General features: G+C 49.7%; 2 protein-coding genes across 2 annotated transcripts; both read left to right on the plus strand.

Annotated features, from left to right (window-relative positions):
* Positions 1-265: 265 nt before the first annotated feature.
* Positions 266-32,138, plus strand: LOC134042003 (serine/threonine-protein kinase pim-1-like; the record flags this gene model as incomplete). Its single annotated transcript, XM_062489075.1, has 6 exons — positions 266-370; positions 30,478-30,612; positions 30,699-30,749; positions 30,978-31,347; positions 31,569-31,745; positions 32,020-32,138. Coding segments are annotated over exons 1-6 (957 nt in total), but the record flags the coding sequence as incomplete, so codon positions are not given.
* Positions 32,139-40,085: 7,947 nt separating this feature from the next.
* On the plus strand, positions 40,086-89,142 carry LOC134042004 (serine/threonine-protein kinase pim-1-like; the record flags this gene model as incomplete). The annotated part of the gene is made up of 8 exons (XM_062489077.1): positions 40,086-40,099; positions 52,987-53,033; positions 55,423-55,637; positions 87,547-87,642; positions 87,736-87,786; positions 88,015-88,384; positions 88,573-88,749; positions 89,024-89,142. Coding segments are annotated over exons 1-8 (1,089 nt in total), but the record flags the coding sequence as incomplete, so codon positions are not given.
* Positions 89,143-110,397: the final 21,255 nt, after the last annotated feature.

The following is a 110,397-nucleotide window of genomic DNA, read 5'->3' on the forward strand; positions in this document are numbered from 1 at the left end:
CTGCCTCAAGGGGCTGATGGCAGGAGCAGGTTTCCTTTTGAAGCTATTTTCCAGGAAAGTTTCCCGGAAATGTGTCCCATGAAACATGGAGCTTCAGATGCTTTTGTTTTGCTTTGCAGCCTCTTGTTACATTTTGTGTCTCCACTTTGCAGGCCTGACTGGCTACCCTCTTGCCAAGAGGTTTTCCCTGGCAAATCCTTCTATGCTCCTTCCCTCCAAGCCATTGCCTCCCATCCAGAAGGGCTCTCCTTCAACCAAGTCAAATATGATGTCCAGAGGAGAGCGGGACAATGGGAAAAATGGCACTGGCTACAAGGAGGACAATATTAGAAACAACCGGGACCAGGATTCAGAGGGAAAAGCACATAAGGTAAGGCAACCAAGATAAGTCCTGTGTGGCAGATTTTTAGTTAATGTCCGGTAAGCAGAGATCGGAGACCATTAACTGTGGTGTGAGCCTAAGGAAGAAGGTGAGCAAAGTAGGATCTCAGCTGGACTCTGCACTTCAGGCTGTCTTTGCAATGGGTGTGTAGTGCAGATTTCAAGTCCTCACTGTGTATCTATAGCAGGAGAGGGCTTTGAAAGGTTTCTGGGCTCTGTCATGGTTGCTCCTCTGTCTTGTAGCTGAGGAAACACCAACAAGAAGGCAGCGCTGCTAAAGTTGTCTGCTCCAGCTAAGCAATCCTCCTGCATTCAGTAACCCATGGGTATATGTGAACCATGTCTTGGTGGTGGTTTCCATCAGCTCTGTCTGGTGGGGATGGAAAAAGGAGTTTGCTGGAACAGGCAGTCCTGCAAAGTCAGTTCCAGGTTGACGCAGCTTTTTGAGCTGTGCAGCCATGGCCTTCTACACAGTTGTCTCTGATGCTATTTCTAGATTTCTTCAGCTTCTGGGCAGCTGTGTGCTGTGGCATGGCTTTGTCCAGAGAGAAGGGATGGGAGGTGGCCATGGGGAGAGCAGCCCCAAGCCCAGGCACACGATTGCCTTTGCAGCAGGGCCAGCACCTGCAGTTGTTCTGGGTTTGCCATGGGGTGCAGGAGGAGGCAAATGAGCAACAGCTCTGGCAAACAGAATGTCCAATCAAAGGCTGATGTACTTGATTCCAGCCTTGCTGAGGAAGGGCCCAGTGTATCCCTGACAGGATGTGGTCCTTTAACTGTAGTTTGAAGAGGACTTGATTTGGGGCTTTAGTTGTGCCAGAAAGGAAGGGACACTTAAAGAATGGTGTGCACCTGCCCCTCCTACCTCCACCCTCCTTCCTGGTCATGGCATGGGGGCCCTGGAGCAACTTGGGCAAGCAGAGACCTTGCAGAGAGCAGCAGGGCAGGGAGCTCTGCTGAACTTCCTAAATGCCAGTGAGCCTGAGATGATGGAGGTGTGGGAGCTGGAGAGCACGGAGCATCGCGAGAGCTCAGCAGCTTCTGGGCTGAAAGGCTGCTGGGCAACTGTAAGAGGGAAGGGCAGCAGCAGAAGAATTGAGGGGCTTGAGAAAAGCAGGTTCTGACATCCTGCAGAATGGCTTTGTGGAGACTTGGTTGGTGATCAGCACTGGCTGTGAGGTGCCTAAGGGGCAGGGAGAGAACAGTGGTCTAAACCCATTCCCATACCATCCAAAAGGCCAGTGGAGGCAGTGGCACTGCAGAACATGCTGATGCCAACCATGTGGATTCCTGCTGGGAGTGTAGCTGCAATTGCAGACAAATGAGCAGGAAGAGAGAGGTGGCAAATTTGGGAGATGGTCTCTCCCTCAGCAATTCTCTTTCCTATGCCGCCCTTCCCCTTCCTAGGACAATCTGCTATATATGATATTGACTTTTCCTGTCAGGGCATGTGTAACTGTCTTGAGTCATGAATGAGGGCAAGGCTGGATGCTACATTTGAGCACTGTGTACCACTCTTTCCAGGCATCCTTGCTGTATCCCAGAGGTGGGGATATGAAGAAGGGGTCATTGGGGCTGCCTTTGATCCCCCCTATACCCAAGGCAGTCAGTCCCCGTGTTGGCAGTGCTGCAGGGTCTCTGCTCAGCTCTGTGCAGCTGGATGTCCAAGAGTCCCAGGAGATGAGGTAAGCCAAGGTGTCTGCTGCTCCCCTCTGCAATTCAGCTCCCTTTTGCTATCTTGTGAGGTTCCTTTGCACAGTCAGCTGTCTCCCATGTATTTAGGCAAACCTCTGTGTATTCACCATTTGGCCCATCTGTGATGATCCAGCTCCATGTCAAACCCCACACCTCATGTCACAAGGGCAGAGAGGTGGTGGTGGTGGGGAAGAGGAGGCAGGGCTTAAAAGCATCTGAAGATGGGTCCTCTGCTGGGCTTGATATTGATTCCCTCTGTAATGTTTGTGGTGTCATTTGGGAACTGTATTGCATGGGTCTGTCTCCTGAAGATGATAGAATACTGTGATCCTTGAGTCTCAAGTTCAGCACGCAAAAATTACGTTTTGCCAAATATTAGCTGCTGGAGAGGTGTCTGGACAGTCAGGTGCTGCCTCTGTAAACATGCTGTGTGACTTGTCTGTTTCTTGGCCTCCGGTCTGAAATGAGCTCCCAGAGAAGTTTGGGTTATAGATGTGTAAGCCAATCAATGTTTAATGCTTAGATCTTGCCTTAAAATCAAAGAGGGAAAGGTTCTAAAGAAGTTTTATAGGATGGTACCTGATGGAAAGATATTGGCTTGGATATGTTTGAGGAAATGTAGCTGTCAAGCTTATCCGAGTGATTACAATAATGAATGAGTCACAGAAATATCATTCCTATTGAAAAGCTTAGGTAGGGCTTTAAAAGTGCAATCTGAATATCCTTGGCTATCAGCTGAGTTGGAAAAGGCCTTTTCCTTCTTGGAAGATCAAGGAGGTGGAATATCCTTCTCAGAACACTCCAGTGCTCTGACCACATGTAGCACGAGACTGGCACCAGCGCAAGGCATGAGCAGGCAAAGCCAAGCTTTGTCAGCAGAACCAAAGTAGCTGCCCTCCATACAGACTCGTGTCTCAGCTTAGCAACCTTTGCTGCTTCAGAGAGGCTGTAGGAGCCCCCCAGGTTTCAAAAGGAGAGACACCACAATTGGGGAGTTATGATGCAAGTTGGAGAATGACTGCTGTGTTTCAGCTGGAGCTTGGCCAGCTCTGTCTGACTGCAGCAACTGAAAGCTTAAGGACAATTAATCAGCTTTGCATCTTGTTGGCTTGATGTCTCTTGCATTTCCTCCTTCATCAGAGTGAACAAGCTAGGAAAGATTGCCTCCTCTCATGCTACACCTCTTCCCTCCCTTCTCTTTCTCCCTCCTCATATGTGCTTTTGTTCTCCCTTTCTCAAGGCCAAGACCGAGCGGCAGCATCAAAGAGAAGTCTGAACATGCAGGTAGGTACAGGGCATGTCGGTCCTAAAATGACCATTGGCATATTGAATCAGAGGTGACATCTTGAAAACTTGGTTATGAACCATGGTTTTAAGAATTTCTTTAAATTTGTTTCAATTCCTTGATGGCCTCAGTGGACTGTCCCAGAGCCCAGTCACTGGGATTATGCTCCGGGGATGCTCTGAAAACTCCTCTAATGTGAAGTCTTAGGTGGCATAAGCTGGAGTGGTATCTTGAGGCCCTGGAAATGCATTGCAGGAAACAAAACATTCCTCTCCATTCTTTGCCTGCCTTTTATCTCCCTGAAGCCTTTCTAGTGTTGCAATTAGAACCAAAAAAAGAAAGCATTTAGCAGGAAATGAGAAATATTCCCACTCCTTCCTCCTGCCCTTGAAGGAGAAGACTTTAACTTGGGGTATATTCTGAGCTGAACCCTTTGAGATCGGAAGGAAAGTCATGGAAATTGCCTGGTTTTTCACTGGGAGAAATAGGGAAACCTCCTGTGAGAGAAAGTCCTTTTGAATTTTCCAGTTTTGGAGAAGGACAATTCCAAATGGATGCAGCATATGCAGGGTCTGAGTTTGTCATCCTCTGACAGCACAAGCCCAAAGCCACCTATGGCAGGTTCACCATGGCAAATCTCTTGCCCCACTGCCTCTGCCTGTGTCAGTGTTGCAGGCTGAGGCTGGGGGAGGAGATGCCTTCTGCCTTGTCCCCCTGTCCCTGCCTTGCCTGATCCCTGACAAGTAGAATTGTGCCAGACAAAATGCGGTCTCTGGTGCATCTGTGCCAGCCAATGCCTTTGAGTTGAAAGCCTCCATCAAAGCCTGTTGTTGTTCCTTTGCCATTTTGGGGCATGTCATGATAGGAGAGTTGAGATTTGAAGAAATAGTTGTGCTGATGCAGAAAAAGGGATCAGATGCCCAGGCCCCTTTGCTCTGGGTTAGTTCTGCCAAATCCTGGGCAGATGCCCTTTGGAATGACTCCTTAATTGGTGATATGCAGTTGGAATGCTTAATGCAGCTAGGGAGAAGTATTGCTCAATAAGTAAGGAGACATTTTTGCTGGATTAGTTCTGGAGTGGAAATGAGCTGTATCATTACTCCTTATCTGGTGTGCTTTTACAAATGACCTGTTCCATCTACAGGGATAAAGAAATACAGATTTATGCAAGGTCTTCTTTTGATGATCTGCCCTATGCCATTTCTACCAAGCGAATTTGGAATTGTTTTTAACTGCAATGATCAGAAATGTTTGGATGTAGGTCTTATGTTGGGTTTTGGGTTCTCTGCAGGAAAGAATGCAGGGAAAAAACCCATGAAGCAAAACCCATGAAGCAATAAAGCTTCGCAAAAACAGAATGTTTGCAAGCCAGTGTGTCCCCTACAGATATGGGCTCCTTGAATACTGGGGACAAGCAATGGGGAGGGCAAAGCATCTTTTACCTCTAATGTGGGTTGCCATCATTCATGAGCCTGCCCTTCCTTTGTTGCAAAAGGAAATAAAGGCAACCAACAAATGCCAACCCAGAACTGAGTGGGTGTTACAGAAACAAGTGCCATGAAATCTAGCTTTGGAAAGGAATGATTTCCTAGGTGTAATTGTCAAATTCTGGAGACCACTGTGGGTTGCCAGCTGTTTGGAAGGAAAGAGATCCCTAAGTAGTGGGGTGGCAATGAGAAACACATAAGCAATGCAGTAGAAGCTCTCTTTCCTGGCTTGCTAGCACCATACTGTTCAGAGTAATTAAAGTGATACTAATTTCCTGAAAAATAAAAGCAAAGCAATTTTCTGAATAACTAAAAAGACCCCTTGGTTGCCTCATCCATTAGATATATTGGTTCTACAGGTGGGAGTTCACCTAACTCACTTGTTCCCTTGTGAGCAATGCTCAGCCTCCCACCGAGGTAAGGTGGGAGCTGGGCCGCTCTCTGGTGGGAGGAAGGGTCTTGTGCCAGCCTGGAGAGCCTGTGCACATTGCCAGGGAGCAGTTGTGCCCTGCAGGTGCCCCCTGCCATGAGCTGTGCTGCTGCCAGTGCCCCGTGGAGCTGTAGGGCTGCTGAGCTGTGGGGCAGGGAGAGGAGCAGGAGGCTGCATGTGCAGCTGAGCCATTGCTGGGAAGCACAGGGCTCCCTGCTGTCCCAGAGCAGCCCAGAAGCCATGGAGTTCCCCTGGTTACTCTGCGAAGTGGCTCAGGGTGTGCCCCTGGCCTGCCTCACGTGGCTGCTGTTACGTGCATGTTTCCCTGTGCAGCTGTTTAGAAGTTTTGAGGAAATGTGTTCCATGGTATATGGAGCTTTAGATGCTTTAGCTTTGCATCTCAGCCTCTGTTCTATTTTATGTCTCCACATTGCAGGCCTGACTAGGTTCATGTTTTCCAAGTTGTTCCGGCCATCTCCCTCCATGCTCCCTCCTTCTAAACTGTTGCCTCCCATCCAGAAGAGCTCTCCTTCTTCTAAACCAATTAAAATCTGCAGTGTGGAGCAGGAGGGAGGGAAAAATGGCAGCAGCACCAGTGACAGTAAGAACAAGCAGGAGCTGGATTCAGAGGGAAAAATGCATAAGGTAAGAAGACCAAGATAAGTCCATGTGATAGATTTTCAGATTATGTGCTGCAGGCAGAGTTTTGAGACTTTTTCCTATGGTGTGAGGCAAGGGAAACCCCTGAGTAAAGGAAGGTCTCAGCTGGACTCTGCACTTCAGGCTGTCTTTGCAAATGGGTGTGTAGTGCAGATTTCAAGTCCTCACTGTGTATCTATAGCAGGAGAGGGCTTTGAATGATTTCTGGGTTCTGTCATGGTTGCTCCTTTGTCTTGTAGCTGAGAAAACACCAACAAGAAGGCAGCGCTGCTAAAGTTGTCTGCTCCAGCTAAGCAATCCTCCTGCATTCAGTAACCCACGGGTATCTGTGAACCATGTCTATGTCTTGGTGGTGGTTTCCATCAGCTCTGTCTGGTGGGGATGGAAAAAGGAGTTTGCTGGAACAGGCAGTCCTGCAAAGTCAGTTCCAGGTTGTCACAGCGTTTGAGTTGTACAGCCATGGCCTCCTACACAGTTGTCTCTGATGCTATTTCTAGATTTCTTCAGCTTCTGGGCAGCTGTGTGCTGTGGCATGGCTTTGTCCAGAGGGAAGGGATGGGAGGTGGCCATGGGGAGAGCAGCCCCAAGCCCAGGCTCACGATTGCCTTTGCAGCAGGACCAGCACCTGCAGTTGTTCTGGGTTTGCCATGGGGTGCAGGAGGAGGCAAATGAGCAACAGGTCTGGCAAACAGAATGTCCAATCAAAGGCTGATGTACTTGATTCCAGCCTTGCTGAGGAAGGGCCCAGTGTATCCCTGACAGGATGTGGTCCTTTAACTATAGTTTGAAGAGGACTTGATTTGGGGCTTTAGTTGTGCCAGAAAGGAAGGGACACTTAAAGAATGGTGTGCACCTGCCCCTCCTACCTCCACCCTCCTTCCTGGTCATGGCATGGGGGCCCTGGAGCAACTTGGGCAAGCAGAGACCTTGCAGAGAGCAGCAGGGCAGGGAGCTCTGCTGAACTTCCTAAATGCCAGTGAGCCTGAGATGATGGAGGTGTGGGAGCTGGAGAGCACGGAGCATCGTGAGAGCTCAGCAGCTTCTGGGCTGAAAGGCTGCTGGGCAACTGTAAGAGGGAAGGGCAGCAGCAGAAGAATTGAGGGGCTTGAGAAAAGCAGGTTCTGACATCCTGCAGAATGGCTTTGTGGAGACTTGGTTGGTGATCAGCACTGGCTGTGAGGTGCCTAAGAGACAGGGAGAGAACAGTGATCTGAACCCATTCCCATACCATCCAAAAGGCCAGTGGAGGCAGTGGCACTGCAGAACATGCTGATGCCAACCATGTGGATTCCTGCTGGGATGGTCTCTCCCTCACCAATTCCCTTTCCTATGCCACCCTTCCCCTTCCTAGGACAATCTGCTATATATGATATTGACTTTTCCTGTCAGGGCATGTGTAACTGTCTTGAGTCATGAATGAGGGCAAGGCTGGATGCTATATTTGAGCACTGTGTACCTCCCTTTCCAGGCATCCTTGCTGTATCCCAGAGGTGTGGATATGAAGAAGGGGTCATGGGGACTGCCTTTGATCCCCCCTATACCCAAGGCAGTCAGTCCCCGTGTTGGCAGTGCTGCAGGGTCTCTGCTCAGCTCTGTGCAGCTGGATGTCCAAGAGTCCCAGGAGATGAGGTAAGCCAAGGTGTCTGCTGCTCCACTCTGCTGTTCAGCTCCCTCTTGCCATCTTGTGAGGTTCCTTTGCACAGTCAGCTCTCTCCCATGTACTTAGGGAAACCTCTGTGTATTCACCATTTGGCCCATCCGTGATGATCCAGCTCCATGTCAAACCCCACACCGCATGTCACAAGGGCAGAGGTGGTGGTGGTGGGGAAGAGGAGGCAGGGCTTAAAAGCATCTGAAGATGGGTCCTCTGCTGGGCTTGGTATTGATTCCCTCTGTAATGTTTGTGGTGTCATTTGGGAACTGTATTGCATGGGTCTGTCTCCTGAAGATGATAGAATACTATAATCCGTGACTGCCACCTTCAGCACCCACAAGCATATGCTTGTAGAAATATTGGCTGCTGGAGAGGGGTCTGCGAATTCTAGTATTGCTTTTTTTACTTTTAACACGGGGTGCTGTTGTTCATGTTACAACATTCCTTTGTTGTAAAGAGAAATATAAACAGCACATAAAACCCAATCCAGAACTCAGTGGGAGTTGCAAATAGAAAGGCCATGAAATCTAGCTTAGGAAAGCAATTACCTCCTGGGAGTTATTGTCAGATTCTGGACATCTCTGTGGGTTGGCATCTGTTTGGAAGGGAAGGGATCCCAAAGACAATGTCAGGCATAACTTCTATCTTCCTTGGCCTCCACTGTGAACTGAGATTCCAGGGAAGTTTTGGGTTATAGATGTACGATTTAATCAGTGTTTAATATTGAGGCCTGGATTCAAAATCCAAGAGGTCATGGTGCTAGAGAAGAGTTCTAGCACTGTACCTGATGGAAAGATTGGTTTGGAAATGTGTGATAAAATGTAGCTGTCATGCTTATCTGAATTAGAAAGAAGGATAAATAAGAAGAAAGAAGGACTCAGGAGTATCATTCCTATTGAAGAGCTTAGGTAGGGCTTTGAAAGTGCAATCTGAATATCCTTGGCTATCAGCTGAGTTGGAAAAAGTAGTTTTCTTATTCAAAAAGCAAGGAGGTGGAATATCCTTCTCAGAACACTCCAGTGCTCTGACCACATGTAGCACGAGACTGGCACCAGCGCAAGGCATGAGCAGGCAAAGCCAAGCTTTGTCAGCAGAACCAAAGTAGCTGCCCTCCATACAGACTCGTGTCTCAGCTTAGCAACCTTTGCTGCTTCAGAGAGGCTGTAGGAGCCCCCCAGGTTTCAAAAGGAGAGACACCACAATTGGGGAGTTATGATGCAAGTTGGAGAATGACTGCTGTGTTTCAGCTGGAGCTTGGCCAGCTCTGTCTGACTGCAGCAACTGAAAGCTTAAGGACAACTAATCAGCTTTGCATCTTGTTGGCTTGATGTCTCTTGCATTTCCTCCTTCATCAGAGTGAACAAGCTAGGAAAGATTGCCTCCTCTCATGCTACACCTCTTCCCTCCCTTCTCTTTCTCCCTCCTCATATGTGCTTTTGTTCTCCCTTTCTCAAGGCCAAGACCGAGCGGCAGCATCAAAGAGAAGTCTGAACATGCAGGTAGGTACAGGGCATGTCGGTCCTAAAATGACCATTGGCATATTGAATCAGAGGTGACATCTTGAAAACTTGGTTATGAACCATGGTTTTAAGAATTTCTTTAAATTTGTTTCAATTCCTTGATGGCCTCAGTGGACTGTCCCAGAGCCCAGTTACTGGGAGTGCGCTCCGGTGGTACAATGAAAATTCCTGCATTGTGAAGTGTTGAGTGGCAGGAGCTAGAGTGGTACTTTGGGGCACTGGTATTGTAGTGTGGGAAAAGAAAACATTCTTCTCCATCCTGCATTTGGATTTTATCTCCCTGCAGCTTTTGTAGTGTTTCAATTAGGAGAGAAAAAGAAGGAAATCCTCATTTAGCAGGAAATGAGAAATGTTCCCTTTCCTTCCTCCTGCCCTTCAAGGAGAAAACCTTTCCTTTGGGCAATTTCTCAGCTGGACTCTTTGAGATCTAAGGCAGATTCATGGACACCGCCTGGTTTTGCACAGGGGGAAATCAGGAAACCTCCTATGACAGAAAATCCTGTTGAATTTTGCATTTCAGGAGAAGGACAATTCCAAATGGATGCAGCATATGCAGGGTCTGAGTTTGTCATCCTCTGACAGCACAAGCCCAAAGCCACCTATGGCAGGTTCACCATGGCAAATCTCTTGCCCCACTGCCTCTGCCTGTGTCAGTGTTGCAGGCTGAGGCTGGGGGAGGAGATGCCTTCTGCCTTGTCCCCCTGTCCCTGCCTTGCCTGATCCCTGACAAGTAGAATTGTGCCAGACAAAATGCGGTCTCTGGTGCGTCTGTGCCAGCCAATGCCTTTGAGTTGAAAGCCTCCAGCAAAGCCTGTTGTTGTTGTTCCTTTGCCATTTTGGGGCATGTCATGATAGGAGAGATGAGATTTGAAGAAACAGTTGTGCTGATGCAGAAAAAGGGATCAGATGCCCAGGCCCCTTTGCTCAGGATTAGTTCTGCCAAATCCTGGGCAGAGGCCCTTTGGAATGACTCCTTAATTGGTGATATGCAGCTGGAATGCTTAATGCAGCTAGGGAGAAGTATTGCTCAATAAGTAAGGTGACATTTTTGCTGGATTTATTCTGGACTAGAAATTAGCTATAGCATTAACCCTTACCGGTTGTAGTTTTGTAATTGTCCTGACATCCTACAAGGGAAATAAAATCTTGGTATGAGGCACTTATTCTTCCCCTACTGCTTGGCTGCTACATGATTTTATCCCCTGTGAAGCCATGTAAAGAAATAGTTCTAAGAGCTGTGTTGGAGAGTATTTGAGAATGACCTGCCATTAGACAAAATCTAATTTGTCAGTATCGGCCGTGATCAGAAATGTTTTGAGACAGGTCATATCTATGTTGGGCTTGGGTGTTTCTGCAGGAAAGAAGGTAGGGAATAAAGTCCTCCAAGAGTGAAGTAGAACAAAAGTGAAACTTCTGGATGATCTCTTTATTCCCTTCAGTGAGGGGCTTGCATATTCCTGAGGACATCTAATTGGGAAAGCAAAGCTTCTTTTGCATCTAACATGTGGTGCCAAAGTTTGTGTACCAGCAATTCCTTTGTTTGAAAGAGAAATAAAGAAAACACAGAAGTGTAAAACCTAAAATAGAATTGAGTGGGAGTTACAGAAACAATGGCCCTGATTACAGGATTGGCAAACAATCACTTCCTAGACAGTGTCAAATTCCAGAGACCAGTGTGAGTTTCCAACTCTTTGGAAGGAAATGATTCCTGGAGTAGTGGGGAGGCAACAGGCATAGAACCCATCTCTCCTGGCTTGCCAGCTCCACATTGTTCAGAGAAATTCAAATTATGCTAGATTCATGAAAAATAAAGAAACAACAAATGTTTGCAGTCAAAAAAATAAAGTTTGAATTCGCTACCCATTAGATGAGTTGATTGTAAAGGAGTGAGTTCAATTAACTCACTTCTTTGCCTGTACTTGATCTACAGATCCTTCTGAGTCTATGACACAAAACCAGAGGATGAAGGGAAAGAGCTCTTGGTGTGTGACAGGAGCTGGGATGCCTCTGCTCCCAAGGAAAAACGATGAATTGCTCAGATTGGAGACCTGCATGCGGAAGCCCAGCGTTGGGAATGGAGGTGTGGGCTCCCGGCCGGCTCAGGGGGCCTTGGCCCAGGAGCCCCGGCAGAGGCAGCTGAGCAGCGCTGTCCCCAGGGTCACTGCCAGGGAGGAGGACAAGGGGACGGACCAGCATGGCTCAGCCTCCCACAGAGGTAAGGTGGGAGCTGGGCCGCTCTCTGGTGGGAGGAAGGGTCTTGTGCCAGCCTGGAGAGCCTGTGCACATTGCCAGGGAGCAGTTGTGCCCTGCAGGTGCCCCCTGCCATGAGCTGTGCTGCTGCCAGTGCCCCGTGGAGCTGTAGGGCTGCTGAGCTGTGGGGCAGGGAGAGGAGCAGGAGGCTGCATGTGCAGCTGAGCCATTGCTGGGAAGCACAGGGCTCTGGGTTCCCTGGTGCCCCAAAATGTTGATCTGAAAGCATACAGGTTTAGAACCTGGGACTACTTTTAGGAACCAGAAAGATGTTTACTAAAATCAGCATAAGGGCAGATAAGAATCTCTGTCAAGAGCAATCTCCATCTCTGCCCTTCTCTATCAAACACAGAGGCTCTCCAGCATCCAGGGGCTGAGGCAGCAGGTTTCAGTCTGCTGGCCCACAGAGTAATGTCATGTCTCCTTCCAGGAGCCCATCCACTGGGAGAGGGTCTAGGCATATGTAGCTTGCTGCTCTCATGCACCATCTCTGTGCCCTGTTAGAGCTCTGTAATCTGGAACCTGTCTTGCCTGTTGCCAAGCATGACATTTTTGGGCAATTGAAGTGTGCCAGAGATTTACAGGAACCTTTGCTTCCAGTACTAGGCCTCCCACTGAGCCAGCTCAAGGAGATGGATCATCCCAGCAGTCCTGGTCTAACAAGTGACAGAGACCTGAGAGAGGGCTTTGGAAAGGTAAGGGATAAGAACAGGGATGAGCAGACTTCCATTCCAGTGGCTGTTTAGTGCTTGGCCCAAAATGCCTCTGAAAACCATGATCCTCCACTCTTGGGGGTTGGGGATTGTCTTGGGAATATATTTGATGGCTACTGAGCAATTGCTTGGCTACTTCCAGTGGTGCCAAAGTCACTGCATGGAGATGGTGCCAAGGTCATGCCCGAAGCATTCTTTATATGCAAAGGCCATTTTAGAGAAGTTCTGATTGGCAGAGCAAACTGTAAACCAGTGAATGTGGGCAAAGGGCACCCTCAGAAGCAGAGAAGCAAAGATGCTAACGTTGAGTATAAGCAAGGCTTCAAAATAAAAACGGGACAGATTGATGTCTCCTGGTTACCTTTCTGGCTGTATCTCACAGCCCTCTCATTCTCACATTTTCTGCTCCTTAATATCCATGTTCCTCCAAATTGTTTTCACATGACTCCCTCCTCCTTTTGGTCTCCTGGTCTCAGAGACCAAGTCGTTGAGAGTCCTTCAGAGCTGAGTCCTTCAGAAGCCAGGAAGTGACAAACAGCTGCACTTCCTGGCCATAAGTGTTAAGCATCAGCCAATTACCCCTCCTTGCTGCATAATGCACATGGCTTTTATTCTCCTGCCCTGGCCTGTAGGAGCTGAACTGCCTGCTCATGGGAGCTCTTCCTTTGTCTTGGAGCATTCCTATGACTTCCATGTTTCAAGTAGGGTTTCCTGTCACAGTTGGAGCAGAGTAAGGCTGTGGCACTAAAGTGTTCCACCTCACTGTGTATAATTGCCAAGGTGAGGATGGGAGACATTCTCCTGAAACTATTGGAATGCATATGGAGCTGGATTAATGTCTGTGGCACTCTGTGGACTCTATGCTCCCAATGAGATGATGTGCCTGGTTTGTGTGTCTCTGCTTACAGTCTGTGATGTATTTCCATTGCAACTAGGTTCGTTCTTCATTGTGCAAGTTGGCTGAAAAGAAGTTAGAGCAGAAGAAAACTGAGATTTTTGAGAATGAGATGAAGAAGAGGAATGAAATTTTATCATCCTTAAAGCTGCCTCCACTGAGAGTTGAGCCCAGGGATGCAGCTGAAGCAAGTAAGTGGTGTCTACACTGCTGGTCCTTTTTGAGCTCTTCCTTACCCTCTGCACAGTGTTGCAATCAGACTGGGGGGCTGTTGCACTTGCATCTGAGTGGAAACCTGCATAGGAATGATTTCCATTTTGCAGAGAAAAACACAGAGGCATTAATTGTCTTGCCCATGGCCTCACTTAGTAACAGAGTATCAGCTTCCCACCTTCACCTCTAAAATCTTTCAGAGTAGAAAATTCAGTCTTGGAAAGTCGCCTGCCCTTCAGACTCTGTTCTGAAGAGCAGCTTCCAGGCAATGTGAATGCAGAAGAATGCTTTTCCACCAAGGTGCAACCTGGAAGAAACCAAATTCAGCACCTTCTGATGAAAAGACCAGAGATCCTTCTCGAGCCACTCCCCTCCAAGGAGCTGGCACTGTAGAGCTGTGCTGAAGCCCTGAGGCAGTGCTTCTGTTGTAGCCCCAGGAGCAAGCAGCATTCCCCAGTGAATCCCGGCTGAGGGGCTCTGGCTGCAGCGCTGTGTGCGCTGCCCCGAGGGCGGCAGCAGGGACCTTCGGGGGCAGCACTCAGCCCCAGGGCACCACCCAAGCTTATCTGCACTTTCTTTTGGGAACTTGCCCAGCCTGCCTCTGAAACAGGAAAACGAAAGCATAGCAACACTGGCTTCTCCTTGTTTCTTAGGGGAAGCATCCCTGCAGTTTGATTTTTAAACTGGAAGAAGGTAGATTTAGATTAGATATTAGGTAGAATTTATTTTATAATGAAGGCAATGAAATGCTGCAAGGGTTTTTCCAGAGAAGCTGTTGTTGATTTATCTATGAAGGTGTTCAAGGCCAGTTTACATGGGGCTCTGAGGAACCTGATCCAGATGAAGATGTTCCGTTTCCCAGGGGTTGGACTAGATGGTGGTTAAAGGGGCCTTCCCACCAAAATTGTTGTAGGTTTTCCTGGGTGATTGTATGATCCTTGTCCCATACTAGCGTGCCAGTGTTCTACTTGAAGTTCTTTGAGATAACACAGAGATGTTACCCAGCTCCAGCAAATTTTCTGGCCCTTTCCATAGTGACCCTGTCCAGCACCCTCCACTTACAAGCTCCTCTTTGGTCCCTGCAGGCCTCAGCCAAGCAGCTGTCAATGGCACAGCTTCCAGTGTGCAGAGAAAACACCCTGGTAATGCCTTGAAGAAGAAGGTCTTGAGGAAGCAGGACAAGATGCCCTTACTGCCCACTATGCCCATCATCCAAGAGGAAGGCAGTGTCCCATGCAACTCCTCAGGTAAGTCTGCTCTGTGGCAGCTTTTTCCCATATAGTTATTTCCTTGCAAAAGGAGCACAAAGTGCCTCCTGCCTCAGCCAGCACAACTGGGCTCTTTGGTCAATAGCCTGTCCGGGAATGAGCACCAAATCCACTTTTGAGTTCCTCCAGCTTGGTTGTCTTGCCGTAGTCGGTTCTTAGAGATGCATTGGAAAGTTGAGCTGAATAAAGTAGAGGTAAAGGCCTAAGCTCGGGCTTTTGTCCATCCTGATAATCCAAACTACAGCGCTGGTGCCAGGAGACAGCTGTAAGTGCAGAGAGGAGCTGGGGGCAGTGTGCCAGGGTGTGCTCACTGTGCACCTACGAGTACCACCACCATCAGTTGACCACTCCCCATCGGGGCCCTCTGCCTGTGCTGCTGTCTGGGTCTGCAGCCAGCTTTTCTGCTATCCTAGTAAGGGTTGTCTCTGCATGGCAGTCAGTGCCTTGGTGCAGTCGTGCTGCTGCTCCCTGAAGCGATCAATGGCTCCTGGCTGCCACCATCCCATGGCCTGCAATTCCAAGAGGAAACAAGCAGAGCCTCCTGTGTCACTGCAGCCAAACACAGTGGCTGCTGGTAGGAGGTGACAGTCAGGAGGGGCTGCCTGGTGCTCCAAGGTTGCCTGTGCTATCATCCCAACTAGGGTGAGATAAAAAGAAGGGAGCAAGGAATAATAATTGGAATGCTCTTTTCTACTGATGCTACTTCCACGTTGAGAACTGACCAGAATTTAGCCTGGGTTGTTCCGGCTTGGCTTGGTGCTGTGGCAGGGCAGCTGCAGGAATTTCCTCAGGGAGTTGCAGAGTGCCTCAGTCCTCAGGGCTGGGGGAAATGAGGGCGCTGGGACAAGAGAGGCCCCTGGGGGGTTCCCTCTAGGTGTAGCCATTCCCACTGGTCGTCCCTGTCTGGCAGGGAGTGGGAGCTCTGCGGCCTCAGGAACCTGCCGCTGGCTGTGCTACCTGTGGCACTTGGGAGCTGGCACTGTGTGGGCAATGGTCAGGTTTAGCCTGGAGCTGTGCCCAGCTGGGGGGGCTGGGAGAAAGCAAGGAGCCCAAGGAGGCAGACAGCAGGGAGGTGTGTGAGGCAGTGCCAGTTTGCAGCACATGGAAGCCTGGCTGGGAGCTGGGGCTGCAGGCCGCTCCATGGCGGGGTGCCTTGCCTGGGGCTGCAGCGCTCAGGGCTGACCCTCTCCTCACAGTGACCTCGCAGACGGCCACTGGTGCCGAGCGCCGACAGGAGCTGCTCCGTGAGCGTGGGCACAAGGACACAGCCTCTGCTGACCCACAGCAGTCCTTGCTCCAGGCACTCTCCTGGCTGGGCAGCGATGACTGGTAAGAAAGGCCCCGGTCACTCTGTCTCCCTCTTAGCGTTAAGGAAGCTTACAAGTGGATCTTGCCAGTGCCTCTGAGCCCCGACAGCCCAGAGGGCAAAGGACTCTGCTGAAACCACTCCAGAGCAGTGAGAGGATCAAGATTTGAGAGCAGCCTTTGCTTGGCCTCGGTCTGCAGCTGTGCTCCAGCTGCTGCCGCTCTGTGCTGCTCCCTCGCTTTGCCTGCTGCTCCATGGAGCTGCAAAGGAAGTCTTGAGGGAAGAGAGGAAGCTGTGGGATGAGATGATTTGCTGGCTGAAGGCAGCAGCAGGATGGCAGCAGTTTTGAGTGTAGAGATTTGGGTGCCTTGGGGCACTGGCCCAGTGGGACTGAGTAAGATTTCTCTCTGCTCCCAGTGCTGACAGCAATGGCAGGTGACAGGGTCTCCCTGTGACCTCCTGCATGTGAGTCCCAGAAGCAGCTCCAGGGAGTCACTCTTTCTGAGAAATGGACTGATTTGTGCTTTCAAATCCCCAGCCTGTCTTTACTCCTGAAAGGCTCATGGCAGAAGGGAAGGAGAAAGCAATGAAACCCTCTAGGAATCTTGGACTTTTTGAATTCAACTTTTTTCTTCTCACTGCTTCATATGGGCTGGAGGTGTTTTGCCAATACTCAACATGTGTCCCACAATTAGACACAGAGAGAAGGAGGCCCAGAGGTGATAACCCTACGAATGTTAGGTGATGCTGGTTAAGTTTTTGGTGATATTGGTTGCGATATCGGGGTTAGCATAAACTCACTGTTGGATGCTTCATTCACACAGGGGTACGGACTCCATTCACAATGGGATAAGCATGAAAAATCTGCCACCATGCATCTCTTTGTGCAGTCACATTTGCTTTGCAATTCTCTTCTGCTTCCTCTTCCCCCTTTTTGTTTGGTGCCCTTTGAGGTACAAGAGAGCTTCTGCAGGTGTGGGGGGTCCCGGTGACTCTCAGGGGTGCCCATGGGATCGGTCACCAGCCCTGTGCTGCAGCCCTGATGCCTCACACACCTTCCTGTAGCTCAGGGCTGCCTAGAGCAAGTGCTGAGAGACAGAGTTGTATACACCTCTTAAATAACATGTTGCTGTAGTGGGCATTGTTTTTGGTAGGGGATTCTGGGAAAAGGCAGAGTTTCAACTGTTCTTTCCCAGGCGTGGAATCTTATGGGACACCCTGCTGCTCCTTTTCTGGGGAATGTGGAGGTGGAGTGGAGTGAGTGAGAAACAAGCCTGGATTGTAGCATGGAAACTGAGCTCCAGAGTGCCAGTGCAGACTTTTATTGCTGAACTGCCTGCTGGGGATGAAAAAGAAGGAAAATGCCCCAATAACTGCCCAAGGGGATTGTGTCTTAGGGACAGGTATAGGGAGGTGACAAGAAACAGGAGCATGACCCAGTCTCACAGCTTCTAGGAGACCGTGACATAGGGACTCCATAGGCCAGACATTTCAGAAAGGCTGTCTTGTAAAAGAGCCACAAATGAAGACACTGAAACCCCTCTATTTGTCTCTTGGATTTGTGTATGCTTTTGACAGCAACAACATCCTGCAGGAAGGAGCTCCACAATTTCATTAAGTACTCCTTGAAAAGCACCTCCCATTGTTTGACTGAGCTGCCAGCCTGGTAATTTCAGAGGGTGCTGCCTAGTTCTTGGGTGGAGAGAAAAATCCATCTTTTTGGTACTTGCCTTTCAGGGAGATGAAGGAGAAGGGACTGGTCAGCATCAAACTCCTGGCTGGGTCCCATTCAGAAGTCCTGCTTTCAAGGCTTCGTGACATTTGCTTGGCAGTTACCAGTGAGGTGAGAACACTCTTGTGAATTGTGCCCTGTACTTCATACACAGTGTGTAGAGTAGCTATGTGCTTGTTCATCTCCATGTGTGCTCAGAGACTGCCTTCATTTCTCTTTTTAGATCTTGTATTTCTAATGTCTGTCAGCTTTCTATGGGATCTGTGTGTAGATGTAGTTGTATTCACTGGTAGGTCGGGTATCTGACACTCATCTTTGAGTGAGCTGCCATTATCATGAAATGTGCAAATGCAGAAAAAGATACTCTAATTATGTTATTTTCAGAGTCCTAGTCTCTGCCCGAGCTGTCATTCAACACTGCAAATTAGTCTGTAGACCTGAGCGTGTGTTTTCTGTTTCCTGGCTGAGTGCTTCAACTGCTGGTGTTGCTTTTTTAAACAGGAGCACGTGACTCTTTTATCTTTATGACTGACGCCTTTATGGTTTGAAAGCAGCCCTTACTTTAATTTGGTTCTTTGTGTTTCAAAGAAAAGAGCCTAAAGGGAAAGCAGTTGACATTAAAGAAGGCTTAAGTAGATACTTTATGAAATTTCTTATTTTTAGGCCTGTTACATGCAAGTCTGAGGCCAGATACTGGTGCCAGTGGAAGTGTCATGCTGTGCATGTGCTCTTCTGCTCTTATTGTGCTTTTATGTTCCTCTGGACACAGTGGGATGTGTTGTCATTTCCTGAGTCGTCTGTCTAAGGCAACTGGTTTTCTTTCCGAGGTCATTCTTATGTTTCCCCTCATGACTTCCCCAGGTGACCAACCTCCGCTCAAAGGTGTCCTACTCGGCCATTGTCACTCTGGGAGAGCTCTTTGTGACCTTGAAGAAGGACATGGACTCTGAGGTGGATGAGGTGGCTCGGGTCCTTCTGCACATGATGTGTAATTCGCCAGAGTTTGTTGAGAAAGCAGCCAGTCACACCCTGGGGATCATGGTGGAGAATGTAACTCCTGCACGAGCAATGACTGCTCTCCTGGACAGTGGAGTCAAGTAGGTTTCTTGTTTCAGTGATATTCTTCACCTTCTAGAGTACTTCTAGGTGGGGGAAGGGATGAGAGAAAGAATGGGAATGGTGGGAGGGAAGGGTCCTGTATCCTGCATCTTCTGTCAACTCAGTGACTGGATTCTCCAATCCACCTCATTTCTTTCCTCTTCTCCCTTATTTCTGCCCTCCCTCAGCCTATGAGTTCTCAGAATCACAGAACTGTAGAACATGGGAAGTTGGACGAGGCCATGAGGATGATTAAATCCAGTTCCTGGCCTTGCACAGAGCACCCCAAGAGTCACACCATGTGCCTGAGATTGTTGTCCAAATGCTGCTTGAACTCTGTCAGGCTTGGTGCTGTTGACCACTGCCCTGGGGAGCCTGTTCCAGTGTCCCAGGCACCCTGTGGGTGAAAAAGCTTTTCCTGATATGCAACCTAAACCTCTTCTGACTCATCTTCCCGCTGCTTCCTGGAGTCCTCCCAGTCTGTCAGAGTTGCCTAGATGTGGTGAATGCTGGGGAAGTGCAAGTGCCTGCAAAGGCTAAGGATAGAGCCTTGTGCTTCTGTGGGAAGAGGGACAATTGCAATTGCAGCTATGAGTGCTCTTTGATATTTCACTGCACTAAGCACAGAGGCCCTGGGAAAAAACATGCATCCTCATGATGCCATTAACTGGAGAAATAAGGAGGGTACTTGCTGGGGTATGGAGCACCTAGGGGAGAATGTGCTGGCTGTGACACAGCCTGCACAGCAGGTGCAGCTCCTGCCAAAAGGAGTCCTGAATGACTGTCCTGGCCATAGAGCTCTACTTTCTAATCAAACTGGTGTTTCATGTTAGCCTTGAGATGATGAATCACTGCACATACACCTTCACAGGCCCACTACTATGGAATAGCTGATGCAAATGCTGCCTTAAGTGTTTGTGCTGAGCCTGATAATTATCAAAAGACACTCTCTAGAACTGGACAATCTGGGTAAATTGATTGCCACACTTTCCCCATCTTTGCAATAGGATAAAACATTCAGATGTACCCCTTGCCAATCCTCACAAAAGAAACAGGCTGCATTGCTGCATATTCTGCAACTTCACGGCCCACAGTGTGTTTTCTCTGCATCTGTATTTTTCCAAAGCTCTGCAGATTTGGGGATAAATGGCTGGAATGAGCCTCAGTCCTGCTGCAGCTCTGTGTAATGGGTGCCCTCTGATAGGTTAGCATGAATGGTCTTTCATTTCTAAAGAATTCATATGTAATCTATTTTTTTATCTTTCTCAGTGGAAATTGTGGCAAAGACACTGAATATCAGGTAGTGCAGGGAGACTGAATTCCTTCGTCTTCCTTGCAGACAGTCCTTGTGTCCAATGCTAATTTGAGTTTCTCTGAGGACAGAAGCTTCTACAGATGTCTGAAGCTGCAGGGAGAAGCCAGGCCTCCTTCCCGCAGCAGTGGCAGGGAGCACGCTCTGGCCAAGGCCTGTGCTGCTGTTGCTCCTTCTCCCTGTGCATCAGTGTTTGCTCTCCTCTTGCCAGGAGCCGCCACGCCCAGGTGCGGAAGTGTGCGGCGCAACTGCTGCTGTCCTTGATGGAGAAAATTGGAGTCACGAAGCTCGCAGGCACACCCAGGGCTGAGAGGCTGGCGCACGCGGCAGGGACGCTTGCTCAGGACTGCCACAAGGACACAAGGTAACCATCTTCATTTCACCTCCTCACGCAGGAAAACTGTCTTGTGTCTGTCTAGAAAGGTAAAACCACAAAAGAGTGGAAACGAAAGGCAATATTAAGTTACCTCACGGTGTGGATAAGGGCCATAGAGGCATGGAATACCCGGAGTTGTATGGGATCCATTGGGGCCATGGAGTCCAGCTGCCAGCCATGTGCAGGACATGCCAAGAGTCACTCCATGTGCCCAAGGGCATCATCCAAACGTTTCTTGAGCTCTGTCAGCCTTGGTGCTGTGACCACTGCTCTGGATTACCTGGGGAAATGACTGTAGTGGGTAAGCTGAGGTTGTCCAGCAAGAAGGAGCATTGCCAACTTCCTGTGACTTGAAGGATTCTTTCCTGAGATCAAAAGAGCTCAGATTTGGCAGTCAAACAGTTTTGTTTGATCTTAGGTGCACAACACAGAGCCAAAATGTTGCCTCATGTTCATCACTGAAAGACCCAAAGCAGATCTTTCTTGTTAACTTAAAACTTTTCTAGAAGTATTTCAGGGCTAATGTATTCAGTCTGTCTAAACCTCTTCTGCAGCTTTCTAGAATGCTGTTGTCTGTGGCTCAATGACCTCTAAATTTCAGCCTCTTCGGTTAACAGGTTTCCTTTGTTTGTTCGATTTCCTTCCTTCCTTTCTTCCTTCCTGGAATCCTTCCTTCCTGGAATCCTTCCTTCCTTCCTGGAATCCTTCCTTCCTGGAATCCTTCCTCCCTTCCTCCCTTCCTCCCTTCCTCCCTTCCTCCTTCCTTCCTTCCCTCCTTCCTTCCTTCCATAGGAATTATGGACAGGAGATGGTGAAGATGTTGATAAATCATCCAAAATGTAAAATGCTTTTGGAGCGATCCGTTCCTGCCTGTGACCTGGAAGATATTCTGAGAAGAATAAAGAAGAAAGTAAGTGCTTGGCAGGAGAAATGTCTCCTTTGTGCAAGTATAGCCACAGCTAATAGGACATCAAACATACCTAATCTGTCTTTATCTCATTCCCCTTCTGCTCAATCATTTTGCTCCTGGGAATGAGCTGTTAATCCCCAGCCTGTTCATCTGCAGACCACAAAGGAACTGATATTCTTAGGGGAAAAGTGGGGCTTTGAATATTTTGACTATTGGTCACAAAGAGGAAAGGGGAAGAGGAGAAAGTGGGTTTACATTTAAGCATAACTCCCCACCCTGCTGTCCCTGCTCTGCTCCCAGTAAAGCAATGAAGTGAGAAAAGTGCTTCTGAGGAGAACAGAGTCTTTGCAAAAGACACTGGAAGCAGTAGTGCCAAGAGAATTTCCAAAACTGCAGCAGATGTCCCAGTCAATCCTAATTGCTACAATTACCGTCTGTCTTTTGGGAATACTGCCCTGCTGTCAAGCCCTGTGGAGCTGGAAGAAGCTTGGTGAATCCAGCAGCATCCAGAGGAAAATCATTTGTCTTGGGGGGACTTTCATTGTTTTTATCTACGTTATAGAAGGGAGCGTGCCCTTTGTGCACAAACAGGGAGAGCGAGTGTTGAACCAAATCACCTTCCAACAAAATTGGCCCACCCCAAAGAGTCCTAATTTTTCTGCTTTTTCCTATAAGAACTCTTGGTGCCTACCAGTTTCCATTATTCCCATTTATGCTCGAGACTCATGAACTGGGGAGTTTAAACTGCTGCTCACTATGGCAGCACCCATAACCTGCCTTGGGCTATTGCAAACAAAGAGTTGGCATCACTGAATCTCTGGTCTGTTTCCTTCTGTAGGTTTGCAAATATTTCCCTAAGACTTGGTAGCAGTGATCCTGGTTCTAACTTGTGTTTTTAAGCAGACAGTTTCCTATTCTATATTCGAAATGTTGGTGGGGTTTCTCTGTGTCCTTGTAGGGGATGGAAGAGCAGAAGGGTGAACGCCCATGTGTCAAGAGCCCTGTGAAGATGAGGAGCCATGTCTCAAAGAAGCCCCAGGCCACATTTCCTTCTAGTCAACGGTACTGAGCACTTTTGTTAGATGTGACAAAGCACACAACAAGCTTGACATTTCTCTTCCTCAGGAAGATCATTCTGGAGAGATGGCCTGTGCCACTGATTTTTTCCTTAACCTACAAATTTTCTTTGATAAAAATGCCTATATCTGCATTAATAATATTTGTAGATTGTCTCCCGTAATGATTGTCTTGAAGTCCATGCTGTTTTCAGAGCCTCATGATTCTCTAGCTTGAAATCACAGCATGAGTAAAGCACCTCTGGATGTTTTGCTCACAATTATCTGCAGGTATTATCACCAACAAGCCATCATTTGCTTTTATTTTCCAGGGTGAAGTCGACCTCGGATGGACGCCTCCTACACCATCCAAAAGTCCAGGTCACGTTGCCTCCAGCTGTGGATGAAATGGAGATGCTCCAGAAGCTTGATGATCTCCTGGAAGCCAAGGGGTTTGAGACACGGATGGAAGGAGTGGCACTCCTCCTAGACCTGTGCAAAAACAGCCCCAAGCTCATCACCACAAACATTGTCCAAGTATGTAGGGTATCTTCACTGTTCCTTCCCTTCAGCTCCTCTCCCAAGCCTGTAGCAATGAAGTTAATTCAGTCTGTCTTGGCACTACATCCTGCCTTGTTGGGACAGGCTGGTCCCTCTTACCCAGACAAATTTAATTCAGGTCCAGCATGCAGGACAAGTTCTTTCAGTCCAGCTGTATTTGTCTGGCAGGTGCCTATTGATGTTGTTCATCACATGATGACAGAATTTTCCACTGCCCTAACCTTTGCTGTCTCCTACTCCCAGCTGGGTTCAATGAAAGGAATCCAGCCACTGAAAGCATGGCAATTCTTCTCTTGATGAAAAATGGGTTTGGATGTGGAAGAGAAGTATCAGGCTGGGTTGGTATAACCCAAATGTTTTTACAGACATACTTCTCCAAACTCCATCCTGTCTTGCACAAACACAACTGTGGCTACTCGTTTCCATTCTTGTCTCTATTGCACTTGGTAAAGATGGTGTGTAACCTTCTCGGGTATTGAATGCTCATTTCTACATCCCCTCTCCAAACAAGGACATTTTAATCCACCTTTCCTGCTGCTTGTTCTCTTCACAGATTTTTGATCATTTTGTCCTGAGAATATCTGACACGCACAAGAGAGTGAAGCAGATGGCGCTGGACGTGCTGGCAGAAATGATAGCCATCCTGGAAGATGCCTTGAACCCCGTGATTGTCCGTTTAGTGGAAGGAATACTAAAGAGCCTGAACTCAAAGGATACCGGGGTTCATGCTGCAGCTGTGAAAGCGCTGGAAAAATCCGTTTCTCATTTTGGTAAGGCTGACATGGACTCTCCTCAACTGTGTCTCTGCCTCTCTGACACAAGAGAACACTGAGTGCCATGAGAGCTCTTGTTGCCCGTGGAACACTGCAGCTGACATCCACCAGAAGCTGTGGGGGTGCAGTCCTTAGGCACCAGTCCCCCAAGAGGCTTGAATGTGCATCAGCATTTCCCACAAGTGCCAGGAGCCCTTGGCTCTGTGCTGCTTGTCTGGAGAGGAGGTCCTGGACTACAGCTTTGCTACAATTCAGAGGCAAAGGGGATTTTGGAGTTTGCTTGGACCCCATTAGATTTCCCAAATGAATAGCTTTGCTGTTGCCATGAAGGGACACTGGCCCATCATGGCTTCTGCAGAGCAGCCCCCTGGAAGGCTCCACATTATAGGCAGTAGCTGCCTCCGTTCCACCTTTCCCATTTGTCTTCTTTTTTCAAATGGGACACTTATGATTCACCAAGTGCATTTCCTTAAAACAAGCAGATAGAAATACAGCTGTCAGTGATGTCTTGTTCCACATGTTGTTTTCATGGAGCAGGATGGCTGTGGCAATTACCTACACAGGCAAGGACTGCTCTAAATTCCTTTGTCACAGAGATTTATGTCAGCACTGAAAATGCTGCTCGGGAGAAATATGCCTGACAAATGGAGTGTTGAAGAGGCAGATCTTCAAGGGGAGTTTCCACTTTCTCCACCTCAGCTGCTCTGTGAACTCCTGAACTGCCTGACGCTGTGCCTTTGTGTATCCCAAGTCTGGGCTTCTTCCTGTTTGCTCTGGAGTTCAAAACCTTTTCACTGCTTACGTGTGATTGAACTCTTGAGGTCCTTGATCTGAAATGTTTAACGTAGCTCCAGGTCCAGCAGACAACTTTGCATTGACAAATGTGAACGGAGAGGTTTTCTTTGGGAATTTGAACCCCCCTCAAGTAGGCTGGAAGGAAAGATATACATCAGCAGAAAATTACTTGATTTTATAAATTGGGGCTGCCCCTGCCCTTCCCCTCCCCACTCTCCTTTCTCCTAGGACCTCAGAAGAGTGAGCAGAAACGTGTGTTTCTCTTGTAGATAAAGTAGCACTGATGAAAGAGTTCAGCCACCAATGGAGTCAGCTGAGTGGCCAAGCTCTGCTGGATGTGACAGAGCGTATCACAGGTATGGCCTCTGCTAAGCCAAGAGGTCTCCCCAGGGAGCATTTCCAGGGCATTCCTGGCAATAGACAGTAGAGTAGCTGCTCCAAATCAGGAGGTGCTGAGCTTGTCCCTCCTGCCCAATGCCCATGGCAGCTGTGTTTGGCAGGTTTTCCCTGGCTGCTGCAGAGGTGTGCAGTACCTGGCACGGGGGTGGCGCTCGGCCTTGGGGCCGAGCTCTCACTGGGGCATCTCAGAGCCCACCTCCAGGAAAGGGAGGGGTTAAAAATACCCGAGCTGGCTCTTCTCTTGGGAGCTCAGGGTCATCTCTGGTCCTTTAGGGAAAATGTAGCAAGTGCTGTTTCAGGCAATCCGTTTCTTTTGTCCTCACAGAATTCTCATTTTGCTCTTGAAAAGTTTTGAGACTGAACCCTGCAGTGCCTGGGGGTCACAGCTTAGGTCAAAACTCAGCACCCAGATTAGGGGCACGGATTTGGTGCAAGGCAGCCTTTGGGGCCAGAGGGGCAGAAGCAGAGTGCTGAGGCTCCCTGCCTGTGCTGTCAAAGTGGCATTGGACTGAGCATTTCAGGGTGTGCAAACAGTGTCTTCCTGTGTCAGTGCTGTCCAAAATGCTACAAATGCAGCTGATAATTGATTCCTCAGAGGAGCTTGCTATGTCAGCAACAGCCCAGGAATGGAAAAGTGATAATCTCTATATATAGTGGACAAGATGATTTACAGCCTTGCTTTAACGGGGTCTAAATGCACTGCTAAGTGTGCCAGCATCTTTAAATGCAAGGTTTCATAGATGTTGTGTCTTCTTCAGCAATCTCAAATGCTCAGTGTTCGGTGATTGAGAATGTCAAAAGCGCTTGAAAGGGCATTGGAATAAAGTAGATGTCTAGGAAGAGGGAATTTAGTTTTGGAGATATTTTGATCTCTTCTTCAAATAAAGGAAATAAACATAAATTAGGACTCTTTTAGGAAGAGCAGATGTTCTCTCTGAGATTTAGTGGGAACAAACAATGTTTTCTCAAGTTCCATTGTGACCAATGTCTTGAATTGGATTTTAACTGAAATTAACATCCATTTTGAAATGGATGCCATAACCCTTTTCCTGCTTGGCAGAATTGGTTTTGGGCACTTTCAGGAACTGTTTAAATATTGATGATTGCTGGTGGATTACGAGCATAGAGAAAATGAAGTCTCTTCCACCACAGAATAAGAAGTGGTTACTGCATAACATTTTGCCTGATCAGAAAATATGAATGGTGTCCAGAGCATTTCAGGTTTTGATGTCTCAGCCACATCTGCCATGCAAGGAGCCTGTTGGTTGTCAATGTTTTGTCTGTGTTTGACAAAGTTCAGTCCAGAAATTGAGCAGGGAGAAGGCTTCAGAGAGAAAGGGAGAAGACACTCGTGTTGTGGTTAAATTTCATTCATCTGTGTTGCATTTTTCTCTCTACATTCTACTATTGCAGTGCACATTGCAAGAAAAATGCCATTAACATTGGGAGGGGGAATGACATTAAAATGTGCAGATGCACAAATGCCACAGCAATGAGGTCTGGGTAATTACCTAAGACACCCTGAGGTTTGAAGCAGCTGTTTGTTGGAAGGCACAAAAGCATTGTGCCAAAGACAGCAGCTAGTCACTGATGTTTCTAAATCCAGCTGTCAAGCAGCACCCATGTCTGGTGGGCTGGAGTTTGGAAGTGTGGTCTAATAGTGCCCTTTGCTGTGTGCCACTGAACAAAGGGAAGAGCCAGATTGGATTCTGGCACTTTGACATCAAGGGTCACAAAGATGGAATTGTCCTTTTTCTTAGAAACCTTTCAATTGAATCTCCATGGTGCATTTCCAAATCTTCAGTGTGGGTTTAGACAACTTCCTAATGGAAATGAAAGGGAAGTTGACATTTTAGTCATTCTTGATGTTGAAACAGGTTGTGAAATGATCCAGTAAAGGTACAAGTTCTGCCACAGGTGCAAGTATTTGTTTGGAGACAGTACTCCTGAGGTGTTGGTGGTTCTATTTTGGGGAGGATCAGCTGCTTTGGCCATTTCTGGATCGTGGGGCTCTGTGTGCTATTTCACTGCTCTTAGCCAGAGAGGCTTCCAAGAAGCAAATCTCGAGGTGGATCCTTGTTTGCATTAAGGTTGTTGTTTCAGAAGCTTGTGTCTCTGTCCCGGCAGTGCTTGTGGAAGGGGTTTATGCCAGGAGCCCTGAAGTGGTCCAGCGCTACGCCCTGCCCGTGCTCTGGTCCTTCCTGGAGAACAAGGCGCTGCCTGTCCGCAGCGCCAATGTGCGCACGGTGGTCACCAGGCTCGCCTCTGCCCTCTACGAGGTGATGGGCACCAAGCTGAAGAAGCGTGCTGCCAGCCAGCCCCCACATGTCCAGGAAAACCTCTCCAACATCCTGGGCTGGTGAAGGCTTGATGTTCTCCAGCAAGTTGACCAAGTGCTGAGATGGACACCTGCGCTTCTGACCTTTTAGCTGGGCCAGAAATGACAAAATACTCAGGAAGGGTGTGCATCTGCCCCTGCTCTCTCCACTGCCCTTCCTAGTCATGGCATGCTCAGGGGCCTGAAGACACTCTGGATTGAGGACAAAGTGAAGGACTAGCATGGCTCAGCCTCCCACAGAGGTAAGGTGGGAGCTGGGCCGCTCTCTGGCGGGAGGAAGGGTCTTGTGCCAGCCTGGAGAGCCTGTGCACATTGGCAGGGAGCAGTTGTGCCCTGCAGGTGCCCCCTGCCATGAGCTGTGCTGCTGCCAGTGCCCCATGGAGCTGTAGGGCTGCTGAGCTGTGGGGCAGGGAGAGGAGCAGGAGGCTGCATGTGCAGCTGAGCCATTGCTGGGAAGCACAGGGCTCTGGGCTCCCTGCTGTCCCAGGGCAGCCCAGAGGCCAGGGAGTTCCCCTGGGAGCTCTGTGGAAGTGGCTCAGGGTGTGCCCCTGGCCTGCCTCCAGAGGGTGATGGTAGGAGAATGTTTCCCTGTGCAGCTATTTATGAATTTCCAAGAAATGTGTTCTATGAAATATGGAGCTTCAGATGCTTTAGGTTTGCATTGCAGCCTCTGTTACATTTTGTGTCTCCATTTTGCAGACCTGCCTGGCTCCTGTGTTTCCACCAAGTTTTCTCTGGACATTCATTTGTGCATTTACCCACAAAGTCCTTTCCTGCTGTCCAGAAGAGCTCTTTCCTCCAAGCCCAGGAAGAAGCTGCTGCCTATCCAAAGAGCGTTTGAAGACATGGATTTATGCATTAGCCTGTATAGTTCCAGATGTACATATGTTCTGATAGTTATCTGTAGGTTTCAATAAATATATTTTGATTGTATCTTAATAATTTTGTTGTTATATTTTTTATTGTGTATATTTTTGGTGGTATGTTTTGTTTTTTTATATTTTATAGTTTTATATTTTTTCCCACTGACATGCTAGGGGTGGCCAGGTCCTTGAGACCTTGAGATGGGGAAGGGAGAGCTTCCCTGATTTTGTGAGTTTCTCTGGGAGGGTGGGGCCAGTGGGGGGAAGGAGGCCAAGGCCACGAGATTCGAAGCAGGTAAAGGAGGGTGGGGGGGCAGTTACTGGTACTCACCCCTTTTTGGCTCTGGAAGGAGGAAGGCAGCTGGAAAACCTCACCGCGCCATCCCAGTGCCAGGAGCTGCCTCTTCTGGTGTTGGACCTCACACCCCTGCCAGGATGCTGTCCTGCTTCAGTTTGCTATCTCCAAGCATCCTGTTGGAGCACCGGGACCGACACTGCTCCAAGGATTCGTGAGCAGAGTCTCTCCTCCACCCTTCCCATCTGGGACACAGCTGCCATCACCCCCAGCTCTCCTGCAGCTGTGCAGGGATCCACACACCTGCCCTGTCCACTGGGAACCTGCCAGAGCTCACTGCCAATGGCGATGGTAACTGCACCAGGGGGGAAAAGAGCACACAACCAAAGGAACTGTGACTGGGTTCCTGTTAATTTCATAGTTATTGTTGTTTAGATTGGCCTTGTTGTAGATTTAGTAGAGAACTGTTCTTCCTGTCCCCCTATCTTTCCCTGAGAACCTCTTGATTTCAAAATTATACTGACTCAGTGGGAAGGATTTTACTTTCTCCATTTCAAGGGAAGGTCCTGCTTTCTCCCTAGCACACACCTGTCCATTCAAACTAGGATACGGAGCATGAGGTGCAGGGCTGATGTGTGAAAGCAGGAGGATCTCCTCCAAAGTAACTTGTTTAATTGTCCATTTTATTACTTCTCTATTTACTCCACACTACTAAGGCAAGGCAAGCTTTGCTTGCAGGCAAAACAGGCATGGGATACACTAGGGTCCCTTGCAGGATCAGCAGGGCTGGCAGTGACAAAGCAGGCAATCTGCTCCATGGTGAGCCACTACACAGCCGCATCCCAATGTGGGTTTAAGTAGCATGGTATTATGGAGAACTCCTTTTCTGCATCAGATACCAAAAGAATGTCCACAGCTTCTGGTGGCAGTCAGCTGGAGCATTCCACAGGCAACACGAGCTCTCAAGGCACTCAGTGTTCTCTAGTGTCAGAGGCAGAGACACACTTGAGGAGAGTCCATGTCAGGGGTCAGCCTTCCCAAACTGAGCAATGGATGCTTCTGCCACTAACACTGACAGGAAATAAACAAACAAAATTTCTGTGCACACCAGGGCTACGTGTGGATTAAATTATTTCTGTTTCACATCCCGGCCAGAACAACATCGTGGTCAGAATATCATTGTTCCTAGATTCTCTAACACTAAAAATATTGCTGGAGAGTTTTTGTCATTCCCATAGATTTGGTGACATCCAGACACACTTAACAATCCATTTGGGTCCAAGTTCCATATTGCAGACGATGTCTTTGGGCAGCCTGCAAGTGTCTCAGCAGAGAATGAAAAGGGATGACAATACTGACACGATTTCTCTTTGCTACTTGAAATTTAAAAGCTCCGCTCCAGCCCACACTGGCAAAATTGTCAGAAGAGGCAATTCTTCCCCACAAAATGCTTCATCTCACTCAAACAAGAAAGCCACAAGCCAACAGTCTTCTTTACGCCTCCACTGCTTTATTTGGCTATTTCTCTAATAGGAATTAGCTTCATTTATTCTTACTTTGTTTCCTGTGTTCCACGGGGCGCGCGGCGGCTCCTCCGTTGGGTTCGCGGAGGCAACGGCAGAACGGCCGCGCGCTCCGGCGGCTCCGCAGCAGCAGCAGCAGCAGCAGCAGCAGCAGCAGCAGCGCCTCTCTCGATCGGTTTTTCGATCGGTTTTCCGCTCGAGTTCCCGCTCGCCCTCCGTGCCCTTCTCCCTCTCAGACTCCCTGTGATCCCGTTCAGTCCCCTCCTTGTTGCGCCTCTCCCAGCCCGGCTCATGCCGCGCCCCGCAAGGCGGCCGTGGGCGAGCCGGCCCCCTGCCCGCCCCTGTCGGGCACGCCGCGGTGCCGCCTCCGCGGGGCTCAGTCCGTACCGCCTGTGGCACCTTTTGAAGAGCCTGTGGACGAGCTCCTCGCTGCACTGGTGGCGGTGGTGGAGCAGCACCGTCTCTTGGCTCCGCCTGGCGCGGGCCCCGGCGCTGGCCCGGCCCCGACCGAGGCCCCTCCCGCGGTTCCGCCCACAGCTGGCCCGCAGCCGCCCGGCTCCCGCCCCGCCGCCGGCGCATTCACCCGAGCGAGCCTCGCCGCCCGGCAGTTCGGCCGCCGGCCCCGAGGCGCCGGAGCCCGGGGCGGCTCGGGAAGCAGCGGCGGCCGGGGCGGGCGGGTGCCCCAGGCAGAATGCCGAGAGCGCGGTGCCGTCCACACGGGCGGAGAAGCCTCCCCTGGAGCAGCTGTACCGGGAGGGCCCGCTGCTGGGGAGCGGCGGCTTCGGCAGCGTTTACGCCGGGACCCGGCTCGCCGACGGCGTTCCGGTAAGAGACGGGGCCGGCTCGGAGCGGGGAGGGGGGCGGCGAGCGGCGGGCGGCGAGCTGAGCCCTCCGCTCGCCTTGGCTTGCAGGTGGCCATCAAGCGAGTGTCCCGGGACCGCGTCTTGGAGTGGGCGCGGCTGGTGAGTGAGCGGGGCCAGCGGGAGCAGGCGGCGGGGCGTGGCGGGCGGGGTAAGGCCAGGCCCGGCCGGGTGGGAGCCGGGACGCTGCGATGGGAGCGAGCGTGGAGCGAGCGGGGGCCGCGCAGCGTCCCGGGCCATGGGCAATGGGAGCTGCGGTGGCGCCGGGCGGGGGGTGGCGAAGGCGAGCGCAGCATCGGCGCCGCTGACGGCATGGCGGCTCCCCCGCAGCACGACGGCGCCCTTGTGCCCCTGGAGCTGGTGCTGCTCTGGATGGCGTCGTGGCCCGGCTTCCGCGGCATCGTGCGGCTCCTGGACTGGTTCGAGCTGCCCGACGGCTTCGCGCTGGTCATGGAGCGTCCGGAGCGCTGTCAGGACCTCTGGCACCTGCTGCACGCGGGGGGGTTCCTGCCAGAGCCCGTGGCGCGGGCGCTGTTCCGGCAGGTGCTGGGGGCCGTGCGGCACTGCACCAGCCGCGGCGTCCTGCACCGCGACATCAAGGCCGAGAACGTGCTCATTGACCTGGCCACCGGCGAGGCGAAGCTCATCGACTTTGGCTGCGGCACGATCCTGCAGGACACCTTCTACACCCAGATGGCCGGTGAGCCCAAAGCCGGGGCCCAGCCGGGCAGTGGAGCTTCTCCCCTGTGCTTCCACAGGTGGAACACACAGGGAGGGAGGGAGGGAGTGAGGGGGAATGCTGCTTCAGCCGGCTGCAGCCAAGTTGCATTTTGGCAGGAGCTGGGGCTGGCTTTTGAGGAGCTGGCTGGGAGGGAGGGAGCAATCAGCATTGGCCTGATGAGCTGTGCCCGTGTGCCATAGGAACGCGGGAGTACTACCCACCGGAGTGGATCCTCTTTGGCCGCTACCATGGCCAGCCAGCCACCATCTGGTCCCTGGGCATCCTGCTCTATCAGCTGGTGTGCAGGCACCTTCCTTTCAAAAGCAGAGAGGACATCGTCCGGGGACAGCTCTTCTTCCCGCCCCGGGTGTCTCAAGGTGGGGATGAGCCTTCAAGGCACAGGAGCAAGAACGGCTTTGGGAGAGGGCAGGTGGCACATAAGTGTCCTGCTGTTGCAGCTGGGGAGGAGGTTCATCTCCTGGGCTGAGCTGGAGGAGGCGGCACGTGTGCTTCTGCTGCTCTCTTCCAGAAGAGAGGATGGATGGGAAGCTGTGCGAACAGCTCTGAGCACTCTTAGTGTGCTGTGGGCACTGTGAAATCTGGGAGAGCATGGACAGGAGCTGACCAGCAGTTTCTGGTTTCTCTCTGCAGAGTGCCAGCACCTGATCAGGTGGTGCTTATCCATGGACCCTGCAGACAGGCCATCCTTGGATGACCTTTTAGAACATTCTTGGGTGCAGAAGCCCCACCTGGCCCAGGAGACAGCAGAGATCCATCCCTCTGCACAGTAGGATCCAGGATGCCCGCAAGCAGCAGCTGCTCGTGTCTCGTGGCTCTCAAAGAATTGCCCAGAGCATTTCCCAGTGGCCCTGGCATGGAGCAGAGAGCACAGCCAAGGAGGTGCTTCCTCAGGTCCCCGGCGATTTGTGGAGGGAGCGGCTCAGGGCTCCCCATCCTATTGGAGAAATTGTGGCACAGTGCAGTGAAGTTGCCACAGAGTGGAAAAGGGGAAACATCCCCCTGCAGCTCAATGGCCTCGTGATGTCCCCGCGAGCCAAGGCACATCTGGCGTGTTCTTCTGGAGATCAGCGCAGAGCTGGAGAACGCCGTTCTCGAGCTGGCCACTGGCAGGGCAAAGCTGATGGGCTTTGGTTGCAGCCCCTTCCTAGAGGACACGCTCTGCACCCCGACGAAATCAAGATGAGTCCCCAGGCGGTGCAGGGGTGGGGGGATGCTCGTGCCTCCAGGCATGGCAGGGCTCAGCCTGGCCACGTGCCGGAGGTTCCCCTTGGGGTGGCAGTGGACAATATTAATCTTTCTGCCAACTGCTCAGCTGCTTTTTGGTGGGGCAGGGGATGGATGTTGTGGAAGGGGAGCCGGCTCCTGGCCTCGCTCACAGCTTCTTCCTGCCAGCATGGCACAGGCTGGGGTGGGGGCATCCGGCCTGACATAAGCGTCCATCCGTGTGGATGGGGAGCAGCAGAGGGGGACGGGTTCTTTAGCCATGGCCCAGCTGCTCTGCTTTGCAGGCCCTTGAGGAAGGGGTGGGCATACAGGTGGGAAAGGTAGGGTTTTTCCCCACCACTGGAGAGATTTTAGTATCATAAAGAGCGGTCAGACCTTCCCCAGTCCCGTGAAACGGTGACAACCTTTGGTGCTTTTTCTTGTTTCCAGGTCTTGTTTTGAAATGACTTTCATGCAATTGTTCTTTGTTTTTTCCAGAAAGATTGCAGCTTGTGTCCAGACCAGATGGAGCAGCACCAGCACCGTCCTTGGAGTGCGTCCCATGCTGGTGCTCCCCGGGGAGGGTCCACGGTGTGCAAGGACGTCCCTGCAAGAAGGATGAGGACCTTGTGTGTGATCGGCTCCTCTCCTGGCAGCCGGTCTCCAGAGGTGGGTACCCGGTTCCACAGCTCGGGTGGCAGAAGGGCTTAGGGCAAACGGCAGCAGGCACACGAGAATGTCGCTCTTGCAGCTGCTGAGGAGGTTGTTGTGCCATGCTTGAGCAGAAGAGGTGGAGCGTGTCCTGCCACGCTGCTCTCCTCTAACAAGGAGGGAATGGGCTGGGAGGTTTGGGCTCTGAGCACAGCCAGCAGCCTGGCCTGAGCACAGGCCATGGTGAGACAGGGGGGACAGGAGCCTGCTGCCACTGACCGTGGCTTTCTGGTTTCTGTCCCCAGGCTACCAGCAGCTCATGCCATGGAAACGGCACCGCTCGACCTGCCAGTCTGGGAGGGCTGGACGGCAGCGGGTGTTCATTTGCTGCCAAAAATAAATCATTCTTGTTACTAACATCATCATCATCATCGGAGCATTTCTTTCATCCTTTTTTCAAGCTTTTGGCACCCTTCTTCCACCGAAATCTCTTTGCCTCTTTCCTCATCCACTTGGTGGAATGGGTGGGGGGGTTTAAGTAACACAAAAAGTTCAGCAACAATTCCTGTTGCCAACCGCAGCAGTCTCTTCAAGAACCTGGAGTTGGTAGCCAGGCCCACATTTCACTTGGAAAGGGGAGTGGTTTGCAGGGACAAAGATGTCCCTCTGCTGCAAAAGCAGGGAGGAAATCAGAAGCAGCAAAATGCAATTTCAGCTCTACCCCCGCCCAAAGTTGTCTGCATCTTTGCCCTCCACTCCAAAATAGGCAGGCAAGGCTGGACTTGAACAAGGTTCAAGTCCTTCATGGTCCCTTGGCATTAAAGGGATCAAGTAAAACTCTCGTATGCAGTAATTGGAGTACAGCTACTGTAGGGATAAAAGAAATGTTGGAAGCTGGGACATCCTTCTTGACTCCTTTGTCTCCCCAGGTGTTGTAGCCTGGATAGCTGTTAAGATGGTTGCAGGTAAAGGAGCAGCAAGGGCCTTTGTATGGGATCCACGGAGATGCTTATTTCAGCCACTGCGTGGATAGTCCAGGGTCAGAGGCAAAGACAAAGGGGAACGTCGGGGTGAGGGTCCAGGTTGAAGCAGATGGGTGTCCTGGGCAGGGGGAGCATCAGGGAGCACTTACCAGGGGACATGGGGGTGGCACAAAGGTGGGGTTAGGGCATGGGAGCCAACAGGGAAACAGGGTGGGAGTGACCGAAAGCCTGAGAGACAGGGAGAGGGCAGGGGGCTGGCCCAGGGAACAGAACAGGGCTACATTGGCATGACAGAACAGGGCTTGCTATGAGAGAAGCCTCTCGTGTCTTCCTAACTAGGGAATGCCTTTTAGGGTCTCCACAGTGGGGTGTTTTGGGTTCAGTTTGAGTTTGGGTGGAGATACTGCTTTAGTGTAGTGGTTTTGGATTGTTAATTTGAACGTTTTTAGTTGTGAGATAGGATTAGGAGGAAGATAAAACAGGCTTAGCTTTAAATGGTACAAAGACAAACTTTATTACCAGAAACTATAGGGGAAAAAAGAAGAAGAAAAGTTAGAATAAAACTTCAGACTACTCTTCTTCTTTCCACACATTTGGTTTTTTTGCATTGACAGCATACAAAGAACAACTCAGTTAGTTTACCATTTCTAAAATAGTCATTTACTTGTTTCTTTCAGAGAGGAGATTCTTCAGCCTATAGAGGTTTTTCATAAGAAACCATTTTTAGGTGGTCTTGCTGTTCTAGTGTTTAGCCGTCAGGGAGGATAGAGATCTGGTTATTATGTAATATTTTTTTTCTCAACTAACATTTTAATTCATAACTAATACTGACGACCATATCAACTTATGAGGCACACTTAAAGGATTATAATAGTTGAAAAAAAAGCTTACTCCACTTTTAAAAATAGAGGGTGTTTTTCTTCTTCCCTAGGGAGAAGCAGGGGTTTTTTCACTATTTAAACCTAGGGCACTTACAGCAATTTTAACATTGGTTTATTTTAACACCAACGCTTCTTCTTACATCTAGAGTTAGAATCTTTAATCCACCCCATATTTTTTATGTGTTATAGGGAAACAAGGGTTGCTTTTCTGTAGCATAAAAAAAAGGGAAGAATTTCAGTCTATGTCTTCCTTCCCTCAGCTGAGACTTGACTCTTCTCGTACTTTGAATTTGGTGTTTTTTGTGCTGTTTTTGTACATATTATCATTTTGGTTCTCTTTTTTTTTTTTCCACAGGACAGAGAATAAAGTATTTGTAAAGTCATATTTTGGGCAGTGAAAAAGTTAATATTTTGCCGGGGCAGGAGAGGGTTCTGTGATTGTGTCCTGGTTTACAATACAACATACATATTCTATTACCATCTGAGAAGTGTGATCATCCTTATCTCTGTGGGAAATGTCTTCTGTTGATGGGCCATCACTGATAAGGGTGATCATCCTTATCTCTGTGGGAAGTATCTTCTGTTAATGGGCCATTGAGTCCTACTGTAGAACTGATAAGATTACTTCATCCCATTGGGAGATGCTCCAGCCAGGAGGATGAGCCAAGCCTTTCCTACCTAGATAAAAACTGAGGTTTAGAACGCCAAAAGCAGCCTTTCTCCACTGGATTCCAGAGGAAGAACCAGGTTCTTATCCACATCATCGCTGGACCCTTTGGAGGAAAACTGCACCAGCACCCTGACTGACAGGGTATCAGGTTGTATTCTGACTCTGTCAGTGGTTTTATTTTTATTATTGCATGTATTTTGTTTTTTTCTTCTTTTTTTCCTCTTCCCTATTAAAAATTGTATTACTGACTTGAAGTCTCACTGGTTTTGCTTTTCAAACCAGTACATTTATTGGCGCCCAATGTGGGGCAAGAAGGTACTGAGAAAAAAGTCAGCATTACAATTTTGAATTTTGCCAGCCACCTATTCACCATGATTCTCAACATGCTTACGTGGGTTTTATATCTTACTCTCTATATTTTTCCGCACATGGGGAACTATCTGCCGGTTGTAATGCTCCTGTGTAGACCAGGGTATGGTATAAAAATTGCTTTATTGGTCTATTATGTCTATTGCATGATAACCTCTGAGGCAATGAACATCATTCGGAATATATACTCAACTTTGTTTGTTTGTCCTAGTCTAGGCTGCTACATCTGGGGTCTCAACAATCGCACCCAGCCCCTGGGGGGAGGGGAAAAGGATGATTTTTTCCAATCTTTCAGGCATGGCACAGCAGTTTTTGGAAATGTTGAGTTCTCTCTGGATGCCAAGGACAGCATAATATTGTTGTTAGTTCTGCTTTGTCTTCTCTGCACAGCCTGCAACATGCTTAGAAACAAAACACTACATGGTATAGTGCAGCGTATTCTTGAGGAAGAGGAAAAAAGAAACAAATCTACTGCGTCCATGTCTGCACAGACTGTCACAAAGGAGAAAAGAGCCAAAAGAAAAGCAACAGCATCCGTCTCTACACAGACTTTTATCCAGGAAGAAGGAACCAAAAGTGCCACCAGCATCTCCACACAAACTGTCACCGAACCAGAACAGCCCAGACCAGTAGCAGTTGCCCCCGTTCAGAAGAAGAAATCAAAGAGCAAATCAGTTTGCATAGTCACTGATGAGGACGTGGCAGGACCTTCGCACCCAGCAGAAGAGACAGAGCCAGAAATCATCACTCGCTCTCTATCCCTGGGTGAGCTGCGTGACCTGCGGAGGGAATTCACCCGCCAGGCAAACGAGTCCATCCTGACCTGGCTGCTCCGCATCTGGGACGCTGCAGCCAATGACACAGTTCTGGATGGAAGTGAGGCCAGGCAACTGGGATCTCTGTCCCGGGATGTGGTCATTGACCAGGGGATCGGGAAAACCCAAGAAACCCTCAGCCTCTGGCGGCGACTGTTGACAAGTGTGAAGGACAGATACCTTTGTAAAGAAGATCTCCAGGTGCACCAAGGAAAATGGAGCACAATGGAACAAGGTATCCGATGCCTGAGGGAATTGGCTGTGCTGGAGATCATTTTCTCAGAAGATGAGAGATTTCCTAAGAGCCCAGACTGTGTCCGGTGCACCTCACAGATGTGGTTGAGATTCGCACGGCTTGGACCAGAGATATACTCCCGTTACCTGGCAACGCTGCAATGGAGGGAAGGTGAGGACATGGTAGGCGTCTTGGCCAATAAACTAAGAATTTATGAGGACACTGTCACTGCCCCATTTCGTACCCATGTCTCAACCGTGGAAACAAGGCTGGTTGAGCAAGTCCGGAGCTTGATTGAAGAGGGCCATCAGAAGCTTAAAAAAGAACTTAAGGCAGAAAACTACCAGATCTCACCAGAACCAACAAGAGTCTCTGCCATTAGGAGCCGGCGTTTCCCAGCCAGGGAGAAAGGACACACTCCACGAGGTAACCTCTGGTTTTTCCTTCAGGAGCATGGAGAAGACATGAGGAAGTGGGATAGAAAACCCACCTCCTCCTTAGCAGCCCGGGTACGTGAACTGAAAAGAGGGACACCGAACATAAGAAGCTCACCTAGAGTCAACGCTGCTCCAGTCTCTCGTGCACAGAACTCCAAACAGTATCAGAACGATGATATGACTGATCCTCTTGAAGGGACCTCAAGAACCTATCTACAGGAAGAGAGCAACGTGTACCAAGACCAGGAATAGAGGAGCCCTGCCTCTAGCCAGGTAGAGGAGAGGGACAATCGGATCTACTGGACTGTGTGGATCCGATGGCCTGGCACATCTGACCCACAAAAACATAAGGCTTTGGTTGACACCGGCGCCCAATGTACCCTGATGCCATCAAGGTATGTAGGAGAAGAGTCAATCTCTATTTCTGGGGTAACAGGAGGATCCCAGCAGCTGACTGTAGTAGAGGCCGAAGTGAGTTTAACTGGGAAAGGGTGGCAGAAACACCCCATCGTGACTGGCCCAGAGGCCCCATGCATCCTCGGCATAGACTATCTTCGAAATGGGTATTTCAAAGACCCAAAGGGATATCGCTGGGCTTTTGGGATAGCTTCTGTAGAGACAGAAGACATCAGAAAACTGAATACCTTACCTGGTCTCTCAGATGACCCCTCTGCTGTGGGACTATTGAGAGTTGAAGAGCAACAGGTACCAATCGCCACAACAACAGTACACCGTCGGCAATACCGTACCGACAGAGACTCTGTGACTCCCATCCATGAGATGATTCGTAAACTGGAAAGCCAAGGGGTGGTCAGCAAAACCCACTCACCCTTCAACAGCCCCATCTGGCCTGTGCGCAAGTCTGATGGAGAATGGAGATTGACTGTGGACTATCGTGCATTGAATGAAGTGACTCCACCGCTGAGCGCTGCCGTGCCAGATATGCTGGAACTCCAGTACGAGCTGGAGTCCAAGGCAGCAAAGTGGTACGCCACCATTGACATTGCCAATGCATTTTTCTCCATTCCTCTGGCAGCAGAGTGCAGGCCTCAGTTTGCTTTCACCTGGAGGGGGGTGCAGTACACCTGGAACCGACTGCCCCAGGGGTGGAAACACAGTCCCACCATCTGCCATGGACTGATCCAGGCTGCACTGGAAAAGGGTGAGGCTCCTGAACATCTACAGTATATCGATGACATCATTGTATGGGGGAGCACAGCAGGGGAAGTCTTCGAGAAAGGAGAGAAGATTATTCAGATTCTGCTGAAGGCTGGTTTTGCCATTAAGCAAAGTAAGGTAAAGGGACCAGCTCAGGAAATTCAGTTTCTAGGAGTCAAATGGCAAGATGGACGTCGTCAGATCCCAACAGAGGTAATTAACAAGATCACCGCTATGTCTCCACCAACCAACAAGAAGGAAACACAAGCTTTCCTAGGTGCCATAGGCTTTTGGAGAATGCACATCCCTGAGTACAGCCAGATTGTGAGCCCTCTCTACCTGGTTACCCGCAAGAAGAATGATTTCCACTGGGGCCCTGAACAACAGCAAGCCTTCACCCAGATCAAGCAAGAGATCGCTCATGCGGTAGCCCTTGGTCCAGTCAGGACAGGACCAGAGGTAAAGAACGTGCTCTACTCTGCAGCTGGAAATCATGGTCTATCCTGGAGCCTTTGGCAGAAGGTACCTGGTGAGACTCGGGGTCGACCACTGGGATTCTGGAGCAGAAGCTACAAAGGGTCTGAAAACAACTACACTCCCACAGAGAAAGAAATTTTGGCTGCCTATGAAGGAGTTCAAGCAGCCTCTGAAGTAATTGGCACTGAAACACAGCTGCTTCTAGCACCTCGACTACCGGTACTGGGCTGGATGTTCAAGGGAAAGGTTCCTTCCACACATCATGCCACTGACACTACATGGAGCAAATGGATTGCCCTCCTCACTCAGCGCGCCCGTATTGGAAATCCAAATCGCCCTGGGATTCTGGAAATAATTACAAACTGGCCGGAAGGTGAGACTTTTGGGTTATCTTCTGAAGAGGAGGAGCAAGTGGCACGTGCCGAGGAAGCCCCACCATACAATGAGCTACCGGAGACTGAAAGACGATATGCCCTCTTCACTGATGGTTCCTGCCGAGTTGTAGGCACTAACCGAAAATGGAAAGCTGCAGTATGGAGCCCCACACGACAAGTTGCACAAGCTACCGAGGGACAAGGTGGATCGAGTCAGGTTGCAGAGTTAAAAGCCATCCAGCTGGCTTTAGATATTGCCGAACGGGAGAAGTGGTCAAAGCTCTATCTCTACACTGACTCATGGATGGTAGCTAATGCTCTGTGGGGATGGTTGGATCGCTGGAAAAAGGCCAACTGGCAGCGCAGAGGGAAACCCATCTGGGCTGCTGAGATTTGGCAGGACATTGCCACCCGAGTAAAGAAGCTAACCGTGAAGGTTCGACATGTGGATGCGCATGTACCTAAGAGTCGAGCTAATGAAGAGCATCACAACAACGAGCAGGTGGACCGAGCTGCCAAGGTAAAAATATCACAAGTGGATCTAGACTGGCAGCACAAGGGAGAATTATTCCTAGCTCGTTGGGCCCATGATGCCTCTGGTCATCAGGGGAGAGATGCAACATACCGATGGGCCCGTGACCGAGGGGTGGACCTTACTATGGACAGCATCTCACAGGTCATCCAGAACTGTGAGACCTGTGCCACAATCAAACAGGCCAAGCGGGTGAAGCCTCTGTGGTACGGTGGACGATGGTCAAAGTACAGGTATGGGGAAGCCTGGCAAATTGACTACATCACCCTTCCCCAAACCCGCCAAGGCAAGCGCTACGTACTGACCATGGTGGAAGCAACCACAGGATGGTTGGAAACCTACCCTGTGCCTCATGCTACTGCCCGCAACACCATCTTGGGCCTAGAAAAACAAGTCCTTTGGAGGCATGGTACCCCCGAAAGAATTGAGTCAGACAACGGAACCCATTTCAAGAACAGCCTTATCAACACCTGGGCCAGAGAACATGGTATTGAATGGATATATCATATCCCTTACCACGCACCAGCTGCCGGGAAAGTTGAACGGTGCAATGGACTCCTTAAAACTACCCTGAAGGCACTCGGTGGGGGAACCTTCAGAAATTGGGAAATGAACTTGGCAAAAGCCACCTGGATGGTCAACACCAGAGGGTCCATCAATCGAGCCGGTCCTGCCCAATCTGAACCCCTGCACACAGTGGATGGAGACAAAATCCCTGTGGTACACATGAAAGGTATTTTAGGAAAGACTGTTTGGATCAATCCCACCACAGGCAAAGGCAAACCAATCAGTGGGATTGTTTTTGCTCAAGGACCTGGTTACACTTGGTGGGTAATGCAGAAAGATGGAGAAACCCGCTGTGTACCGCAAAGAAACCTTATTTTAAGAGAGAACTGTGTGTAGGGTTTCATTCTGTATTATATGTAAATATATAGGGTATTGGTTTGGGTATAATGTAGATGGTAATAGAATAAGGGGTGGATTATGTCCTGGTTTACAATACAACATACATATTCTATTACCATCTGAGAAGTGTGATCATCCTTATCTCTGTGGGAAATGTCTTCTGTTGATGGGCCATCACTGATAAGGGTGATCATCCTTATCTCTGTGGGAAGTATCTTCTGTTAATGGGCCATTGAGTCCTACTGTAGAACTGATAAGATTACTTCATCCCATTGGGAGATGCTCCAGCCAGGAGGATGAGCCAAGCCTTTCCTACCTAGATAAAAACTGAGGTTTAGAACGCCAAAAGCAGCCTTTCTCCACTGGATTCCAGAGGAAGAACCAGGTTCTTATCCACATCATCGCTGGACCCTTTGGAGGAAAACTGCACCAGCACCCTGACTGACAGGGTATCAGGTTGTATTCTGACTCTGTCAGTGGTTTTATTTTTATTATTGCATGTATTTTGTTTTTTTCTTCTTTTTTTCCTCTTCCCCATTAAAAATTGTATTACTGACTTGAAGTCTCACTGGTTTTGCTTTTCAAACCAGTACAGATTGTTTTTAGGTGGGGCGGCCGGAGCTCTTTACCATAAGGAGCCTTCTAAGGCCGCGCCGGGGCCGGGCTGGGATTGTAGGGCCCGGCCAGAAAGCGGAGATGAGTTTTTTGGTTGTAAGGTTGTTTTTTGGCGTTTGCTGTACGTGATGTTAGTGGTGGGCTGGTGGTTTTCCTTTTCCTTTTGCCAGCAGCCGAGGTTGGGGCCCTTGCCAGATCGGGGCCCAGCTGTCTCTCCCCCAGGCCGTGTGGGCGGTGAGGCAGGCCTTTTTTCCACCTTTATCTCTTACTGTTCACTTCCTCTTGCTGGAAACGGGATTGTTGGAACACTTTAGAGGAGACGGCTTATCCATAGTGTTCTGTTTTAAATTGTCTAAAACCGTGTGAGACAGATGGCTTCACATAGGAACATCCCCAGGGCTGCTGAGGGGAAGGCACCACTTTATTTGTTGTGAAGAGAAGTAATCAAAATCCGCAACCAACAAGCTGCAAGGCAGAACGGAGTGGGAATTACAGAAATAAAGGCCTTGAAAAGCAGCTTAGGAAAGCGGCTACTTCCTAGACAGTGCCAAACCCTCCGACCTGGCCTGGCCGGGCCCAGGGCTGGCTGCCCTTGGGAAGGGAAGGGAAAGGGATGGAGCTGGGGTGGGGGCTCTGTGGCCATGGAAACGAGAGAACCACGGGCCAGCGCGTCACAAAGGGGCAGCCCCGCAAGGGGCTGTGAAGGTTGTGGTTGACACGGACACAGTGGCAGGAGACACGTCTGGCTCTGCCTGTCTGTGCCGACTGCTGGCGATTGGAGTCACCCCACCTTGTTCTAGGGCTGGGGACCGAGCTCCTATCGCCGTCTGCTCCGAGACAGTTCCCAAATTCAACCCCAGGTACTTCTGCGAGACAGAAGCACGGGTTCAAAGATGGATTTTACTGGAAAAGGAAAGACCACGGAAGGAAAAGGTGAGGATAGAAAGGAGCTGAAAGGCCCGAGTCAAATGGAGACAAATTCCACCAGATTTCCGGGAAAATTGGTCCATGGTGGTCAGTTCTGGCTCTGTGTCAGAGTTGGTGGCTGTGAGCTACAGGTGATCTTGCCAGGACAGCCCTGGCATCACAACATTTTCTCATTAGCTTACTCATTATGTTTTGTCATTAGCGTCCTCTTCTTTTCACAGTAGCCAAATCACTCAAACTTTCTGTCAGGACAGGGACTGTGGCCACAGCTGACCACAAACTGGACACGGTCATGAGACGCAAGTTCTGTTCCTTTGTTTGCCACCAATGTCAGGTCTCACAACAGATAAATTTCCTGTTCTTCCTCTGCTTGCTAATTGGGTCTAACACTGAGAATGATATTAAGGTGCTATGAAAACGCCAGCAAGTCCTGCCTGCTTGCTGAGAGCTCTTTGTAGTTTGCAGAAACAGCAGTCACAGCTGTGTGGGTCTTTATTGGGTGTTCACAGAAGCCACACTAGAGAAGGAGTTTTTTTCCCCTCTTCCCATTGGAGCCATCCAACTTTCTGTTCAGCCATGGTAACTCAATAGTGTTCAGAGGAATAGTTCACAGGCTAGGTCCTTGAAAAATGAAACCTAAGAAATTCTCACCAAAGTTCAAGAATCCTGCAAATGCCCCACCCATTAGACATGTTTATGATAAAGATGGGACTTCACCTAACTCAGTTCATCCCTTGTGAGGCTGGTTCAGCCTCCCACAGAGGTAAGGTGGGAGCTGGGCCGCTCTCTGGTGGGAGGAAGGGTCTTGTGCCAGCCTGGAGAGCCTGTGCACATTGCCAGGGAGCAGTTGTGCCCTGCAGGTGCCCCCTGCCATGAGCTGTGCTGCTGCCAGTGCCCCGTGGAGCTGTAGGGCTGCTGAGCTGTGGGGCAGGGAGAGGAGCAGGAGGCTGCATGTGCAGCTGAGCCATTGCTGGGAAGCACAGGGCTCTGGGCTCCCTGCTGTCCCAGAGCAGCCTAGAGGCTAGGAAGTTCCCCTGGGAGCTCTGTGGAAGTGGCTCAGGGTGTGATCCTGTGGCCTGCCTCAGGTGGCTGCTGTCAGGTGCATGTTTCCCTGTGCAGCTAGTTTCCAGGAAAGTTTCCAGGAAATGTCTTCTATGAAATATGGAGCTTCAGATGCTTTAGGTTTGCATTGCAGCCTCTGTTACAGTTTTATATCTCTACTTTCCAGGCCTGACTGGCTACCCTCTTGCCAAGAAGTTTTCCCTGGCAAATCCTTCTATGCTCCTTCCCTCCAAGCCATTGCCTCCCATCCAGAAGGACTCTCCTTCCACCAAGCCAAGCACGGTGTCCAGAGGAGAGCACGAGACTGGGAGAAACGGCACCAGCTGCGAGGATAAAATTAGAAATAACAGGGAGCTGAGTTCAGAAGGAAAAGAACAGATGGTAAGGAGACCGAGCTAAGTCCTGTGTGATAGATTTTCAATTTCTGCACTGTAAGCAGAGCTCAGAGAGCTTTTCCTGTGGTGTGAGCACATGGAACCAGCTGGGCCAAGGAAGAGCTCAGCTGGACACTGCACTTCTGGGAAGTGTCTGAGAACACGCTGCCTTTGCAATGGGTGTGTAGTGCAAACTTCACATCCTCAGCATGCATCAATGGCAGGAGAAGTCTTTGAATGGTTTCTGGGCTCTGTCATAATTCCTTGTCTGACTTATGACTGAGAAAAGCCCAAGAATCAGGCCAAGCTGCTTCTGCTGTCCAATCTGCCAAGCAAGCATGTTAGATTTTATAACCTACATGTATTTTTGAACCATGGCTGTGTCAGGGATATGTATTCCATCAGCTGTGTCTGCTTGCTAAGGAAAAAAGGAGTTTGCTGGAACAGGCAGTGCTACAAAGTCAGTTCCAGGTGGTCTCAGCTTTTGAGTTGTACAGCCATGGCCTTGTACACAGCTGTCTCTGATGCTATTTCTAGATTTCGTCAGCTTCTGGGCAGCTGTGTGCTCTGGCATGGCTTTGTCCAGAGGGAAGGGATGGGAGGTGGCCATGGGGAGAGCAGCTCAAAGCCCAGGCACACAATTTCCTTTGCAGCAGGGCCAGCACCTGCAGTTGTTTTGGGTTTACCATGGGGTGCAGGAGGAGGCAAATGAGCAACAGCTTTGGCAAACAGAATGTCCAATCAAAGGCTGATGTACTTGATTCCAGCCTTGCTGAGGAAGGGCCCAATGTATTCCTGACAGGATCTAATCCTTCCACTGCAGTTCAAACAGGTCCTGATTTGGCCCTTTAGTTGTGCCAGAAATGATGGGATACTGAGGAAGGGCGTTCATCTGTCTCCACTGCCTCCACCTCCCTTCCTGGCCATGGCATGGGGGCCCTGGAGAAATTTGGGCAGGCAGAGACCTTCCAGAGAGCAGCAGGGCAGGGAGCTCTGCTGAACTTCCTAAATGCCAGTGAGCCTGAGATGATGGAGGTGTGGGAGCTGGAGAGCACGGAGCATCGCGAGAGCTCAGCAGCTTCTGGGCTGAAAGGCTGCTGGGCAACTGTAAGAGGGAAGGGCAGCAGCAGAAGAATTGAGGGGCTTGAGAAAAGCAGGTTTTGACATCCTGCAGAATGGCTTTGTGGGGACTTGGCTGGAGATCAGCACTGGCTGTGAGGTGCCTAAGGGACAGGGAGAGAACAGTGATCTGAACCTGTTCCCATACCATCCCAAAGGCCCGTGGAGGCCGTGGCACCGCAGAACATGGTGATACCAAACATGTGGATTCCAGCTGGGATCATAGCCACACTTGCAGTGAACTGAGCCCAAGGAGAGAGTTGGCAAGTCTAGGGCATGAGCACGCCCTCACCACTTGCCTTTTCATTCCCCATGCTAGGCCAAGCTACTCCAGCAGTTTGACTGGTCTTTTCCTGCCAGGTCCCAGTTAAAAGCATGGCTAAATGTCTTCAGCCATCAGTGAGGAAGGGCTGAATGCTTCATCTGAGCACTTTGTACCACTCTTTCCAGGCATCCTTGCTGTATCCCAGAGGTGGGGATATGAAGAAGGGGTCATTGGGACTGCCTTTGATCCCCCCTATACCCAAGGCAGTCAGTCCCGGTGTTGGCAGTGCTGCAGGGTCTCTGCACTGCTCTGTGCAGCTGGATGTCCAAGAGTCCCAGGAGATGAGGTAAGCCAAGGTGTCTGCTGCTCCACTCTGCTGTTCAGCTCCCTCTTGCCATCTTGTGAGGTTCCTTTGCACAGTCAGCTCTCTCCCATGTATTTAGGGAAACCTCTGTGTATTCACCATTTGGCCCATCTGTGATGATCCAGCTCCATGTCAAACCCCACACCATGTGTCCCAAGAGCAGAGGTGGTGGTGGTGGGGAAGAGGAGGCAGGGCTTAAAAGCACCTGAAGATGGGTCCTCTGCTGGGCTTGGTATTGATTCCCTCTGTAATGTTTGTGGTGTCATTTGGGAGCTGTATTGCATGGCTCTGGATCCTGCAGATCTTTGAATACTGTGATCCTTGACTGGCAACTTCAGCACCGGAAAACTCTGTTTGGCCAAATATTGGATGCTGGAGGGGTGTCTCTGTCTTTACGTGCTGCTTCTGTAAATGTCAGGCATAATTTCTCTGTGCCTTGGACGACACTGTGAAATGAGAACCCAGCTATATTTTCCGGGTATAGATGTAAAATCCTATCAATGTTTAATATTTAGGTCTGGGATTAAAACAGAGAGGGCAAGGAGGTACAGAAGAGCTGTAGTACTGTACCTGATGGGAAGATATTGGCTTGTATATATATGAGAAAATGTAGCTGTCAATGTAGCTTATCTGAAGGACAGCAATAATGAAGGAGTCACAAAAATGTCATTCCAACTGGAAAGCTTTGGTAGTGCATTGAAAGTGCAATGTGAATACCCTTGCCTAGCAGTTGAGTTGGAAAAAGGCTTTTCCTTCTTGAGACAGCCATGAGGTGGAATATCCTTCTCAGGATACTGCCGTGTTCGGACCACATGTAGCACGAGACTGGTACTAGTGAGAGCCACAAGCAGGCAAAGTCAAGCTTTGTCAGCAGAACCAAAGTAGCTGCCCTCCCTGCAGACTCGTGTCTCAGCTTAGCAGCTCCTGCTGCTTGAGGGAGGCTGCAGGAGCCCCTTGGCTCCAAAAGGAAAGTCAGCAGAATTGGGGAGTTATGGTGCAAGTTGAGGAATGACTGCTGAGTTTCAGCTGGAGCTTGGCCAGCTCTGCCTGGCTGCAGCAACTGAATGCTTAAGGACAATTAATGAGCTTTGCATCTTGTTGGCTTGATGTGTTGCATTTTCTTCTTCATCAGAGGCACCAAGCAAGGAAGGATTGCTACACCTGTTCCTTCCCTTCTCTTTCTCCCTCCTCATATGTTCTTGTGTTTTCCATTTTCTCAAGGCCACGATCAAGCAGCAGCATCAGAGAGAAGAAGTCTGAACATGCAGGTAGGTACAGGGCATGTCTGTCTTAAAATTACTACTAGAACCTTGAATTAGAGGTGATATTTTGAAAGCTTTGTTAAAAATCATTCTTTTAAAAATTTCTTTAAACTCATTTGAATTCCTTGATGGGCTCAGTGGACTATCCCAGAGCCCAGTCACTGGGAGTGTGCTGCAGTGGTGTAGTGAAAATTCCTGCATTGTGAATCTTGAGTGGCAAGAGCTGGATTGGGACCTTGGGGCCCTGGAAGTGCAGTGCAGGAAAAGGAAACATTCCTGTCCATCCTGCACACGCCTTTTATCTCCATGCAGTCTTTCTCATGTCAGAATTAGCAGAGAAGAAGAAGGCATTTATCAGGAAATTAGAAATCCTCTCAATCCATCCTCCTACCCTTGAAGGAGATAACATTTCCTTGAGGCAGATTCTGAACTGAAACCTTTGACATCTGAAAGAGAGTCATGGACTATCAAAGCCATTGCCTGGTTTTGCTCTGGGAGAAAGAGGGGAAACTTTCTGTGAGAGAAAGTCCTTTTGAATTTTCCAGTTATGGAGATGGAAACTTTCAAAGGGATGCAGCCTATGCAGGGTCTGAGTCTGTCATCCTCTGACAGCACAAGCCCAGAGCCACCTGTGGAATGTTCACAATGACAAATCTCTTGCCTGACTCTCTCTGCCTGTGTCAGTGTTGCAGGCTGAGGCTGGGGGAGGAGATGCCTTCTGCCTTGTCCCCCTGTCCCTGCCTTGCCTGATCCCTGACAAGTAGAATTGTGCCAGACAAACTGCGGTCTCTGGTGCGTCTGTGCCAGCCAATGCCTTTGAGTTGAAAGCCTCCATCAAAGCCTGTTGTTGTTGTTCCTTTGCCATTCTGGGGCACGTCACGATAGGAGAGATGAAATTTGAAGAAATAATTAGTTGATGAAGAAAGCAGATGAGATTTCCAGGTCCCTTTGCTCTGGGTTATTTCTGAGAAATCCTGGGTTTTGCCCCTTTGGAATGACTCCTTAATTGGTGATATGCAGCTGGAATGCTTAATGCAGCTAGGGAGAAGTATTGCTCAGTAAGTAAGGTGACGTTTTTGCTGGATTCATTTTGGACTAGAAATGTGCAATTTCGTTAAATATTACCTGTTGTGCTTTCATAAATTGACCTGTACATTCTCTATGGATAAATAAAAGATTGATTTAAGGATGTTCTTCTTTTTATCATCTGCCGTCTTCCATTCCCATTAAGGAAAGTTTGAATTGCTTTTAACTGCCATGATGAGAAATGTTTTGATGCAGGTCTTGTTCATACTGGATTTGGGTGTGTCTGCAGGAAAGAAAGCAGGGAATAAACCCACAGGACAAGTATTTGAGCAGAAGTGGAACGTTTGAAAGCTAATTTGTTCCCTAAAGATTTGGGCTCCTTGAATACTGAGGATATGTAATGGGGAGCGCAAAGCTTCCTTCACTTGTAACATGGGGTGCCATTGTTCTTGTACCATCACTTCCTTTGTTGTAAAGCGAAATAAAAGCAACCAAGAAAACCCAACCCAGAACCGAGTGGGACTTAGAGAAACAAAGGCCCTGAAAACTAGCATCTGAAAACAACTACTTCCTAGGTGTAATTGTCAAATACTTGTGATCACTGTGGTTTGCCAACTGTTTGGAAGGAAAGGGATCCCAAAGTACTTGATGGGCAATGAGTAATACATAAGGAAAGGAGTAGAAGCTCTCTCTCCTGGCTTGCCAGCTCCATACCGTTCAGAGGAATTACAGTGATGCTAGTTTCATGGAAAAAACATCAACAACAACAAAAAACCACAAAGTGATTTTCTGATTAATTCAAAACTCCCTTGTATTCCTCATCAATTAGATGATTGTTTGTAAAGGTGGGAGTTCACCTAACTCACTTTTTCCCTCGTGAGCCTGGCTCAGCCTCCCACAGAGGTAAGGTGGGAGCTGGGCCGCTCTCTGGTGGGAGGAAGGGTCTTGTGCCAGCCTGGAGAGCCTGTGCACATTGGCAGGGAGCAGTTGTGCCCTGCAGGTGCCCCCTGCCATGAGCTGTGCTGCTGCCAGTGCCCCGTGGAGCTGTGGGGCTGCTGAGCTGTGGGGCAGGGAGAGGAGCAGGAGGCTGCATGTGCAGCTGAGCCATTGCTGGGAAGCACAGGGCTCTGGGCTCCCTGCTGTCCCAGGGCAGCCCAGAGGCCAGGGAGTTCCCCTGGGAGCTCTGTGGAAGTGGCTCAGGGTATCCTGTGGCCTGCCTCAGGTGGCTGCTGTCAGGTGCATGTTTCCCTGTGCAGCTAGTTTCCAGGATAGTTTCCAGGAAATGTGTCCCATGAAACATGGAGCTTCTGATGTTTTAGGTTTACATTGCAGCCTCTGTTACATTTTGTTTTCCCACTTTGCAGGTCTGAGTGGTGACTTTATTGCCGAGAATCTTTCTGGGTCACCTCCCTCTATGCTCCTTCCCTCCAAGCCGTTGCCTCCCATCCGGAAGGGCTCTCCTTCCTGCAAGCCAATCACAATGTGCAATGGAGAGGAAGAGAAAGGGAAAGATGGCACTGGCTACAAAGATATCAGTAGAAACAGTGCGGAGCTGAGTTCAGAGGGAAAAGGGAGTGAGGTAAGGATACCAAGCTAAGTCCTGTGTGATAGATTTTCAGTTTCTGCACTGTAGTGATTCCTAGAGAGGCTGATCTGGAAGAGAGACCGCGCATAGTTAAAGGAATACAGTAGGTGATAATTAAGAGGCCTTAAAAGGATACACCTTGGGCAGTACAAGAGCCTGGCCCGGGCTACACCCAGGAGGGATCCAAGATGGATCCCGCTCATGAGTTTTTACACTTTTATAACCTTTGGTCAACTTATATAGTAGGGGTTAATTGTCCAGTTACAGCTTCAGGTCACCAAGTCCCATCCTTCTGGTCCACTCCCGGCGCTTTCCCATTGTTTATGATTTTTAGGTAATGGTTGTCCTTGATTCTTAAGCTGGAAAAAGATTGCTGTGTCTAACTGCCCTGAGAAGAGAACCTACCAACACTTAATACGAAGTTCAGAGTCCCACACCAAGTCAGCACAGAATCTGAGGAAAGTGAAAGCTAAAACTTAAAGCATCAAGAGGAGGGAGTCTGAGAGCTTTTCCTGTGGGCTAAGCCCATGGAGGCAGCTCAGCCAAGGAAGAGCTCAGCTGGACACTGCACTTCAGGCTGTCTTTGCAATGAGTGTGTAGTGCAGACTTCACAATCCTCAGCATGTATCAATAGCAGGAGAGGTCTTTGAATGGTTTCTGAGTTCTGTCATGGCTTTTCCTGTCATATGGCTGAGAAAACACCAAAAGCAAGTCAGGGCAGCAAAAGTTGCCCAAAAGGGAAACCATCCTTCTTCATTTAGTAACGTAAGGGTAACTGTGAACCATGTCTAAGCCTTGGTGTTTTTTTTCTGTCAACTCTGTCTGGCTGGGAAGGAAGAAGTTGTTTGCTGGAACAGGCAGTGCTACAGAGTCAGTTCCAGGTGGTCTCAGCTTTTGAGTTGTACAGCCATGGCCTTCTACACAGTTGTCTCTGATGCTATTTCTAGATTTCTGGGCAGCTGTGTGCTCTGGCATGGCTTTGTCCAGAAGGAAGGGATGGGAGGTGGCCATGGGGAGAGCAGCTCAAAGCCCAGGTACACGATTGCCTTTGCAGCAGGGCCAGCACCTGCAGTTGTTTTGGGTTTGCCATGGGGTGCAGGAGGAGGCAGATGAGCAACAGCATTGGCAAACAGAATGTCCAATCAAAGGCTGATGTACTTGATTCCAGCCTTGCTGAGGAAGGGCCCAATGTATTCCTGACAGGATCTAATCCTTCCACTGCAGTTCAAACAGGTCCTGATTTGGCCCTTTAGTTGTGCCAGAAATGATGGGATACTGAGGAAGGGCGTTCATCTGTCTCCACTGCCTCCACCTCCCTTCCTGGCCATGGCATGGGGGCCCTGGAGAAATTTGGGCAGGCAGAGACCTTCCAGAGAGCAGCAGGGCAGGGAGCTCTGCTGAACTTCCTAAATGCCAGTGAGCCTGAGATGATGGAGGTGTGGGAGCTGGAGAGCACGGAGCATCGCGAGAGCTCAGCAGCTTCTGGGCTGAAAGGCTGCTGGGCAACTGTAAGAGGGAAGGGCAGCAGCAGAAGAAATGAGGGGCTTGAGAAAAGCAGGTTCTGACATCCTGCAGAATGGCTTTGTGGGGACTTGGTTGGTGATCCGCACTGGCTGTGAGGTGCCTAAGGGGCAGGGAGAGAACAGTGATCTGAACCCGTTCCCATATCATCCCAAAGGCCAGTGGAGGCTGTGGCACCGCAGAACATGGTGATACCAAACATGTGGATTCCTGCTGGGATGGTCTCTCCCTCACCAATTCCCTTTCCTATGCCACCCTTCCCCTTCCTAGGACAATCTGCTATATATGATATTGACTTTTCCTGTCAGGGCATGTGTAACTGTCTTGAGTCATGAATGAGGGCAAGGCTGGATGCTATATTTGAGCACTGTGTACCACTCTTTCCAGGCATCTTTGCTGTATCCCAGAGGTGGGGATATGAAGAAGGGGTCATTGGGACTGCCTTTGATCCCCCCTATACCCAAGGCAGTCAGTCCCCGTGTTGGCAGTGCTGCAGGGTCTCTGCTCAGCTCTGTGCAGCTGGATGTCCAAGAGTCCCAGGAGATGAGGTAAGCCAAGGTGTCTGCTGCTCCACTCTGCAATTCAGCTCCCTCTTGCCATCTTGTGAGGTTCCTTTGCACAGTCAGCTCTCTCCCATGTACTTAGTCAAACCTCTGTGTATTCACCATGTGGCTCATCTGTGATGATCCAGCTCCATGTCAAACCCCACACCATGTGTCCCAAGAGCAGAGGTGGTGGTGGTGGGGAAGAGGAGGCAGGGCTTAAAAGCACCTGAAGATGGGTCCTCTGCTGGGCTTGGTATTGATTCCCTCTGTAATGTTTGTGGTGTCATTTGGGAGCTGTATTGCATGGCTCTGGATCCTGCAGATCTTTGAATACTGTGATCCTTGACTGTCAACTTCAGCACCGGAAAACTCTGTTTGGCCAAATATTGGATGCTGGAGGGGTGTCTCTGTCTTTACGTGCTGCTTCTGTAAATGTCAGGCATAATTTCTCTGTGCCTGGGACGGCGCTGTGAAATGAGAACCCAGCTATATTTTCCGGGTATAGATGTAAAATCCTATCAACGTTTAATATTTAGGTCTGGGATTAAAACAGGGAGAGTAAGGATGTACAGAAGAGTTATAGTGTTGTACCTGATGGGAAGATATTGGCTTGAATATATGTGAGAAAATGTAGCTGTCAATGTAGCTTATCTGAAGGACAGCAATAATGAAGGAGTCACAAAAATGTCATTCCAACTGGAAAGCTTTGGTAGTGCATTGAAAGTGCAATGTGAATTCCCTTGCCTAGCAGTTGAGTTGGTAAAAGGCTTTTCCTTCTTGAGAGAGCAAGGAGGTGAAATATCCTTCTCAGGATACTGCCGTGTTCGGACCACATGTAGCACGAGACTGGTACCAGTGAAAGCCACAAGCAGGCAAAGCCAAGCTTTGTCAGCAGAACCAAAGTAGCTGCCCTCCATGCAGACTCGTGTCTCAGCTTGGCAGCTCCTGCTGCTTGAGGGAGGCTGTAGGAGCCCCTTGGCTCCAAAAGGAAAGACAGCAGAACTGGGGAGTTATGGTGTAAGTTGAGGAATGACTGCTGAGTTTCAGCTGGAGCTTGGCCAGCTCTGCCTGGCTGCAGCAACTGAATGCTTAAGGACAATTAATGAGCTTTGCATCTTGTTGGCTTGATGTGTTGCATTTTCTCCTTCATCAGAGGCACCAAGCAAGGAAGGATTGCTACACATGTTCCTTCCCTTCTCTTTCTCCCTCCTCATATGTTCTTGTGTTTTCCATTTTTTAAGGCCACGATCAATCAGCAGCATCAGAGTGAAGAAGTCTGAACATGCAGGTAGGTACAGGGCATGTCTGTCTTAAAATTACTACTAGAGCCTTGAATTAGAGATGATATTTTGAAAGCTTTGTTAAAAATCATTCTTTTAAAAATTTCTTTAAACTCATTTGAATTCCTTGATGGGCTCAGTGGACTATCCCAGAGCCCAGTCACTGGGAGTGTGCTGCAGTGGTGCAGTGAAAATTCCTGCATTGTGAATCTTGAGTGGCAAGAGCTGGATTGGGACCTTGGGGCCCTGGAAGTGCAGTGCAGGAAAAGGAAACATTCCTGTCCATCCTGCACACACCTTTTATCTCCATGCAGTCTTTCTCATGTCAGAATTAGCAGAGAAGAAGAAGGCATTTATCAGGAAATTAGAAATCCTCTCAATCCTTCCTCCTGCCCTTGAAGGTGAAAACATTTCCTTGGGGCAGATTCTGAGCTGAAACCTTTGACATCTAAAAGAGAGTCATGGACTATCAAAGCCATTGCCTGGTTTTGCTCTGGGAGAAAGAGGGGAAACCTTCTGTGAGAGAAAGTCCTTTTGAATTTTCCAGTTATGGAGATGGAAACTTCCAAAGGGATGCAGCCTATGCAGGGTCTGAGTTTGTCGTCCTATGTCAGCACAAGCCCAGAGCCACCTGTGGAATGTTCACAATGACAAATCTCTTGCCTGACTCTCTCTGCCTGTGTCAGTGTTGCAGGCTGAGGCTGGGGGAGGAGATGCCTTCTGCCTTATCCCCCTGTCCCTGCCTTGCCTGATCCCTGACAAGTAGAATTGTGCCAGACAAACTGCGGTCTCTGGTGCGTCTGTGCCAGCCAATGCCTTTGAGTTGAAAGCCTCCATCAAAGCCTGTTGTTGTTGTTCCTTTGCCATTTTGGGGCACGTCACGATAGGGGAAATGAAATTTGAAGAAATAATTAGCTGATGAAGAAAGCAGATGAGATTTCCAGGTCCCTTTGCTCTGGGTTATTTCTGAGAAATCCTGGGTTTTGCCCCTTTGGAATGACTCCTTAATTGGTGATATGCAGCTGGAATGCTTAATGCAGCTAGGGAGAAGTATTACTCAGTAAGTAAGGTGATGTTTTTGCTGGATTCATTTTGGACTAGAAATGTGCAATTTCATTAAATATTACCTGTTGTGCTTTCATAAATTGACCTGTACATTCTCTATGGATAAATAAAAGATTGATTTAAGGATGTTCTTCTTTTTATCATCTGCCGTCTTCCATTCCCATTAAGGAAAGTTTGAATTGCTTTTAACTGCCATGATGAGAAATGTTTTGATGCAGGTCTTGTTTATACTGGATTTGGGTGTGTCTGCAGGAAAGAAAGCAGGGAATAAAACCCACGGGACAAGTATTTGAGCAGAAGTGGAACGTTTGAAAGCTAATTTGTTCCCTAAAGATTTGGGCTCCTTGAATACTGAGGATATGTAATGGGGAGCGCAAAGCTTCCTTTACTTGTAACATGGGGTGCCATTGTTCTTGTACCCTCACTTCCTTTGTTGTAAAGCGAAATAAAAGCAACCAAGAAAACCCAACCCAGAACCGAGTGGGACTTAGAGAAACAAAGGCCCTGAAAACTAGCATCTGAAAACAACTACTTCCTAGGTGTAATTGTCAAATACTTGTGATCACTGTGGTTTGCCAACTGTTTGGAAGGAAAGGGATCCCAAAGTACTTGATGGGCAATGAGTAATACATAAGGAAAGGAGTAGAAGCTCTCTCTCCTGGCTTGCCAGCTCCATACCGTTCAGAGGAATTACAGTGATGCTAGTTTCATGGAAAAAACATCAACAACAACAAAAAAACACAAAGTGATTTTCTGATTAATTCAAAACTCCCGTGTGTTCCTCATCCATTAGGCAGATTGATTGTAAAGGTGGGAGTTCACCTAACTCACTTGTTCCCTTGTGAGCCTGGCTCAGCCTCCCACAGAGGTAAGGTGGGAGCTGGGCCACTCTCTGGTGGGAGGAAGGGTCTTGTGCCAGCCTGGAGAGCCTGTGCACATTGCCAGGGAGCAGTTGTGCCCTGCAGGTGCCCCCTGCCATGAGCTGTGCTGCTGCCAGTGCCCCGTGGAGCTGTAGGGCTGCTGAGCTGTGGGGCAGGGAGAGGAGCAGGAGGCTGCATGTGCAGCTGAGCCATTGCTGGGAAGCACAGGGCTCTGGGCTCCCTGCTGTCCCAGGGCAGCCCAGAGGCCAGGGAGTTCCCCTGGGAGCTCTGTGGAAGTGGCTCAGGGTGTGATCCTGTGGCCTGTCTCAGGTGGCTGCTGTCAGGTGCATGTTTCCCTGTGCAGCAAGTTTCCAGGAAAGTTTCCAGGAAATGTGTCCCATGAAACATGGAGCTTCTGATGTTTTAGGTTTACATTGCAGCCTCTGTTACATTTTGTGTGTCCGCTTTGCAGGTCTGAGTGGTGACTTTATTGCCGAGAATCTTTCTGGGTCACCTCCCTCTATGCTCCTTCCCTCCAAGCCGTTGCCTCCCATCCGGAAGGGCTCTCCTTCCTGCAAGCCAATCACAATGTGCAATGGAGAGGAAGAGAAAGGGAAAGATGGCACTGGCTACAAAGATATCAGTAGAAACAGTGCGGAGCTGAGTTCAGAGGGAAAAGGGAGTGAGGTAAGGATACCAAGCTAAGTCCTGTGTGATAGATTTTCAGTTTCTGCACTGTAGTGATTCCTAGAGAGGCTGATCTGGAAGAGAGACCACGCATAGTTAAAGGAATACAGTAGGTGATAATTAAGAGGCCTTAAAAGGATACACCTTGGGCAGTACAAGAGCCTGGCCCGGGCTACACCCAGGAGGGATCCAAGATGGATCCCGCTCATGAGTTTTTACACTTTTATAACCTTTGGTCAACTTATATAGTAGGGGTTAATTGTCCAGTTACAGCTTCAGGTCACCAAGTCCCATCCTTCTGGTCCACTCCCGGCGCTTTCCCATTGTTTATGATTTTTGGGTAATGGTTGTCCTTGATTCTTAAGCTGGAAAAAGATTGCTGTGTCTAACTGCCCTGAGAAGAGAACCTACCAACACTTAATACGAAGTTCAGAGTCCCACACCAAGTCAGCACAGAATCTGAGGAAAGTGAAAGCTAAAACTTAAAGCATCAACAGGAGGGAGTCTGAGAGCTTTTCCTGTGGGCTAAGCCCATGGAGGCAGCTCAGCCAAGGAAGAGCTCAGCTGGACACTGCACTTCAGGCTGTCTTTGCAATGAGTGTGTAGTGCAGACTTCACAATCCTCAGCATGTATCAATAGCAGGAGAGGTCTTTGAATGGTTTCTGGGTTCTGTCATGGCTTTTCCTCTGTCATATGGCTGAGAAAACACCAAAAGCAAGTCAGGGCAGCAAAAGTTGCCCAAAAGGGAAACCATCCTTCTTCATTTAGTAACGTAAGGGTAACTGTGAACCATGTCTAAGCCTTGGTGTTTTTTTTCTGTCAACTCTGTCTGGCTGGGAAGGAAGAAGTTGTTTGCTGGAACAGGCAGTGCTACAAAGTCAGTTCCAGGTGGTCTCAGCTTTTGAGTTGTACAGCCATGGCCTCCTACACAGCTGTCTCTGATGCTATTTCTGGATTTCGTCAGCTTCTGGGCAGCTGTGTGCTCTGGCATGGCTTTGTCCAAAGAGAAGGGATGGGAGGTGACCATGGGGAGAGCAGCCCCAAGCCCAGGCACACGATTGCCTTTGCAGCAGGGCCAGCACCTGCAGTTGTTTTGGGTTTGCCATGGGGTGCAGGAGGAGGCAGATGAGCAACAGCTCTGGCAAACAGAATGTCCAATCAAAGGCTGATGTACTTGATTCCAGCCTTGCTGAGGAAGGGCCCAATGTATTCCTGACAGGATCTAATCCTTCCACTGCAGTTCAAACAGGTCCTGATTTGGCCCTTTAGTTGTGCCAGAAATGATGGGATACTGAGGAAGGGCGTTCATCTGTCTCCACTGCCTCCACCTCCCTTCCTGGCCATGGCATGGGGGCCCTGGAGAAATTTGGGCAGGCAGAGACCTTCCAGAGAGCAGCAGGGCAGGGAGCTCTGCTGAACTTCCTAAATGCCAGTGAGCCTGAGATGATGGAGGTGTGGGAGCTGGAGAGCACGGAGCATCGCGAGAGCTCAGCAGCTTCTGGGCTGAAAGGCTGCTGGGCAACTGTAAGAGGGAAGGGCAGCAGCAGAAGAATTGAGGGGCTTGAGAAAAGCAGGTTTTGACATCCTGCAGAATGGCTTTGTGGGGACTTAGCTGGAGATCAGCACTGGCTGTGAGGTGCCTAAGAGGCAGGGAGAGAACAGTGATCTGAACCTGTTCCCATACCATTCAAAAGGCCAGTGGAGGCTGTGGCACCGCAGAACAACTTGATACCAAACATGTGGATTCCAGCTGGGATCATAGCCACACTTGCAGTGAACTGAGCCCAAGGAGAGAGTTGGCAAGTCCAGGGCATGAGCACCCCCTCACCACTTGCCTTTTCATTCCCCATGCTAGGCCAAGCTACTCCAGCAGTTTGACTGGTCTTTTCCTGCCTGGTCCCAGTTAAAAGCATGGCTAAATGTCTTCAGCCATCAGTGAGGAAGGGCTGAATGCTTCATCTCAGCACTTTGTACCACTCTTTCCAGGCATCCTTGCTGTATCCCAGAGGTGGGGATATGAAGAAGGGGTCATTGGGACTGCCTTTGATCCCCCCTATACCCAAGGCAGTCAGTCCCCATGTTGGCAGTGCTGCAGGGTCTCTGCACAGCTCTGTGCAGCTGGATGTCCAAGAGTCCCAGGAGATGAGGTAAGCCAAGTTGTCTGCTGCTCCACTCTGCAATTCAGCTCCCTCTTACAATCTTGTGAGGTTCCTTTGCACAGTCAGCTCTCTCCCATGTATTTAGGCAAACCTCTGTGTATTCACCATTTGGCCCATCTGTGATGATCCAGCTCCATGTCAAACCCCACACCATGTGTCCCAAGAGCAGAGGTGGTGGTGGTGGGGAAGAGGAGGCAGGGCTTAAAAGCATCTGAAGATGGGTCCTCTGCTGGGCTTGGTATTGATTCCCTCTGTAATGTTTGTGGTGTCATTTGGGAGCTGTATTGCACAGCTCTGGATCCTGCAGATCTTTGAATACTGTGATCCTTGACTGTCAACTTCAGCACCGGAAAACTCTGTTTGGCCAAATATTGGATGCTGGAGGGGTGTCTCTGTCTTTACGTGCTGCTTCTGTAAATGTCAGGCATAATTTCTCTGTGCCTGGGACGGCGCTGTGAAATGAGAACCCAGCTATATTTTCCGGGTATAGATGTAAAATCCTATCAATGTTTAATATTTAGGTCTGGGATTAAAACAGGGAGAGTAAGGATGTACAGAAGAGTTATAGTGTTGTACCTGATGGGAAGATATTGGCTTGAATATATGTGAGAAAATGTAGCTGTCAATGTAGCTTATCTGAAGGACAGCAATAATGAAGGAGTCACAAAAATGTCATTCCAACTGGAAAGCTTTGGTAGTGCATTGAAAGTGCAATGTGAATACCCTTGCCTAGCAGTTGAGTTGGAAAAAGGCTTTTCCTTCTTGAGAGAGCAAGGAGGTGGAATATCCTTCTCAGGATACTGCCGTGTTTGGACCACATGTAGCACAAGACTGGTACCAGTGACAGACACAAGCAGGCAAAGCCAAGCTTTGTCAGCAGAACCAAAGTAGCTGCCCTCCCTGCAGACTCGTGTCACAGCTTGGCAGCTCCTGCTGCTTGAGGGAGGCTGTAGGAGCCCCTTGGCTCCAAAAGAAAAGACAGCAGAATTGGGGAGTTATGATGTATGCTGAGGAAAGACTGTTATATTTCAGCTGTAGCCTGGCCAGCTCTGGCCAGTGACTGCAGCAACTGAATGCTTAAGGACAATTAATGAGCTTTGCATCTTGTTGGCTTGATGTGTTGCATTTTCTCCTTCATCAGAGTGACCAAGCTAGAAAGGTTTGCCTGCTGTCATGCTACAACTCTTCCCTCCTTCCCTTCTCTTTCTCCCTCCTGATATGTTCTTGTGTTTTCCATTTTCTCCAGGCCAAGATCAAGCCGCAGCATCAAAGAGACGAAGTCTGAACATGCAGGGAGGTACAGGGCATGTTTCTCCTAAAATGACTATTGGAATCTGGACTTGGACGTGACATTTTGCACGGTTTATTAAAAACCATTCCTTTAAGAATTTCTTTAAATTTGTTTCACTCCTTGATGGGCTCAGTGGACTCTCCTGGAGTGCAGTCACTGGGAGTGTGCTGTGGTGGTGCAGTGAGAATTCCTCCATTGTGAAGTCTTGAGTGGGAGGAGCTGCAGTGGGACCTTGGGACCCTGGAAGTGCAGTGCAGGAAAAGGAAGCATTCCTCTCCATCCTGCACATGCCTTTTATCTCCATGCAGTGTTTCTCATGTCACAATTTGCAGAAAAAATTATGCATTTTTCTGGAAATTAGAAATATTCCCACTCATTTCTCTTGCCCAGTAAAGTGAAAAGACCTGTCCTTGGAGTAAAGTGAAAAGACCTGTCCTTGGGGCAGATTTTCAGCTGAAACCTTTCAGATCCATAGGAGATTGTTGGTCATGACCTGATTTTGCTTTGGGGGAAATAGGGAAACATCCTGCTATAGAAATTCCTTTTGAAATTGCAATCATGGTCATGGAAACTTCCAAATGGATGCAGCCTATGCAGGGTCTGAGTTTGTGTTGGGGGTTGGTTCTTTCCCTTTTCCCTCTGTGGAATTTTCCCCATTGTCATGCTAAGATACCTGTTGACTGGGCCCTGGTGTCAAGGGAGAGGGGAGGGGAGGGGAGGGGAGGGGAGGGGAGGGGAGGGGAGGGGAGGGGAGGGGAGGGGAGGGGAGGGGAGGGGAGGGGAGGGGAGGGGAGGGGAGGGGAGGGGAGGGGAGGGGAGGGGAGGGGAGGGGAGGGGTAACCCTGCGAGATTCAAACAGCCAGAAGTGGAAGCCGAAGGCTGGGCCTCGGCCCATTTCCCCCGCGGAGTTCGGACAAGAAGGACGATTGCCGCCTCTGTCCGATCCCTGCCATCCCAGCGTCAGGAGCCATCCTCCGGGACCGACGCCGTGAGCGGAGGGCTCTCTCCATCTCTCTCCCTCACCTGGGACAGCGCTGCCATCACCCCCAGTCCTCCTGCAGCTCTGCGGGACCTGCCCAGCAGCAGGGAACTGCAGCTCAGGGAAAAGGTGCCTGCAGCCAGAAAGGGACTGGGACTGAGTTACTGTTCTGTTTGTGGGTAATTTCATAGCTGTTGTTGTTCTTGTTTGTCTTGTTACATATACTAGTAAAGAACTGTTATTCCTACCCCCATATCTTTGCCTGAGAACTCCCTTAATTTCAAAATCATAATAATCTGTAGGAAGGAAGGATCACATTTTTCAGTTCAAAGGGAGGCTTCTGCTTTCCTCAGCAAACACCTGTCTTTCAAACCAGGACAGATTTTGGCCGCCCAACATGAGGCCCAAGGGCATTGAGAGGAAAGGGTGAAAAAGGAATAACAGTTCTTGAGTTACCTCAGTTTTGTGTTAGATGGCATCATGTTGTCCAGCTTACCGTGGTTTGGGCTCCATGTGGCCACAGCTTTATCTCTCCCATTTGCAATCCCTTACTTGAACATGGGTCCTATAACTCAGGCTGCTGTAAGTATTATCCAGTTCATTTTGTGGGCTGATAACGTGAGAAATTCATGGATTTTTAACTTCCTCTGGAAGGTGGGCACATGGATTCAGGGCTATCACACTCTAACTGTATGGTTTTGGGGTTACATTAATAATGGTACATACTATGAGGATATGACACCAGGAAAAATTTTGTTCCAACCCCTTACACAGTTTTTTGGGTCTGCTCCACCAGCTTTTGATGGGTTCAAATCTCTTGTAAGTAGTAATGATATCATACAGTGGCTGACATTGCTAATAGGCCTTGTAAACCTGTTCTATTTAACATTCCGAGATGAGGGGAGAATGACTTGGATGACAACCCTGATACGTCCCCCAAGAAATAGGGATTCTGCCCCACAGCCTGGCTCTGCCCCAGAGACTAAGGATTCTGCCCCAGAGCCTGACCCTGACCCTGCCCCTGCCCCAGAGACTAAGGATTCTGCCCCAGAGGTTAAGGATGTTGCCCCTGAGCCTGACTCTGCCCCAGAGCTCACCTCAGAAAGGAACCACCCAGAGTGGGTGGGGTTTCTAGTGAAGGAGATGGGCCAAATGCTGAAGGAGTACCTTTCCCCAGCTCTTGAGAAACTCCCCCTGCCTTAAAGAGGGAGGACCTGATGGTGCAGCAGTGGAACCCACAAATGTTACATCTCTCCAGGTTCCAGCTGAACTGCAAGGGCACTCACAACCAGCAGCAGTTGCCCCCATGGAAACTAGAAAGTCTAAGGTGAAAACAAAGCACCTGGATTATAAGGATCAGAAAACAGGGTCCTCACAACCAGCAGGGGAGCCAGAGGTTGAGATCGTCACAGAGTCCCTGTCATACGAGAGTCTCCGTAATCTGCGTAAAGACGTTGTACGAAGGGGCCGTGAGGCTTTTACAACGTGGTTAGTGCAGGTCTGGGACCTTATGGGTACAGGTGTGCAGCTGGATGGTACTGAGGCAAGGAATTTGGGACCCCTGACCCAGGACTCAGGTGTGGATCACGTATTCGTAAGGGAACCAGGCCCCCTTTCCCTCTGGGAGCGGCTTTTAATGAGTGTAAGAGAGAGGTTTGTCCATAGAGAGAGAATGCAGGAGCACCACCATAGAATGCGCTGGAAGACCGCTGAGGAGGGGATCCAACAGCTGAGAGAAGTGGCAGTACTGGAGATACTCTTTGGGAGGAGTGGACAACATGACAATGACCCCGACAAGGTCAGGTGCACAGGGCAGATGTTGTGGAATCTGGCACACCTGGGGCCATCTCAATACACCACATTCATTGCAGCCATTAATGCTGACACCAACCACGAGACAGTGGGTTCTGTTGCCAATAAGCTCAGAAATTTTGAGAGTATAATGAATGGCCCAATGCAGGCTCAGGTCTGTGCCGTGATTAGGGAACTCAGAGAGGAGTTTAAGGAGGAGTAAGAAGGGTGAGGGAGGAGATGAGGAAGGTCAGTGCAGCACCAGTGCGAGTCACAGATGCCAGAGTTAGAGCCCAACGTCCCCCAGGTAGGGAGAGAGGGTACACCCACGAGCTGACCTGTGGTTCTTTCTGCATGACCATGGGGAAGACATGAGAAGATGGGATAGGAAACCCACTTCTGCCCTGGCAGCACCGGTGCGTCAACTCAGGGAGGGAAACACTAACCAAGGGAGCTCCACTAAAGTGAAGGTAGCCTCAACTTCCCATAACCAAGATGCAGGGTACCACAAAAGGGAGGATGATTTGTCAGATCCCCTTGAGGGAACTTCCAATATGTATGCCCAGGAAGGAAATAATAACCAGTGCTAGAGGGGCCCTGCCTCTAGCCAGGGAGAGGCACGGGAAAACCGGGTCTTTTGGATGGTGTGGATCCGATGGCCTGGCACATCAGAGCCATAAAAACATAGGGCATTAGTTGATACTGGTTCACAGTGCACCCTAATACCATCAGAACATGTGGGGGAAGAGCCTGTTTCTATTGCTGGGGTGGCGGGGGGATCACAGGAATTGACTTTGCTGGAGGCTGAGGTGAGCCTGACTGGGAAGGAGTGGCAGAAGCATCCAATTGTGACTGGCCCAGAGGCACCGTGTATTCTTGGCATAGACTTCCTCAGGAATGGCTATTACAAAGACCCAAAGGGACTCAGGTGGGCTTTTGAAATAGCTGCTGTAGAGGGAGAAAACATTAAGCAATTGAACACCTTGCTTGGACTGCCAGAGAACCCATCTGCAGTGGGACTCCTGAAGGTGAAGGAGCAGCAAGTGCCAATTGTCACCTCGACAGTGCACCACCAGCAGTACGGGACAAATCGAGATGCCATGATCCCCATCCACAAGATGATCCGTGAGCTGGAGGGCCAAGGGGTGGTCAGCAAAACCCACTCACCCTTCAACAGCCCCATCTGGCCTGTGCGCAAGTCTGACAGAGAATGGAGATTGACTGTGGACTATCATGCATTGAATGAAGTGACTCCACCGCTGAACGCTGCCGTGCCGGACATGCTGGAACTCCAGTACGAGCTGGAGTCCAAGGCAGCAAAGTGGTACGCCACCATTGACATTGCCAATGCATTTTTCTCCATTCCTCTGGCAGCAGAGTGCAGGTCTCCGTTTGCTTTCACCTGGAGGGGCGTGCAGTACACCTGGAACCGACTGCCCCAGGGGTGGAAACACAGCCCCACCATCTGCCATGGACTGATCCAGGCTGCACTGGAAAAGGGTGAAGCTCCAGAACATCTGCAATACATTGATGACATCATTGTGTGGAGGAACAGGGCAATGGAAGTATTTGAGAAAGGAGAGAAGATCATCCAAATTCTGCTGGGAGCTGGTTTTGCCATCAAGAGGAGCAAAGTCAAAGGTCCTGCCCGAGAGATCCAGTTCCTGGGAGTAAAGTGGCAAGATGGGCGGCGCCAAATCCCCACTGAGGTCATCAATAAGATCACCGCGACGTCTCCACCAACCAACAAGAAGGAAACACAAGCTTTCCTAGGTGCCATAGGCTTTTGGAGAATGCACATTCCTGAGTACAGCCAGATCATCAGCCCTCTCTACCTGGTCACCCGGAAGAATGAATTCCACTGGGGCCCTGAGCAGTAGCAAGCCTTTGCCCAGATCAAGCAGGAGATTGCTCATGCGGTAGCCCTCGGCCCAGTCAGGACAGGACCAGAGGTGAAGAATGTGCTCTACTCTGCAGCCGGGAACAAGGGCTTGTCCTGGAGCCTTTGGCAGAAGGTACCTGGTGAGACCCGAGGCCGACCTCTGGGATTCTGGAGCCGAAGTTACAGAGGGTCTGAAGCCAACTACACCCCAACAGAGAAGGAGATCTTGGCTGCTTATGAAGGAGTTCAAGCTGCCTCAGAGGTGATTGGCACAGAAGCACAGCTCCTCCTGGCTCCCCGACTACCAGTGCTGGGGTGGATGTTTAAAGGGAAGGTCCCCTCTACCCACCACGCCACCGATGCCACATGGAGCAAGTGGATCACCCTCATCACACAGCGCGCCCGTATTGGAAACCCAAATCGCCCTGGGATTTTGGAAATAATTACAAACTGGCCAGAAGGTGAAAATTTTGGTCTTGCCGATGAAGAGGAGCAAGAACAAGTGACCCGGGCTGATGAAGCCCCGCCATACAACCAACTGCCAGCAGATGAAACTCACTACGCTCTTTTCACTGACGGTTCCTGTCGCATCGTGGGGATGAACCGGAAGTGGAAAGCAGCCGTATGGAGCCCCACACGACAAGTTGCACAAGCTACTGAAGGAGAAGGTGGATCAAGTCAACTTGCTGAACTCAAAGCCATTCAGCTGGCCCTGGACATTGCTGAAAGAGAGAAGTGGCCAAAGCTTTACCTTTTCACTGATTCATGGATGGTAGCCAATGCTCTGTGGGGTTGGCTGGAAAGATGGAAAAAAGCTAACTGGCAACGTAGGGGAAAACCAATCTGGGCTGCTGATGAGTGGAAAGACATTGCCACTCAGGTAGAGAAGCTACCCGTAAAAGTCCGTTATGTAGATGCCCATGTCCCCAAGAGTCGGGCTAATGAGGAGCACCGACACAATGAGCAAGTAGATCAGGCTGCAAGGATAGAGGTGTCACAGATAGACTTAGACTGGCAACATAAGGGAGAATTGTTCCTGGCTCGATGGGCCCACGATGCCTCAGGTCATCAAGGCAGAGATGCTACCTATAAGTGGGCACGAGACCGAGGGGTGGATCTCACCATGGACAGTATTTCCCAGGTTATCCATGACTGTGAGACGTGTGCTGCCATCAGGCAAGCCAAGCGAGTGAAGCCCCTCTGGTATGGGGGGCGGTGGTCCAAATATAAGTATGGGGAGGCCTGGCAGATTGATTACATCACACTGCCTCAGACACACCAAGGCAAGCGCTATGTGCTGACCATGGTGGAAGCCACCACTGGATGGTTGGAGACCTACCCTGTGCCTCGTGCCACCGCCCGCAACACCATCCTGGGCCTGGAAAAGCAAGTCCTTTGGAGACATGGTACCTCTGAGAGAATTGAGTCAGGCAATGGGACTCATTTCAAGAACAGCCTCATAAACACCTGGGCCAGAGAACACGGCATCGAGCGGGTGTACCACATTCCTTATCACGCACCAGCCGCTGGGAAAGTGGAACGGTGCAATGGATTGCTTAAAACCACCTTGAAGGCACTGGGTGGGGGGACTTTCAAGAACTGGGAGATTAATCTACCAAAGGCCACATGGTTAGTGAACACCCGAGGTTCCACTATTCGAGCAGGCCCTGCCCAGTCTGAGCCCTTGAGAACACCAGACGGGCACAAGGTTCCAATGGTGCACATGAGAGGTATGCTAGGAAAAATTGTTTGGGTGAACTCTGCATCCAGCAAAGACAATGCAATTCGTGAGGTGGTTTTTGCTCAAGGGCCAGGTTGCACCTGGTGCATCATGCAAAGGGATGGAGAGACCCGATGCATACCCCAAGGAGACCTTGTTTTAGGGTGAACTACCTACAATACTGTGCCTGTATCTGTAACTGTATGGATGTCTATAATTTGAAGATTTTAATTTGATGTAGCATGATGGTAGGAGAAAATTTGGGGTGGATAATGTTGGGGGTTGGTTCTTTCCCTTTTCCCTCTGTGGAATTTTCCCCATTGTCATGCTAAGATACCTGTTGACTGGGCCCTGGTGTCGAGGGGGAGGGGAGGGGAGGGGAGGGGAGGGGAGGGGAGGGGAGGGGAGGGGAGGGGAGGGGAGGGGAGGGGAGGGGAGGGGAGGGGAGGGTAACCCCGCGGGATTCAAACAGCCAGAAGTGGAAGCCGAAGGCTGGGCCTCGGCCCATTTTCCCCGCGGAGTTCGGACAAGAAGGACGATTGCCTCCTCTGTCCCATTCCTGCCATCCCAGCGCCGGGAGCCATCCTCCAGGACCGATGCCGTGAGCGAAGGACTCTCTCCATCTCTCTTCCCCACCTGGGACAGCGCTGCCATCACCCCCAGTCCTCCTGCAGCTCTGCGGGACCTGCCCAGCAGCAGGGAACTGCAGCTCAGGGAAAAGGTGCCTGCAGCCAGAAAGGGACTGGGACTGAGTTACTGTTCTGTTTGTGGGTAATTTCATAGCTGTTGTTGTTCTTGTTTGTCTTGTTACATATACTAGTAAAGAACTGTTATTCCTACCCCCATATCTTTGCCTGAGAGCTCCCTTAATTTCAAAATCATAATAATCTGTCGGAAGGAAGGATCACATTTTTCAGTTCAAAGGGAGGCTTCTGCTTTCCTCAGCAAACACCTGTCTTTCAAACCAGGAGTTTGTCATCCTCTGACAGCACAAGCCCAAAGCCACCTGTGGAATGTTCACAATGACAAATCTCTTGCCTGACTCTCTCTGCCTGTGTCAGTGTTGCAGGCTGAGGCTGGGGGAGGAGATGCCTTCTGCCTTGTCCCCCTGTCCCTGCCTTGCCTGATCCCTGACAAGTAGAATTGTGCCAGACAAACTGCGGTCTCTGGTGCGTCTGTGCCAGCCAATACCTTTGAGTTGAAAGCCTCCATCAAAGCCTGTTGTTGTTGTTCCTTTGCCATCACTGGGCAGGTAATGATAGGAGAGATGAAATTTGAAGAAAGACTTTTGCTGATGGAGAAAAAGGGATCAGAGGCCGGGTCCCTTTGCGCAGGGTTATTTCTGAGAAATCCTGGGTAGGCTCCTTTGGAATGACTCCTTAATTGGTGATATGCAGCTGGAATGCTTAATGCAGCTAGGGAGAAGTATTGCTCAGTAAGTAAGGTGACTGTTTTGCTGGATTTACTCTGGACTAGAAACGAGCTATGTCATTAAACCTTACCTGCCTTTCTTTTATAACTCAGTAGAACATTCTACAGGAGAAATCAACCCAGTTTAAAGAATGTTATTCCACTCTTATTGCTTGGCTGCTACATGATTTTACCCCGTGTTTAGCCACATCAAAATAATTAGTTGCCTTATATCTAACAGCTCTGTTGAAGAGTATTTCAGAATGTCCTGCCCTCTGCTATTTCCATTTTGAAAACCTTCAGTTGTCAGTGTCAGCCATGATCAGAAATGTTTTGAGGCAGGTCATGTTTATGTTGGGCTTAGGTGTCTGTGCAGGAAAGAAAGCAAGGAATAAACCCGTCAAAGAGTGAAGTAGAGCAAAAGAGAAACTTCTGGATGACCACTTTATTCCCTATAACTATGGGCTTGCAGAGTACTGGGGACGTGTAATTGGGAAAGCAAAGCCCTTTTTGCATGTAACATGTAGTGATCTTGATTGTGTACCACCACTTCCTTTGTTACAAAGAGGAATTAAAAAGATCCCCAGAATAAAAAACCCAGCCTAGAACTGATTGGGAGTTACAGAAACAATAACCTGAAATCTACTTTTGAAAACAATCGCTTCCTAGATAGTGTCAAATTCTAGAGACTACTGTGAGTTTCCAACTCTTTGGAAGGAAAGGAATCCTGTAGTAGTGTGGAGACAACGGGCAGCACATCAAGTCATAGAACCCATCTCTCCTGGCTTGCCAGATCCACATTGTTCAGAGAAATTCAAGTTAGTTAGACATTAGTTTCATGAAAAATAAAAAAAACAACTAATCATTTCAGTAGCTGAAGTGCTCTTTGAATTCCCCACTCTTTAGATGGGTTGATTGTAAAGGAGTGAGTTCAATTAACTCGCTTCTTCTCTTGTACCTGTCTACAGCTTCTTCTGAGTCTACAACAGAAACCCAGAGAATGAAGGCAAAGAGCTCTTGGTGTGTGATAGGACCTGGGATGCCTCTGTTCCCAAGGAAACTCGCTGACGTGTTTGGCATGCAGACCTATGTGCGGAACCCCGGCGTTGGGAATGGAGGTGTGGGCTCCCGGCCGGCTCAGGGGGCCTTGGCCCAGGAGCCCCGGCAGAGGCAGCTGAGCAGCGCTGTCCCCAGGGTCACTGCCAGGGAGGAGGACAAGGGGACGGACCAGCATGGCTCAGCCTCCCACAGAGGTAAGGTGGGAGCTGGGCCGCTCTCTGGTGGGAGGAAGGGTCTTGTGCCAGCCTGGAGAGCCTGTGCACATTGCCAGGGAGCAGTTGTGCCCTGCAGGTGCCCCCTGCCATGAGCTGTGCTGCTGCCAGTGCCCCGTGGAGCTGTAGGGCTGCTGAGCTGTGGGGCAGGGAGAGGAGCAGGAGGCTGCATGTGCAGCTGAGCCATTGCTGGGAAGCACAGGGCTCTGGGCTCCCTGCTGTCAAAGACTGAAAAAGTGTCTGAATTTTATCAGCTGTGTTGGAGAGTGTTGCAGAATGAGTTACATTGTTCTTACTTGCATTCAGAAAAATCAGCGTTCTGTCAGGCTGGCCTGAAAGTGCCAGAGCCCATACAGTTTAGACAGAAAAATTCTTTGGGGAAAATGAATAATCGAGTGTCAAGAACACAATTTTCATTAGGGTACCCCTCCTGTAATCCTAAGTTTTTCTTTATTGTCCCCTGAAATATTCCAATAAAGTGAAGAAAAAGTTGATCTGAATGTATACAGGTATTAGAACCCAGGACTACTTTTAGGAACCAGAAAGAAGATGTTTACTAAAATCAGCATAAGGGCAGATAAGAATCTCTGTCAAGAGCAATCTCCATCTCTGCCCTTCTCTATCAAACACAGAGGCTCTCCAGCATCCAGGGGCTGAGGCAGCAGGTTTCAGTCTGCTGGCCCACAGAATAATGTCATGTCTCCTTCCAGGAGCCCATTCATTGGGAGAGGGTCTAGGCATATGTACCTTGCTGCTTTCCTGCACCATCTCTGTGCCCTGTTAGAGCTCTGTAATCTGGAACCTGTCTTGCCTGTTGCCAAGCATGACATTTTTGGGCAATTGAAGTGTGCCAGAGATTTACAGGAACCTTTGCTTCCAGTTCCAGGCCTCCCACTGAGCCAGCTCAAGGAGATGGATCATCCCACCAGTCCTGGTCTAACAAGTGACAGAGACCTGAGAGAGGGCTTTGGAAAGGTAAGGGATAAGAACAGGGATGAGCAGACTTCCATTCCAGTGGCTGTTTAGTGCTTGGCCCAAAATGCCTCTGAAAACCATGATCCTCCACTCTTGGGGGTTGGGGATTGTCTTGGGAATATATTTGACGGCTACTGAGCAATTGCTTGGCTGTTTCCAGAGGTGCCAAAGTCAGTGCTTTGGGGATGGTGCCAAGGACATGCCTGAGGCATTCTTTATGTGCAAAGAGCACTTTCGAGAAGTTCTGATTGGCAGAGCAAACTGCAAACCAGTGAATGTGGGCAAAGGGCACCCTCAGAAGCAGAGAAGCAAAGATGCTAACGTTGAGTATAAGCAAGGCTGCAAAATAAAACGGGACAGTTTGATGTCTCCTGGTTACCTTTCTGGCTGTATCTCACAGCCCTCTCATTCTCACATTTTCTGCTCCTTAATATCCATGTTCCTCCAAATTGTTTTCACATGACTCCCTCCTCCTTTTGGTCTCCCGGTCTCAGAGACCAAGTCGTTGAGAGTCTTTCAGAGCTGAGTCCTTCAGAAGCCAGGAAGTGACAAACAGCTGCACTTCCTGGCCATGAGTGTTAAGCATCAGCCAATTACCCCTCCTTGCTGCATAATGCACATGGCTTTTATTCTCCTGCCATGGCCTGTAGGAACTGAACTGCATGCTCATTGCTCATGTGAGCTCTTCCTTTGTCTTGGAGCATTCCTATGACTAAAGTGTTCCACCTCACTGTGTGTAATTACCAAGGTGAGGATGGGAGACATTCTCCTGAAACTATTGGAATGGATATGGAGCTGGATTAATGTCTGTAGCACTGTGTGGACTCCGCTCCCGATGAGAGGTTGTGCCTGGTCTGTGTGTGTCTCTGCTTACAGTCTGTGATGTATTTCCATTGCAACTAGATCCGTGCTGCATTGTGCATGTTGGCTGAGAAGAACTTAGAACCAAAGGATGTGGAGCTTTTTGAGAAAGAGATGAAGAAAAGGAGAGCAAAGAAAACATCCTTAAAGCTGCCTCCACAGAGAGTTGAGCCCAGGGATGCAGCTGAAGCAAGTAAGTGGTGCCTACACTGCTGGTCCTTTTTGAGCTCTTCCTTACCCTCTGCACAGTGTTGCAATCAGACTGGGGGGCTGTTGCACTTGTATCTGAGTGGAAACCTGCATAGGAATGATTTCCATTTTGCAGAGAAAAACACAGAGGCATTAATTGTCTTGCCCATGGCCTCGCTTAGTAACAGAGTATCAGCTTCCCACCTTCACCTCTAAAATCTTTCAGAGTAGAAAATTCAGTCTTGGAAAGTCGCCTGCCCTTCAGACTCTGTTCTGAAGAGCAGCTTCCAGGCAATGTGAATGCAGAAGAATGCTTTTCCACCAAGGTGCAACCTGGAAGAAACCAAATTCAGCACCTTCTGATGAAAAGACCAGAGATCCTTCTCGAGCCACTCCCCTCCAAGGAGCTGGCACTGTAGAGCTGTGCTGAAGCCCTGAGGCAGTGCTTCTGTTGTAGCCCCAGGAGCAAGCAGCATTCCCCAGTGAATCCCGGCTGAGGGGCTCTGGCTGCAGCGCTGTGTGCGCTGCCCCGAGGGCGGCAGCAGGGACCTTCGGGGGCAGCACTCAGCCCCAGGGCACCACCCAAGCTTATCTGCACTTTCTTTTGGGAACTTGCCCAGCCTGCCTCTGAAACAGGAAAACGAAAGCATAGCAATACTGGCTTCTCCTTGTTTCTTAGGGAAAGCATCACTGCAGTTTGGTTTGAAATTCGAAGAAGGTAGATTTAGATTAGATATTAGGTAGAATTTATTTTATAATGAAGGCAATGAAATGCTGCAAAGGTTTTTCCAGAGAATCTGTTGTTGATTTATCTATGAAGGTGTTCAAGGCCAGTTTACATGGGGCTCTGAGGAACCTGATCCAGATGAAGATGTTCCGTTTCCCAGGGGTTGGACTAGATGGTGGTTAAAGGGGCCTTCCCACCAAAATTGTTGTAGGTTTTCCTGGGTGATTGTATGATCCTTGTCCCATACTAGCGTGCCAGTGTTCTACTTGAAGTTCTTTGGGATAACACAGAGATGTTACCCAGCTCCAGCAAATTTTCTGGCCCTTTCCATAGTGACCCTGTCCAGCACCCTCCACTTACAAGCTCCTCTTTGGTCCCTGCAGGCCTCAGCCAAGCAGCTGTCAATGGCACAGCTTCCAGTGTGCAGAGAAAACACCCTGGTAATGCCTTGAAGAAGAAGGTCTTGAGAAAGCAGGACAAGATGCCCTTACTGCTCACTATGCCCATCATCCAAGAGGAAGGCAGTGTCCCATGCAACTCCTCAGGTAAGTCTGCTCCGTGGCAGCTTTTTCCCATATAGTTATTTCCTTGCAAAAGGAGCACAAACTGCCTCCTGCAGGCTGTTTGCTGCCTGCAGGAAATACACAGCAGATAGTCCCTAGTGGCTCTTGTCTTTCCTTTGGGGGTAGCCTGCCTGTGCTATCATCCCAGCTAAAGTGACCTAAGAAGAAGGGAGCAAGGAATAATAATTGGAATGCTCTTTTCTACTGATGCTATTTCCACGTTGAGAACTGACCAGAATTGAGCCTGGGTTGTTCCGGCTTGGCTTGGTGCTGTGGCAAAGCAGCTTCAGGAGTTTCCTCAGGGAGTTGCAGAGTGCCTCAGTCCTCAGGGCTGGGGGAAATGAGGGCGCTGGGACAAGAGAGGCCCCTGGGGGGTTCCCTCCCGGTGTAGCCATTCCCACTGGTCGTCCCTGTCTGGCAGGGAGTGGGAGCTCTGCGGCCTCAGGAACCTGCCGCTGGCTGTGCTACCTGTGGCACTTGGGAGCTGGCACTGTGTGGGCAATTGTCAGGTTTAGCCTGGAGCTGTGCCCAGCTGGGGGGGCTGGGAGAAAGCAAGGAGCCCAAGGAGGCAGACAGCAGGGAGGTGTGTGAGGCAGTGCCAGTTTGCAGCACATGGAAGCCTGGCTGGGAGCTGGGGCTGCAGGCCGCTCCATGGCGGGGTGCCTTGCCCGGGGCTGCAGCGCTCAGGGCTGACCCTCTCCTCACAGTGACCTCGCAGACGGCCACTGGTGCCGAGCGCCGACAGGAGCTGCTCCGTGAGCGTGGGCACAAGGACACAGCCTCTGCTGACCCGCAGCAGTCCTTGCTCCAGGCACTCTCCTGGCTGGGCAGCGATGACTGGTAAGAAAGGCCCCGGTCACTCTGTCTCCCTCTTAGCGTTAAGGAAGCTTACAAGTGGATCTTGCCAGTGCCTCTGAGCCCCGACAGCCCAGAGGGCAAAGGACTCTGCTGAAACCACTCCAGAGCAGTGAGAGGATCAAGATTTGAGAGCAGCCTTTGCTTGGCCTCGGTCTGCAGCTGTGCTCCAGCTGCTGCCGCTCTGTGCTGCTCCCTCGCTTTGCCTGCTGCTCCATGGAGCTGCAAAGGAAGTCTTGAGGGAAGAGAGGAAGCTGTGGGATGAGATGATTTGCTGGCTGAAGGCAGCAGCAGGATGGCAGCAGTTTTGAGTGTAGAGATTTGGGTGCCTTGGGGCACTGGCCCAGTGGGACTGAGTAAGATTTCTCTCTGCTCCCAGTGCTGACAGCAATGGCAGGTGACAGGGTCTCCCTGTGACCTCCTGCATGTGAGTCCCAGAAGCAGCTCCAGGGAGTCGCTCTTTCTGAGAAATGGACTGATTTGTGCTTTCAAATCCCCAGCCTGTCTTTACTCCTGAAAGGCTCATGGCAGAAGGGAAGGAGAAAGCAATGAAACCCTCTAGGAATCTTGGATTTTTGAATTCAACTTTTTCCTTTTCACTGCTTCGTATGGGCCGGAGGTGTTTTGCCAATACTCAACATGTGTCCCACAATTAGACACAGAGAGAAGGAGGCCCAGAGGTGGTAACCCTACGAATGTTAGGTGATGCTGGTTAAGTTTTTGGTGATATTGGTTGTGATATCGGGGTTAGCATAAACTCACTGTTGGATGCTTCATTCACACAGGGGTACGGACTCCATTCACACTGGGATAAGCATGAAAAATCTGCCACATGCATCTCTTTGTGCAGTCACATTTGCTTTGCAATTCTCTTCTGCTTCCTCTTCCCCCTTTTTGTTTGGTGCCCTTTGAGGTACAAGAGAGCTTCTGCAGGTGTGGGGGGTCCCGGTGACTCTCAGGGGTGCCCGTGGGATCGGTCACCAGCCCTGTGCTGCAGCCCTGATGCCTCACACACCTTTCTGTAGCTCAGGGCTGCCTAGAGCAAGTGCTGAGAGACAGAGTTGTTTACACCTTTTAAATAACATGTTGCTGTAGTGGGCATTGTTTTTGGTAGGGGATTCTGGGAAAAGGCAGAGTTTCAACTGTTCTTTCCCAGGCGTGGAATCTTATGGGACACCCTGCTGCTCCTTTTCTGGGGAATGTGGAGGTGGAGTGGAGTGGGTGAGACACAGGCCTAAATTGTAGAGTGGAAACTCAGCTCCAGAGTGCCAGTGCAGAGTCTCACTGCTGATCTGCCTGCTGGCACTGCCAAAGAAGGAACATGCCCCAATAACAGCCCAATGGGATTGTGTCTCAGGGACATGCACAGGGAGGTGACAAGAAACAGGAGCATGACCCAGTCTCACAGCTTCTAGGAAACTGTGTCATAGGGACTCCATGGGCCAGACATTTCAGAAAGGCTGTCTTGTAAAAGAGCCACAAATGAAGACACTGAAACCCCTCTATTTGTCTCTTGGATTTGTGTATGCTTTTGACAGCCACAGCATCCTGCGGGAAGGAGCTCCACAATTTCATTAAGTACTCCTTGAAAAGCACCTCCCATTGTTTGACTGAGCTGCCAGCCTGGTAATTTCAGAGGGTGCTGCCTAGTTCTTGGGTGGAGAGAAAAATCCATCTTTTTGGTACTTGCCTTTCAGGGAGATGAAGGAGAAGGGACTGGTCAACATCAAACTCCTGGCTGGGTCCCATTCAGAAGTCCTGCTTTCAAGGCTTCATGACATTTGCTTGGCAGTTACCAGTGAGGTGAGAACACTGTTGTGAACTGTGCCCTGTACTTCATACACAGTGTGTAGAGTAGCTATGTGCTTGTTCATCTCCATGTGTGCTCAGAGACTGCCTTCATTTCTCTTTTTAGATCTTATATTTCTAATGTCTGTCAGGTTTCTATGGGATTTGTATGTAGATGTAGTTGTATTCACTGGTAGGTCGGGTATCTGACACTCATCTTTGAGTGAGCTGCCATTATCATGAAATGTGCAAATGCAGAAAAAGATACTCTAATTATGTTATTTTCAGAGTCCTAGTCTCTGCCCGAGCTGTCATTCAACACTGCAAATTAGTCTGTAGGCCTGAGCGTGTGTTTTCTGTTTCCTGGCTGAGTGCTTCAACTGCTGGTGTTGCTTTTTTAAACAGGAGCACGTGACTCTTTTATCTTTATGACTGACGCCTTTATGGTTTGAAAGCAGCCCTTACTTTAATTTGGTTCTTTGTGTTTCAAAGAAAAGAGCCTAAAGGGAAAGCAGTTGACATTAAAGAAGGCTTAAGTAGATACTTTATGAAATTTCTTATTTTTAGGCCTGTTACATGCAAGTCTGAGGCCAGATATTGGTGCCAGTGGAAGTGTCATGCTGTGCATGTGCTCTTCTGCTCTTATTGTGCTTTTATGTTCTTCTGGACACAGTGGGATGTGTTGTCATTTGCTGGGACGTCTGTCTAAGGCAACTGGTTTTCTTTCCAAGGTCATTCTTATGTTTCCCCTCTGACTTCCCCAGGTGACCAACCTCCGCTCAAAGGTGTCCTACTCGGCCATTGTCACTCTGGGAGAGCTCTTTGTGACCTTGAAGAAGGACATGGACTCTGAGGTGGATGAGGTGGCTCGGGTCCTTCTGCACATGGTGTGGAACTCGCCAGAGTTTGTTGAGAAAGCAGCCAGTCACACCCTGGGGATCATGGTGGAGAATGTGACTCCTGCACGAGCAATGACTGCTCTCCTGGACAGTGGAGTCAAGTAGGTTCTTCTTCTTTCAGTGATATTCCTCACCCTCTAGAGTGCTTGTGGGTGGGGGAAGGGATGAGAGAAAGAATGGGAATGGTGGGAGGGAAGGGTCCTGTATCCTGCATCTTCTGTCAACTCAGTGACTGGATTCTCCAATCCACCTCATTTCTTTCCTCTTGTCCCCTATTTCTGCCCTCCCTCAGCCTATGAGTTCTCAGAATGAAAGAGCTGTAGAACATGGGAAGTTGGACGAGGCCATGAGGATGATTAAATCCAGTTCCTGGCCTTGCACAGAGCCCCCCAAGAGTCACACCATGTGCCTGAGATTGTTGTCCAAATGCTGCTTGAACTCTGTCAGGCTTGGTACTGTTGACCACTGCCCTGGGGAGCCTGTTCCAGTGTCCCAGGCACCCTGTGGGTGAAAAAGCTTTTCCTGATATGCAACCTAAACCTCTTCTGACTCATCTTCCCTCTGCTTCCTGGAGTCCTCCCAGTCTGTCAGAGTTGCCTAGATGTGGTGAATGGTGGGGAAGTGCAAGTGCCTGCAAAGGCTAAGGATAGAGCCTTGTGCTTCTGTGGGAAGAGGGACAATTGCAATTGCAGCTATGAGTGCTCTTTGATATTTCACTGCACTAAGCACAGAGGCCCTGGGAAAAAACATGCATCCTCATGATGCCATTAACTGGAGAAATAAGGAGGGTACTTGCTGGGGTATGGAGCACCTAGGGGAGAATGTGCTGGCTGTGACACAGCCGGCACAGCAGGTGCAGCTCCTGCCAAAAGGAGTCCTGAATGACTGTCCTGGCCATAGAGCTCTACTTTCTAATCAAACTGGTGTTTCATGTTAGCCTTGAGATGATGAATCACTGCACATACACCTTCACAGGCCCACTACTATGGGATAGCTGATGCAAATGCTGCCTTAAGTGTTTGTGCTGAGCCTGATAATTATCAAAAGACACTCTCTAGAACTGGACAATCTGGGTAAATTGATTGCCACACTTTCCCCATCTTTGCAATAGGATAAAACATTCAGATGTACCCCTTGCCAATCCTCACAAAAGAAACAGGCTGCATTGCTGCATATTCTGCAACTTCACGGCCCACAGTGTGTTTTCTCTGCATCTGTATTTTTCCAAAGCTCTGCAGATTTGGGGATAAATGGCTGGAATGAGCCTCAGTCCTGCTGCAGCTCTGTGTAATGGGTGCCTTCTGATAGGTTAGCATGAATGGTCTTTCATTTCTAAAGAATTCATATGTAATCTAATTTTTTATCTTTCTCAGTGGAAATTGTGGCAAAGACACTGAGTATCAGGTCGTGCAGGGAGACTGAATTCCTCCGTCTTCCTTGCAGACAGTCCTTGTGTCCAATGCTAATTTGAGTTTCTCTGAGGACAGAAGCTTCTACAGGTGTCTGAAGCTGCAGGGAGAAGCCAGGCCTCCTTCCCGCAGCAGTGGCAGGGAGCACGCTCTGGCCAAGGCCTGTGCTGCTGTTGCTCCTTCTCCCTGTGCCCCAGTGTTTGCTCTCCTCTTGCCAGGAGCCGCCACGCCCAGGTGCGGAAGTGTGCGGCGCAACTGCTGCTGTCCTTGATGGAGAAAATTGGAGTCACGAAGCTCGCAGGCACACCCAGGGCTGAGAGGCTGGCGCACGCGGCAGGGACGCTTGCTCAGGACTGCCACAAGGACACAAGGTAACCATCTTCATTTCACCTCCTCACACAGGAAAACTGCCTTGTGTCTGTCTAGAAAGGTAAAACCACAAAAGAGTGGTAACGAAAGGAAATATTAAGTTACCTCACGGTGTGGATAAGGGCCATAGAGGCATGGAATACCCGGAGTTGTATGGGGTCCATTGGGGCCATGGAGTCCAGCTGCCAGCCATGTGCAGGACATGCCAAGAGTCACTCCATGTGCCCAAGAGCATGGTCCAAACACTTCTCGAGCTCTGTCAGCCTTGGTGCTGTGACCACTGCTCTGGATTACCTGGGGAAATGACTGTAGTGGGTAAGCTGAGGTTGTCCAGCAAGAAGGAGCATTGCCAACTTCCTGTGACTTGAAGGATTCTTTCCTGAGATCAAAAGAGCTCAGATTTGGCAGTCAAACAGTTTTGTTTGATCTTAGGTGCACAACACAGAGCCAAAATGTTGCCTCATGTTCATCACTGAAAGACCCAAAGCAGATCTTTCTCGTTAACTTAAAACTTTTCTAGAAGTATTTCAGGGCTAATGTATTCAGTCTGTCTAAACCTCTTCTGCAGCTTTCTAGAATGCTGTTGTCTGTGGCTCAATGACCTCTAAATTTCTTCTTGAGGAAAACTGGTTTCCTAGTGGCAAAATCAACCCAAGCCACCCAAATCCCCTTACTTTGATGATTCAATTAATAGCTGCCAAAAATACAGGAGCAACTAGCTGCTGCTCTGCACACATATAGAATAGTCAATAGGAGGCCTGAGGTGTTTTGTGCTGGATTCTCTGCCAGTTAATGGAAGGCAAATTATTGAGCAATGGCAGCAAGGTACTTCTAATGGGATCTGACAACAAAACAGATGTGTTTCACTTGTTCCCTGGGATCCTTTGATCCCACAGAAGCACACCCACAGTTTCAGAGTGAAATGATATTTTTCTCTCACTTTGCTGAGTAGGTAATGCCATCTCATGCAAGGATTGCAACGGATGACATTAAGGTATCAGCCTCTTCTGTTAACAGGTTTCCTTTGTTTGTTCGATATCCTTCCTTCCTTCCTGGAATCCTTCTTTCCTTCCTTCCTTCCTGGAATCCTTCCTTCCTGGAATCCTTCCTTCCTTCCTGGAATCCTTCCTTCCTTCCTGAAATCCTTCCTTCCTTCCTGGAATCCTTCCTGGAATACTTCCTTCCTTCCTGGAATCCTTCCTTCCTGGAATCCTTCCTGGAATCCTTCCTTCCTGGAATCCTTCCTTCCTGGAATCCTTCCTTCCTGGAATCCTTCCTTCCTGGAATCCTTCCTCCCTTCCTCCCTTCCTCCCTTCCTCCTTTCTTCCTTCCCTCCTTCCTTCCATAGGCATTATGGACAGGAGATGGTGAAGATGTTGATAAATCATCCAAAATGTAAAATGCTTTTGGAGGGATCCATTCCTGCCTGTGACCTGGAAGATATTCTGAGAAGAATAAAGAAGAAAGTAAGTGCTTGGCAGGAGAAATGTCTCCTTTGTGCAAGTATAGCCACAGCTAATAGGACATCAAACATACCTAATCTGTCTTTATCTCATTCCCCTTCTGCTCAATCATTTTGCTCCTGGGAATGAGCTGTTAATCCCCAGCCTGTTCATCTGCAGACCACAAAGGAGCTGATATTCTTAGGGGAAAAGTGGGGCTTTGAATATTTTGACTATTGGTCACAAAGAGGAAAGGGGAAGAGGAGAAAGTGGGTTTACATTTAAGCATAACTCCCCACCCTGCTGTCCCTGCTCTGCTCCCAGTAAAGCAATGAAGTGAGAAAAGTGCTTCTGAGGAGAACAGAGTCTTTGCAAAAGACACTGGAAGCAGTAGTGCCAAGAGAATTTCCAAAACTGCAGCAGATGTCCCAGTCAATCCTAATTGCTACAATTACCGTCTGTCTTTTGGGAATACTGCCCTGCTGTCAAGCCCTGTGGAGCTGGAAGAAGCTTGGTGAATCCAGCAGCATCCAGAGGAAAATCATTTGTCTGGGGGGGGACTTTCATTGTTTTTATCTACGTTATAGAAGGGAGCGTGTCCTTTGTGCACAAACAGGGAGAGCGAGTGTTGAACCAAATCACCTTCCAACAAAATTGGCCCACCCCAAAGAGTCCTAATTTTTCTGCTTTTTCCTATAAGATCTCTTGGTGCCTACCAGTTTCCATTATTGCCATTTATGCTCGAGACTCATGAATTGGGGAGTTTAAACTGCTGCTCACTATGGCAGCACCCATAACCTGCCTTGGGCTATTGCAAACAAAGAGTTGGCATCACTGAATCTCTGGTCTGTTTCCTTCTGTAGGTTTGCAAATATTTCCCTAAGCCTTGGTAGCAGTGATCCTGGTTCTAACTTGTGTTTTTAAGCAGACGGTTTCCTATTCTATATTCTAAATGTTGGTGGGGTTTCTCTGTGTCCTTGTAGGGGATGGAAGAGCAGAAGGGTGAATGCCCATGTGTCAAGAGCCCTGTGAAGATGAGGAGCCATGTCTCAAAGAAGCCCCAGGCCACATTTCCTTCTAGTCAACGGTACTGAGCACTTTTGTTAGATGTGACAAAGCACACAACAAGCTTGACATTTCTCTTCCTCAGGAAAATCATTCTGGAGAGATGGCCTGTGCCACTGATTCTTTCCTTTCCTACAAATTTTCTTTGATAAAAAATGCCTATATCTGCATTAATAATATTTGTAGATTGTCTCCCGTAATGATTGTCTTGAAGTCCATGCTGTTTCCAGAGCCTCATGATTCTCTAGCTTGAAATCACATCATGAGTAAATCACCTCTGGATGTTTTGCTCACAATTATCTGCAGGTATTATCACCAACAAGCCATCATTTGGTTTTATTTTCCAGGGTGAAGTCGACCTCGGATGGACGCCTCCTACACCATCCAAAAGTCCAGGTCACGTTGCCTCCAGCTGTGGATGAAATGGAGATGCTCCAGAAGCTTTGTGATCTCCTGGAAGCCAAGGGGTTTGAGACACGGATGGAAGGAGTGGCACTCCTCCTAGACCTGTGCAAAAACAGCCCCAAGCTCATCACCACAAACATTGTCCAAGTATGTAGGGTATCTTCACTGTTCCTTCCCTTCAGCTCCTCTCCCAAGCCTGTAGCAATGAAGTTAATTCAGTCTGTCTTGGCACTACATCCTGCCTTGTTGGGACAGGCTGGTCCCTCTTACCCAGACAAATTTAATTCAGGTCCAGCATGCAGGACAAGTTCTTTCAGTCCAGCTGTATTTGTCTGGCAGGTGCCTATTGATGTTGTTCATCACATGATGACAGAATTTTCCACTGCCCTAACCTTTGCTGTCTCCTACTCCCAGCTGGGTTCAATGAAAGGAATCCAGCCACTGAAAGCATGGCAATTCTTCTCTTGATGAAAAATGGCTTTGGATGGGGAAGAGAAGTATCAGGCTGGGTTGGTATAACCCAAATATTTTTACAGAGCTACTTCTCCAAACTCCATCCTGTCTTGCACAAACACAACTGTGGCTACTCATTTCCATCCTTGTCTCTATTGCACTTGGTAAAGATGGTGTGTAACCTTCTCGGGTATTGAATGCTCATTTCTACATCCCCTCTCCAAACAAGGACATTTTAATCCAGCTTTCTTGCTGCTTGTTCTCTTCACAGATTTTTGATCATTTTGTCCTGAGAATATCTGACACGCACAAGAGAGTGAAGCAGATGGCGCTGGACGTGCTGGCAGAAATGATAGCCATCCTGGAAGATGCCTTGAACCCCGTGATTGTCCGTTTAGTGGAAGGAATACTAAAGAGCCTGAACTCAAAGGATACCGGGGTTCATGCTGCAGCTGTGAAAGCGCTGGAAAAATCCGTTTCTCATTTTGGTAAGGCTGACATGGACTCTCCTCAACTGTGTCTCTGCCTCTCTGACACAAGAGAACACTGAGTGCCATGAGAGCTCTTGTTGCCCGTGGAACACTGCAGCTGACATCCACCAGAAGCTGCGGGGGTGCAGTCCTTAGGCACCAGTCCCCCAAGAGGCTTGAATGTGCATCAGCATTTCCCACAAGTGCCAGGAGCCCTTGGCTCTGTGCTGCTTGTCTGGAGAGGAGGTCCTGGACTACAGCTTTGCTACAATTCAGAGGCAAAGGGGATTTTGGAGTTTGCTTGGACCCCATTAGAGTTCCCAAATGAATAGCTTTGCTGTTGCCATGAAGGGACACTGGCCCATCATGGCTCCTGCAGAGCAGCCCCCTGGAAGGCTCCACATTATAGGCAGTAGCTGCCTCTGTTCCACCTTTCCCATTTGTCTTCTTTTTTCAAATGGGACACTTATGATTCACCAAGTGCATTTCCTTAAAACAAACAGATAGAAATCCAGCTGTCAGTGATGTCTTGTTCCACATGTTGTTTTCATGGGGCAGGATGGCTGTGGCAAATACCTACACAGGCAAGGACTGCTCTAAATTCCTTTGTCACAGAGATTTATGTCAGCACTGAAAATGCTGCTCGGGAGAAATATGCCTGACAAATGGAGTGTTGAAGAGGCAGATCTTCAAGGGGAGTTTCCACTTTCTCCACCTCAGCTGCTCTGTGAACTCCTGAACTGCCTGACTCTGTGCCTTTGTGTATCCCAAGTCTGGGCTTCTTCCTGTTTGCTCTGGAGTTCAAAACCTTTTCACTGCTTACGTGTGATTGAACTCTTGAGGTCCTTGATCTGAAAGTTTAACATAGCTCCAGGTCCAGCAGACAACTTTGCATTGACAAATGTGAACGGAGAGGTTTTCTTTGGGAATTTGAACCCCCCTCAAGTAGGCTGGAAGGAAAGAAGTACATCAGCAGAAAATTACTTGATTTTATAAATTGGGGCTGCCCCTGCCCTTCCCCTCCCCACTCTCCTTTCTCCTAGGACCTCAGAAGAGTGAGCAGAAACGTGTGTTTCTCTTGTAGATAAAGTAGCACTGATGAAAGAGTTCAGCCACCAATGGAGTCAGCTGAGTGGCCAAGCTCTGCTGGATGTGACAGAGCGTATCACAGGTATGGCCTCTGCTAAGCCAAGAGGTCTCCCCAGGGAGCATTTCCAGGGCATTCCTGGCAATAGACAGTAGAGTACTGCTCCAAATCAGGAGGTGCTGAGCTTGTCCCTCCTGCCCAATGCCCATGGCAGCTGTGTTTGGCAGGTTTTCCCTGGCTGCTGCAGAGGTATGCAGTACCTGGCACGGGGGTGGCGCTCGGCCTTGGGGCCGAGCTCTCACTGGGGCATCTCAGAGCCCACCTCCAGGAAAGGGAGGGGTTAAAAATACCCGACCTGGCTCTTTTCTTGGGAGCTCAGGGTCATCTCTGGTCCTTTAGGGAAAATGTAGCAAGTGCTGTTTCAGGCAATCCGTTTCTTTTGTCCTCACAGAATTCTCATTTTGCTCTTGAAAAGTTTTGAGACTGAACCCTGCAGTGCCTGGGGGTCACAGCTTAGGTCAAAACTCAGCACCCAGATTAGGGGCACGGATTTGGTGCAAGGCAGCCTTTGGGGCCAGAGGGGCAGAAGCAGAGTGCTGAGGCTCCCTGCCTGTGCTGTCAAAGTGGCATTGGACTGAGCATTTCAGGGTGTGCAAACAGTGTCTTCCTGTGTCAGTGCTGTCCAAAATGCTACAAATGCAGCTGATAATTGATTCCTCAGAGGAGCTTGCTATGTCAGCAACAGCCCAGGATTGGAAAAGTGATAATCTCTATATATAGTGGACAAGATGATTTACAGCCTTGCTTTAACTGGGTCTAAATGCACTGCTAAGTGTGCCAGCATCTTTAAATGCAAGGTTTCATAGATGTTGTGTCTTCTTCAGCAATCTCAAATGCTCAGTGTTCGGTGACTGAGAATGTCAAAAGCCCTTGAAAGGGCATTGGGATAAAGTAGATGTCTAGGAAGAGGGAATTTAGTTTTGGGGATAATTTGATCTCTTCTTCAAATAAAGGAAATAAACATAAATTAGGACTCTTTTAGGAAGAGCAGATGTTCTCTCTGAGATTTAGTGGGAACAAACAATGTTTTCTCAAGTTCCATTGTGACCAATGTCTTGAATTGGATTTTAACTGAAATTAACACCCATTTTGAAATGGATGCCATAACCCTTTTCCTGCTTGGCAGAATTGGTTTTGGGCACTTTCAGGAACTGTTTAAATGTTGATGATTGCTGGTGGATTACGAGCATAAAGAAAATGAAGTCTCTTCCACCACAGAATTAGAAGTGGTTACTGCATAACATTTTGCCTGATCAGAAAATATGAATGGTGTCCAGAGCATTTCAGGTTTTGATGTCTCAGCCACATCTGCCATGCAAGGAGCCTGTTGGTTGTCAATTTTTTGTCTGTGTTTGACAAAGTTCAGTTCAGAAATTGAGCAGGGAGTAGGCTTCAGAGAGAAAGGGAGAAGACACTCGTGTTGTGGTTAAATTTCATTCATCTGTGTTGCATTTTTCTCTCTACATTCTACTATTGCAGTGCACATTGCAAGAAAAATGCCATTAACATTGGGAGGGGGAATGACATTAAAATGTGGAGATGCACAAATGCCACAGCAATGAGGTCTGGGTAATTACCTAAGACACCCTGAGGTTTGAAGCAGCTGTTTGTTGGAAGGCACAAAAGCATTGTGCCAAAGACAGCAGCTAGTCACTGATGTTTCTAATCCAGCTGTCAAGCAGCACCCATGTCTGGTGGGCTGGAGTTTGGAAGTGTGGTCTAATAGTGCCCTTTGCTGTGTGCCACTGAGCAAAGGGAAGAGCCAGATTGGATTCTGGCACTTTGACATCAAGGGTCACAAAGATGGAATTGTCCTTTTTCTTAGAAACCTTTCAATTGAATCTCCATGGTGCATTTCCAAATCTTCAGTGTGGGTTTAGACAACTTCCTAATGGAAATGAAAGGGAAGTTGACATTTTAGTCATTCTTGATGTTGAAACAGGTTGTGAAATGATCCAGTAAAGGTACAAGTTCTGCCACAGGTGCAAGTATTTGTTTGGAGACAGTACTCCTGAGGTGTTGTTGGTTCTATTTTGGGGAGGATCAGCTGCTTTGGCCATTTCTGGATCGTTGGGCTCTGTGTGCTATTTCGCTGCTCTTAGGCAGAGAGGCTTCCAAGAAGCAAATCTCGAGGTGGATCCTTGTTTGCATTAAGGTTGTTGTTTCAGAAGCTTGTGTCTCTGTCCCGGCAGTGCTTGTGGAAGGGGTTTATGCCAGGAGCCCTGAAGTGGTCCAGCGCTACGCCCTGCCCGTGCTCTGGTCCTTCCTGGAGAACAAGGCGCTGCCTGTCCGCAGCGCCAATGTGCGCACGGTGGTCACCAGGCTCGCCTCTGCCCTCTACGAGGTGATGGGCACCAAGCTGAAGAAGCGTGCTGCCAGCCAGCCCCCACATGTCCAGGAAAACCTCTCCAACATCCTGGGCTGGTGAAGGCTTGATGTTCTCCAGCAAGTTGACCAAGTGCTGAGATGGACACCTGCGCTTCTGACCTTTTAGCTGGGCCAAAATTGACAAAATACTCAGGAAGGGTGTGCATCTGCCCCTGCTCTCTCCACTGCCCTTCCTAGTCATGGCATGCTCAGGGGCCTGAAGACACTCTGGATTGAGGACAAAGTGAAGGACTAGCATGGCTCAAGCCTCCCACCGAGGTAAGGTGGGAGCTGGGCCGCTCTCTGGTGGGAGGAAGGGTCTTGTGCCAGCCTGGAGAGCCTGTGCACATTGCCAGGGAGCAGTTGTGCCCTGCAGGTGCCCCCTGCCATGAGCTGTGCTGCTGCCAGTGCCCCGTGGAGCTGTAGGGCTGCTGAGCTATGGGGCAGGGAGAGGAGCAGGAGGCTGCATGTGCAGCTGAGCCATTGCTGGGAAGCACAGGGCTCTGGGCTCCCTGCTGTCCCAGGGCAGCCCAGAGGCCAGGGAGTTCCCCTGGGAGATCTGTGGAAGTGGCTCAGGGTGTGCCCCTGGCCTGCCTCCAGAGGGTGATGGTAGGAGAATGTTTCCCTGTGCAGCTATTTATGAATTTCCAAGAAATGTGTTCTATGAAATATGGAGCTTCAGATGCTTTAGGTTTGCATTGCAGCCTCTGTTACATTTTGTGTCTCCATTTTGCAGACCTGCCTGGCTCCTGTGTTTCCACCAAGTTTTCTCTGGACATTCATTTGTGCATTTACCCACAAAGTCCTTTCCTGCTGTCCAGAAGAGCTCTTTCCTCCAAGCCCAGGAAGAAGCTGCTGCCTATCCCAAGAGCGTTTGAAGACAAGGATTTATGCATTAGCCTGTATAGTTCCAGATGTACATATGTTCTGATAGTTATCTGTAGGTTTCAATAAATATATTTTGATTCTATCTTAATAATTTTGTTGTTATATTTTTTATTGTGTATATTTTTGGTGGTATGTTTTGTTTTTTTATATTTTATAGTTTTATATTTTTTCCCATTGACATGCTAAGGATGGCCAGGTCCTTGAGACCTTGAGATGGGGAAGGGAGAGCCTCCCTTTTTTTTGGGTGTTTCTCTGGGAGGGCGGGGCCAGTGTGGGGAAGGAGGCCAAGGCCACGAGATTCGAAGCAGGTAAAGGAGCGTGGGGGGGCAGTTACTGGTACTCACCTCTTTTTGGCTCTGGAAGGAGGAAGGCAGCTGGAAAACCTCACCGCGCCATCCCAGTGCCAGGAGCTGCCTCTTCTGGTGTTGGACCTCACACCCCTGCCAGGATGCTGTCCTGCTTCAGTTTGCTATCTCCAAGCATCCTGTTGGAGCACCGGGACCGACACTGCTCCAAGGATTCGTGAGCAGAGTCTCTCCTCCACCCTTCCCATCTGGGACACAGCTGCCATCACCCCCAGCTCTCCTGCAGCTGTGCAGGGATCCACACACCTGCCCTGTCCACTGGGAACCTGCCAGAGCTCACTGCCAATGGCGATGGTAACTGCACCAGGGGGGAAAAGAGCACACAACCAAAGGAACTGTGACTGGGTTCCTGTTAATTTCATAGTTATTGTTGTTTAGATTGGCCTTGTTGTAGATTTAGTAGAGAACTGTTCTTCCTGTCCCCCTGTCTTTCACTGAGAACCTCTTGATTTCAAAATTATACTGACTCAGTGGGAAGGATTTTACTTTCTCCATTTCAAGGGAAGGTCCTGCTTTTTCCCTAGCACACATCTGTCCATTCAAACTAGGATACGGAGCATGAGGTGCAGGGCTGATGTGTGAAAGCAGGAGGATCTCCTCCAAAGTAACTTGTTTAATTGTCCATTTTATTACTTCTCTATTTACTCCACACTACTAAGGCAAGGCAAGCTTTGCTTGCAGGCAAAACAGGCATGGGATACACTAGGGTCCCTTGCAGGATCAGCAGGGCTGGCAGTGACAAAGCAGGCAATCTGCTTCATGGTGAGCCACTACACAGCCGCATCCCAATGTGGGTTTAAGTAGCATGGTATTATGGAGAACTCCTTTTCTGCATCAGATACTAAAAGAACGTTCACAGCTTCTGGTGGCAGTCAGCTGGAACATTCCACAGGCAACACGAGCTCTCAAGGCACTCAGTGTTCTCTAGTGTCAGAGGCAGAGACACAGTTGAGGAGAGTCCATGTCAGGGGTCAGCCTTCCCAAACTGAGCAATGGATGCTTCTGCCACTAACACTGACAGGAAATAAACAAACAAAATTTCTGTGCACACCAGGGCTACGTGTGGATTAAATTATTTCTGTTTCACATCCCGGCCAGAACAACATCGTGGTCAGAATATCATTGTTCCTAGATTCTCTAACACTAAAAATATTGCTGGAGAGTTTTTGTCATTCCCATAGATTTGGTGACATCCAGACACACTTAACAATCCATTTGGGTCCAAGTTCCATATTGCAGACGATGTCTTTGGGCAGCCTGCAAGTGTCTCAGCAGAGAATGAAAAGGGATGACAATACTGACACGATTTCTCTTTGCTACTTGAAATTTAAAAGCTCCGCTCCAGCCCACACTGGCAAAATTGTCAGAAGAGGCAATTCTTCCCCACAAAATGCTTCATCTCACTCAAACAAGAAAGCCACAAGCCAACAGTCTTCTTTACGCCTCCACTGCTTTATTTGGCTATTTCTCTAATAGGAATTAGCTTCATTTATTCTTACTTTGCTTCCTGTGGTCCACGGGGCGCGCGGCGGCTCCTCCGTTGGGTTCGCGGAGGCAACGGCAGAACGGCCGCGCGCTCCGGCGGCTCCGCAGCAGCAGCAGCAGCAGCAGCGCCTGTCTCGATCGGTTTTCCGCTCGAGTTCCCGCTCGCCCTCCGTGCCCTTCTCCCTTTCAGACTCCCTGTGATCCCGTTCAGTCCCGTCCTTGTTGCGCCTCTCCCAGCCCGGCTCATGCCGCGCCCCGCAAGGCGGCCGTGGGCGAGCCAGCCCCCTGCCCGCCCCTGTCGGGCACGCCGCGGTGCCGCCTCCGCGGGGCTCAGTCCGTACCGCCCGTGGCACCTTTTGAAGAGCCTGTGGACGAGGTCCTCGCTGCGCTGGTGGCGGTGGTGGAGCAGCAGCGTCTCTTGGCTCCGCCTGGCGCGGGCCCTGGCGCTGGCCCGGCCCCGACCGAGGCCCCTCCCGCGGTTCCGCCCACAGCTGGCCCGCAGCCGCCCGGCTCCCGCCCCGCCGCCGGCGCATTCCCCCGAGCGAGCCTCGCCGCCCGGCAGTTCGGCCGCCGGCCCCGAGGCGCCGGAGCCCGGGGCGGCTCGGGAAGCAGCGGCGGCCGGGGCGGGCGGGTGCCCCGGGCAGAATGCCGAGAGCGCGGTGCCGTCCGCACGGGCGGAGAAGCCTCCCCTGGAGCAGCTGTACCGGGAGGGCCCGCTGCTGGGGAGCGGCGGCTTCGGCAGCGTTTACGCCGGGACCCGGCTCGCCGACGGCGTCCCGGTAAGAGACGGGGCCGGCTCGGAGCGGGGAGGGGGGCGGCGAGCGGCGGGCGGCGGGCGGCGAGCTGAGCCCTCCGCTCGCCTTGGCTTGCAGGTAGCCATCAAGCGAGTGTCCCGGGACCGCGTCTTGGAGTGGGCGCGGCTGGTGAGTGAGCGGGGCCAGCGGGAGCAGGCGGCGGGGCGTGGCGGGCGGGGTAAGGCCAGGCCCGGCCGGGTGGGAGCCGGGACGCTGCGATGGGAGCGAGCGTGGAGCGAGCGGGGGCCGCGCAGCGTCCCGGGCCATGGGCAATGGGAACTGCGGTGGCGCCGGGCAGCGGGTGGCGAAGGCGAGCGCAGCATCGGCGCCGCTGACGGCATGGCGGCTCCCCCGCAGCACGACGGCGCCCTTGTGCCCCTGGAGCTGGTGCTGCTCTGGATGGTGTCGTGGCCCGGCTTCCGCGGCATCGTGCGGCTCCTGGACTGGTTCGAGCTGCCCGACGGCTTCGCGCTGGTCATGGAGCGTCCGGAGCGCTGTCAGGACCTCTGGCACCTGCTGCACGCGGGGGGGTTCCTGCCAGAGCCCGTGGCGCGGGCGCTGTTCCGGCAGGTGCTGGGGGCCGTGCGGCACTGCACCAGCCGCGGCGTCCTGCACCGCGACATCAAGGCCGAGAACGTGCTCGTTGACCTGGCCACCGGCGAGGCGAAGCTCATCGACTTCGGCTGCGGCACCATCCTGCAGGACACGTTCTACACCCAGATGGCCGGTGAGCCCAAAGCCGGGGCCCAGCCGGGCAGTGGAGCTTCTCCCCTGTGCTTCCCCAGGTGGAACACACAGGGAGGGAGGGAGGGGGAATGCTGCTTCAGCCGGCTGCAGCCAAGTTGCATTTTGGCAGGAGGTGGCTGGGAGGGAGCAATCAACATTGGCCTGATGAGCTGTGCCCGTGTGCCATAGGAACGCGGGAGTACTACCCACCGGAGTGGATCCTCTTTGGCCGCTACCATGGCCAGCCAGCCACCATCTGGTCCCTGGGCATCCTGCTCTATCAGCTGGTGTGCAGGCACCTTCCTTTCAAAAGCAGAGAGGACATCGTCCGGGGACAGCTCTTCTTCCCGCCCCGGGTGTCTCAAGGTGGGGATGGGCCTTCAAGGCACGGGAGCAAGAACGGCTTTGGGAGAGGCCAGGGGGCACATAAGTGTCCTGCTGTTGCAGCTGGGGAGGAGGTTCATCTCCTGGGCTGAGCTGAACGAGGTGGCAGGTGTACCTCTGCTGCTCTCTTCCAGAAGAGAGGATGGATGGGAAGCTGTGCGAACAGCTCTGAGCACTCTTAGTGTGCTGTGGGCACTGTGAAATCTGGGAGAGCATGGACAGGAGCTGACCAGCAGTTTCTGGTTTCTCTCTGCAGAGTGCCAGCACCTGATCAGGTGGTGCTTATCCATGGACCCTGCAGACAGGCCATCCTTGGATGACCTTTTAGAACATTCTTGGGTGCAGAAGCCCCACCTGGCCCAGGAGACAGCAGAGATCCATCCCTCTGCACAGTAGAATCCAGGATGCCCGCAAGCAGCAGCTGCTCGTGTCTTGTGGCTCTCAAAGAATTCCCCAGAGCATTTCCCAGTGGCCCTGGCATGGAGCAGAGAGCACAGCCAAGGAGGTGCTTCCTCAGGTCCCCGGCGATTTGTGGAGGGAGCGGCTCAGGGCTCCCCATCCTATTGGAGAAATTGTGGCACAGTGCAGTGAAGTTGCCACAGAGTGGAAAAGGGGAAACATCCCCCTGCAGCTCAATGGCCTCGTGATGTCCCCGCGAGCCAAGGCACATCTGGCGTGTTCTTCTGGAGATCAGCGCAGAGCTGGAGAACGCCGTCCTCGAGCTGGCCACTGGCAGGGCAAAGCTGATGGGCTTTGGTTGCAGCCCCTTCCTAGAGGACACGCTCTGCACCCCGACGAAATCAAGATGAGTCCCCAGGCGGTGCAGGGGTGGGGGGATGCTCGTGCCTCCAGGCATGGCAGGGCTCAGCCTGGCCACGTGCCGGAGGTTCCCCTTGGGGTGGCAGTGGACAATATTAATCTTTCTGCCAACTGCTCAGCTGCTTTTTGGTGGGGCAGGGGATGGATGTTGTGGAAGGGGAGCCGGCTCCTGGCCTCGCTGACAGCTTCTTCCTGCCAGCATGGCACAGGCTGGGGTGGGGGCATCCGGCCTGACAAAAGCATGCATCCATGGGGATAGGGAGCAGCAGAGGGGGACGGGTTCTTTAGCCATGGCCCAGCTGCTCTGCTTTGCAGGCCCTTGAGGAAGGGGTGGGCATACAGGTGGGAAAGGTAGGGTTTTTCCCCACCACTGGAGAGATTTTAGTATCATAAAGAGCGGTCAGACCTTCCCCAGGCCCGTGAAACGGTGACAACCTTTGGTGCTTTTTCTTGTTTCCAGGTCTTGTTTTGAAATGACTTTCATGCAATTGTTCTTTGTTTTTTCCAGAAAGATTGCAGCTTGTGTCCAGACCAGATGGAGAAGCACCGGCACCGTCCGTGGAGTGCATCCCATGCCGGTGCTAGCCGGGGAGGGTCCACGGTGTGGATGTCCCCTGCAAAAGGATAAGGACCTTGTGTGGGATCGGCTCCTCTCCTGGCAGCAGGTCTCCAGAGGTGGGTACCCGGTTCCACAGCTCGGGTGGCAGAAGGGCTTAGGGCAAACGGCAGCAGGCACACGAGAATGTCGCTCTTGCAGCTGCTGAGGAGGTTGTTGTGCCATGCTTGAGCAGAAGAGGTGGAGCGTGTCCTGCCACGCTGCTCTCCTCTAATAAGGAGGGAATGGGCTGGGAGGTTTGGGCTCTGAGCACAGCCAGCAGCCTGGCCTGAGCACAGGCTATGGTGGGACAGGGGGGACAGGAGCCTGCTGCCACTGACCGTGGCTTTCTGGTTTCTGTCCCCAGGCTACCAGCAGCTCATGCCATGGAAACGGCACCGCTCGACCTGCCAGTCTGGGAGGGCTGGACGGCAGCGGGTGTTCATTTGCTGCCCAAAATAAATCATTCTTGTTACTAACATCATCATCATCATCGGAGCATTTCTTTCATCCTTTTTTCAAGCTTTTGGCCTCCCTTCTTCCACCGAAATCTCTTTGCCTCTTTCCTCATCCACTTGGTGGAATTGGTGGGGGGGTTTAAGTAACACAAAAAGTTCAGCAACAATTCCTGTTGCCAACCGCAGCAGTCTCTTCAAGAACCTGGAGTTGGTAGCCAGGCCCACATTTCACTTGGAAAGGGGAGTGGTTTGCAGGGACAAAGATGTCCCTCTGCTGCAAAAGCAGGGAGGAAATCAGAAGCAGCAAAATGCAATTTCAGCTCTACCCCCGCCCAAAGTTGTCTGCGTCTTTGCCCTCCACTCCAAAATAGGCAGGCAAGGCTGGACTTGAACAAGGTTCAAGTCCTTCATGGTCCCTTGGCATTAAAGGGATCAAGTAAAACTCTCGTATGCAGTAATTGGAGTACAGCTACTGTAGGGATAAAGGAAATGTTGGGAGCTGGGACATCCTTCTTGTCTCCTTTGTCTCCCCAGGTGTTGTAGCCTGGATAGCTGTTAAGATGGTTGCAGGTAAAGGAGCAGCAAGGGCCTTTGTATGGGATCCACGGAGATGTTTATTTCAGCCACTGCGTGGATAGTCCAGGGTCAGAGGCAAAGACAAAGGGGAACGTCGGGGTGAGGGTCCAGGTTGAAGCAGATGGGTGTCCTGGGCAGGGGGAGCATCAGGGAGCACTTACCAGGAGACATGGGGGTGGCACAAAGGTGGGGTTAGGGCATGGGAGCCAACAGGGAAACAGGGTGGGAGTGACCGGAAGCCTGAGAGACAGGGAGAGGGCAGGGGGCTGGCCCAGGGAACAGAACAGGGCTACATTGGCATGACAGAACAGGGCTTGCTATGAGAGAAGCCTCTCGTGTCTCCCTAACTAGGGAATGCCTTTTAGGGTCTCCACAGTGGCGTGTTTTGGGTTCAGTTTGAGTTTGGGTGGAGATACTGCTTTAGTGTAGTGGTTTTGGATTGTTAATTTGAACGTTTTTAGTTGTGAGATAGGATTAGGAGGAAGCTAAAACAGGCTTAGCTTTAAATGGTACAAAGACAAACTTTATTACCAGAAACTATAGGGGAAAAAAGAAGAAGAAAAATTAGAATAAAACTTCAGACTACTCTTCTTCTTTCCACACATTTGTTTTTTTACATTGACAGCATACAAAGAACAACTCAGTTAGTTTACCTTTTCTAAAATAGTCATTTACTTGTTTCTTTCAGAGAGGAGATTCTTCAGCCTATAGAGATTTTTTCATAAGAAACCATTTGTAAGTGGTCTTGCTGTTCTAGTGTTTAGCCGTCAGGGAGGATAGAGATCTGGTTATTATGTAATATTTTTTTTCTCAACTAACATTTTAATTCATAACTAATACTGAGGACCATATCAACTTATGAGGCACACTTAAAGGATTATAATAGTTGAAACAAAAGCTTACTCCACTTTTAAAAATAGAGGGTGTTTTTCTTCTTCCCTAGGGAGAAGCAGGGGTTTTTTCACTATTTAAACCTAGGGCACTTACAGCAATTTTAACATTGATTTAATTTAACACCAACGCTTCTTCTTACATCTAGTGTTAGAATCTTTAATCCACCCCATATTTTTTTATGTGTTATAGGGAAACAACGGATGCTTTTCTATAGCATAAAAAAAAGGGAAGAATTTCAGTCTATGTCTTCCTTCCCTCAGCTGAGACTTGACTCTTCTCGTACTTTGAATTTGGTGTTTTTTGTGCTGTTTTTGTACATATTATCATTTTGGTTCTCTGTTTTTTTTTCCACAGGACAGAGAATAAAGTATTTGTAAAGTCATATTTTGGGCAGTGAAAAAGTTAATATTTTGCCGGGGCAGGAGAGGGTTCTGTGATTGTTTTTAGGTGGGGCGGCCGGAGCTCTTTACCATAAGGAGCCTTCTAAGGCCGCGCCGGGGCCGGGCTGGGATTGTAGGGCCCGGCCAGAAAGCGGAGATGAGTTTTTTGGTTGTAAGGTTGTTTTTTGGCGTTTGCTGTACGTAATGTTAGTGGTGGGCTGGTGGTTTTCCTTTTCCTTTGCCCAGCAGCCGAGGTTGGGGCCCTTGCCAGATCGGGGCCCAGCTGTCTCTCCCCCAGGCCGTGTGGGCGGTGAGGCAGGCCTTTTTTCCACCTTTATCTCTTACTGTTCACTTCCTCTTGCTGGAAACGGGATTGTTGGAACACTTGAGAGGAGACGGCTTATCCATAGTGTTCTGTTTTAAATTGTCTAAAACCGTGTGAGACAGATGGCTTCACATAGGAACATCCCCAGGGCTGCTGAGGGGAAGGCACCACTTTATTTGTTGTGAAGAGAAGTAATCAAAATCCGCAACCAACAAGCTGCAAGGCAGAACGGAGTGGGAATTACAGAAATAAAGGCCTTGAAAAGCAGCTTAGGAAAGCGGCTACTTCCTAGACAGTGCCAAACCCTCTGACCTGGCCTGGCCGGGCCCAGGGCTGGCTGCCCTTGGGAAGGGAAGGGAAAGGGATGGAGCTGGGGTGGGGGCTCTATGGCCATGGAAACGAGCGAACCACGGGCCAGCGCGTCACAAAGGGGCAGCCCCGCAAGGGGCTGTGAAGGTTGTGGTTGACACGGACACAGTGGCAGGAGACACGTCTGGCTCTGCCTGTCTGTGCCGACTGCTGGCGATTGGAGTCACCCCACCTTGTTCTAGGGCTGGGGACCGAGCTCCTATCGCCGTCTGCTCCGAGACAGTTCCCAAATTCAACCCCAGGTACTTCTGCCAGACAGAAGCACGGGTTCAAAGATGGATTTTACTGGAAAAGGAAAGACCACGGAAGGAAAAGGTGAGGATAGAAAGGAGCTGAAAGGCCCGAGTCAAATGGAGACAAATTCCACCAGATTTCCAGGAAAATTGGTCCATGGTGGTCAGTTCTGGCTCTGTGTCAGAGTTGGTGGCTGTGAGCTACAGGTGATCTTGCAAGGACATCCCTGGCATCATAACATTCTACCTTTAGTTTACTCTGCTTCCTGCTTTTTGACAGTAGCCAAATCACTCATACTGTCAGCCAGGACAGGGACTGTGGCCATGACAAATACAACGTGGTCATGTGATGCAAATTCTGCTTCTTTCTTTGCCATCAACGTTGGGTCTCACTACTGATAAATTTCCTGTTCTTCCTCTGCTTGGTGATTGGGTCCAACACTGAGGATGACAGGATAATATAAAAACCCCAGCAAGGCCTGCCTGCATGCTGAGAGGTCTCTGTAGCTTGCAGAAATAGCATTCGTCGCTGTGAGGGTCTTTCCTGGGTTTTGACAAAGCCAATCTCTAGAAGGGATCCTTATTCCCCTGTTATTATTGGATCCTTGCACCTTTCACTTCAGACTTGCTAACTCAATAGTGTTTGGAGGAATTAAACACAGGCTAGTCTAAGGAAAACTAAAACCAAACAATTGTTTTTAAAAATATCAAATATCCCTTAAGTGCCACACCCGTTAGACATGTTGATGCTGGGATAGAGGTGGGCATTGACCAACGTCACTTCTTCCCTTGTGAGAGTGTCTCAGCCTCCCACAGAGGTAAGGTGGGAGCTGGGCCACTCTCTGGTGGGAGGAAGGGTCTTGTGCCAGCCTGGAGAGCCTGTGCACATTGCCAGGGAGCAGTTGTGCCCTGCAGGTGCCCCCTGCCATGAGCTGTGCTGCTGCCAGTGCCCCGTGGAGCTGTAGGGCTGCTGAGCTGTGGGGCAGGGAGAGGAGCAGGAGGCTGCATGTGCAGCTGAGCCATTGCTGGGAAGCACAGGGCTCCCTGCTGTCCCAGAGCAGCCCAGAGGCCATGGAGTTCCCCTGGTTACTCTGCGAAGTGGCTCAGGGTGTGCCCCTGGCCTGCCTCAAGGGGCTGCTGGCAGGAGCAGGTTTCCTTTTGAAGCTATTTTCCAGGAAAGTTTCCAGGAAATGTGTCCCATGAAACATGGAGCTTCAGATGCTTTTGTTTTGCTTTGCAGCCTCTTGTTACATTTTGTGTCTCCACTTTGCAGGCCTGACTGGCTACCCTCTTGCCAAGAGGTTTTCCCTGGCAAATCCTTCTATGCTCCTTCCCTCCAAGCCATTGCCTCCCATCCAGAAGGGCTCTCCTTCAACCAAGTCAAATATGATGTCCAGAGGAGAGCGGGACAATAGGAAAAATGGCACTGGCTACAAGGATGACAATATTAGAAACAACCGGGACCAGGATTCAGAGGGAAAAGCACATAAGGTAAGGCAAGCAAGATAAGTCCTGTGTGGCAGATTTTCAGTTTATGTCCTGTAAGCAGAGATCGGAGACCATTAACTGTGGTGTGAGCCTAAGGAAGAAGGTGAGCAAAGTAGGATCTCAGCTGGACTCTGCACTTCAGGCTGTCTTTGCAATGGGTGTGTAGTGCAGATTTCAAGTCCTCACTGTGTATCTATAGCAGGAGAGGGCTTTGAAAGGTTTCTGGGCTCTGTCATGGTTGCTCCTCTGTCTTGTAGCTGAGAAAACACCAACAAGAAGGCAGCGCTGCTAAAGTTGTCTGCTCCAGCTAAGCAATCCTCCTGCATTCAGTAACCCACGGGTATCTGTGAACCATATCTATGTCTTGGTGGTGGTTTCCATCAGCTCTGTCTGGTGGGGATGGAAAAAGGAGTTTGCTGGAACAGGCAGTCCTGCAAAGTCAGTTCCAGGTTGACACAGCGTTTGAGCTGTACAGCCATGGCCTCCTACACAGTTGTCTCTGATGCTATTTCTAGATTTCTTCAGCTTCTGGGCAGCTGTGTGCTGTGGCATGGCTTTGTCCAGAGAGAAGGGATGGGAGGTGGCCATGGGGAGAGCAGCCCCAAGCCCAGGCACACGATTGCCTTTGCAGCAGGGCCAGCACCTGCAGTTGTTCTGGGTTTGCCATGGGGTGCAGGAGGAGGCAAATGAGCAACAGCTCTGGCAAACAGAATGTCCAATCAAAGGCTGATGTACTTGATTCCAGCCTTGCTGAGGAAGGGCCCAGTGTATCCCTGACAGGATGTGGTCCTTTAACTGTAGTTTGAAGAGGACTTGATTTGGGGCTTTAGTTGTGCCAGAAAGGAAGGGACACTTAAAGAATGGTGTGCACCTGCCCCTCCTACCTCCACCCTCCTTCCTGGTCATGGCATGGGGGCCCTGGAGCAACTTGGGCAAGCAGAGACCTTGCAGAGAGCAGCAGGGCAGGGAGCTCTGCTGAACTTCCTAAATGCCAGTGAGCCTGAGATGATGGAGGTGTGGGAGCTGGAGAGCACGGAGCATCGCGGGAGCTCAGCAGCTTCTGGGCTGAAAGGCTGCTGGGCAACTGTAAGAGGGAAGGGCAGCAGCAGAAGAATTGAGGGGCTTGAGAAAAGCAGGTTCTGACATCCTGCAGAATGGCTTTGTGGGGACTTGGTTGGTGATCAGCACTGGCTGTGAGGTGCCTAAGAGACAGGGAGAGAACAGTGATCTGAACCCGTTCCCATACCATCCAAAAGGCCAGTGGAGGCAGTGGCACTGCAGAACATGCTGATGCCAACCATGTGGATTCCAGCTGGGAGTGTAGCTGCAATTGCAGAAAAATGAGCAGGAAGAGAGAGGTGGGAAATTTGGGAGATGGTCTCTCCCTCACCAATTCCCTTTCCTATGCCACCCTTCCCCTTCCTAGGACAATCTGCTATATATGATATTGACTTTTCCTGTCAGGGCATGTGTAACTGTCTTGAGTCATGAATGAGGGCAAGGCTGGATGCTATATTTGAGCACTGTGTACCACTCTTTCCAGGCATCCTTGCTGTATCCCAGAGGTGGGGATATGAAGAAGGGGTCATTGGGTCTGCCTTTGGTCCCCCCTATACCCAAGGCAGTCAGTCCCGGTGTTGGCAGTGCTGCAGGGTCTCTGCTCAGCTCTGTGCAGCTGGATGTCCAAGAGTCCCAGGAGATGAGGTAAGCCAAGGTGTCTGCTGCTCTCCTCTGCAATTCAGCTCCCTCTTGCCATCTTGTGAGGTTCCTTTGCACAGTCAGCTCTCTCCCATGTACTTAGGGAAACCTCTGTGTATTCACCATTTGGCCCATCCGTGATGATCCAGCTCCATGTCAAACCCCACACCATGTGTCCCAAGAGCAGAGGTGGTGGTGGTGGGGAAGAGGAGGCAGGGCTTAAAAGCATCTGAAGATGGGTCCTCTGCTGGGCTTGGTATTGATTCCCTCTGTAATGTTTGTGGTGTCATTTGGGAACTGTATTGCATGGGTCTGTCTCCTGAAGATGATAGAATACTGTGATCCTTGAATCTCAAGTTCAGCACGCAAAAATTACGTTTTGCCAAATATTAGCTGCTGGAGAGGCGTCTGGACAGTCAGGTGCTGCCTCTGTAAACATGCTGTGGAACTTGTCTGTTTCTTGGCCTCCGGTCTGAAATGAGCTCCCAGAGAAGTTTGGGTTATAGATGTGTAAGCCAATCAATATTTAATGCTTAGATCTTGCCTTAAAATCAAAGAGGGAAAGGTTCTAAAGAAGTTTTATAGGATGGTACCTGATGGAAAGATATTGGCTTGGATATGTTTGAGGAAATGTAGCTGTCAAGCTTATCCGAGTGATTACAATAATGAATGAGTCACAGAAATATCATTCCTATTGAAAAGCTTAGGTAGGGCTTTAAAAGTGCAATCTGAATATCCTTGGCTATCAGCTGAGTTGGATAAAGTAGTTTTCTTATTCAAAAAGCAAGGAGGTGGAATATCCTTCTCAGAACACTCCAGTGCTCTGACCACATGTAGCACGAGACTGGCACCAGCGCAAGGCATGAGCAGGCAAAGCCAAGCTTTGTCAGCAGAAGCAAAGTAGCTGCCCTCCATACAGACTCGTGTCTCAGCTTAGCAACCTTTGCTGCTTCAGAGAGGCTGTAGGAGCCCCCCAGGTTTCAAAAGGAGAGACACCACAATTGGGGAGTTATGATGCAAGTTGGAGAATGACTGCTGTGTTTCAGCTGGAGCTTGGCCAGCTCTGTCTGACTGCAGCAACTGAAAGCTTAAGGACAATTAATCAGCTTTGCATCTTGTTGGCTTGATGTCTCTTGCATTTCCTCCTTCATCAGAGTGAACAAGCTAGGAAAGATTGCCTCCTCTCATGCTACACCTCTTCCCTCCCTTCTCTTTCTCCCTCCTCATATGTGCTTTTGTTCTCCCTTTCTCAAGGCCAAGACCGAGCGGCAGCATCAAAGAGAAGTCTGAACATGCAGGTAGGTACAGGGCATGTCTGTCTTAAAATGACCATTGGCATATTGAATCAGAGGTGACATCTTGAAAACTTGGTTATGAACCATGGTTTTAAGAATTTCTTTAAATTTGTTTCAATTCCTTGATGGCCTCAGTGGACTGTCCCAGAGCCCAGTCACTGGGATTATGCTCCGGGGACGCTCTGAAAACTCCTCTAATGTGAAGTCTTAGGTGGCATAAGCTGGAGTGGTATCTTGAGGCCCTGGAAATGCATTGCAGGAAACAAAACATTCCTCTCCATTCTTTGCCTGCCTTTTATCTCCCTGAAGCCTTTCTAGTGTTGCAATTAGAACCAAAAAAAGAAAGCATTTAGCAGGAAATGAGAAATATTCCCACTCCTTCCTCCTGCCCTTGAAGGAGAAGACTTTAACTTGGGGTATATTCTGAGCTGAACCCTTTGAGATCGGAAGGAAAGTCATGGAAATTGCCTGGTTTTTCACTGGGAGAAATAGGGAAACCTCCTGTGAGAGAAAGTCCTTTTGAATTTTCCAGTTTTGGAGAAGGACAATTCCAAATGGATGCAGCATATGCAGGGTCTGAGTTTGTCATCCTCTGACAGCACAAGCCCAAAGCCACCTATGGCAGGTTCACCATGGCAAATCTCTTGCCCCACTGCCTCTGCCTGTGTCAGTGTTGCAGGCTGAGGCTGGGGGAGGAGATGCCTTCTGCCTTGTCCCCCTGTCCCTGCCTTGCCTGATCCCTGACAAGTAGAATTGTGCCAGACAAAATGCGGTCTCTGGTGCATCTGTGCCAGCCAATGCCTTTGAGTTGAAAGCCTCCAGCAAAGCCTGTTGTTGTTCCTTTGCCATTTTGGGGCATGTCATGATAGGAGAGTTGAGATTTGAAGAAATAGTTGTGCTGATGCAGAAAAAGGGATCAGATGCCCAGGCCCCTTTGCTCTGGGTTAGTTCTGCCAAATCCTGGGCAGAGGCCCTTTGGAATGACTCCTTAATTGGTGATATGCAGTTGGAATGCTTAATGCAGCTAGGGAGAAGTATTGCTCAATAAGTAAGGAGACATTTTTGCTGGATTAGTTCTGGACTGGAAATGAGCTGTATCATTACTCCTTATCTGGTGTGCTTTTACAAATGACCTGTTCCATCTACAGGCATAAAGAAATACAGATTTATGCAAGGTCTTCTTTTGATGATCTGCCCTATGGCATTTCCACCAAGCGAATTTGGAATTGTTTTTAACTGCAATGATCAGAAATGTTTGGATGTAGGTCTTATGTTGGGTTTTGGGTTCTCTGCAGGAAAGAAAGCAGGGAAAAAACCCATGAAGCAAAACCCATGAAGCAATAAAGCTTCGCAAAAACAGAATGTTTGCAAGCCAGTGTGTCCCCTACAGATATGGGCTCCTTGAATACTGGGGACAAGCAATGGGGAGGGCAAAGCATCTTTTACCTCTAATGTGGGTTGCCATCATTCATGAGCCTGCCCTTCCTTTGTTGCAAAAGGAAATAAAAGCAACCAACAAATGCCAACCCAGAACTGAGTGGGTGTTACAGAAACAAGTGCCATGAAATCTAGCGTTGGAAAGGAATGATTTCCTAGGTGTAATTGTCAAATTCTGGAGACCACTGTGGGTTGCCAGCTGTTTGGAAGGAAAGAGATCCCTAAGTAGTGGGGTGGCAATGAGAAACACATAAGCAATGCAGTAGAAGCTCTCTTTCCTGGCTTGCTAGCACCATACTGTTCAGAGTAATTAAAGTGATACTAATTTCCTGAAAAATAAAAGCAAAGCAATTTTCTGAATAACTAAAAAGACCCCTTGGTTGCCTCATGCATTAGATGTATTGGTTCTACAGGTGGGAGTTCATCTAACTCACTTGTTCCCTTGTGAGCATGGCTCAGCCTCCCACCGAGGTAAGGTGGGAGCTGGGCCGCTCTCTGGTGGGAGGAAGGGTCTTGTGCCAGCCTGGAGAGCCTGTGCACATTGCCAGGGAGCAGTTGTGCCCTGCAGGTGCCCCCTGCCATGAGCTGTGCTGCTGCCAGTGCCCCGTGGAGCTGTAGGGCTGCTGAGCTGTGGGGCAGGGAGAGGAGCAGGAGGCTGCATGTGCAGCTGAGCCATTGCTGGGAAGCATAGGGCTCCCTGCTGTCCCAGAGCAGCCCAGAGGCCATGGAGTTCCCCTGGTTACTCTGCGAAGTGGCTCAGGGTGTGCCCCTGGCCTGCCTCACGTGGCTGCTGTTACGTGCATGTTTCCCTGTGCAGCTGTTTAGAAGTTTTGAGGAAATGTGTTCCATGGTATATGGAGCTTTAGATGCTTTAGCTTTGCATCTCAGCCTCTGTTCTATTTTATGTCTCCACATTGCAGGCCTGACTAGGTTCATGTTTTCCAAGTTGTTCCGGCCATCTCCCTCCATGCTCCTTCCCTCTAAACCGTTGCCTCCCATCCAGAAGAGCTCTCCTTCTTCTAAACCAATTAAAATCTGCAGTGTGGAGCAGGAGGGTGGGAAAAATGGCAGCAGCACCAGTGACAGTAAGAACAAGCAGGAGCTGGATTCAGAGGGAAAAATGCATAAGGTAAGAAGACCAAGATAAGTCCATGTGATAGATTTTCAGATTATGTGCTGCAGGCAGAGTTTTGAGACTTCTTCCTATGGTGTGAGGCAAGGGAAACCCCTGAGTAAAGGAAGGTCTCAGCTGGACTCTGCACTTCAGGCTGTCTTTGCAATGGGTGTGTAGTGCAGATTTCAAGTCCACACTGTGTATCTATAGCAGGAGAGGGCTTTGAATGGTTTCTGGGCTCTGTCATGGTTGCTCCTCTGTCTTGTAGCTGAGAAAACACCAACAAGAAGGCAGCGCTGCTAAAGTTGTCTGCTCCAGCTAAGCAATCCTCCTGCATTCAGTAACCCACGGGTATCTGTGAACCATATCTATGTCTTGGTGGTGGTTTCCATCAGCTCTGTCTGGTGGGGATGGAAAAAGGAGTTTGCTGGAACAGGCAGTCCTGCAAAGTCAGTTCCAGGTTGACACAGCGTTTGAGCTGTACAGCCATGGCCTCCTACACAGTTGTCTCTGATGCTATTTCTAGATTTCTTCAGCTTCTGGGCAGCTGTGTGCTGTGGCATGGCTTTGTCCAGAGAGAAGGGATGGGAGGTGGCCATGGGGAGAGCAGCCCCAAGCCCAGGCACACGATTGCCTTTGCAGCAGGGCCAGCACCTGCAGTTGTTCTGGGTTTGCCATGGGGTGCAGGAGGAGGCAAATGAGCAACAGCTCTGGCAAACAGAATGTCCAATCAAAGGCTGATGTACTTGATTCCAGCCTTGCTGAGGAAGGGCCCAGTGTATCCCTGACAGGATGTGGTCCTTTAACTGTAGTTTGAAGAGGACTTGATTTGGGGCTTTAGTTGTGCCAGAAAGGAAGGGACACTTAAAGAATGGTGTGCACCTGCCCCTCCTACCTCCACCCTCCTTCCTGGTCATGGCATGGGGGCCCTGGAGCAACTTGGGCAAGCAGAGACCTTGCAGAGAGCAGCAGGGCAGGGAGCTCTGCTGAACTTCCTAAATGCCAGTGAGCCTGAGATGATGGAGGTGTGGGAGCTGGAGAGCACGGAGCATCGCGGGAGCTCAGCAGCTTCTGGGCTGAAAGGCTGCTGGGCAACTGTAAGAGGGAAGGGCAGCAGCAGAAGAATTGAGGGGCTTGAGAAAAGCAGGTTCTGACATCCTGCAGAATGGCTTTGTGGGGACTTGGTTGGTGATCAGCACTGGCTGTGAGGTGCCTAAGAGACAGGGAGAGAACAGTGATCTGAACCCGTTCCCATACCATCCAAAAGGCCAGTGGAGGCAGTGGCACTGCAGAACATGCTGATGCCAACCATGTGGATTCCAGCTGGGAGTGTAGCTGCAATTGCAGAAAAATGAGCAGGAAGAGAGAGGTGGGAAATTTGGGAGATGGTCTCTCCCTCACCAATTCCCTTTCCTATGCCACCCTTCCCCTTCCTAGGACAATCTGCTATATATGATATTGACTTTTCCTGTCAGGGCATGTGTAACTGTCTTGAGTCATGAATGAGGGCAAGGCTGGATGCTATATTTGAGCACTGTGTACCACTCTTTCCAGGCATCCTTGCTGTATCCCAGAGGTGGGGATATGAAGAAGGGGTCATTGGGTCTGCCTTTGGTCCCCCCTATACCCAAGGCAGTCAGTCCCGGTGTTGGCAGTGCTGCAGGGTCTCTGCTCAGCTCTGTGCAGCTGGATGTCCAAGAGTCCCAGGAGATGAGGTAAGCCAAGGTGTCTGCTGCTCTCCTCTGCAATTCAGCTCCCTCTTGCCATCTTGTGAGGTTCCTTTGCACAGTCAGCTCTCTCCCATGTACTTAGGGAAACCTCTGTGTATTCACCATTTGGCCCATCCGTGATGATCCAGCTCCATGTCAAACCCCACACCATGTGTCCCAAGAGCAGAGGTGGTGGTGGTGGGGAAGAGGAGGCAGGGCTTAAAAGCATCTGAAGATGGGTCCTCTGCTGGGCTTGGTATTGATTCCCTCTGTAATGTTTGTGGTGTCATTTGGGAACTGTATTGCATGGGTCTGTCTCCTGAAGATGATAGAATACTGTGATCCTTGAATCTCAAGTTCAGCACGCAAAAATTACGTTTTGCCAAATATTAGCTGCTGGAGAGGCGTCTGGACAGTCAGGTGCTGCCTCTGTAAACATGCTGTGGAACTTGTCTGTTTCTTGGCCTCCGGTCTGAAATGAGCTCCCAGAGAAGTTTGGGTTATAGATGTGTAAGCCAATCAATATTTAATGCTTAGATCTTGCCTTAAAATCAAAGAGGGAAAGGTTCTAAAGAAGTTTTATAGGATGGTACCTGATGGAAAGATATTGGCTTGGATATGTTTGAGGAAATGTAGCTGTCAAGCTTATCCGAGTGATTACAATAATGAATGAGTCACAGAAATATCATTCCTATTGAAAAGCTTAGGTAGGGCTTTAAAAGTGCAATCTGAATATCCTTGGCTATCAGCTGAGTTGGATAAAGTAGTTTTCTTATTCAAAAAGCAAGGAGGTGGAATATCCTTCTCAGAACACTCCAGTGCTCTGACCACATGTAGCACGAGACTGGCACCAGCGCAAGGCATGAGCAGGCAAAGCCAAGCTTTGTCAGCAGAAGCAAAGTAGCTGCCCTCCATACAGACTCGTGTCTCAGCTTAGCAACCTTTGCTGCTTCAGAGAGGCTGTAGGAGCCCCCCAGGTTTCAAAAGGAGAGACACCACAATTGGGGAGTTATGATGCAAGTTGGAGAATGACTGCTGTGTTTCAGCTGGAGCTTGGCCAGCTCTGTCTGACTGCAGCAACTGAAAGCTTAAGGACAATTAATCAGCTTTGCATCTTGTTGGCTTGATGTCTCTTGCATTTCCTCCTTCATCAGAGTGAACAAGCTAGGAAAGATTGCCTCCTCTCATGCTACACATCTTCCCTCCCTTCTCTTTCTCCCTCCTCATATGTGCTTTTGTTCTCCCTTTCTCAAGGCCAAGACCGAGCGGCAGCATCAAAGAGAAGTCTGAACATGCAGGTAGGTACAGGGCATGTCGGTCCTAAAATGACCATTGGCATATTGAATCAGAGGTGACATCTTGAAAACTTGGTTATGAACCATGGTTTTAAGAATTTCTTTAAATTTGTTTCAATTCCTTGATGGCCTCAGTGGACTGTCCCAGAGCCCAGTCACTGGGATTATGCTCCGGGGACGCTCTGAAAACTCCTCTAATGTGAAGTCTTAGGTGGCATAAGCTGGAGTGGTATCTTGAGGCCCTGGAAATGCATTGCAGGAAACAAAACATTCCTCTCCATTCTTTGCCTGCCTTTTATCTCCCTGAAGCCTTTCTAGTGTTGCAATTAGAACCAAAAAAAGAAAGCATTTAGCAGGAAATGAGAAATATTCCCACTCCTTCCTCCTGCCCTTGAAGGAGAAGACTTTAACTTGGGGTATATTCTGAGCTGAACCCTTTGAGATCGGAAGGAAAGTCATGGAAATTGCCTGGTTTTTCACTGGGAGAAATAGGGAAACCTCCTGTGAGAGAAAGTCCTTTTGAATTTTCCAGTTTTGGAGAAGGACAATTCCAAATGGATGCAGCATATGCAGGGTCTGAGTTTGTCATCCTCTGACAGCACAAGCCCAAAGCCACCTATGGCAGGTTCACCATGGCAAATCTCTTGCCCCACTGCCTCTGCCTGTGTCAGTGTTGCAGGCTGAGGCTGGGGGAGGAGATGCCTTCTGCCTTGTCCCCCTGTCCCTGCCTTGCCTGATCCCTGACAAGTAGAATTGTGCCAGACAAAATGCGGTCTCTGGTGCATCTGTGCCAGCCAATGCCTTTGAGTTGAAAGCCTCCAGCAAAGCCTGTTGTTGTTCCTTTGCCATTTTGGGGCATGTCATGATAGGAGAGTTGAGATTTGAAGAAATAGTTGTGCTGATGCAGAAAAAGGGATCAGATGCCCAGGCCCCTTTGCTCTGGGTTAGTTCTGCCAAATCCTGGGCAGAGGCCCTTTGGAATGACTCCTTAATTGGTGATATGCAGTTGGAATGCTTAATGCAGCTAGGGAGAAGTATTGCTCAATAAGTAAGGAGACATTTTTGCTGGATTAGTTCTGGACTGGAAATGAGCTGTATCATTACTCCTTATCTGGTGTGCTTTTACAAATGACCTGTTCCATCTACAGGCATAAAGAAATACAGATTTATGCAAGGTCTTCTTTTGATGATCTGCCCTATGGCATTTCCACCAAGCGAATTTGGAATTGTTTTTAACTGCAATGATCAGAAATGTTTGGATGTAGGTCTTATGTTGGGTTTTGGGTTCTCTGCAGGAAAGAAAGCAGGGAAAAAACCCATGAAGCAAAACCCATGAAGCAATAAAGCTTCGCAAAAACAGAATGTTTGCAAGCCAGTGTGTCCCCTACAGATATGGGCTCCTTGAATACTGGGGACAAGCAATGGGGAGGGCAAAGCATCTTTTACCTCTAATGTGGGTTGCCATCATTCATGAGCCTGCCCTTCCTTTGTTGCAAAAGGAAATAAAGGCAACCAACAAATGCCAACCCAGAACTGAGTGGGTGTTACAGAAACAAGTGCCATGAAATCTAGCGTTGGAAAGGAATGATTTCCTAGGTGTAATTGTCAAATTCTGGAGACCACTGTGGGTTGCCAGCTGTTTGGAAGGAAAGAGATCCCTAAGTAGTGGGGTGGCAATGAGAAACACATAAGCAATGCAGTAGAAGCTCTCTTTCCTGGCTTGCCAGCACCATACTGTTCAGTGTAATTAAAGTGATACTAATTTCCTGAAAAATAAAAGCAAAGCAATTTTCTGAATAACTAAAAAGACCCCTTGGTTGCCTCATCCATTAGATGTATTGGTTCTACAGGTGGGAGTTCACCTAACTCACTTGTTCCCTTGTGAGCATGGCTCAGCCTCCCACAGAGGTAAGGTGGGAGCTGGGCCGCTCTCTGGTGGGAGGAAGGGTCTTGTGCCAGCCTGGAGAGCCTGTGCACATTGCCAGGGAGCAGTTGTGCCCTGCAGGTGCCCCCTGCCATGAGCTGTGCTGCTGCCAGTGCCCCGTGGAGCTGTGGGGCTGCTGAGCTGTGGGGCAGGGAGAGGAGCAGGAGGCTGCATGTGCAGCTGAGCCATTGCTGGGAAGCACAGGGCTCCCTGCTGTCCCAGGGCAGCCCAGAGGCCATGGAGTTCCCCTGGTTACTCTGCGAAGTGGCTCAGGGTGTGCCCCTGGCCTGCCTCACGTGGCTGCTGTTAAGTACATGTTTCCCTGTGCAGCTGTTTAGAAGTTTTGAGGAAATGTGTTCCATGGTATATGGAGCTTTAGATGCTTTAGCTTTGCATCTCAGTCTCTGTTCTATTTTGTGTCTCCACATTGCAGGCCTGACTAGGTTCATGTTTTCCAAGTTGTTCCGGCCATCTCCCTCCATGCTCCTTCCCTCTAAACCGTTGCCTCCCATCCAGAAGAGCTCTCCTTCTTCTAAACCAATTAAAATCTGCAGTGTGGAGCAGGAGGGTGGGAAAAATGGCAGCAGCACCAGTGACAGTAAGAACAAGCAGGAGCTGGATTCAGAGGGAAAAATGCATAAGGTAAGAAGACCAAGATAAGTCCATGTGATAGATTTTCAGATTATGTGCTGCAGGCAGAGTTTTGAGACTTTTTCCTATGGTGTGAGGCAAGGGAAACCCCTGAGTAAAGGAAGGTCTCAGCTGGACTCTGCACTTCAGGCTGTCTTTGCAATGGGTGGGTAGTGCAGATTTCAAGTCCTCACTGTGTATCTATAGCAGGAGAGGGCTTTGAATGGTTTCTGGGCTCTGTCATGGTTGCTCCTCTGTCTTGTAGCTGAGGAAACACCAACAAGAAGGCAGCGCTGCTAAAGTTGTCTGCTCCAGCTAAGCAATCCTCCTGCATTCAGTAACCCACGGGTATCCGTGAACCATGTCTATGTCGTGGTGGTAGTTTCCATCAGCTCTGTCTTGTGGGGATGGAAAAAGGAGTTTGCTGGAACAGGCAGTCCTGCAAAGTCAGTTCCAGGTTGATGCAGCATTTGAGTTGTACAGCCATGGCCTCCTACACAGTTGTCTCTGATGCTATTTCTAGATTTCTTCAGCTTCTGGGCAGCTGTGTGCTCTGGCATGGCTTTGTCCAGAAGGAAGGGATGGGAGGTGACCATGGGGAGAGCAGCCCCAAGCCCAGGCACACGATTGTCTTTGCAGCAGGGCCAGCACCTGCAGTTGTTCTGGGTTTGCCATGGGGTGCAGGAGGAGGCAAATGAGCAACAGCTCTGGCAAACAGAATGTCCAATCAAAGGCTGATGTACTTGATTCCAGCCTTGCTGAGGAAGGGCCCAGTGTATCCCTGACAGGATGTGGTCCTTTAACTGTAGTTTGAAGAGGACTTGATTTGGGGCTTTAGTTGTGCCAGAAAGGAAGGGACACTTAAAGAATGGTGTGCACCTGCCCCTCCTACCTCCACCCTCCTTCCTGGTCATGGCATGGGGGCCCTGGAGCAACTTGGGCAAGCAGAGACCTTGCAGAGAGCAGCAGGGCAGGGAGCTCTGCTGAACTTCCTAAATGCCAGTGAGCCTGAGATGATGGAGGTGTGGGAGCTGGAGAGCACGGAGCATCGCGGGAGCTCAGCAGCTTCTGGGCTGAAAGGCTGCTGGGCAACTGTAAGAGGGAAGGGCAGCAGCAGAAGAATTGAGGGGCTTGAGAAAAGCAGGTTCTGACATCCTGCAGAATGGCTTTGTGGGGACTTGGTTGGTGATCAGCACTGGCTGTGAGGTGCCTAAGGGGCAGGGAGAGAACAGTGGTCTAAACCCATTCCCATACCATCCAAAAGGCCAGTGGAGGCAGTGGCACTGCAGAACATGCTGATGCCAACCATGTGGATTCCTGCTGGGATGGTCTCTCCCTCACCAATTCCCTTTCCTATGCCACCCTTCCCCTTCCTAGGACAATCTGCTATATATGATATTGACTTTTCCTGTCAGGGCATGTGTAACTGTCTTGAGTCATGAATGAGGGCAAGGCTGGATGCTATATTTGAGCACTGTGTACCACTCTTTCCAGGCATCCTTGCTGTATCCCAGAGGTGGGGATATGAAGAAGGGGTCATTGGGGCTGCCTTTGGTCCCCCCTATACCCAAGGCATTCAGTCCCAGTGTTGGCAGTGCTGCAGGGTCTCTGCTCAGCTCTGTGCAGCTGGATGTCCAAGAGTCCCAGGAGATGAGGTAAGCCAAGGTGTCTGCTGCTCCACTCTGCTGTTCAGCTCCCTCTTGCCATCTTGTGAGGTTCCTTTGCACAGTCAGCTGTCTCCCATGTACTTAGGGAAACCTCTGTGTATTCACCATGTGGCCCATCTGTGATGATCCAGCTCCATGTCAAACCCCACACCGCATGTCACAAGGGCAGAGGTGGTGGTGGTGGGGAAGAGGAGGCAGGGCTTAAAAGCATCTGAAGATGGGTCCTCTGCTGGGCTTGGTATTGATTCCCTCTGTAATGTTTGTGGTGTCATTTGGGAACTGTATTGCATGGGTCTGTCTCCTGAAGATGATAGAATACTATAATCCGTGACTGCCACCTTCAGCACCCACAAGCATATGCTTGTAGAAATATTGGCTGCTGGAGAGGGGTCTGCGAATTCTAGTATTGCTTTTTTTACTTTTAACACGGGGTGCTGTTGTTCATGTTGCAACATTCCTTTGTTGTAAAGAGAAATATAAACAGCACATAAAACCCAATCCAGAACTCAGTGGGAGTTGCAAATAGAAAGGCCATGAAATCTAGCTTAGGAAAGCAATTACCTCCTGGGAGTTATTGTCAGATTCTGGACATCTCTGTGGGTTGGCATCTGTTTGGAAGGGAAGGGATCCCAAAGACAATGTCAGGCATAACTTCTATCTTCCTTGGCCTCCACTGTGAACTGAGATTCCAGGGAAGTTTTGGGTTATAGATGTACGATTTAATCAGTGTTTAATATTGAGGCCTGGGTTCAAAATCCAAGAGGTCATGGTGCTAGAGAAGAGTTCTAGCACTGTACCTGATGGAAAGATTGGTTTGGAAATGTGTGATAAAATGTAGCTGTCATGCTTATCTGAGTTAGAAAGGGGGATAAATAAGAAGAAAGAAGGACTCAGGAGTATCATTCCTATTGAAGAGCTTAGGTAGGGCTTTGAAAGTGCAATCTGAATATCCTTGGCTATCAGCTGAGTTGGAAAAGGCCTTTTCCTTCTTGGAAGATCAAGGAGGTGGAATATCCTTCTCAGAACACTCCAGTGCTCTGACCACATGTAGCACGAGACTGGCACCAGCGCAAGGCATGAGCAGGCAAAGCCAAGCTTTGTCAGCAGAAGCAAAGTAGCTGCCCTCCATACAGACTCGTGTCTCAGCTTAGCAACCTTTGCTGCTTCAGAGAGGCTGTAGGAGCCCCCCAAGTTTCAAAAGGAGAGACACCACAATTGGGGAGTTATGATGCAAGTTGGAGAATGACTGCTGTGTTTCAGCTGGAGCTTGGCCAGCTCTGTCTGACTGCAGCAACTGAAAGCTTAAGGACAATTAATCAGCTTTGCATCTTGTTGGCTTGATGTCTCTTGCATTTCCTCCTTCATCAGAGTGAACAAGCTAGGAAAGATTGCCTCCTCTCATGCTACACCTCTTCCCTCCCTTCTCTTTCTCCCTCCTCATATGTGCTTTTGTTCTCCCTTTCTCAAGGCCAAGACCGAGCGGCAGCATCAAAGAGAAGTCTGAACATGCAGGTAGGTACAGGGCATGTCGGTCCTAAAATGACCATTGGCATATTGAATCAGAGGTGACATCTTGAAAACTTGGTTATGAACCATGGTTTTAAGAATTTCTTTAAATTTGTTTCAATTCCTTGATGGCCTCAGTGGACTGTCCCAGAGCCCAGTTACTGGGAGTGCGCTCCGGTGGTACAATGAAAATTCCTGCATTGTGAAGTGTTGAGTGGCAGGAGCTAGAGTGGTACTTTGGGGCACTGGAATTGTAGTGTGGGAAAAGAAAACATTCTTCTGCATCCTGCATTTGCATTTTATCTCTATGCAGTCTTTGTAGTGTTGCAATTAGGAGAGAAAAAGAAGGAAATCCTCATTTAGCAGGAAATGAGAAATATTCCCTTTCCTTCCTCCTGCCCTTCAAGGAGAAAACCTTTCCTTTGGGCAATTTCTGAGCTGGACTCTTTGAGATCTAAGGCAGATTCATGGACACCGCCTGGTTTTGCACAGAGGGAAATCAGGAAACCTCCTATGACAGAAAATCCTGTTGAATTTTGCATTTCAGGAGAAGGAATCTTCCAAATGGATGCAGCATATGCAGGGTCTGAGTTTGTCATCCTCTGACAGCACAAGCCCAAAGCCACCTATGGCAGGTTCACCATGGCAAATCTCTTGCCCCACTGCCTCTGCCTGTGTCAGTGTTGCAGGCTGAGGCTGGGGGAGGAGATGCCTTCTGCCTTGTCCCCCTGTCCCTGCCTTGCCTGATCCCTGACAAGTAGAATTGTGCCAGACAAAATGCGGTCTCTGGTGCGTCTGTGCCAGCCAATGCCTTTGAGTTGAAAGCTTCCAGCAAAGTTTGTTGTTATTCTTTTGCCATTTTGGGGCATGTCATGATAGGAGAGATGAGATTTGAAGAAACAGTTGTGCTGATGCAGAAAAAGGGATCAGATGCCCAGGCCCCTTTGCGTAGGGTTAGTTCTGCCAAATCCTGGGCAGAGGCCCTTTGGAATGACTCCTTAATTGGTGATATGCAGCTGGAATGCTTAATGCAGCTAGGGAGAAGTATTGCTCAATAAGTAAGGTGACATTTTTGCTGGATTTATTCTGGACTAGAAATTAGCTATAGCATTAACCCTTACCGGTTGTAGTTTTGTAATTGTCCTGACATCCTACAAGGGAAATAAAATCTTGGTATGAGGCACTTATTCTGCCCCTACTGCTTGGCTGCTACATGAT

The sequence above is a fragment of the Cinclus cinclus genome, chromosome 3, assembly GCF_963662255.1.
Source record: "Cinclus cinclus chromosome 3, bCinCin1.1, whole genome shotgun sequence".
Lineage (NCBI taxonomy): Eukaryota > Metazoa > Chordata > Aves > Passeriformes > Cinclidae > Cinclus > Cinclus cinclus.